General features: G+C 41.5%; 2 protein-coding genes and 2 long non-coding RNA genes across 6 annotated transcripts; 2 read left to right on the top strand and 2 right to left on the bottom strand.

The window, feature by feature from the left end:
• Positions 1-63,518: 63,518 nt before the first annotated feature.
• Positions 63,519-66,669, top strand: tac1 (tachykinin precursor 1). Of its 2 annotated transcripts, none has more exons than XM_079879067.1 (5): positions 63,519-64,089; positions 65,006-65,108; positions 65,251-65,274; positions 65,720-65,776; positions 65,918-66,669. In XM_079879067.1, the coding sequence occupies exons 1-5, from the start codon at positions 63,976-63,978 to the stop codon at positions 65,962-65,964; spliced, it is 345 nt and encodes a 114-aa protein (XP_079735193.1). In that variant the 5' UTR covers positions 63,519-63,975; the 3' UTR covers positions 65,965-66,669. The 2 variants fall into 2 exon arrangements, with proteins under 2 accessions (XP_079735193.1, XP_079735194.1); XM_079879068.1 differs by having other exon boundaries at positions 63,562-64,083.
• Positions 66,670-68,827: 2,158 nt separating this feature from the next.
• On the bottom strand, positions 68,828-77,312 carry LOC307163834. 2 transcript variants are annotated; one of them, XR_013822158.1, is made up of 3 exons: positions 77,235-77,312; positions 68,999-69,099; positions 68,828-68,902 (listed from the first exon to the last, which is right to left on the bottom strand). It is a non-coding gene; the product is annotated as an uncharacterized lncRNA (long non-coding RNA). The 2 variants fall into 2 exon arrangements; XR_013822159.1 differs by having other exon boundaries at positions 68,999-69,083.
• Positions 77,313-109,340: 32,028 nt separating this feature from the next.
• Positions 109,341-110,071, top strand: LOC307163814. Its single transcript, XR_013822155.1, has 3 exons — positions 109,341-109,424; positions 109,494-109,874; positions 110,004-110,071. It is a non-coding gene; the product is annotated as an uncharacterized lncRNA (long non-coding RNA).
• Positions 110,072-111,056: 985 nt separating this feature from the next.
• On the bottom strand, positions 111,057-122,974 carry LOC307163011 (uncharacterized protein; the record flags this gene model as incomplete). The annotated part of the gene is made up of 6 exons (XM_079878802.1): positions 122,881-122,974; positions 122,758-122,807; positions 120,769-122,670; positions 120,180-120,483; positions 118,930-119,077; positions 111,057-111,158 (listed from the first exon to the last, which is right to left on the bottom strand). The coding sequence occupies exons 1-6, from the start codon at positions 122,907-122,909 to the stop codon at positions 111,057-111,059; spliced, it is 2,535 nt and encodes an 844-aa protein (XP_079734928.1). The 5' UTR covers positions 122,910-122,974.
• Positions 122,975-139,146: the final 16,172 nt, after the last annotated feature.

Below are 139,146 nucleotides of genomic sequence, written 5' to 3'. Positions count from 1 at the left end.
CTGCGGTGGGTGCAGTTTCCCTTCATGGTGTTCAGCTGGAGCTGGAGCCTGACCTGGCGCTCCCTTGTGAAGGCCACATGTGCGGGAGGTTAAATAACACACAGTTTAGTGTTGTCAAAAGACCCGGTACATCGGTACCAAGTCGGTACTAAAAAAATGTAAACGTCACGGTACCAAGTTTTCTTAAGTACCGGTGGTACCGAGGACCCGTTCAAACCCGGTTCCTTGATGAGTTAGTAGATTGTGTTCGCTTAATGGTTGGCTGTCTAGGTGGTGTCCGCTTAATAATATAGAATTCATAGACAATTGGAAAAGTTTTTGGGGCAAACCTGACCTGTTGAAAAGAGATGGTATTCATCCCTCCTGGGATGGTGCTGCTCTTCTCTCTAGTAATATGGCTCATAGTCTTAGAGCTCAAACATGACAATCTGGGGCTCAGGTCAGGAAGCAGACAGACTGGCTAAACCGACCGTCTGCTAGCGGCCTCGCGTCACCAAGGTCAGATAAATCCCATCACATAGAGCCTCTTTCACCTAGCTATCATCATATAGAGACTGTGTCTGTTCCCCGAATTTGGAAATCCAAAAAACGTTTAAACCCATCTAAGGTTAAAAATTTAATTGATGTTTAACAAATAAAAAACAACTATATTACAGATGAGCAAATGCTAAAGCTTGGGTTGCTGAATATTCGATCGCTTACTTCTAAAGCACTCGTTGTTAACGATATGATTTCAGATAATAACCTAGATGTGCTGTGTTTGACAGAAACCTGGCTAAAACCAAACGATTACATTACTTTAAATGAATCAACGCCGCAAGATTACTGTTATAAACATGAGCCTCGTCTGAAACGCAAAGGGGGTGGTGTTGCTGTAATTTATAGTAATAGTTTCAAAACCACTAAGAAATCAAGTTTTAAATATAATTATTTTGAAGCATTGGTGCTTAATGTAAAAATATATAGTGTAAACGATAAATCACGTTTGAGATTTATGCTGGCTACTGTATACAGGCCACCAGGGCACCATACAGACTTTATCAAAGAATTTGCGGACTTTCTATCAGAATTAATATTGACTGCAGATAAAGTACTAATTGTTGTTGATTTTAATATACACATCGATAATGAAAAAGATGCATTGGGATTGGCATTTAAAGACATTGTAAATTCAATTGGAGTTAGACAACACGTGTCAGGACCTACTCATCGTCGTAATCATACTCTAGATCTAATATTATCACACGGAATAGATGTTGATGCCGTTGAAATTCTGCAGCAGAGCGATGACATCTCAGATCATTACCTAGTCTCGTGTAATTTGCATTTAGCCAAGGCTGCAAAGCCGACTCCGTGTTTCAAATATGTGAGACCTATCACTTCTGCCACTAAAGATTGCTTTATTAATAATCTTCCTGATCAGTTTCATCATCTCAGCATCCCGGATAGCTTAGAAGAACTTGATATTGCAACAGAAACTTTTAACTCTCTCTTTTCCAGCACTTTAGACACAGTTGCTCCGTTGCACTTAAAGAAGATTAAAGAAAATAGTCCAACGCCGTGGTACAACGAGCACACTCGGGCCCTTAAGAGAGCAGCCAGAAAAATGGAGCGCAACTGGAAGAAAACAAAACTAGAGGTATTTCACATTTCATGGAAGGAGAGCTCAATTACTTACAGAGAGGCTTTAAAAGCTGCTAGATCTGCTTATTTTTCAACCCTATTAGAAGAAAATAAACATAATCCTAGGTATTTATTTGAAACGGTGGCTAAACTAACGAAAAATAAAGCTTCAAGCACCGAAGTTTCCAAGCAACACAGCAGTAATGATTTTATGAATTTCTTCACTTATAAGATTGGGACAAAATTATAACTATGCAACCGTCTACTACAGTATCGCATCAGGCAGTGCATTGTAGTCTCCCTGAGGAAAAATTTGATTCATTCGTTGCTATAGGAGAGGAAGAATTCACTAAACTCGTTAAATCATCTAAATCTACAACATGTATGTTAGACCCTATACCAACTAAGCTACTGAAAGAGATGCTTCCAGAGGTCCTAGATCCTCTTCTTAAAGCTGCATTCCGTAGCTTTTTTTGAGTTAAAAATCAACGAAAATAATTATTTAAAAAAAAACACATTCAGCCAGTGTTCAAAACGATCTACTTGCCTTAGCTCGATTCAAAACGGTTAGCTTGTAATAATGATTTTAATTTCAGTGGTTCGAATCGGTTTTCCCGGGAAATTCGAGCATGGCTTGGCGTCTTTACGTCACATTCGTACATATAAGGATTGAGTCCCGGCTCTTTTGCTAATGCGGGTGGACATGGCTGATCCCGAAAGGTCCAAACGCCAGTCTAGTCACCAGCGACATGCGGAGAACTACCCGTAGTAAAGTCGTACTTCGGAGTGGTTCATGAAAAAAAGAGAAAGCGACCGGGCTCATGCAAAAACCAGAGTTAACATCGGCAGGGCGTTTGAAAGATGGCGTGAACTCCGTGAATTGAAGGGGTTCAAAACAGACGCGGAGACAGCATTTTTTCTTCTGGACGGGTAAGAAATTTGAATAGTTCAATCTTCAATTGTGTAACAGTGTACCACAAATGTTTGTTTAATTCACACAGTTTTTGAGTTTCCTTTGTTGTGCCTTTCTCGTTTTGCTAGTATGGTAAATATGAATTATTTTGTGCTAGATATGAGAGGGAACAGTTCACCTCTACTCCAAGTAAAACAAACCCGCCTTTGGTTTCAAGTATTGAAGCAGACTCAGATCGGTAAAGTAAAGTTTTCCTGTAATATGATATCAGCGGATTAGTTGTATTAACGTGATGTAAAACACGCCATTACAGTGTTTCGGTTCATCGTTTATTTACATTGCTCAAAAAGTTGCCCTGTGTATCATCACCTTTAGACTATGAAAATTGGAAATTATAGGCCTACAGTACAGACAATTAGATATACAGCACAGAAATAGAAAATGAAGTATAGGTAACGTTAGCCAATAAACACATTAAATGTAGTCACGCAATGCTAATGTTGTTAACATTAACAATTTGAGAACAAAGTATAATTTTAACGATAAGCGATCGTTAAATTTAATCAGCACGATTTAAGCCTGCTGCTTAAAAACACATTTTAGATGATCGGAACAAAGATATTACTTACTTGTTCAGATGACATATTCCGTGAAAATCGTTCTGCTTGTCAAACTATCAAAAAGTGTCATCCGTGATTCTGAGTGACAGTAGCCGCACCGACGCTATGATTGACAGCAACACGCTCTCCACAAAACACAGTGTTCATCCGCGCAGGTTTCACGCCGGAGCACAAACCACGTCAATTTGATTATTACGCGAATAACTGCAATTGCATATTTTGAACGGTGATGGCGACAAAGAGGGAAAACCTCCGGACTGCAGCTTTAATATCATTAATTCATCTTTGTCTCTAGGATACGTACCAAAAACCTTTAAGCTGGCTATGATTAAACCGCTTGTTAAAAAAACGCAACTTGATCCTACAGAATTAGTCAATTACAGGCCGATCTCGAATCTACCTTTTCTGTCAAAGATATTAGAAAAGGCAGTATCCTCACAACTGTGTTCCTTTCTTGAAAGAAATGATATCTGCGAGGATTTCCAGTCCGGATTTAGACCGTACCATAGTACTGAGACAGCTCTCGTTAGAGTCACAAATGATTTGCTCTTATCATCCGATCGTGGTTGTGTCTCGCTATTAGTGTTACTCGATCTTAGTGCTGCATTTGACACCATTGACCACAACGTTCTTTTAAATAGATTAGAACATTATGTTGGCATTACGGGAAATGCACTAGCATGGTTTAAATCATACTTATCTGACCGTTATCAGTTTGTAGCAGTAAATGATGAGATGTCTCATCGATCACAAGTTCAGTATGGCGTACCACAAGGCTCAGTACTAGGACCGCTGCTGTTCACTCTGTACATGCTACCATTAGGAGATATCATTAGGAAACATGACATTAGCTTTCACTGTTATGCCGATGATACTCAGCTCTATATTTCTTCAAAACCTAACGAAACTTATCAATTCACAAAATTAACGGAATGCATAGCGGATATAAAAAATTGGATGACTCGTAATTTCCTACTTCTAAATTCTGAAAAAACAGAGTTTCTAATTATTGGACAAAAAACTTCCTCACGTAATAACCTAGAATACTGTCTAACACTTGATGGCTGCTCTGTTAAGTCTTCGTCGTCAGTTAGGAACCTGGGTGTGCTCTTTGATACCAATCTTTCATTTGAAAGTCACGTGTCTAGTATCTGTAAAACTGCATTTTTCCATCTTAAAAATATATCTAAATTACGCCATATGCTCTCATTGACAAATGCGGAACAATTAGTTCATGCGTTCATGACCTCAAGGCTAGATTATTGTAATGCCCTACTGGGTGGTTGCCCTGCACGCTTAATAAACAAACTACAGCTGGTCCAAAACGCAGCAGCTCGAGTTCTTACCAGAACCAGGAAGTATGACCATATTAGCCCAGTTCTGTCAAAACTGCATTGGCTCTCTATTAAACATCGCATAAATTTTAAAATATTGCTGATCACTTACAAAGCACTAAATGGTTTAGCTCCGCAGTACTTGAGCGAGCTCTTAACGCATTATAGTCCGTCACGTCTATTGCGATCTCAAAATTCCGGCCAGTTACTAATACCGAGAATATCAAAATCGACTGCTGGCGGTAGATCCTTTTCCTATTTAGCACCAAAACTCTGGAACAGTCTTCCTACCATTGTCCGGGAAGCAGACACACTCTGTCAGTTCAAAGCCAGATTAAAGACACATCTCTTTGACCTAGCTTTCACATAATACATTATAGACTTCTATAATTTAATGTTAGGCTGCATATATTAGGTCAGCCGGAACCGGGAACACTTCCCAAAAATCCTGATTTACTCGTTACATCATGAGAAGAATGGCATCTACGCTAATTTTAGTGTCTGTGTTTATCCCGAGGTTTTCCTGCAGCCTGCCGGATCCAGGCCGTATCCAGATCTGACGAAGGACCTTCGCCTGGACCGATGACAACGCAGTGCTGAAGTGCCAACTAGTCTCTCCCTATGGAGGATCCCACTACCACTATACAGATAAGGCGTTGTCGGGAAAATTCGTTTCGCGTTCCTACCCCAAAGCAACAAAATAAAATAAAATTCTTTATCAAAATTTATAAGGAAAGACAAGTACTTTGTTTAGGCTTGGCTTGTAGGGAATTCCAAACCTGCGTATATTCAAACGCACATAACTATAGAACCCATTCTAAATGCGCATGTGAACGCCATCAGCGTTTCTCACAGGTTCGCGTTTAAAGTCTGTGTAGAGGGAATGGTGTCGTCTTAGCGGCCCCTAATTTAATAACAAATGATCGTTGCGACGGAAGCAAATCAATCAAAACTAACTTTAGATGGACTTAACTCTGCTATAAAGCCAAAACAATCTCTGTTACCTTAAATTATACGCTTATTTCTGTAAAGCTGCTTTGAAGCAATCTACATTGTTAAAAGCGCTATATAAATGAAGATGACTTGACTTGACTTGACATGCGCATGCATGCAGGCATGCACTGAGCGCGTGCAGTTGCGCGTCCTCTTTATTAAAGCGCTGAGACATGGCGACCGGCGGTGCTGCTTATGTGGTGGCTGTAAATCCACTTGTTGATAAGAAAGGAGGAAAGAGACACACATGGAAATATTTTGGATTAGGCTAATGTCACGTTGCCATAAGTGGCCGTTCACATAGCGCGTTTTTTGCGCGTGCAGATTCGTTATTCCAAATGTAGGCGCGCGGCAAGCACGCTCATAATAGAAGTGACGCGGCGCGCTCGTTTTTCCAGGTACGCCTATGTTCATGGTTGCATAGCAACGACAGACGCCAAGGGTAGAGCAAGCGCTTGTGGAAAGCAGAAACATATCGATCTCCGAATGCAACGTTACATGAGGAGAGTAAAGATGGAAAGCTTTTAAAGATTAGTTCCATATAAATTCACAGATAATTTGTTGTTTTGTCGTTAGTGAAAATCAATATTGACCTTGTATTTGAAAAAGGATCCTCATATAAAAACCTACTCATATAAATAGCCTACTAAAATTCAGAGTAAGTTCATTCGCATTCGGAGATCGACTATTTTTGAAGCGGCGCTCTCCATGATGACGAGGAAGTATCAGCAAAGAATTTATTGATTTCTAGCCCTTTCGTACCGAAATTGGTACCGAGAACCGTGGATTTTCACTGGTATTGGTACCGAATTCTGAAATTTTGGTACCGTGACAACACTAACACAGTTTATGGCTACGATAGACCAACAGCTGTCATATCTCTCTTCCTCTCAGAGACAGGAGGTGGTTGACCTGCTTCACAGTTTCCCTAGCGTGCTGGGGGATGTACCCTCCCGCACTAATATCCTGGAACATGATATTGATGTAGGGGATGCAAAACCCATTAAACAACACGCGTATAGATGTCCGCTAGAGAAAAGAGAACTTATGAAAAAATAAGTAAGTTATTTAGTGGAGCACGGTTTTGCTAGGCCCAGTTACAGTCCTTGGAGTTCACCCTGTCTCCTGGCGTCTAAATCAGACGGGACTCCTAGATTCTGTACGGATTTTCGCAAAGTAAATGCTGTTACAGTAACTGATTATTTTCCCCTGACGCGCATGGATGACCTGGTTGATAAAGTGGGTTCGGCTTTGTGTATCACTAAGCTAGATTTATTAAAGGGGTACTGGCAGGTCCCATTAACTAAACGTGCCTCGGACATTTCAGCTTTCGTCACTCCGGATGCGTTCAAGCAATACACCGTAATGCCGTTTGGTATGAAAAACGCACCTGCCACCTTTCAGCGCCTGATGTGCCATGTTTTAGGCGACTTGCCAAACTGTTGTGTTTATTTAGATGACGTAGTAATCTACGACCATGACTGGGGGAGCCACATGTCTAGGTTGAAAAAGGTTCTCACGCTCCTAGCTGACGCCTCCCTTACGCTTAATCTAGCAAAGTGTGAATTTGGGAAAGCGACCGTCACGTATCTAGGCAAACAGGTTGGTCAGGGACAAGTTCGACCCGTGGACGCTAAGGTCGAGGCCATTTTGTCTTTTCCAACCCCTACTACTAGGCGAGAGCTTAGACGTTTTCTAGACATGGTGGGCTACTATCGTTGTTTCTGCCGAAACTTCTCAGATATAGTTGCTCCCTTGACTAAGTTGTGCAGTCCTGCGGTTCCTTTTGTGTGGACCGAGGAATGTGTGCACTCATTTCAGTCAGCCAAATCCCTCCTTTGCAGTGGCCCTGTGTTAACGGCTCCTGACTTCAATCTGCCTTTTCAGCTAGAGGTAGATGCCAGCGCCATTGGAGCTGGGGCGGTGCTGTTACAGAAAGATGATGGTGGGGTACGTCGGCCTGTTTGCTACTTCTCAGCGAAGTTTAAAAAGCACCAGCTGAACTACTCGAATATTGAGAAGGAGACGTTAGCCCTGCTACTAGCCCTTCAGCATTTTAATGTGTATGTTGTGTCTAGTTTCCAACCGGTAACTGTATACACCGACCATAACCCGCTTGTGTTTTTAAACCAGATGTATAACAGCAACCAGCGCCTGATGCGCTGGGCACTCCTGGCCCAGAACTATAACATTACCATCAAGTACAAGAAGGGAGCTGAAAACATCATGGCAGACGCGTTATCCCGTGGGTGAGACTGTTAAATGCTGTGGTTGATTGTATGTTGCAAACCCAGGTGTTTAGGGGTTTGTTCTTATGGGAGGGGGTGTTACGTCCCGTAAGGTCCTGTATTGGTGGTCATTATTTGTGGTCCCTGTTTTTGTTTCTTTTTTTGTGCTCTCTCTCTCTCTCTCTATCTAGGTATGTGCCGGTGCTGTGAGGTCAATCTCGCAGCTGAGGCTGGTTGCTGCTAATCAGCTGCAGGGATAAAGCCCTCAGGACTGAAGTGAGGGAGAGAAGAGTCTGATCGTGTTGGCGTTGTGTCAGTGTGTGCTGTGCTGTGATCGACTGTCGAATCGTGTTGGCGGCGTGTCACCGCGTGTGCTGTGTTGTGCTGCCGCGATCTACTGTGGAAGCCGCGGGTGTCGGGGAAGGACGGTGCGCCTTAGATAAACGATTATTGCTTGTCCCTGTGAGTGTGTATTAATCTTGTCTCTCTTTGTTATTTCACAGACGACCGTTTTTTTGTTATAATTCTCAGCATCCTCTATTTTTCCTGCAAAGTGTTTTAATTGTCACCTGACGGTCTCCGGTGGAGATCGTTTTTCGTTTGCTGCCTATTTATAATAAATTTCTGTTAAAATTTGAACTCGTGTGTCGCCTGCTTGACTTTCCACCCAGGAAATTAAATTAGTTGTTAGTCCCGGGACATAACACCATAGTATGCAAATCTGAAACATTAATCCAAAAGAGTTTAAAAGGGAGAATGAATACATAGGCCAAACCCCATAAAAGGAAAATCATGAGATGGGAAAATTGGATACATATTTATACATTTCTCAAGTGGTTATATATAGAATATATAGGATTAAAAGGGGTTATTTCTCCTTCACAGCAATAATTAAGTGAGAGTCACAACTCTCTTATCAGTCTTAATGTGTCCTGTAACAGGACACCGGGTTCTGCCAGTGTGTTAGCTTCATTTGGGATGTTAGTTTTGATGTTAGTTAAATTTAATTAATAATTTGTGTGTGTCTGATTGGTCCAGATGCTACAGCAGTGAATGGTCATTTCTGTTTTGTAGTCCATCAAAGTGCATCCGTCCATGATAAAAGTATTCCACACGGCTCTGTGGGGTTATAAAGGCCTTCTGAAGCAATGCGTTTGAGTAAAAATATCCATATTTAAAACTTTATCGACTAAATAAACTTATTTTAGTCTATAAAGTTTTAAATATGGATATTTTTCTTACACAAACTTATTTTTCTTTACTTCAAAAGGCCTTTATTAACCCCCCAGAGCCGTGTGGAGCACTTTTATCATGGATGAATGCACTTTGATGGACTTCAAAACAGAAACTGACATTCACTGCCATTATAAAGCTTGGAAGATCCAGGATATGTTTTAATATAACTCCGATTGTATTCATCTGAAAGAAGAATGTCATATACACCTAGGATGGCTTGAGGGTGAGTAAATCATGGGGTAATTTTAAGCACTCTCATCCTGAGCTGTGCCTGAACAGTTTCACACCAGGACAGGCATTTGTCAGTATGGCAAAGTGGGTATTTCTTTCCCCAAAGTGTCGTCATATGACGCAGCACAAGTTCCCTCGAAAGGGAACGTCTCTGGTTACGACTGTAGCCCTTGTTCCCTGAGAAGGGAACGAGACGCTGCGCCCCTTTGCCATACTTCCTGCATGCCTGGGAGCGGCTTACTTCAGCCTATCAAAGCTGACGTTACTGTGTTGCCGGCTTCTCTTTGTAGCTTCCGCGTTACGCCGTCACATGTCATGAGGTGACGCAGCACGAATCAGGATTGGACTAGTTTGCACGTGCTTCAGATGCTTTTACTCTGAAGGCGTTGCCCAAAATGTCGTCATATGACAGTGTCTCGTTCCCTTCTCAGGGAACAAGGGTTCCAGTCGTACCAGAGATGTTTTCCTGTATTTTTTTGTAAAATCTGGTGGTTTTATTACAGATAATACCATTATGTATAAATACTTTACAATTTAAATAATATATTTGATCAATGTCTCCATTACAATTATGAGTCTTTTAAATATCGATAATGCCATATAATAATTATCATGAAAATAATGTAAAAAAAAGAGAGTCCTAGATAGACTTTTAAATATATATATTTTTATATTAGCTTTTGGAATGGAATGGAATGGAATGTGACCTTGACATGTGTGTGGCCAGGCTTTATGAGATTCACCTATTAATTTCATGGTAAATAAATACTGTATACCTCACAACAAATTGCTTTTTTTTCAACTCAAGTCATTTCAGCAAAGATTTGACATGTAAAGGAAACTCAGCAATTGCTTTACTACTTAAAGTGCTTTTGAGACATATCTTGTTTCTATTGAGAACTTGTGCTTGGCTTGAATCCTCTCACATTTCCAGTGAACAGGGAGAACTGAGATCCGTGACTTTGAAGAGTACATTCAGGAGGTGACTCATCGCCTCATTCAGGGGTGGCTCTTTAAATCTGAAGAGCTTTTTCTAAACTATCTACTTATGTTTCAAATAACTTCTGCAAACCACCTCCTTTTTCAGAGATGTTTATGCAGTGCTACATTGTTACTGAAATAAACCAGACTTTTTGTTTTTTTATTCAAATTATATCTGAAGTATATTTTACAATGTAAATTAAACATTAAAACACTGCGTGGTGAGAAAAGCACTTTTGACAACAGTTTTAATTATGGTTTAAAAGAGCACTCAGCTGATTTCAAGTGTATGTTGTCAAAGATGAAAATTTAACATTTACTCATTCACTACCTTCATCACTGGAACACAAGTGGAGTTTGCCAATATTGTCCAACACTGTTTCAAAGTAGATCCTACACCATTTTTTTCTTCTTTTCTTCAGTTTTCACTCAGAAATTACTAGTAAATTTCACAAATAATTACAAAGTAAAAGCAAGCAACAAATTTAATGAAACATGACATTTTGAAGTGTACTCCAGTATTATGTTTTATTTATATAATCTATACAGTATGACTTGAAATATAGTGCATATGGAGTCTAACTTTTAACTTTTAGGTCATTTTTGGAGCTTGACAACACCTGGTCCCCACCCACTTTGATTGTATGGAAGAGACCAGCACAAACATTCGGCTACATTTCTTCTTTTGTGTTTCACGTATGAAAGGGAGTCATACAGGTGAGTAAATTACCAACATTCATTTTTGAGCAATTTACCGTAGCCTACTACTCATAATCAGCTGTGATTCAATATTCTCAATTTGCTTCACTAATTCTCAGTATGAACATGATACTGTACATGTGTTGACAGTGAAAGGGATCTGAGGTTGTTTGCTACAACAACAGCGCTACGCTGGTGTTGCGTCGCTCATGAGACGTGACAACAATAAAATGTTTGTGTTTTGCCCTTCTAAAGGTCACCCTGGTGAAATTCATTCACTGCCTTTTGTATCATTATGATTCAGCTCTCTGCACTGATTACAGCTTTTACATTTTTGATGCGGCAAATCTTCACAGCTATTTCTATCCTTTCTTTTTATTCTACTCCCAAATCTGCAACATCAGTTCCAAATGGCTGAGCAATGATCATTCATTTCCCCCTCTTCAGATTTGCTCTAGTGAAGGGAATTAATATACTAGGTGGGCAAAACATGAATTATTAAAAGTCAATTATTTAAGAGAGTTTCTGGGGAGCTGCTGTTCAAATGTGACCTCAACTCACAGTACTTCATCTATTATATACAGAATCGTACTTTATAATGATTTCTGGGGATTGTGAACAATATATGTAGAGAAAGTTGATTTTGAATTATGAAATTACTATCTAATTACCTTTTCCTTCAATAATATAGGAATTTAATTTAATAATAAATGTGCATTCCTCTGTTGAGGTTTCAGTCAGACAATTCAAAGGATATTTTTAGAGCCAATAGTCTTTAAACATGATTTTAAACATATCTAAGTTAATTTTGTCAATATTTATGAGTGCCTTCACATATAGATGATCTTGATCTTAAATTGGTGATATGTTTTATATATATATATATATATATATAGCGCGAAAAAGAGAGGGAGAAATTAATATTATGTAAGTCTATACCACAGTATTAATGAATCAAGTCATCCTACACTAATCTGTCCTCCTGAGAATGGAAACCATCCAGTTGTTTGCTTTCATTGAGGGATGATTCTAATCACAGCTGTTTGACAGACAGGCGCTGCTTTCCTCACAGGTCACTGAGGAGGGTGACCACACCGAGAGACACTCACGATCAATCACGGCTCTGCTAATAAGGAGTTTAATGCAAGGAGGCAGTGTGGAGAATAGAGTCACCTACCAGATTGACACGCCGATGAATGGCCGTGACATCCCATCTGCCTGCGTCTGCGCACCCCTACCGCACTGACAGATCAATATATTCCTCATCTGAATCAAGTGCCCTGTGGAGACCACAGGCGTACGGATAAAGCCAGAGGCTACTGTAAAACCGATCGTTGAAGTGAGATATATTCCCTGTGTGAAATGAAACTAACTTTGACCCCTTACAGGTTGACCACTACTTTTGGAAAATGTCTTGCCTTCATGCAAAGTAGTTATATGGGATGACATGGAATATTTTTTGGTAGTTGTCCTGCAGTATGATGTGTTAAACTCTCTAATCCATGCTAAACACATTTTTATAATTCATTTATAATTATTACTATTATTCATGCAGATTGTATGACCTTATATTAATTAAGGAACTATGGGGAATATTTGTTCTTTTTCAAAATTAATTCACCTCACGGCAGGAGTATCTGAGTAAAGTGTAAAGGTGATTAAAGATAATGACTAATAAATGATTATGAATAATGAATAATGTTGATCAGCACCTAAAAATATACTTGAAGCTAGTGAATGAATCTGAAGCTAGTGAAAAATTGGACTTGCAAAACCGTTTATTTGTAATTATGTTTTTTTTTCTTTTTTAATTAGATGACTAAATTGTCCATAAGGGAAATATCTTTGCAACTTCAGTTTTTTACACAGATGTGGGACCAAAACCCACCTGATCCTTCCCTACCTCCACTTTCGGACCCCTTATGGGACTGAGGCAATCTGTGTAAAATGCCTCTCCATTTTAAATGAAATGTTGATAGACCTTTAATGAGAGGCTATTTTAAAGCATGAAAACATTACTCCTGCTTTAATGTATGGAAATGTACACATGATTGATGAATATTCATTAGCATATAATCAATTTGTTATAGACTATGTAAAATATGCCATTTAGCAGCTGTCATCTACACCCCTATGCTTCTTGCAATGAGGTTCTGATTTATAAAATCCCAATACATGCACAATATAACACATTTGCAAGTGCATTTAATAGGCATATTGCAAGTGATTTACTAAGAAAAAGCAAATAGTCACACTTGAAAATATATTGGATATACCGTATACCCATTTATGCATGACTTTTATTAGCTATGCTGCTCGCTTGAATCTTTTTGCATTCAAATTGGTATTCAAATGTGCACACTCACAGATTCCACAGGATTTTGTAGTATTCACATGGACTTCATAAATGGGTGTCAATGGGAGACTTAGCATAGGCTGCTCTAGCATTAGCATTTATTCAATAGCACTGTGCATTGGATTTTTTTTTTCGTAGCCCAGTGACCCTGATTTAATCTGCAACAACAGTGCTGACAGAGCTTAAATTAAGTGTTACTGATACACACCTCGGCAGGAAGTACAAGGTTATCAATCAAAACTTTGTTTTAAAAATCCGTTCTCTGAGTTTCATAAGGACATTCGCACACCCACAATAGCACTGCAACAAGGACACAAAAAGAGAACGAACACAATTAAATAAGACTCGAAAACTGACAAAAGGAACACATCAGAAAAAAAACATCAACTCCATGGTAAGTAGGGGAACTAAGGCCTCTCTCTCTCTCTCAGGCCTATAAATGAACACAGGCTTGATGTATTACATTTTTCTGTGAATAGAATATCGAAGTGGAGATGGTTAAACTGCAAGCTTATCGGTTTTTTTTTTTTCAGAAAGCAAGCTCTTTTTATCCACTGTGAAGAAAGAGCAAGTGCACATGGTTTCCAGGTTGAGAAAATAGGCTAAGTAAAACACTTAGCAGATATTTGCCATATTCCGCCTATGTGAAGCTCTGATTGGGGAATTATGTCTCTTGATATTAGGCATCCCCAGTTATGTTTATCTGCGGGTCAGATTAAACCTAGCCTATACGTTATATTAAATTAATTTCAGCACATTTCCACTCCGTTTTAAATGCTGTTCTTGTATTCAAATTTAAAAGCAGCTGTATCGATACTATAATGTGACGATACATTGTCTTTTCAATGTATCAAACACAGCCCTATATTGCACATCACCTAATTTCTCAAAGAGTCGATATGTTCAAAGATTCAGTCTCTCTAGACCCCTCCTTTCTGCGAGCCTACTCTGCTTGTATTGGTCAGATGGCCCAGTCTTTTGTGATTGGTCTACTGCTTACAGCAGGTGTTGGAAACAACGCCTATTACCATTTCTGAATTTCAGCTCCGGAGGCTTCCTCAGTGCTTGGTACACAGTTTTCCATATCAATTCCAGCGCAAGCTCTCATCCTTTTGAAGTGCATGCAAAGTGGATTCACAGCGCTGAAAACAACGTCTTCGCGACGTGTCAACAACAAGAACCAAACTCTACCAGGACTTCAGCTACAACTACAATGTTAGAGAGCAGGTCAAAGTAGACATTGTTCGCCGACAGCCAATGAAGACCATAGGCTGGCATTATGCAAATGTGTTACATTGTTACTATGTAACAGGGAGTGAGACTGGAATTGCTGATGACTTGTTTCAGCAGTTTAGCATCTATTGTTTCTTTTAAGAGACAATAACTTTAATTGTCATGCACTTTGATCTTTTAAACCTTCCCAAACAGCTATATTACACACTGCATGAAAGGTAATATTCGCAAAAGCATAATAGGGGCACTTAAGTAGCCGTTAAGTTTAGTTCTTAAACTTTTGTCTTTATGTCCAATTTTCAAATACTTATAGCTTCAAATCAAAGTTTGTAATGTTGCCATATCTGGCTGGTTTGCTTCATGGCTTAGAACTCTTTAACAAAGACTTTTAAAAAATCCCTATGGGAAAAATAAGAACCAATCTGCAGTAAAGTCGACAACCACTATTGCACTCTATAGACAGAAATACAGAGATCAAGCAATGGGTACTTGTGTTAAATTATTTATTGGATCACAACAACACATGAAATTGAGCTAGAAATGTTTACTTGCATTTCAGGCCTAGTCCCAAGTTATATACATTAGATCTTTAATGAAGGGTTAAGTGAAGGCTCTCTTAGTGACAGTAACAACCATATACAACTTTCTCTTGCTGCTAAAAATTACCAAGGCATTTAGCCTGTTATTGACACTTGAGCGAACCATAACTCTGCTCCATGGGAGGTCACATTTACAAGTCATCAGAATATTGATCTACTTGTTTGAGACATTATCCCAAAAGAAATCACAAAGCAAACACTATCCTGACACAGGGCAAATAACGACCCTTCCTTTCTCAATTTACAAAATCACAATAGTGCCTCTGTGAATCTGATAGATTTTTGCAAAGGTCAAAATATTAGAAAATCCCTTGTCTTGTCTACCAAACGACACTACTTGACAATGGAGAGAGGCCAAGTGAGCTTGGGACAGACAAAACTGTGAAGCTTGGCTCCCTGGTTAATGTGCAAGCATGCATAATATGATTAAAGATCTGCTGCGAACATTAAGATTACAGGTTCAGCCCCTACAAAGGTTGAGTCCAGCAGTGATGGTTTACTGGATCGATATTACTTGAGAGAAACACCCCAGGTTGCTCTACGGTGACTGAGTCTTCAATTAGTGTTCTACAAGTTGTTTCGGATACGAAGTGCTAGATAAATGGTGAGCATCAGCATTCCACTTCTGTAAGTAGTGTTAACTTAATAATCAATTAGTCTTTACCGTTACTTTACAGTCTAAATAAAGAAAGATATATAACCTCCCCAGGCACCTACTGTAGCAAAAGTTCACATTTTCAGATTAGAGTTTGATAAATGTTGTGACATTTAATGGGCTTTTACAAGCAGCACCTTTGATTCCTATAGATTTTTCCCGCTCTAACAGGTGATTAACCACTGGGGCGAGTTCAGCACTTTACAAACAATTCCTGTAAATAATGCATATATATATATATATATATATATATATATATATATAAATAACAAAGACATTTTTAAAAAGGACTGTTTTTAAGGGAACACTTTTTAAAAACACACCCTTGTGAAATATAAGTACACTAGCATTGTAACGTGTGTTTCACTGTGTTCTGTACCTGTTTTACCTGCCTGAGTTCCCAGTTAGTTTCCTTGATTGTTAAGTAGTTTCCACACACCTTTTTCCATTCTCCCTCCCTTACTGTAACAGTTACATTTGTGTCCTATAGTGTTTGTAAATAAAGTTAAAACAAATTAACTAGATATTCAGGTTGTCCCTTCTTTCTCTGTTTGCTAAATAAATGGCAAACTATTGCATTCTTCCTGTTGTGTTCCATGTATTTTTCATTTTTGGGGTGACCTTGTCATTCTGTGAAAGATTTTATGATATGTCTAATATATTTTCAGAGGGTGTATTAGGGTGAAGTGCCCCTGGTGGGCTGAGACCAGACACATGGTTATTAAAGAACGGCACAGGCAGTGTGAGAGTGGATGGCCTGGGTCACATCACCCATAGTGCTCCACTTCAACAACCTGATTAAAGCAGCATACAGAATTCAAAACAGCATCTCTCCATTGATCCGCTACATGGGGAATTTTCTCCCAGAGCTGTCTAGCAAGAAATAGTGCAACAGGATAACAGCAGATAACGGATTAGATCTCTATCATATACAAAGATATATAGAACAGAGATGGTGTCATCAGATAAATGTAATGTGTACATTCTGTTTTGGTTTGGTTCTGTCCTGCTTCAGTTTCCTCTTGTGTGCCATGCAGTTAATCACTAATTAAGTTCACCTGTTGTTCATTTAGTTCCCTCACTTGCCTCTGTGTATTTATAGCTCTCAGTTTGTTCAGTTCTTTGTCATGTGTTGTTTCACTGCCATGTGTTTCTTCTGTGATCTTATTTGCTGTGAATTTCTTCTTTGTTAATGTTTAATGAAAGTGCTGCAATTAGATCCTTCTCGTCCTTTTGCATGACCACACCTTGACAGAACACAAGACTGACTACTAGATATGAATCTAGTAGCAGGAAAAAGTCCTGAGGACCAGCTAATGTTCCTGTATCAAGGGGGATGTTCGCTGGAGGATTATGTGGATTTGAAGTCTTGCTTTTGGAGTGGACTGTACAAATGCCTCTACCTGATGCCTGTGGGAAATTCCAGCTGCTCCTTTCTTCATTGAATACATTGAATATGCACTTTTTAGAATTTACTTTTTAAGGCTCTGCCTTCCCTCCAGCTCCACCTCGGTCCTCAGTCCCACCAGCTCCTCGGGCACCCTGGCTCAACTGTTTTGGTTTGGTTCTGTTTCTGTTTACCTGTGTTCCTTGTCATTGTAAGTTGACCTAGTTTACTCTTGTGTGCCAGTTAATCACGAAGTTCACCCGTTGTTCATTTAGTTCCCTCGTTTGCATCTGTGTATTTATAGCCCTCAGTTTATCCCTTTATTTGTCTTGTGTTTCACTGACATGTTTCTTCTGTAACTTATTCTTCATTTTGAATAATCATCTTTGTTCTTGTTTAATAAAAGTGCTGCAATTAGATCCTTCTCCTTTTGCTTGACCACACTGACAACACCGTAACTATAGTAATTGACTGAAAAGAATCATACAATTGTAAATTTATAAGGGAAGCAGGTGATTTAATTTTTATATTTGAATTTTCTGGGGTGCGTTCTCCGAAGCTACCTTAACGCTACGTCGTTCTTAAGTTGTACCTTAAGAAGTACCTTATCGTTAATACGTGGTTTCCGAAACCTTCTTAGTTAAGTATACCTTCTGTAAGTCATACGTTCGTAAGGTTGGTCTGGAGCGCTCTTAGCTATACCTTATCGCTGCTGACTGTTCATACCGCTAGTGGCCACCACTACGCAAAAAGCTTTTTTACATCGCAGTTTAATTACACATAGAAAATTTTATATGAACATTTAATATAAAATCTGATTTAGAATTAAAATTACATTTTTACTTTACTTTAAAATTTTACACATAAAATACTTAAGTTGTTATAGCCTACACCCAGTGTATGGAAGTGTTTTCATTAATAAAGTTTCCATTCACTAATGGTTGTTAGCTTTTTTAATTACTATCCTAAGGCACATCAGCTGGCGAACCATTTGACAGAAAAGGCTTAGGAGTCTTTATAAAGAAAGATGAGTTGCACAAACTTTATAGCTATGGCAGCGAGACAGCGAGTACTTGTTTTAAATCAAAGACGGCGCCGTCCGCGGAGCCAGTTAGTGTATGTCAACTACATGCTGGTGGATAATCAGCATACGTTGTGGAGAACATTAACACACTTATGGCCGTGAGGGTTTGGGATTGCACACTTGCTAAATTATAAACACATACTCATATTTATTTCTGCATTTACATATTTCAATGAGCCCCGATAAATGCAGTTTGTACTATTTCTAAAACGCTTCTTTATAAAGAACATTGTTTTCTCAATACTTTACCTATACCGCTGTGAAGGAAAGAGCGCACAATCGATCATCGAGGCATCGATATCAACCTCTTCAGCGCCTCCACCATGGACAGCGCCTGCTAAGGTCGAACTTAAGAAGATTTACCTTAAGCAACATCCTAAGGTATAGTTCGGAGAACACACGTAGGAAAGGTATACCTGTAGTTAAGGTGTACCTTTTGAGTCTTCGTAGCGCGCTAAGAGACAACGTTATCGGAGAACGCACCCCAGATTATTAAAAAAAAAAAAAAAAAAAAACTTTTAAAATTATACACATAGACATACACACAGGTGCAAAACCTATACACAATTTTATATCCTTTTTTTTTCACCAATCATGCTTACATAGTACTTCTATTTTATACCAGGCCATGCTGTTTTGTCAGTGGTTTTTATCTGCCCATCTTTTCTTGATTTCATATCCTGTGACTTATAAATTCAATATGTGTCCATCTCATCTATTGATTTTACTCAGTCTGTTTCCTGTGGTGATATTGGCTTTAACCAATTTTTAAGTGAGGGTTAATGACAGTGGGAATCTATTTCATTTTTATTTCATCTTGCTGTTGTACAAGTTATATATGGTTTATCATCATAGATCAATCTAACCAGGGTTTCTAAGTTATATACACCCATTCTAAGTTATACACCTATAATAACCCAGCCAACATTTTGCATGTGGCACCCATGTGGGTATGAAATGGGCCCTTTATGGTCCTATGCCAATTGCCCACATGGATTACATGCTGGATTGCACGTGCCACTAGGTGGGTCCCAACTGGGGTTCATTCTTTGTACCTCGCTTAATATATCTGAGATTATTTGATAGATGCCAGATCTTCTAATTGAGATAACTGATCTCTGGCTAATTTGGTTCTTCAAATGAATTTGCAGATTTTATTTAGGCTAAATATCTGGATTAATTTGTCTGAGATTACTGCGCGTTCTCGTGTTCATTGGAAAGGGGAGATAAATTGATACTCGAAACCATGATCAACAATTCAGCGATTGGTATGACATCATATTAAAAAAGAACATCACACACCAGAGCTGGACCTTTCTGGACCTTTATAAGGAAACAGCCAAGCGATCAAAATAACATAAAAGTTATAATAGATACATTAAATGTGTACTGTTTGTTACATGATTCCCAAATATTTCACAATTTCTAGTATTTGTACAGACTTAAAATTTTTATTTCAATGTTGTAATGAGCAATTCATTTAATTTTACCTGTGAAGCAGATTTGTTACGTGACAGCATTAATTAAAATTTGACAGCACAGCAGACAGAATGTTTTACTAAGTTATCTCCAGCACTGCATCAAGCCACTCCCATAATAGCTGTCACAATTTAAATGAATGCATGGCTCAAACTAACTGTACATCGTGTGTGTAAAATTACATTATTAATTATTATCTATCACTAATAAATCTCTCAATGAGTAAAACTGGCTGTGTATGTTATGATAGACAACACAACATTATAATATTATATTATTGAAAATTTATTTTTAAATCATTATTACTTTAAACTAGATGTACCGCATCGCGGTACAAAATATGACCGCCGCTCAGGCCTGCACTGGCTTTCCACAAAAATAAATGACGTGGAGTAATTTGGCTGTATTGCGTGTTTATGTATATACCTAAAAAAAAGTAATAGTATGTGCATGTCTGTCTGTGTGTGTGTGTGTGTGTGTGTGTGTGTGTGTGTATGTGTGTGTCTGTGTGTGTGTGTGTGTGTGTGTGTCTGTGCGTGTATGTATGTGTGCGTACATGTGTGCGCGTGTGTGTTTGTGTGTGTGTGTCTGTGCATGTGGATTTGTATGTGTGTGTATGGGTGTGTGTCTGTGCGTGTGGATGTCAGTGTGTGTGCATGCTTGCGTTTGTTTGTATTCCTGCATGTGTGTGTGTGACAGTATCATCCTAAACCAGCAACCCTTCGCTCAACAGCACCATCTACAGGCCGATGAGTGTACAGTCACTAAATGTGCACATAAATGAATTTATTTTATATCCCCCCATGGATGAAATTCTACAAAACTTAGCAGAGGATACCCCCAGAGGATGTCAAGTTAATCATACACATGAAATATGGTGCAGTTCTGAACATCTCCACTGAAGATAGGGGCGATTAAAGCAGAATAATATTGCATTTTCATTTTTTATGGGAGGGGCGCAAATCACAAATGAGTGATTATGGGCTAGGTTGATGTGGGCCCTTAAGAGCAACATACCATAACAATTACAAATGTTTACAATTACAAATTACAAAGCAATAACAAATGCATTTTTTTGGGTTTGGGGGGGCCCAGCGCGGGGGGGGGGGGGGGGGGGGGGGGGTTGAGTGGCCCCCGGGGACCAAACGAAATTTTTCCGTAGAAGTCTAGTGGGGCTACATGCTCACCAAATTTCATGTTCCCCGGTGTTTCGGTGTCCCTGGTATCGTTGACGAAAAATTTACGGGGGCCCCAGCGCGGGGGGGGAAGTGGCCCCCGGGGGACAAAAAAAAATTTTCCGTAAAAGTCTAGTAGACGAACATACCATAAAAATTTCTTCATTCTCGGTGCCACGGTTCAGGTAGTTATTTAGGAAAAACTGCATTTTTTGGGGTTTGGGGGGGCGCGGGGGGGGAGTGGCCCCCGGGGACCAAACGAAATTTTTCCGTAGAAGTGTAGTGGGGCTACATGCCCACCAAATTTCATATTCCCCGGTGCTTCGGTGTCCCTGGTATCGTTGACGAAAAATTTACGGGGGCCCCAGCGCGGGGGGGGGGGAGTGGCCCCCGGGGACCAAACGAAATTTTTCCGTAAAAGTCTAGTAGACAAACATACCATAAAAATTTCTTCATCCTCGGTGCCACGTTTCAGGTAGTTATTTAGGAAAAACTGCATTTTTTTTGGGTTAAGGGGGGCCCAGCGCGGGGGGGGAGTGGCCCCCGGGGACCAAACGAAATTTTTCCGTAAAAGTCTAGTAGACCAACATACCATAAAAATTTCTTCATCCTCGGTGCCACGGTTCAGGTAGTTATTTAGGAAAAACTGCATTTTTTGGGGTTTGGGGGGGCCCAGCGCGGGGGGGGAGTGGCCCCCGGGGACCAAACGAAATTTTTCCTTAGAAGTCTAGTGGGGCTACATGCCCACCAAATTTCATGTTCCCCGGTGTTTCGGTGTCCCTGGTATCGTTGACGAAAAATTTACGGGGGCCCCAGCGCGGGGGGGGAAGTGGCCCCCGGGGACCAAACGAAATTTTTCCGTAAAAGTCTAGTAGACCAACATACCATAAAAATTTCTTCATCCTCGGTGCCACGGTTCAGGTAGTTATTTAGGAAAAACTGCATTTTTTGGGGTTTGGGGGGGCCCAGCGCGGGGGGGGAGTGGCCCCCGGGGACCAAACGAAATTTTTCCTTAGAAGTCTAGTGGGGCTACATGCCCACCAAATTTCATGTTCCCCGGTGCTTCGGTGTCCCTGGTATCGTTGACGAAAAATTTACGGGGGCCCCAGCGCGGGGGGGGAAGTGGCCCCCGGGGACCAAACAAAATTTTTCCGTAAAAGTCTAGTAGACCAACATACCATAAAAATTTCTTCATCCTCGGTGCCACGGTTCAGGTAGTTATTTAGGAAAAACTGCATTTTTTGGGGTTTGGGGGGGCCCAGCGCGGGGGGGGAGTGGCCCCCGGGGACCAAACGAAATTTTTCCTTAGAAGTCTAGTGGGGCTACATGCCCATCAAATTTCATGTTCCCCGGTGTTTCGGTGTCCCTGGTATCGTTGACGAAAAATTTAAGGGGGCCCCAGCGCGGGGGGGGAAGTGGCCCCCGGGGACCAAACGAAATTTTTCCGTAAAAGTCTAGTAGACCAACATACCATAAAAATTTCTTCATCCTCGGTGCCACGGTTCAGGTAGTTATTTAGGAAAAACTGCATTTTTTGGGGTTTGGGGGGGCCCAGCGCGGGGGGGGAGTGGCCCCCGGGGACCAAACGAAATTTTTCCTTAGAAGTCTAGTGGGGCTACATGCCCACCAAATTTCATGTTCCCCGGTGCTTCGGTGTCCCTGGTATCGTTGACGAAAAATTCAGTAAGGTGACGGGAAAAAAAAAAAAAAAAAACTTTGACAATCCCTATATGACCGCTTTCGCTAGCTACGCTAGCGGCGGTCATAATTATTATTGTCCCTGGTTCATTAAGGTACTTTTGTAAGAAAGTAGCAGTGACTGGAACAGACTTTAAGTATCACCTCTGCTTAAAAAAATATGCAATCTAATCCTGCTTACATGAAATAAGCCTGATCCAGAGCAGGTTTGAGCATGACAGAAAATCCGGGACGATCTTCGAAGAACCTAACAATCCTGGATCATGTCAAATCGTCAACAATGAAATCCAGCTAATTGAGTAATCCATGCACGTACGAAGAACGGATCCCTAGGCAACATGCGCAAGACCCAACTCAGTCTCACTTTAAAAATATGTTGGTTATACACTTTATTTTAAGGTGTCATTGTTGCAGTGTAATTATATGTTTAAGTACTGAGTAATATTAAGCAACTACATGTACTTACTATAGGGTTAGGGTAGGATTAGGATTTGGTTGAGGATTAGTTGCATGTATGCATACTTTACTATTATTATTATGGTAAGTACATGTGACATATGTAACAAGGACACTGTAAAATAAAGTGTTACCAATATGTTGAATGAAAGGGTGTCCAAACTCGGCCCTAGAGGACCACTGTCCTGCAGAGTTTTGCACTAACACACCTGCCTGGAAGTTTCTAGTATGCCTAGTAAGACATTGATTAGGTAGTTTGGGTATGTTTAAAGCTAAACTTTGCAGGACACCCCTCGTTTAATGGTATTAATTGCTGTATATATGATGCACAACACAGTGCTCTTTTTCTGTTTTCAATGATTATTTATTCAGAATTTAAAACAAGGGCAATTTTACATTTTAATGTAAAATGCAGCTCAAGCAACACAGGAAACAAAAGAATTTGGGGGAAACGAATGGATGTATAACTTAGAAATCCTCTAGAAAGTCTATAATTGGCCAAACGTTCCTATTATCACAGCTGCAAGAATAGCAGCAACAGACAGGGACAAATCATTCTCAGAGAGGAGCAGCCCATTTCACATTGAATCTTAAAGACATATTCATTCCATCCCACTAATTCTTTTTTGTCTCAGTACTTCAGGAGTTGACAGTGAGCTGAGTCACATGGTCATGAGAATGTCTGTTCAATTGCGTGAGTAATATGTGTAATAGCATGTGTGTGTGTTTGCTCACAGGGAAACCTACTCATTATTGCTCTGAAAAAGCCCTGCTGGATTCAACAGCTCAGACGGAGAACTAGAAGGGGGTAAATTAATATCCTCGTTCCAAAAAAGGCGGCCACTGCAATTTTCCAGTCATGTTTCCAGCTGGCAGTTACGGGACCAATATATGGGATGTTACAGAGAGGCCCCCACAGTAGAATGTGTCAGATACTGTAAGAGGTCACTACACAATGCAATGGAAACATCAACCACATAGGGATTCATAAAAATCTCAATGTTAAAAGTGCCTCCAAAAAAGTACTTGTACATAAAATTCACTAGTTGAAATGAACACTAGTAGCAGTTCACAAACAAATATGATTACAGAGAGAGATAATCGATTAATAAAGACTTTTTGGTTTCACTTTATTTTGATGGTCCCTTAAACACAGTCTGTCGACTATAAGTAACGTTGCACCTACATTGCACCATACTCTCTCTTTAGAGAATTAATAGACTGTCTTCTTAATATCTGCTGCTAACACTTTATTGTGATGCTTCCCCAACAGTTGCTTCTACTAACTAGAAGCAACTTTTTTTTTCTTGATTTTTCTAATGTAAAATGCACTCACTGTAAAGCATAATTATCAGTTGCATTTGCTCACCATACTGTTGTTATTTTTTTGTTATTTTTTAGCAATAACAGAAGGACAAATAGTAAAAACATGACACATATTGTAGATTCAAATATTAGGAATTTATCTCTGCAGAGCAAGTAAAAGCGAAATGGCCCTTTCCCCATGCGTTTCTGCAGGTAATTGTGCTCCTGGAGTCAAAGGGACGGCAGGGTCGGGAACACGTTGGTTTTACTGCAGTACATGGATTGAATAGAAAAAAAAAGAAAAAGAAAAAAAAAAGCTCTTAGAGGAGTTTTTCATTACCAGGAAGTATGGAGCTGTGACATGATGCTTTGATGGTTAAAAAACACTTAATTAGTAGATTTTTTTTGTTTTTTTGTTTGTTTGTTTTTTTGATCATCAGTTGTATGATGGCTTGTCAATCTCATTTAATTCTCTTTATGAGGATGTCTTTTAAATTACATCCTGAAGCACAATTTGAAAATGGAATTGGTATCATTTAGCAGAAAGAAAATCATCTAACTGCTTTAGGTGTAGTTTCATTTTCATGTCATTTTCAGTATGAATTAACAATAATTGATCATAAACAAAACATATAGGGAATTTCCAGAAACATTAGATGACATTAAAAACCAATGTTTGAACGTAATCTGTATTTAAATATTTTATTATATTTAAAATAAAATGTTACTTTATGGACCAATGTGTAAGAACTGTACATTCACTATTGCATGCCAGTAATCATTTATAGACTAATCCTTTTTCAGTGCTATACGTGAATATGTTCATTACAACATCTATAACTACATAAGCATCTTATTTTTATCTATTTATTTTTTATTTATTGAAAGAAAATAAAGGTTTTGGGTTTGAGGGAATACAAAAGCATACAAAAGAGCAAAAGAAATGAATTATGTCACCATTTACTCACCCTCATATCATTCATAAAAAGTTTATTCTAAAATGGATTAGAAGAAATTAGGAAAAAAATGTATATATATATATATATATATATATATATATATATATATATATATATATATACATAAAATGCTCTATTGAAATGAGCAGTACAGTGCTTAGTCAGAGAATGCATAGAATACACTTTGTGACGGTGTATCAGAGCCATAACTCTCCTCTCTGACAATGCATCAAATGTTTGTATGACTCATTTCTCAGCAGGAAAACCAGAATAAACCACTTAATCGCACAGGAAGCATTTTACATTTTGTCATTTTATGCACTGTGCGCATCTGCTGAACAGAATACGTAAATCTCATGTTCTGCTTCCACGCTGAGTAACTCTGTGAGTTTTGGCACTACAGTACATTTTTTAGCCCATATATTGTCTCTAAATGAAGCAATAACCTGCTAATTCTGATGGAGTGGTCGGTGTTTTGGGATATAACTGTCATAGCTGAGAGTTTTCTTGAGGATTATTATTGAGCAACTACAGTACAATTGACTTATGTCTGCCTCCAAAAAGACTATTCTTTCATTCTAGTGTGAAAGACGCTTGCAAAACCTGAACCCTTGAGGAGAGGCATATCAAGGTCATGTCACAACTCGTGGTAGACAAAGGCACAGAGATGATGATGGTTCACAAGGCTTTACTATAAAACTTAGGCAATCCAAACACAAGGATAACATCCACACATGTACTAACGAGACTAGACAAACTGAACTGAAAAAAACTGGGAACATAAATACACAGAGCAAACAAGGTAATTGATGAAGCACACCTGAACAGAATGACACAATCAACTCACTATCAATCAACAAACTAAGTCCATGACAAAAAACAACTGATATTTGTGATGTCAGGGGTCATGGGTATACATTTGGCTTAACTTTAAAGCCATGAAAAACATGACATCCAGATGGATCTGTGAGACAGATTTGGGATCAAAGTAACATCAGTGATGATATAATAGAGCCATATTACATACTTGTAAATACATGCATTCAATCTCCTCCCAGAGTAACATAATTAGTGGATACAAGTGTTTTTGACAAACTTTATGATATATTATAATATGCTAATCCATATATAGCTACATATTTACAATATAGCTGTGATGTTCATATCTGTATAAATGTAACATCTTCCTCTAGGCCTTAAAATACAAGAAGTCTTGTGAAGAATGGGCACAGAGGGCAACCCAGCATTCATTTACCATAACTGTTATAACAAGTACATTTAAAGTATTTCATTGATGTTGTTGTGCATTTAAAAGTATCTCGGATTGAACTGAAAACATTAATTTTTCTAATTAAGAATTATAGGCCTACAACATGTTTAGTGTCAGGGTCCTGTCACTTAGGTTGATCTGGTTCTTAGTTTAGTGACATAATTTAGTCACACTGGATGCGTATACAGAGCGGAAGAAGCACATCCCCATTGCTTTTATACTGGCAGCATTTGTAGCACGCAGCTGAAACAGGGTGTAGCAAGGTTAGATGTTGTGGGAAGAAGGAGGCGGGAACCGATGAACATTTAAAAACTTTAATAAATGTAAAATAAACAAATACAATAAGTACAGAAAGTAAAGACAGCAGTCCCTCACGGACGACTGCTATCACATAATACAAAACACAACATAAATCCAGGCCTGGCCTCTCTCGTCCTTCACCGTCGTCGCTCCTCCTTTTATGCTTCCGCTCCTCCGTGAGAGATACAAGACCGGTGCTCATCAGCAATCACGCCACCGGCCTCGCGCCATTCTCTCAGAACCCTCATATTTAAAATAACAGCCGTGTCTGATAAGTGTTGCAGTTTGAATTTGATTGCACTTAAGTTTAGCACTGTCAAACAGCTAGTTTCGATTTCTCCCATTTATTCCAGCCTTTGCATCTCATTCTACTCTTAGTATCTTGGGCTTGATGAGACCTGGATTCGTCCAGAAGACTCAGCAACCCCTGCTGCTCTCTCTAACAACTTCTCTTTCTCTCACATCCCTCGCCAGTCTGGGAGGGGTGGGGGTATATCATTTCATCATCTCTTCTCATTTCTAACAATTGGAAATACTCAACTCTCTCTTCTCTATGCAATAACAACTCGTTTAAATATCATGCCATTAGACTTACAACTCCCATTAAGATCCATATTGTAGTCATATATCGCTCCCCATGTCAACTGGGAAGCTTTGTAGAGGAGCTGGATGTGCTGCTGTCCTCTTTCCCTGAGGATTGCACCCCACTTGTAGTCTTTGGTGATTTTAACATTCATCTAGAGAAGCCGTATGCAACAGACTTCATCTCTCTCCAAGCCTCATTCGATCTCAAATGGCTCATCACCACAGGTACTCACAAATCAACCACACCCACCCACAGCCAATAACCTTCTCTCCTCCTTCTCTCCACTAACCGAGGAAGAAGTATCTAAACTTCTCATCTCCAGTCATCCTACCACCCGCCCTCTAGACCCCATCCCCTCACACCTTCTACAAGCCATCTCTCAGACTGGCATTTTCCCCACTGCATTCAAGCAGGCTCGGGTAACTCCACTGCTTAAAAAAAAGAACATTAAACAAATCACTTGTAGAGAATTACAGACCTGTCTCTCTCCTACCATTCACTGTGAAAACAATTGAACGAGTTGCTTTCAACCAAGTAACATCCTTCCTGTCTCTGAACAACCAGCTGGATGTCAACCAATCTGGCTTCAAGAAAGGGCATTCAACCGAGATTGCATTGCTGTCGGTCACAGAAGCCCTACGGACTGCAAAAGCTGCTTCCAAATCTTCAGTTCTCATTCTCCTGGATCTGTCTGCTGCCTTCGACACTGTGAATCATCAGATCCTTCTGTTCACCCTCTCATCTCTGGGCATCACAGGTACTCCTCTCCACTGGTTTGAGTCCTATCTCACAGGTAGATCCTTCAAGGTCACATGGAGGGGCAAGGTATCCAAAGCACATCAACTGACCACAGGGGTTCCTCAGGGTTCAGTTCTTGGACCCCTCCTCTTCTCCATTTACACCACATCATTGGGACACATCATACAGGCACATGGTTTCTCTTACCATTGCTATGCTTATGACATACAGCTCTTCCTCTCATTTCAATCAGATGATCCCACAGTAGCTGCACGGATCTCAAGCTGTCTGGCGGACATCTCGACATTGATGAAGGAACATCACCTGCAGCTCAACCTGGCAAAGACTGAGCTTCTCGTCCTCCCTGTCAATCCATCTCTACAACACAACTTCACCATCCAGCTAGATTCATCATCAATCACCCCATCAAGGTCGGTCAGAAATCTTGGAGTAATATTTGATGACCAGCTGACCTTCACAGACCAAATTACAAAGACATGCCGGTTTGCACTGCACAACATCAGGAAGATCAGGCCTTTCCTAACTGAGCATGCAACACAACTTCTTGTCCAGGCCCTGGTCATATCTAGGCTTGACTACTGCAATGCTCTTCTAGCTGGACTTCCATCATATGCAACTAAACCTCTACAAATGATTCAGAATGCTGCAGCTAGTCTCGTCTTCAACGAGCCCAAAATGGCCCACGTCACATCACCCACGACTCTGTTCATCTCTCTGCACTGGCTACCTCTCGCTGCTTGCATCAAGTTCAAGGCATTGACGTTTGCTTACAGATCTATCACAGGCTCAGCTCCCTCCTACTTTCACTCACTCCTACGAGTCTACATCCCTACCAGAAGCCTACGATCAGTCAATGAGCGACGTCTCGTGGTACCATCACAGAGAGCCAGAAAATCACTCTCTAGAACATTCTCATTCACGGTTCCATGCTGGTGGAATGATCTCCCCACCCTCATCCGGAATGCAGAATCCCTGACAACATTCAAAAGACAATTTAAAACTCATCTCTTCCGTGAGCACTTAACCTCTTAATAATAATAATAATAATAATAATAATAACAATTCCTTTCCTTTTCACTTAATCCTCCCTTGTCTGGCTTATGCTACTCTGAGCAATGCCTGCACTTTGTATTTTGAGCACTTCTTGCATTGTTTTTGCCTCTTCACAATGACTTGCTTAATTTAGTCCTAATTTGTAAGTCGCTTTGGATAAAAGACTAAATGTAAATGTAAATGTGGGCTGCATCTGAAATTGCACACTTCCCCACTATAAAAACAGTATGTGAAAAGTGTAGTATGTATGAATTCACAGTACTCATAAAAGAGTGAGCAAAAAGTACCCGAATGACATACTTCTGTTGAGATTTTGAAGAGTGAATATGATGGACACTTTCGTATGCGATTTCTGTCACCCTGCATTTCAATGTCCATACTATCCATCCTAAACTGTATGTGAGATTAAAATAATTGTGTCCCAAAGCATGTTGAAAAGAGTATGCCAGATGGTCTACTATTTCCGGTGGATTTTCGAAAGTGTGGATCCGGGCTCACTATATCAGCTAATATTGCCCACAATATTATAGATATAATATAAAGAGCACTTAAAGAAATACTTCTCTATTCTGTCATGTTGCTCTTTTAGAAATTACTGTTTTTAAAAATGGAAATTCCCTGGAAAATAGGTGCTTTAACCTGAAAGTTGAGTTCTGAGAATTCTGAAGAGGGACTATTATAGTTCATTGAGTTCAGTAATGGATCTGGCTTGCTGCATTAGTCTGTTTTGGAAATGTCTGGAAATGTCTGAGCTGGTGTTCTGAGCTGGTGTTCTCCCTGGGCAAAGAACTTTGCTCAGGGAGAGTGTACAATATGGTGCCAGAGTATTTAGTGGGGAATCAGCGTCAGCCAGACCTGTGTGCTTAAAGGAGGATTTTTCCACCATACCTAACCCACCCAAGGCTTGCACATAATTTTTTTATTCCCACAGATGGTGTGCTCAGACCCAAAGTGCGCACACATAAAGCCAACTCTCAGTTCTAAATTGACCTCATTTCCACCTTTTTTGCATTTATAATGTCAAAATGCCGGTCTTGGCGAATATTCACTTACACACAGTCAGTTATGTTTTAATTAAACGTTATCAGTTGAGAAAGAAAACGCATGTGTAACAGTATAATGGATCAGGTCTTAAAGTGACAGCAGCCTAATATGGCTGCTGCCAAATTATGAGATAATATTAAAAATATCTATGTGGAAGTTTTTCCCCATGGTATTGATGTCAAAATGTGGCTAGTAACTAGCAAAATAGTTCATGTTAAGCCATGGTCCCTATAGTGTTTCACTGTATATATAGCCTTCGTCTTCAGTTGTTCTTATCGTCAAAATTTACTTGGCTGTTCTGTTCACGTTTTGGAAGTTCTGAGAAACCTGAATATTTTTATTATTTTTATTTTGTTGTTAACACTAGAACGGCCATGGCGGTCATTTTGACCGTTTTGAATTTTATATCTGCAATAACTTTGTTGAAAAAATAAATACAATCCTGCTGGTACCTGACTTTTCCTAAAAGTGTCTGTATTTTCATTTAAAATGTTTTTCATATAAATTACACATAAGGCAAAAAAACAAATGAACATATTTACCTATTTCGGCCATAGACGGTCATATTGACCGCACGGAATTTCGCGGTATTATTATAGGCTATACCAATATACACAACAATAAAATGTGGTTAAAAATACACTAAACATATTCAACAACAAATCATTTAAATGTAATGATATTCAGAACAGAACAAGAATGAAAAAATAACTATAAACAAGCCAAAATGAAATGCGTTATAAGCGAAAGTGAAAGTAAGCGGCGTTAGGCTCACGTAACTTTCTAATTAGAATCAAAATGTTTCAACATTTGCGATGTATTTGGATGGTAAACTATTTCTTTATTATAGGCTTTGTACTTCACTCACGTTCCAATATCGACGGAAAAAATCATCCTCTTCACATGCGCAAAATGGTACGAATTGTAGGCTAGCCTACTAGGCTACAAACAGAGCAGTGGAATTTTTATATGTTAGGTTGACTATTTTATTATTATATTTTATTGTGGCTATAATGAACAGGCTGCAATGTCAAGATTGCAATACTGGAATATGGTTGGTGTGTGTGTGTGTGTGTGTGTGTGTGTGTGTGTGTGTGTCGGCGGGCGCGACGCGATCGAACTGTGTAAACAAATATGGGCTACTCCGTCATTTTGTTCAGGACATCTACGGATATTATTTATTTATAAATGTATAATTAAACTTGTTTAAATGTACAGTTTGGTGTTGTTTTGTTTTTTAAAGACATATTAATACAATAAATGCATTAATCTCTCAATTGGGTATTTATCATTAAAGATATAGAGTTTGGAATATAGCGGTCAAAATGACCGCTTGCGGCAGTTCTAGTAGTTATGGAATTCTGGCACTTCTAGTGTTAATAAAGACTGCTGTGCCTAGATCCTGCTTTATTTAATTCTACAACCATGTGGTGACAACATTCAATTCACACTTTAAGTATTAAGTGTGTTATTTATTTCCTTAGTTAAAAACACCTTTTAAAAGTATGTTAAAATCTATTTCTTTTTCACAAGGGCAGCCTTTTAGATAAAGTTTGCCAGACCAAGAAAAAGTTAAATGTTTAAAATGTTGTTTTCTTTATTAAATTAATCTGTTTGGAAACAAGAGAAAAAGCACTCCTCTCAAAATTGTATTTACTCAAAGGCCATTTTCAAAATGCAGTCTGAGTGCTTGTTGTACATATCAGTCAAAACCTTTTTAAACTCGTATAACCATGAATATTCTGTTAAATTCATTAGCTTGATGCAGCAAACCATGTTAAGCAATATGTTATGTGCTTGCATTTAATGCTCAGTGATTTGCCTTCTGAACATGCTCTGCTGAACAGATAAGCTTAAACCAACATTTTCTTACATGCTTCAAAGTTGTGCATTCAAAACAAAAAACAATATGTATATATTTTAAGTGTTTATCAAGGCCTAATAGTTGTAAAGGATGCTGTCAATATTTATGAAAAACCCAACTAGTTAAGTTATTTAATTGTGCTTTAGTGCTTTTTGTGTTTTGCTTGTGTGCTTAGAGACAGGGCAGTACAAAGAAAGTATTATTATCAAGTATTTCTATAAGAAGTGCTTTCATCTGGTGTCTTTGAACAAAGAAAGCAAGCAGCGTCAACTATACAAGTGACATGTTAACAGTTTAAAAGCTTCTTATTTCTTAAAGAGCTGTAAACACTTTGTGTGCAAGCAAAAAGAATGTCTGCAGAGAAAATGAATAACATCATTTAACATAATTATCATACGCTGGAGGGAAACGATATTACACACTAATGGAACCATCAGGTCTACAGGCTTTGAACAAAAAGCATCAGCTCTCTGCATAATCTCTCTAATATCTGCAATCGGATATTGTAAATGCCTGTCTGTTTAGCATGCCCAAATAAATTCATGAGCTTTTTTTTACAAAGATTTGGCCCAAACTATATTACAATTTGCATTCTATTGGGTTTGGAAGCACGGAAATGCGTGTCGCTGCAAACATCTGTTTTCATAAAGTCTGCTGACTTCCTTTGTACAAACATGAAAGCCATACGGCTTCAGTTTCCTATGTGAATAAATGACAAATGTCATGAAGCGGATTTGTGTAACCAGCCCTCAATCAGAGATTTATCATCTGCTGTGTAGTCTGGTACTGAAGAGTTGTAATGAGTCTCTACAGTGAATGCTTTAAGTCATTCTCCAGGTATGTGCACCTTATCCATCTAACCACAGACCGTCATTGTGATTTATGCTGCACAAATCATGGCATTTTGCATGGCTGCACAAGCACTCACCATGTGTTACAGGTTTTCTAAAGTGCATGAGAGAATTAAATTACGCAGAAGCAGCAGTGCTCCATGACTGCACACTGTACGATTTATTACAGTCCATTACGATTGTTACTTGTCAAACTATACGAACATGATCCTCGCTGTAAGCCATGTCACACTGTTGGATCTCAGTTGTCATTAATGTCAGACTGTCCGGCAGTCAAGACGCATTAAAAACGGACGCACACAAAAAGACTCGTCCGGAGTTTTACATCATCAATCTGTGACACGTTCAGTGACTGTGAACTGCAACAAGCAGGTTAGAAATTGTGGCTAGTTAACAAAAACTATCTCTAGCGTTACATTTGTTCATGGCTTCTCTTGAAAAGAAAACTGATAAAAACGAAGACGATGTGTGTTGAGCAACCGGTGGTTTGTTGTTGTCTCACTATTTGTATCATCAAGTTCTGTGCCCCTATTAATTTTTGATTTGACAGTTTTTGTAGCAGAAATTACACTACAGGACTGTGCCTAAAATCTTCTGACACGTCAGAGGTCAAATTTGATCGCAACGGTCATTAATCAGCTGTTGGCGTACTTGTCAAACTAACGATCAGTTACTTCAGATTTTGGTTTAGGATTTGAGGAATCTTTTAAGATTCACAAAATTTGTCTCAGATGACCAAATTGTAGCCAAAATTGTACAGTGTGAACAAGGCTTAAGTCACAGTGCTTAGACTTAATAAATAAGAGTATAACCTCTATGCAAAGAGTATCTGAGGTAAAAGCAATGCATATTCAGTGAATAAAGTGGACTTTTTAAAGCACAAGTCCAATGTTCTTTCTTGTGAGGATTAGATATGTTTGAAAAATAAAAACTATTATCTAACATAAAATTGACCTAGTTTTAAAAATAGCCTGAAAATAGCTTAAAATAGCTTGCTTTAATCACATAAAAATTCTGTATCTTTTCTACCTGAAATTTTTAATTCATACTGTAGTTCATAGTAAAGAACTATTTAATGATAAATACACAGGTCAATCAAAGGAAACTAGACAATATACAGCTGGAACTAATCAGTAATTAAAGGAAGTATGAAGTAATCAGGAACTTCTAGATTACTAATGTAACCCCCGTTCCCTGAAGGAGGGAACAGAGACGTTACATCAGAACAGACTAAGGAATTGGGATCTCGCCTGAGAGCCCAAACACCTTTGAGTGGTAACAAAACAAGCCAATGGACATTGGTGAGTGAGATTTGCAAAACATCTCCATTCCCTTCTTCAGGGAACGGGGGCTACATTAGTAATTTAGACTTTCCCTATCAGTCAGTCACGTTTGACGTTACGTCAGAACAGACTGACGAATTGGGATCCCTAAGAAAAAAGCCACACCTGCACCTTCCCAGCACCCCATGTAAGTCATTTAGTCCTCAGTGCCTGGTGGGGCGGAAAGGACATGACTTTTCATGGAGGATGTTGATCACTGATGTTCCGTTCACCCCAAGAGGGCATGGCTCGCCTAGGAACTGGTATGCCAAGACGATGCCATCCACTATGCAGTGAGCCAACCTCTGTTTTTAGACAGCCTTTCCCTTCTGCTGGCCTCCAAAGCAGACAAAGAGCTGTTCTGAGTTCCTCAAGCTTTGCGTGCGGTCCACGTATATATGCAGGGCGCGAACGGAACACAGCAAGGGCTGGGTCTGCCTCCTCGAGGGGCAGCACTTGCAAGTTCTCCACCTGGTCCCTGAAGGGAGTGGTGGGAACTTTGGGCACATATCCAGCCTAGGGTCTCAGGATTACATGAGAGTCGGGCGGCCCAAATTACATTCATTCCATTGCCTGTATGTCCCTCACCCTCTTGATGGATGTGAGCGCAGTCAGGAGCACTGTCTTAAAAAGGATCTTAATCTCAACTGAATGCAAAGGCTCAAAGGGTGCTCTCTGTAGGGCTGTTAAAGCCACAGAGAGGTCCCAAGGGGAGATGATGCGTGGTCGAGGAGGATTCAACCTCCTCACACCTCTCAGGAAGCTGATGACCAGGTCGTGCTTACCTACGGCCAGTGGCAGTCAACTTAAATCCTCCGTGTTCCATCCAGAGAACACACGTGGAGGTTCCAGAGGTCTGGACGTGGGTGCCATATGTTGCCCCGTCCCTGAGCAAGCATGTCCTTCCTCAAGGGAATCCGCCAGGGAGGGGCTTTTGTGAGGAGCATCAGATCCGAAAACCAGGTCCGGGTAGGCCAGTATGGTGGGATCATCAAGACCTGCTCCTCATCCTCCCTGACCTTGCACAGTGTCTGCGACCAGGCTCATTTGGGGAAACACATACTTACACTTAACAGAAATGTATTGTCATGTCAGATTGCAGAGGCTTAGTTTCATTTTACTACACAGTTATGTTTTCTGGAGGTGTACAGGAATTTTTATTTTCTATGACACTGCAGTGGTTTATTTTTAATTTTATATCAAGTGTAGTTTAATTTTTTGCATCTTGAAATAAATATTTCTATGTTCTGTATCACTCTGTGTTGTGTTTGTTTCCTTTATCTGTTTAGAAGATAACTGAGCCTTTAAATATCCTTTGTAAAAGCATTACGAGGCATAAATAGTCCTCACTTTAGATGAGCTCACAAAAATAGTTAACTGACAACTACTAAATGTTTTAGAACTACCTGAATTAATCATGAATTACAGTTGGAAAATGTGTTAATAAAGCATTTATTAACACACTGAGTAACTATTACTGTCAAAATAATAAGATGTATAAATGTACCTTTAAATAGTTTATTAATCATTTACTTACACTTTCTAAATTATCATATGAACCACTGACAACTCCTAAATAACTGGTTTGTAAATAATATAATACTCAATTTAGAAATGATAAATTGATCCTTAATAAAGTATGAAAATACAATTATTAAACACATTATAGACATGCTTATAAATCAAGAATAAAGCATTTATAGCTGTATTTATAAACGGCTTACTAATATCTATTAATGTAGGGACAATGCTTTATACATGATGAATTAACTATTTACTAATGCTTAACGAATGATTCACAGCATGCAGTTATTATAAAGTGTTACCCATAACTCTTACAGCAACTCTGTTACATTTATTTTACTTTAAAATATATATTTTTTCATTTAATAATTATTGCTAGAAAACAACAAAATCACACAAATCAGGATTTTACACTGTATTTAAACTGTATTATTCAGACCATTTCTACATGCTAATCTCATTTCAATTTCTCATTTTTTACACAAATTGTGGAAATCATTTGAATGAATATTTGTATTAAAACAATTATCAATAACTATACAAGCAAACATTTGGTCAAAAAAACTAACTAGCCTCTGTGACATCTCAATTTCACACTAAATTCGCAACCCCTTGCAACCGTGTTACACAGTTTTTAATTTTTAATTTTTTTATTTTATAGTAAAGTAAAACATTCAATATAAATTAAGTTAAACACATCCTTTACTGACAATGTGAAAAAAAAAAAAAAAAGTTTTTAGGCCTTATTTGTACACTATTAATAGAAAGTGCCTTTAATACCTATGCTCATTAATAGTTCATTTCACCTTGTAACTGAATTGATCTCAAAATTGAATCAAAGTTAAAAATCTCTTGAGAAGGATGCTATTTTAAAGTAGGCCTACATGAAAAGCTTTCCCAGTTCATGTCCAATCTATCACTGTCATACATACTTCTGCATCTCTCTCCTAAAGCATAAGCCAAAGTAAATAGTGATTTACAACCGTGATTCATCGGAGTATCCTCTTTAATTAACAAACAAGGATATGGTCAAGGGCATGATCAACAGCATAATACATCTGGCATTATATTAATACATTGATGATTGATTCTTGCAAGAGTAATGTGACAAAGATTCATCTTATAGCAGTGATTTTAATATCCATAACAAACTAGGAGTCAAAAAGAAGGCTTTTCTGCATCTTTGTAAACATAATATCTTGTACATTTAAAAATATTACTAAAATATTAAATATACAATGGGCATGAAGAAGTATTCTACAGCCACTTAAATGGAGTAGCTTTCCAGATCCCTCAGCTCAATCAGGAACATGTTATTAGATGGTGGCATTGGTCCACTGTTATTTTATTATATTATTAATAGCTGTATGAGTGCGTTGTTTAATGCCGGATTCCTGCAGAGTGTTATGGTGTTGCAGGGAAGAGGAGAGGCAAGGATCTAATAGCTAGCAGTCTTTATTCCACAACCAAACAAACAAAGATTATCCAAACTGAAAGCCAGAAGGAAATAATCCAAACATGAAGATTTAAATCCAAACAGGAAGACAATAAAAATCCAACCGGGGAACAAAATGTAACAGCTTTCCTACGAGAAGTAAAGACAACGACTCACAAACAAAAACTGATACACAAGGGTATATGTACACAGGCAAAGAGGAAAGAGACTAACAAGGAACAAGTGAGACTGATACAGGGTAACTATGGTGAGTAACAAGGTTAACTAAGGAAACTAAGGCAAACCACATGGGAAACACTGGAACAAGGGGAACAGATTGTACAGTTCAAGTCCCTTCCGTTTCCATTGAGAGTATGCTGTGCGTGCCTTGCTGCCGCTTCTCCCTGGAACTTTTGTTTGTTTTTTGTTTGTTTGGTGTCTACAGTGTCATCTCCTTCCCAGCTAAACTGAACGTTTGCTTGTAATTTATTATTGTCATTTCCCTGTGGATTTTACTTTGGATATAACGCGGACACTGACACCTTGCCAACTCATCACTGGCACTCATCCAATTCACACTACTCTGCTGCTGTGTGCTGATCTTGGCCCTACTCCACTGTACCTTCTACGTAGATGGCTGGTGAATGCCTCTTCCCCGCCTCAGGGTGAAATCCACTATACCTCAACCTCAATTCTGTTAATCCTTTACTGTTTTCTGAATCTGTACAAACTCATCTCTCTGATATTACTGAACACACTAGCTCTCTCGATATCCTTACCAAATATAATGCCTGTATTTCCACTGCCCTTGATATACATGCCCCTCTTAAAAGTAAAGTTGTACCTTCTACACACACGTCTCCCTGGTTTACCCCTGCACTTCGCAATCTAAAAACAGCTGGTCGTCGTCTTGAACGCCTTTACAGGAAAACTGGTTTGACTGTACACCTTACTGCTTACACTGACCATATCCAGTTGTACAAATCTGCTATAAACACTGCACACTCTAGTTACTACTCTACTATTATTAATAATGCATCCTCTCGACCTAAAGCACTGTTTTCTGTAGTCAATAAACTCACCAACCCTCCTGCACCTGTCATAAGTAACTCAGCAGACCTCTGTGAGTCATTCCTGCATTTCTTTCAAATTAAAATTGATATCATTCATAATCATTTCCCATCCATGATCTCTCCTGTCTCCACACACGACTTCCCCACTGCTTTTACACCTGGTACTCTCACTGATTTTGCCACCCCAACCCCTGCTTATATCTATGAGCTAATCAACAAAGCAAACGCATCTTCCTGTCATCTTGATCCCGCTCCTACTGCTTTACTTGCTCCTGTTATTTCTCTGCCGATTTCACTTCTCATCTCCCAACTACTAAGTACTGGTGCTGTTCCTCTGATATTAAAAACTGCTGCTGTCTCTCCTGTCATAAAGAAACCTGGCCTCGACCCCTCTGGTATGGCCAACAACAGACCAATCTCAAATCTACCATTTCTTTCAAAATTGCTTGAGAAAGTGGTCACTGCTCAACTTCAAACACATTTGTCATCTAACAACCACTATGAATGTTTCCAATCTGGTTTTCGCACCCTCTACAGCACTGAGACAGCACTTCTTAGGCTTGTCAATGATCTCCTTATGGGCACTGACTCCGGCTCCACCATTATTCTAATTCTTCTAGATTTTTCCTCTGCATTCGATACAATGTCTCACAGTATTCTCATCTCACGCCTCTCTGCTCTTGGTATTTCTGGAACTGCCCTATCCTGATTCACCTCCTACCTGTCTGGTCGCCCGCATTACATCTCTATCCGCCAGGCTAAGTCCATTACTGCCTCTGTCCCACATGGGGTTCCCCAGGGTTCTGTTCTTGGGCCTCTTCTCTTCATCTTCTACATGCTCCCATTAGGTAACATCATCTATCATCATGGCTTTAAATTCCATTGCTAAGCAGATGACACCCAACTATACATCCATTCTCAATGCAATGCTCCTTTCCCCACAAATTCCATATCAGCTTGTATTGATGATATAAATGCTTGGATGACCAGGAATTTTCTCAAACTCAACACTGATAAAACAGATCTACTTCTTATTGGTTCACCTCAAATTACATCCCGTTTCTGTGTTGACAATGTTAATATTGCTGGAGTTTTGGTTCAACCTTCCACCACTGTCAAAAACCTTGGTATAATATTTGATTCCTCTCTTTCCTTCCTTCCACACTTCTCCTCGCTCACTCTGCCTTCTTTCACCTTCGTAATATCGCGTGCTTACGTCCATTTCTGAATATCAACGATGCTGAGACCCTAGTTCATGCTTTCATCACTTCACGGCTTGACTACTGCAATTCTCTTTTCTATGGCTTACCCAATTCTATAAATAAGATCCAGTATATTCAAAACTCCGCAGCTAGGGTCCTTACATACAGAAAGAAATCCTCCCACATTACTCCGATTTTACGCAGACTTCATTGGCTACCCGTACGCTTTCGTATTCAATACAAGATACTCCTTATCACTTTCAAAGCACTCCATGGTCTTGCCCACGTAACCACACAGACAGGAAAAGTTTCAGGGTAAGACTTTGACAATTCATCGGGGTGATCCAACAAAACTGGATTATCAAATACTTCCAACAAAGGCAAAACCTTCCCACCGGCCGAATCATTGCCAAGGAAAAAATCTACCCCATTCACAGGCAAACGCCCACGAACACCTACTTTTACAAATCCTGTACACAATTCTGACTCTAAGTGTATCTGATAACAGAACTTTGACAAGGCCCATCTCTATGCCCTGTACCAACACATTACTGCCACAGAAAGTCTGTTCAGAGAACGGCAGTACCTCTGCAACTATGAAGGATTGCATTGCCCCAGTATCATGGAGCATTTTAACTTTTACCTGTTCCGTAGACTTTCCAGTGACAGAAATTAACCCTTCCATTAGAAAAGGTTAATAACTAGAATCTGGCTTGCCACCACGCTCAACTTTGGCAGCAGAACCCTGCTGTTTTCATTTCAACATGAGACAATCAGCAATTAAATGGCCAGGCTTGTGGCAATAAAAACATTCTCTGTCTTCCTTTGACTTTGAGTTATTTGGTTTCGGTCATGGCGGATTAATCAGGTTCACTGGAACAAACACAGCTTTTTCAGGACGGGCAGTTGTAAATACATTTTTATGTGTCAGTGCAAATTCATCTGCAAAGACAGAAGCTTGAGACAAGGGTGTCAATTTCTACTTGTTTACATAAACGACAACATGCTCGGGTATACAGTTCTTAAATTCTTCCAAAAGAATGAATTCTTGCAGGGTTTTAAAATCGGCTACCTTACTCGACGTGCACCACTTGTCAAATAAAATGCCCTTCTCCCCAGCAAATTCAATGAATGTTTGGCTGGAATTTTGTATAAACCGCTGTCTATAGGCTTCTGGTACCAATTCATACACACGCAAGATTGCAGCTTTCACTACATCATAATTCAAACTATCCTCTAAGGATAAAGTAGCGCAAACATCCTGAGTCTTACCAGTTAATTTGCACTGTAAAAGCAGAGGCCACACTTCTCTAGTCCAATGGAGTGCAGATGCGATATGCTCAAACACACTAAAATATGAATCGACTTCTGCTTCTCGAAACTGCGGCACAAGAGAGATGTGCTTACTCACCTCAAAGGTGATTCCCATCGACCCGGCCCCCATCAGAGCATCAGCGGTCTGCGAGGGTTGTACAACTGGAACAGGTGTACCTTTGGCTGCATTCAACTCAAGTTCACGCAGCTTAATCTGCGTCTCCGACCTCGATTTCTAGTCTGCGGACTTCGAGTCGAAGTTCCATTTCAGCCCGACGGTCTTCTGCCCGTTCGCGCGCCTCCACTTGGACATCACCTACAGACTCCACCGAGTCCGGAGAAAAAGGCTCAAAGGGCGACAGAACGGCCTTGGTTTCAGAATCCTCCACCTCAGCAAGTCCACCCTGCTCCTCCTCACCAAACATAAAAGGCCGACCGTCAGAAACAAAGGAACCTTCCCCGACTACTGCAGGCAGCACCAGAACACCCAATTCCACCAACCTTTGTGATACAGTAAACTTTATCTCCCTTTTAAGGGAATCTGACACAGTTTTAGGTAATAGTACCAAATGTAGGTAATAGTGACACAGTTTTAGGTAATAGTTAGCCGATTAGCCGGACACGTACACAATATGAAACACAAAACTACATATTTTGAACACCTGATGGAAAATATCTACATCAATAATTATTCATACTTGCAGGTTGTGATTCTGAGGCGCAAGTTGGTCCAAATAAACTGGTTACTGACCCTTCTCTCAAAAGCAAGTGTTTTGCGAATCCCGCGTTGAACTCGGGAAATAAGATTTGAGAAGCAGTCGTCAGTAAAATCCCGCAGTGAAGGGCGGATCAAGTTTGTTCACGGGCGGACGTTCGAATTACAGACGACTCATTTCGGTGGTTCAGAGTCGATTCTTCCTTTGTGGAGAAAATAAGTTTCGTGCACCTTTGACTTGACAACTTTGCAGAACGTTTACATTCACAAACATCTATATATCAAACCTATATCGCCCTGCACATAGTATGTCTCCCTATATCTGACACACCCATTTCATGTCTTGCAGTCTCTATAATGAGCTCATGAGTTGAATCAGGTGTGATAGATGAGGGAGACATACAAAATGTGCAGGGCTGGTGGTACTCCAGGACAGGTTTTCCAGGGGGGGAAAAAACTTTTGGAACCTTTATTATTAACCTTTATTATTATGTAGGAATTTTAGGAGTACTAGCATATAAATGGTCTCAAATTTAATAAAAATCAACTCAATTTTATAAGGTTTCTTGGAGGACAGATATGTTTTCAATAATAACCCCTTTTTTGACAACATTATTTTGTTTAAGAGATACATTTATGACTGTTTTGTTATTAACACAGGTTCTGAAAGTGATTTTGAAACATTTGAAGCTTTTATATATGAACTGTTTAAGACATTCAATCAAATTCACATATCATGTGGGTATCATCACTAATGTCAATTTCTTGGACACATATCAATTGTTGATAAACAAATTGTCTTTTCCATGTATAGAAAAGATACAGCAAAGAACAGCCTCCTTCATGCTAAGAGTGCTCATCCAAACCCCTCAAAACGTGGGTTACAATATAGCCATTTTTTAAGACTCCACCGTATCTGTTCTAATAAAGAGGATTTTGAGGCTAAAGCTCAGAACCTGTATACAGATTTCAAATCACGGGGATATTCTAGTAAGTGGCTCGATACTGCACTTGAGAATGTTCGTATTTTACATGCACAGGAGGAAAGCTACTTTATCACAAATAATAGAAAGAAGAGCTTCTCATGTGCTTTCAAATCCACATATAGTCCATTGAATAATGACATTATTATTAAGAGACATTGGCACATTATTCAAAGTAATCCGCAGTTATTGAATATATTCAATGATCAACCACTTTTTGTGTCTTCTAGGAGCTCTAGTCTGAGGGACAAGCTTGTTAATGCGGACACTCACATCTCTTTTCCGTCTACTCTTGTCGATGCCCAAGGTAATTTTACATGCTTTAATTGTACTTCTTGCACCAAATATGTCAAATGTAAATCATTCACACATCCTTCTACACTAAAAAACATACAAGATTAGACAATTGATTACTTGCAAGAGTACATATGTGATCTAAATGATCATCTGCTCGTGTTCACTGTTATATGTAGGCAAAACCACACGTGCATTACGCACAAGAATCATTGAACACACAAGTGTCATTCGAACACAGGATGATACATCCCCTATATATCGCCACTTTAAGTTTGCCAAACATTCTTTGTCTGACATGAAGTTCCTGGGCATAGAGAGGATTTTACTTCATAGAAGAGGCTGAGATAGAGATAAGAAATTGTTGCAAAGGGAGGCCCTCTGGATCTTTGAACTTAACCCTCTACCATATGGCAACATACTCTTTGTGTTCATTTCCTTGCCACTGTCTCTTTAAGAAAACATTCTCGAGTTTTTTGTTGGAATGAGAAGACCTTAGTTTAGCCAATGCTGTGCTTTGGTTAAGTCACATGACATGCAGTTTTTTTCTGTGGCGTGATTTTTGACAGACTGCGGTCTCTTGTCGGAGTAACAACGTCAGTAACAAACAAGGAGTAGCCCATATCACATACACAAAAAAAATCAGAAACATCACCTCAGGTAAGTTATGATGACATATTCACCACTCAAAAAAGTTTTTATGAAATTAGTTTTTGGTAAATCGATCAAATGTCTTTGTTGCCAAGCGGCAACACTGTGCAATAGTGGAATGACATTATTGCAATAGTTTAGCTACACTGAACAAAATTATAAAAGGAACACTTTTGTTTCCCCCGCATTTTTCATGAGCTGAACTCAAAGTTCTAAGACTTTTTCTATGTACACAAAAGGCCTATTTCTCTCAAATATTGTTCACTAAATCTGTGTTAGTGAGCACTTCTCCAGAACTGGGATGTTTTCAGCGTCCAGGAATTGTGTACAGATCCTTGCAACATGGGGCCGTGCATTATCATGCTGCAACATGAGGTGATGGTCATGGATGAATGGCACAACAATGGGCCTCAGGATCTCTAAAATGCACCTATGCTCGTTGTCCATAACATACGCCTACAGTACCTATACCATAACCCTTTTTTTTTTTTTTTTGCTATAATTGAATACCTGCATTATTTTTTTCATGCATGCCAATTATCAGACTCTCCTGGAGCTCCACCTGTGATAGAGTTGTACTTGTGATAATAATTTCAGCTGATTACCCCTAATTGCTTATTTACCAACAAAAGGGTGAATGTTTGCACTGAAGATAGCAATGCGCTGAAACGTTCGCTCCTGTTCATTTGTTTTTAATTCACTTTGCAATTTTTGCACTATGCAACCCAGTAAAAGAACAAAAGAAAAAGTTTTGATAGACTTCTGTAGTCTGTACTGAATTCAGTGTGCGGCCAGCAACCTTGCTCGTTTGTCATAAGGTCTTTGAAATAACAATGCTGAATACCTTATTGGTAGCACTTTAGAATTCTGTTCCGTCATTAATGAATAACTACACAGGAACAAATGAGTAACACAATATTAACATTCTAATAACTACTACAGTATTAAATAACAAGAAACTCTGGTTAATAAATTAGTAAGTAATAGGCTCAGTTGAATGTGGTAGTTCACTATTTGCTGATCAGTAACTACCTCCCGGAAGACTAAGATCTACTATATTGATAGGTTCATAATTAATGTAAATAATAAATAAATGTATAATTAATTTTAAAGTGAAGGTCATGGTAACCCACTAGGTTTTGGATAGTAATTTCTTCTGACAGATTTGGTAACACTTTAATCATTACAAGTTGGTTACCACAATCTCCACTTTCGAATACTGTTCCAAATAATTAGTAATTTCTTTAGAAGTATGTAGTCATTACTATCCAAAACCTTACAAAAAACTCAAAAGCTTACAATGACTTCAATCACTAATAGGGAGTTATCATGCTTTTCACTTTAGAAAACTGTTCCAAATAAGTAGTAATTCCTTCTGAAGGATTTTGTAATACTTGAGTCATTATAGTGGGTTACCATGACCTTCACTTTAGAATTAATTATACATTATGCATTATTTATTTTATTTTATTTAACCTTTATTTAACCAGGTGAGAACATTTTCTCATTTACAATGGCGACCTAGCCAAGATAAAAGCGCCAAGGTACAAAAGAACATAAAGTTACACATGTAATTACAAGACAAAGAAGTACACAATAGCATAGGAATGCAGTATGCAGGTCAGCAGATCAAACATTTACAAATTTATACAATTAGTGCAAAAGGTGTCAATATATGGAGGTAAATGATTGGTAGATAAAGTGGCGTTGCTCTGTGCCATACAGTCAATGGAGGAAGTAAGTGTAGAGGTCTAATAAGGAGGTACTGTTGTCGGGTACAAAGTGGCTATGCTTAGAGCAATATGAAAGGTGGCAAATGGCAAAATAGCAAGTGACCATTGCTGGATGGGGAATATGCAAAAACGTCAAAACAAAACAAAACAAAAACAAAAACAGAGACAGCCATGGTAGATTAGAATTTACAAATAAATCTATTAATTGCAAAAGTGTGAGTCGGGTTAACATGTACAATGGTCAGATAATAGATTCGCTAATAGTAATTTGAAGGTGGGTAACGGGACAATGGATTCAAGCTTCAGAGATTTTTGAAGTGTATTCCAATCATTAGCAGCGGAGAACTGGAAGGAATACATTATTCACATGAATTATGATCCTGTAGTTCTTAGTAGTCCTCTGGGAGGTATGAAAAAATTGTTACTGATTAGCTAATAGTGAACTACTCATTCAACTGAGCACTATTTCTTACTAATTTGTTAATCAGAGTTTCATGTTAGTTAGTTACTAGAATGTTAATGTGTTCCTGTCTAGTTATGTGTAGACGGAACTGTATTCTAAAGTGTTACCCTTATTTTGTATAGCAGAGCTAATAAAATCAGTATGCTTCTCATTGCAGGTAACAATCAATCAATGATGACCAAATTGCCATATTCAGATTAAAACAAGCCTCCAGCAAAAAGGTTCAAATGATCAACATGTGTTCAGACATGCACTGGGCCGTTAGATGCTTGAGAAACAGATTGTGTTGCAGTTCACTCTTCTGCATCTCTAAAACTTAACCACCGCTCCATTTAACGCAAGATTTATATATTTATTACTTTAAACAAGTAATTATCTTCCACGTTTATTGTCTCTGCTTCGTGAACAGGAAATTACACTGAAATTATAGGTTGCATAAGTAGCCCTAGTTGCCTTTTTAACAGAATGTGATTTTGTTGAAGTGAGAGTCACCCACTGTCTCTGATCCATATCTGCCCACGTCCACCTATCCTCTGATATCTGTGCCCAGTGCAGTCATAATGACCATAGTAAAAAAAGTGTGCTTAATTGTATTGAATGTGTATTTCAAATCTAAAAAGTATATTTCTCAAAAGATTTACTTTCAGATAATATAGTATTAATGAAATTAAAGACCACTTAAGTGTACATAGTAAGATAGTAAGTTCAGCTAACTGCATTTAATATAAATGCAAACAATATTACACTGTAAAAATATATATATTTATATAAAAAATCAAGGTTGAAACTCTGAGGGCTGTTATTGTCCATTTCTTAGAACAGGACAGTAATCAGGCACTTGAATGCAAAGAATGAACTGAATTATGAGTTACGGTCCACTGTCAACCTTGTGTGGGAATAGAAAGTGTAAACAATTTCAGTGAATGTTTATTAATATAAGGCCTTGACAGAAGGCTTCAACTCACCAATAATGATTCTGACGAAGTTGTTTAGTGTTTTTCAAATCTCAAGGAGACATTCCCTCAAAACTGAAGACAAAATGCACGTTAACAAGCACAAAATTCATTTCATCCATGGCTATTGTAAGTAATTCATTTGGAACATTTTGTTAAAGTCCCCCTGTAGTCAATAATTGTATCCCTTAAAACTCATCTTTGATCACCAAAATGACATATTAAAAAAAAAATCTTGTGAAATTTTTTTTTCATGACTTAAAATAGCTTGAATGTACTCTACATCCTTGCTTCATTTAGTATACGTGGTCCATGAATATGCTAATTAGCCCTGCCTCCACTCGGCCAACTTACGGAGGTAAACGCTGCACAATGGTGTCGTTCTTAATAACACAGTCTCACCCCAAAACGTCACGTACTGACGGGTCTTGACCATACGGCAACATACGACGAAAAGGGTACCCCTAAAACGTCCATATGTGACGATTCGGGTTATGGGTAGGTTTAGGTATGCGTTAGGGTACCGCTAGGAGGCGCTGCTGGTGCACTTATGTCTTCGTCTCATATGGACGTTTTAGGGGTACCCTTTTCGTCGTATGTTGCCGTATGGTCAAGACCCGTCAGTACATGACGTTTTGGGGTGAGACCGGGCTGTTCTTAACAGAGTCGGACACACAACGGTAATTAATATGCTTAGCCTTTTACTTGACTATGTTAGCAAACAGCTAATAATGTGTTGCTAATGTTACACATATGTTCCCGTTCTGCCTTCTAACAATCATAAGAAAAGCTTTGAACAACTCAGAACATCAGTGGAGAAAGGCATATAGCTCATCATAATATCTTAAAGGGGTGATGAACTGAGAAATCAAAGTTTCCTTGAGCTTTTGACATATAAGAGATCATCATACTATAATAATATCCTGTAAGTTTCAGAACTGAAAACTACCTTGTTAGTCCAATAAAAGCTTTTACAGACATCAGGCTCAGCAAACGACTCGTTTTTCAAAGTGGGGAACTATGACGTCAAAGAGGATAAAACACCGCCTCCACAAAAGAAGATCAACGCCTTCTTCAACACGGCCTGTTTAGCCCCGCCCACCGATTCGCCCAAACATGCTAAATAACATATAGGAGACATGATAATTGCTACCGGATCGAGCTACTTACAAGCAATAAACATGCTGTTGACTAAATATTGTGCAGTGCCTGTTTGTGGAAGAAGACAGTCATAAGCTTCCTTCGGATTCCAGCATGGTTAAACTTTATTAAATCAGTCAATCACAATTTCCCGACACGGATCTGCCAGCAACATGTAAGTAACCATGTGTATTCTAATGCCTGATCTGCGATCAGTGATTTCGGTGTAATTATTCAAGTTCAGATATTTCTCTTAAAATCGTTCAATACTGTTTATGCATCAGTGACTAAACGATCAACTTCACATAATTTCTCGTAGTATTATGAAAATAATCTTCTTTTAAACTGTTATTAAATTATATAGCCTACAGAAAGCGATCAAAGAACGATCCCATTCGCCCAAGCTGTCAATCAAACAGCACAGCGCGAGCCGCGAGAGGTATCTGGACACTTACCAAACTCGTGATGAAATAATGACACTGTTACACTACACAACGAAGCTCTTACTGTGTACTCACATCGTGTTTGCATTGTGATTTGGTGTAAGCATTTGTGAGAGTGCAAAAATTGCGTTGCAATGATAAGATCTTTATTCACGCGATCAACAGACTGTCTGTCATCTGCTCAGTGCTCATCATGCTGCAACCTTTCATGTGATGGAATAGATTTAAATATAATGCTTTAAACGATACTTTTCACGATTTGTTAATCTCGATAGCTGTAATAGTAAAAACGTAGTAAAAGTTTTCGAGAGAGTTCATGTAATACTAGCTATTTCATTGCAAGCATGTCAGCCAATCACAGCAGTGGGCGTTTACACTGCAGTCTCACAGCAGACACGCCCCTTAAAACGGAGCGTTCAAATCTGAGGCAGAAATCAGGCTTGGAAAAATGGCTTTTATTTATAAATTATGACAATTTTTTATGTAAAAATCATACTAACATTATAAGGGCACCCCAGGCAACATTATAAAATAATAAAACAATCCAGTTCATGACCCCTTTAAAGGTGCAAAGAGCAAGTCTCTGAGTTTTTGCAGAACTATGCCCCCCTCTGGCGACAAATGAAACTGCAACACTGCAACTGAACGCGCATGACGTCACGCCCAGTCTCAGATTCGGCCCGAATCCCTCTTATTTATTTTACTGTACAGGATTATAGAGGCAATCGCAGTGATCAGAGAAGGGCTCATTCAGCCCATCAGGCAATTGTTTAAGCATGTATGGGTTAGAAAAACAGGTATTTTTAACATGAAAAGTTGCTTAATGCACCTTTAATATACATCATACACCTGCTATATTGCTAAATCTACACAATTATTCATATCAACAAAAAAATATACCGGGATAACCTGGCATCTCGAGACTCCCCTGCTAGCTTGCTGTTAATTATCCTAAAGCCCGCCAGCACGTTGACATGATTGGTTACAATGTAGTTTTTGACGTCAGAAACACCAGCGATTTTAAACCGTGTTTTTGAGACTGTCTTTGGTTCACTGCAGTTTTAAGGAGAAAATACTCAGCAATGGTGTTGACCTAAAAACACCCCATATAAACAACATTAAAAACTGGATTTTTACCATAGGGTGACTTTAAAACAATTCAGGAAAACAGTAAATGATATCTGAGGGGTCGTTTTTTACTTGCAATGTCTTTGCAAATAATTGTGACTTTCTTTTTTTCTATGGAACATAAAAGGAGAAATGTGTAATACAATGGGCACTTTTGCATTTGGTCGATGCTTTAACCCAAAGTGACTTACATAGCAAATTTCATCAGTTCATTAATTCCATTAAAATCAAACTCATGACCTTGCCATTGCTACCACTTATAGAACGCTCTACTGCTCAAGTGGTCAAGCTACGAAAAGAGCAAAAGATCTATCTATCTATCTATCTATCTATCTATCTATCTATCTATCTATCCATCCATCCATCCATCCATCCATCCATCCATCCATCCATCCATCCATCCATCCATCCATCCATCCATCCATCCATCCATCCATCCATCCATCCATTATTATTATTATTATTTCAATATATAATAAATATTATTTTAAATATTAAATATATTATATTTTTTCATATTTATGTAAACTATTCCTTTAAGAAGAGTTTGGTCACAAAAATGTGGTCCTGCATAAATATACATTTTGCTCTTTCACTGTTCCTCCTTAACCTTTTTACTTATTAATATATTCATTTGAATTTCATGCACATTCCCAAAGGAAGAAAGTTGTTGAATAGATGAAGAAACACCTTGGAGTTTGCTAGTAACTGCAATTCACACCTAATTTGCCCTGACAGGTTTCAGGTTTCATCCCAATTATCACCAAGCATGTCCAGACGTCTTTATATTCAACCCCCCCAAACAATAAAATAAAGCAATGGTTTTCTACACAATAAAACAGAGGTGGTCAGATCTTGACATTCAGACCAATTATTGTGTCATAGTAGCACAAAGAACTCTAAACAAGCTATCGGACATCCTGACCTATTTTCATTTTCTCGTTAACATACCTAGTGACATACTGATATCTATTCAAGCTACTGCGAACATTAGAAGACACTCATTTTCACCTGTAACCACAAGAAAGGTGCCCTGTCGTGACTTCACAGTGGGACAAAAGCACGAGGAGAATGAACATGTCACTGATGGTTTTTCACGGTGAGGATAATTGGGGCTGGTTGACGTCCTCCCTTCACTGATGGCCACCCCCTGGTGACGCAAGTGAAAGGTAAGAACCAGCCCACTGCAGCGAGAACATGTGAGAGAGATACGTAACGTGCCCTCCTACACACCCCCACTGAGTCAACCACACACACTTACATAAAGCTCAGCATGTCTGTGGCTGATTGATGGTGTTCTCGTGTAGGACAGTAGAATAATGTCCCATTGCATTAGTAGAAAGAGATTGCATTTAGTCACACGTCCCTTCAGTCGGGGAAGGGGGACAATGACATCATATCAAATACTCCATGGCGGGCCTAATCAATCACACTTTTCAAATTAAAGATGTCGAATTTAATTTGATTCATGGAAGCAAATAAGATGCACAGCCAGGCAGTGACGGTCTACTTCTGCGAAGGTTACCGCTGAGTCCGATATTACATTAAAGTAACAAAGCTGGGAGCGCTCCAAGAGCTTATGATGAAACATGCCAGAAAAACAAAAACAATCTGAATGTGGGGAAATAGCATTATGTTAATTTTTGACTGGATTTATTCATTTTAAGACATATATAATAGGATGAAGAAGAAACGTGTCCACCAAATCAAAGTCATGCAGTCAAACTTACATTCAGAAAACTGCAGTAAAAAACACGAAGAGGAAATGACATCATAGAGAGGACCACTGCAGACCCTCATGATGGTGTCAATCAGTGTCTTAAATTATCAGATCATTTCTGCTTGTTATGATAAGGCAAGTTACCCTTGTGAAAAAGAAGTGTGCTTAATTGTATTGAATGTGCACTTCAAATCTTAAAAGTACATTTTTACTTGCAGATATTATAAAATGAATGAAAAGGCCACTTAAAAAGTGCACTTTGTGATAATGTAAAATTAAAATTTTAATTCAAAGTACATTTTAAATCATTATGTTTATTAATCTTTTGTTGTGCTTTAAAGTACACTTATTTTGATGCCGCTTAACATACAAAAGCACTTTATTGTAATTATAACTAGTGTTATTCGATATTACATATTACACACACACACACACACACACACACAGTAAGTACATATATATGTATATGTACTTAATTGCAACTTCATCATTACAAATGTGTAATTAAAAATATATTTAAAAACATGACACAAGTTTCAATAGAAATTACATTAAAGTATATTTTAGTTTACTACAAATGATTGTCAGTGCATTCGGCAGTACACTTTAAACATATTACAAAGACAATATAAGTAATTATGACATTTCATGTAAAGACGTATTTAAGTCCTACTTAAGTGGGTCAAGTTCAGATAATTGAAAGTATAATACATTTTAATTTAATTGCAATTAACATGCAAGTAATTGTCTGAAAACATTATTCAGTTCACTTTTAAGTATATTCTTTTAATGTATTTTATTTATTTATTTCATTAATTAATTATTTATTTAATTGTTTCCATAATAATTCCATATTTGCTCTTTTAAAATGTATGCTAAAGTTTATTTCTTTACATAAAGGTTAGTGCAGGCTGTAAAAAAAAATGTATTAATAATAATTTATGATATTTGAACCTCGAAAAATATACTAAAAACCTATTATGTACTTTAATATGTAAATAAGATATGTCCACTCATTTTGTTAGGATTCCATCTCCACCACCACGCTCATCTTCACCTCCGCCCACTCATTCTCTCTCTCCGCCCATTCATCAAGTCACCCGTTCACTCTCCCCTGACTACTGATCACCGTCACCTGTGTCCCATCACCAGCACTCCCCATATAATCCACAGTCACCCTTCACTCAGTGTCTGGTCTCGTCATTACATGACCCACAGACTCCCGAACACTTACCTGGATACCTACCTGCCATTCATCCTCTCCGATCCGTCCTGCCTGCCATCCTGTTCTGCCTTCAGCCCGATATCATCTGCAAAGAGAAAGAAAGAGAAAGACATTACCAACCAGCTAAGCATCCACTGTTATTATGTGTTGCTGTTACTCATCTTCTGTCTGCATCTCCGCACTATCTGCAATAAAAGCATTAAAGGAGAACTCCGGTCAATTTTAACATTGAGCTAATTTTTTTGTACATTTGGAGTGCTGTCAATACAGAGAACAACGACAAAAATCGGTGTTGCCTACACCGAGTTATTCTATTTTAAAAATTTGCACCCTGTTGACTTCAATGGGGCAAGTACTAAACCTGCTTTTAGCCTCTTAACATCCTTGATGTGTCGACTATGCAATCGACTACTTTGGACTTCAACCGAAAAACAGGATGTAAACAAAGGTATTTGCGCTGGCTTAAATAACATCATTTTTATACATTTCTTTCACATCTACTGCAGTCAGACTCACTCGTGTTCACTCAGAAGGAATCACTCACATTTTCTGTGCACTTGTAATGACACATCAAGGATGTTAAGAGGCTAAAAGCAGGTATAGTACTTGCCCCATTGAAGTCAACAGGGTGCAAATTTTAAAAATAGAATAACTCGGTGTAGGGAACACCGATTTTTGTCGTTGTTCTCTGTATTGACAGCACTCCAAATGTACAAAAAAATTAGCTCAATGTTAAAATTGACCGGAGTTCTCCTTTAACCTTACCATCTTGTCTGCATCCTCTGTGATCCCTGACAGAAGACCAGACCTAACATGCAGAAAGCGGAGTCTTCCGAGGACGTATACACGGATTTCCCAGCGGATTCCGTTACTTCCATTCCATCCATGTCAACACGTCCACTTCCGCATTCACCCGCTGCTTCGTTCACTGCCTCAGCGAGTCCCATGGCCCGGCCAGCGACCTACTTTGGTGAGGCGGAGAACTACAGTGGGTTTCTTCTTCAAACATCGCTCTATTACACCATGAACGAACATCTGTTTCGCAACGATGCAGCCCGAGTCGCCTTCATGATTTCTCTCCTCTCAGGTCAAGCACTTCAGTGGGCTCAGTCCTTATGGAACTCTGAATCTACGGTGGTAAAATCCATGGCTGAATTCACGCGGCATTTCAAAGAGGTTTTTGGACAAACTGTTTCTGATCTGTCGGTTCACAATCAATTGTATAATCTTCGTCAAGGAAATTCATCGGTGAGTTAATTTGCCTTACAGTTCAGAACCCTTGCCGCATCCAGCGGTTGGAATGAAACCGCTCTGATCACCGCCTTTCGACATGGCCTGAACCCTAACATCCGCCATCTGCTGGTCGTGTATGAGGACAGCATGGGATTAAAGAATCTAATCCAGAAGTCCATCCGCATCTCTCAACGTCTCTCAGCTTGTGATCAGTCTGCACCCACTGTAAGTTCTCCGCCCACGGACAGTTCCAACCCTCCTCCAGCACCTATTCCCATGGAAGTCGACTCCACGCATCTCTCATCCTCTGAACGCCAGCGCAAAATTCTGCATCACCTCTGTCTTTACTGTGGATCGGATAAACACTTCCTCAGTACCTGTCCCGTTCGTCCACCGCGTCCGGCGGTAAGTTCTATTCAGATAACCCCTACGATTGAATCATTAAACCGTAACAAAGTACATATCCTGACGTCTTCTGTGTGTCTCCCAGCGCAAGCTCTCATCGACTCCGGGTCAGCGGGGAACTTTATTTCCACCCAGTGTCTCGAGAAGCTGAATGTTCGCCGTCGACGCTTTGCCCAAGATCTTCCCATACAAACGATTCAAGGCAAGCCACTGGGACGAGGTCGTGTTCGTCACTTCACTCCCACTTTAATTCTTCGTATCGGCTGTTTGCATTCAGAGGAGATATCATTTATGGTGCTGGAGGAGTCCACCGCGGATATCATCCTGGGACGCCCATGGTTAATACAACATCAGCCAACACTCCACTGGGAATCCGGAGAGGTTCTTCGTTGGGGTGAAGATTGTCACGTATCCTGTCTTAGTTCTATCAAGAAAACTCGACCTTCAGCTCGTTCCAAGTCATCCATGGGTGAGTTCAGTTTCCCTGTCTGTTCTACCTCGGTGGAAAGCCCCGAGCCACAGATTCAAGTCGAGATCCCAGTGGAGTACCGGGCGTTCCAGTATGTTTTCAGTAAGGTCCTGGCAACGAAGTTACCCCCTCACCCGGCCATGGGACTGTGCTATCGACTTGCTACCCGGAGCCATCCTTCCCAAGGGCCGCATTTATCCTCTGTCCATCCCGGAACAGAAGGCCATGGAGGAGTACGTTGAGGAAGCCCTGGAGCAGCAGTTCATTTGACCATCTACCTCCCCTGCCGCTTCGAGTTTCTTCTTCGTGGCCAAGAAGGACGGAGGCTTGCGGCCGTGCATCGATTATCGTCAACTGAACTCCCAAACCATAAAGTTCCGTTATCCCCTTCCTCTGGTCCCAGCTGCCCTGGAACAGCTTCGTGGTGCGAGCATCTTTTCTAAACTGGATCTTCGAAGTGCTTACAACTTGATTCATATTCAACGAGGGGACGAGTGGAAGACCACCTTCGTGACCCCCTCAGGCCACTACGAATACCGGGTTATGCCCTTCGGACTGTCCAACGCTCCTGCAGTATTCCAGGGCTATATGAACGAGGTCCTTCGTGAGTTTCTCAACCGGTTCGTAGTGGTCTACATTGACGACATACTCATCTACTCTTCTTCCATGTCCGAGCACCGTCATCACGTCATTCAAGTTCTGGAGAAACTGAGAGAGCACCGATTATACTTGAAGTTGGAGAAGTGCGAATTCCATATATCTACCGTGCAATTCCTGGGTTACATCATCAATCAACACGGCATCCAAATGGACCAGAGGAAGGTGGAAACCATTCAGAACTGGCCACAACCCTCTACAGTAAAGGATCTCCAAAGATTCCTGGGCTTCGCAAACTTCTATAGACGATTCATCCAAAACTACAGTCAGATCAGTGCTCCTCTCACATCTGCTCTCAAGGGCCGGCCCAAGTCTTTGTCCTTATCCCCCGGTGCTATTCAAGCATTCCAGCATCTGAAGGACGCCTTCACCACAGCTCCTATCCTCGTCCATCCAGATCCTGATTTTCCATTTGTGGTTGAGGTGGACGCCTCTTCCACCGGGGTAGGAGCTGTCCTCTCTCAGCGGCAGGGTGAGTCACGTAAACTCCTTCCATGTGCCTTCTTCTCCAAAAAGCTGTCCCCGGCGGAGCGGAATTATGACATCGGTAACCGGGAACTGCTGGCCATCAAACTGGCCCTGGAGGAGTGGAGACACTGGCTGGAGGGAGCTAACCACCAGTTTGAGGTAATTACGCATCGCAACCTCGAATACCTCAGAAAAGCCAAAAGACTGAACCCTCGTCAGGCCCGCTGGGCTCTCTTCTTTACCCGGTTTGATTTTGTAGTGTCGTACCGACCTGGAAGCAAGAACTGTAAGGCGGACGCACTCTCCCGGCTTCATCACGCATCTCAAGCCAACCCTCATCCTGAGCCCATTCTCCCTCCAGCCATGATCCTCAGTCCCATCCTCTGGGACATCGACCAGCAGATCACCCAGGAGGTAGCACGCCAACCCGCTCCGCCGGGAGGTCCAGAAGGGCGACTCTAAGTACCTCCACATCTTCGGACACCCCTTCGGGACTCAGCTCACACCGTTCCGGGCTCTGGACATCCGGGTAGCAAGCGTACCCTCTCGCTCCTAAGTCAACGGTACTGGTGGCCATCCATCTCCCAGGATGTGTCCAGATTCGTCCGCGGATGCTCAGTCTGTGCCATAACCAACACCCCGAGGAGACTTCCTGAAGGCAAGCTAGTGCCATTACCTCTTCCTCGGCGACCATGGTCCCATTTAAGCATAGACTTCATGACTGATCTACCCAATTCAGAAGGCTTCACCTGCGTATTCGTCATTGTGGACCGGTTCTCCAAGGGGTGTAAACTAATTCCTCTACCTGGTCTTCCCACAGCCTTTGAATCCGCCGAAGCTCTCTTCAACCATGTCTTCAGGAATTTCGGCATCCCTGAGGACATGGTCTCGGACAGGGGACCCCAATTCATCTCCCGGGTATGGCATGCCTTTAAGCTCCTCGGGGTCACTGTCAGCCTCTCTTCTGGTTATCACCCTCAGACTAATGGACAGACTGAGCGGAAGATCCAGGAGATAGGAAGATATCTGCGTTCATACAGCCACCAGTACCAGGACAGCTGGAGCCGCTACCTCCCCTGGGCAGAATACGCTCAGAACTCCCTGCGGCAAAACACCACCAGGCTCACCCCCTTCCAATGTTTCCTCGGATATCAACCTCCACTCTTTCCCTGGTCGGGTGAGCCCTCGGAGGTTCCAGCTGTCGACTTCTGGTTCCATCAGAGCGAGAGGGTATGGGACTCAGCTCACGTGCACCTCCAACAGGCTGTTCGGAGGCACAAAGAACATGCGGACCGTCGTCGTCTTGATGCACCTCAGTATCAACCTGGACAGAAGGTATGGCTATCAACTCGAGACATCCGCCTCCGACTGCCTTGCCGTAAGCTGAGTCCTCGATTAATTGGACCATTCACCATCCAGAGGCAGTTGAATGAAGTCACTTACAGGCTCAACCTTCCTCCCCAGTATCGGATTTCCCCTTCTTTCCATGTCTCTTTGCTCAAACCCTTCACTGACCCTGTCATTCCTGTTCCCTCAGATGGCTCTTCCTTGGACGTACCTCCTCCTCCCGTTCCTGTAGAAGAGGAACGAGTCTACCGTGTCCACACCATCTTGGACTCCAGGCGGCGAGGTCCCCGTCTGGAATACCTGGTGGACTGGGAGGACTACGGGCCAGAGGAACGTTCTTGGGTTCTTCGTGACGACATCCTGGATCCTGCCCTGTTGTCCCAGTTCCACGAAGACCATCCTGACCGTCCAGCACCCAGAGGTCGGGGTCGACCTCGCCGCCGGCAGCGCTCTTCTCAGGCGTCAGGAGCCGCCTCGGGAGGGGGGGGTACTGTCAGGATTCCATCTCCACCACCACGCTCATCTTCACCTCCGCCCACTCATTCTCTCTCTCCGCCCATTCATCAAGTCACCCGTTCACTCTCCCCTGACTACTGATCACCGTCACCTGTGTCCCATCACCAGCATTCCCCATATAACCCACAGTCACCCTTCACTCAGTGTCTGGTCTCGTCATTACATGACCCACAGACTCCCGAACACTTACCTGGATACCTACCTGCCATTCATCCTCTCCGATCCGTCCTGCCTGCCATCCTGTTCTGCCTTCAGCCCGATATCATCTGCAAAGAGAAAGAAAGAGAAAGACATTACCAACCAGCTAAGCATCCACTGTTATTCTGTGTTGCTGTTACTCACCTTCTGTCTGCATCTCCGCACTATCTGCAATAAAAGCATTAACCTTACCATCTTGTCTGCATCCTCTGTGATCCCTGACACATTTGTATTCAATGTTAATGGAAAAATGCCATATTTTACTTGATGGTTACACAACATGGCATTTTTAAATTTATTAAATCAAAACAGTATTCGTTTATTTTTTAAACGGTTGCCTTGTAAACATGCCTTGTTCATCTTTTTATTTTTTTTATTGTGGACACTCATTGACCCATTTAGTGATGAAAACTGCAAAGGCAAATCCTCTACTACAAAAGCACTTCGGAGGCTCCATTAGCACAGCTGCTCCAGTGTTCTCTATATTCATAATCATTGCATTCCAGTCAGGGATAATAAACATGGTTTAGGGTGACTGAAAGCGCTGCCAAGCCCCCTCCCTTTATGCTTGGCAGGGTCAGGCCCATTCAGCACGCATCGGGAGTGCAGCGTAAGTGTACTACCTTAATTAAAGTCTCCCCCTTAATGGGAATGTCTCTTCTACTGAATGGAAATAGGAAATTCAATAGAGCATCTAGAGGACATGAAAAATACAAGGGAAGCTAGTTGTCCATTGACAGGACAGGACTCATCTGTTCCGGTGGGGAGACCGGATGGAGTCACATTTGCCAGATTGCTGTATTTTTAATGAATGCCCAGCATTTGCGATTTTGCTTGAGCGTCTTAAGTGGTCAATAATGCTCAGTTTATGCAGGAAAAACACTTGAATTTCTTGTACTTGCTAATTAACAGGATATATATCTCACAGAGAATATATATTATTTTGAAGGAGGTCAAGATCAACCAAAGGACCCTGTTGAATGAAATTTCGGTGTTGGATTTCTTTTAATCATCTGTCAAATTGTAAATATGATCACTTATAAAGGAACAGCTTTCCTCAACAAACCACATGATTTGAGACAATATTCAATATGGAACACAGGAAGCCCAACTAAGCAGAGCGAGATGGAGCTGAAGGTTATTTTGAGTTTAAAAAAAAAAGGCATTACTTGATAGAGGACAACTGTAATAATAATAAAAAAAAACTACTATGAGTCAAAATAATTAAAATGGACAAGGAAAAATACCGCATGACGGAAAATAATTTTAGCATGCTAGTACCAGTGTCAAAACCAGAATAATCTGGAATTTTTACTGGGTTTGAAAATACCCAGACATGAATTACAAGAGCATATGCATGCCCACTATAACCAAGATAAATTGAAGAAGGAATTTTAAAGAACATACATAAAAATAGCAAGAAATAATTAAAAAATAAATAATAATTGCATGCATGTGGCACTTTAAGTGTCGGACTGTGCTTAGAATATATGGAAAGTGCATATTTACAATATAATTGCTCTACAGCTTGCTAAGGTTTGTTTGCTCACTTCATATGCTGATTTGTATCCACTATAGATACATGGTCATATCTACTGTGGATCTTCTCTAACATTCTGGATATATAAACTAAAGCCTCTTTAGCCTAAAGGACAAGGGCATTTACATTAAGCATAGCTGAAATATCTTTAGACTTCAGTTTACGGTAAATGTTTAGTCATGCTTGGGAGGTCAGGAAGACGTAGCATTATGTCTAAGTAATGTATAAGTTATGATGATGTTTTTTTCTAAATTTACTTTAGCAAAGTCTTATGGGGGGGGGGGGGGGGGAGCATTTTAGCCAAAAGCAAATTCACATTTTGAAGCAATCTCTGAAAGTCTTGACTGCTGACATCAAAAATATTAAATATTGAGAACTCTGAAGTTTGCGCCGAAGAAGCAAAAACAGGGTTAAAGCTTTATAAAATAGGGTTAAAGAGGTTTAAAGCTAAAACTGCACTCCTGCTTCACATCACAAAACTCGGCGGTAAGCCGGTGGTCTAACGTCTTTTTCTTACAAGGTGAAACATTTATTCACCTTCTAGTCAGTGTTTTATTCATGACACGGCGAAACAACAGAACACAAATCTAAGACAGATTACGAGAGCTTCATTCAAACACAAACTGACCTGTCCTCCCACACACTGTGTCTGCACACTATCGCAATAACACTTGTACAAATAGATGCTCCAAAGCAACAGCCTTACTACTGCCATTATGATCACCAATATTTGATAAAGCGCTTATTACATACTAAAATGTTCTGTGTCGAGGTCTGTAAATTTTATAACACGATCTGCTTGTAAAATATAAATGCAATCAATCCAAATGTCAAATTAAATGTTGGACTAATGCTTCTATCTGTCACAGGTATTCAGTGTTTTTATGTTCTGCTGAATTTAGGACTGTTATGTTTAAGTTAGTCATGTACTTTTAGTTTGCATCCTTTCTCTTCCTGTGTTTTCTTCCGGTTAATCTGTTTCCTTGGTTACTCGTGATTTATACCTGTGTATTTCTATCCCTCAGTTCCCGATCATGTTTCTTAGTCCTCCTGTATTACTTTGGTTTTGGTATTTTGGTTTTGTTTAATAAGGTACTATTTGCACTTAACTTAACTCTCCTCCTTTGCCACACCACTAATGATAAAAAAAGGATTATTTGATTATTATGGCTGATGCATAAACCTCATTAAACTTAAAGTCTGCGTGAACCGGAAGTTGCAAACGACTTTTCTCCAGTGTTGTGATGTATTTACCAGTGAAACGGAATATTGAACAGAGGGCAGGGTTTTACTCAAGCGCTCCTCCTCTCCATCTCTCGCTCATAACAGACTAACGGTTTGAGGGGAGTGGTTAAGCGTTTTCAACCCAAGCCGTCAAACCTACATCATCAGAGAAGGAACGCCATTCCAGATCGGAAGTAACTTTTCAGACTTTGATTAAAGATTACGACGGCAAACTATTTGTTTCTGTGTATTAACTTGCACAGATTAATTTTTCACCACAAGACTAGTAATATGCGCTAACAAAGTAAATAGGGTCAATTCTGATTTCAGTTGGACTTTAATAAAACTTCTTGTATATGTTCAAACGTTTGGGGTCAGAAAGTTTTTTTTTTTTTTAAGAAATTAATACTTTTATTCAGCAAGGGCACATTAAATTGATCAAGTGTGAGATTAAATAGATTAATAATGTTACAAAAGACTTATTTAAAATACATGCTGTTCTTTTCTTTTTATTAACTTTCTATCAATCAAAGAATCCTGAAAGAATTTCACAGTTGTCACAAAAATATTTAAGCAGTAATGTATTCAACATTGTTAAGAAGAAATTCTTGAACAGCAAATCAGCATATTAGAATGATATCTGAAGGATCACGTGACACCGAAGACTGGAATGACATTACATTAGTGTTTCTGATCAAAACATTAAAACATCTTACCAACTCCAAAGTTTTGAATCATAAGCTCTGTCCATTGGCTATTGGTTTCGACCTGCAAGACATGACAAACAACATATAAGTAGTAGTAAAATAAACAAACCATTTGATAATGCAATTGCTCTCTGCACGCTTCAGTTTCAATTCATGCTGTCTCACTTATAGTTGATATACAGTTCTAATGAGAACGACAATGTTAAAGATGTGGAAACGCATTGGTTTTTCAGATTCTTCAAAATGAACAAAACATTTTTTATATTAAAACCCAGGAAATGAGTCTCATTACCCATTTTCTACTGGATGATTTCAGCTGACTTTCAAACAAACTGAACTGAACTTGTACATTTTTTGGAGTATTTTTGGAGTAATCCGTTTTGTGCATTGAAATGGGTTGTTTATATGATGGCTGTGCATTGCTAAAACTACATGGGATATATAGATTGTGTTTATAAAAAGAAATAATTGGCGCCTCTTATTTTGCTTTAACAACATAAGCAGAGTAATTCAACCTGCAATCTTCAAACATTTTTGGTAAGTCTACCAGGAGAATAAAAAACACAACCATTGTTGAAAGAAAAATGAGGTCTACTTGTGCTCTTTTAGGGTGAACTGACCATTAGGGCTATTATTTTCTTTCTCTTTCAACGTCTCTAACTTTGCAGTCAGAACTGCAGAGTGGTCTGACTTCTAATGCATGTTGGGGTAAAACTAAGAAGTGTTGTGTTCTTGGAAACAAGAAGATAGCATGTCTGAATAATCAGATGGATTCATACGCAAGCACATGCCATTTCTGACTGTTGGTGTTGAGTTCTATAAAAGAAAAGATAATGAATATATCTTATTTTCTCTCTTCCATTCATTATCTATCTCTTATTCAGACACACTTCTCCTTATACTCTTCTCTTGTACCTTCCATCATCCGTGAGAGTGATTGAGAGTTCATATTTCTGAGTAAACAATTTCAATATAAAATGGTATATGAAGCGAAAGTTCAAGGACCATCAGCCTACTGTACACTAAAAACAGATCTGAAAGAGCTTTTTCTGATTTGACACCAAATTGGTGTAGTAACCTAATGCAATCCAGTTAATTTAGTCATATTACAAATATTTTTGATGAACAAAACCTGCATGACCAAACATTACAGCAAAATGTTCAACCTGGATTCCCAATATTTGCTATCTATAAACAGATAGTGTCAAACATTTGGCTACAAATGATTTCTGAACAGCTGCGGGACAAAATATCAATTACATCTTCTCATCAGCATAAACTAAAATCAAACAGGTTGTGTACAAGCCACTTTAATAAGTAAATGTCCACGACCCTCACGCTGCTGCTGCTGGGGTTGTTTCAGTTGTGTAAGGCATTAGCAAGAAATAACATTTGCATTTGATATTAACACATGATTAAATAAAGAGACATCATTGTCGCTGATAAAGGCACTCGAGGTATGAAGTGCTATTCGGTCTGTAAAGACACTGAGACAAAAGTCCTTTCTCATGGAAATCAGTCATGTCTCCACTTCCTCCGTGGGTCATCCACCTCCGAGTGTCCTCTCCCTGCTTTTCATTAAAAACACGAATTTAACCCTGTGCATCTGACTACACTGCCTCCATTAGAGATGCAATGGTTTAAAAATTGCACGCAAGTTTTGTGGGCTTATTATTACTTTTTATACTGTGGGATTATTATTATTATACTATTATTATATTAAGTGTCTTTAACTACTAACCACTAAGATTTAAATGAATCATTTGATACAATGCACTTCTTCTGTAGCCTACATGTTTTTACATTGTACTTATATTTAAAAAAATACCTGCATGTAATTATAGCATGTGAGTGATTTCTGTAATTACATCTTTAATTACATTGTTTACCCTTTTCTTACACCTTTACCCACCCATAACCCTAATCATACACCAAACCTGTCTAACTTTACTCATATCCCATATTGATAGCAGCAATTAACCTGAAAACAATAAGTAGCCTATTTTTAAAATGTAATTTAAAATGTAACATCCAGAACATTTTAACCTTAAAAGGATAAACTCAAAAGCCATGAACAGACCACAAAAAGTGGTTATTAAAAAGAAAGAGCGAGGATGCTTTTAAAAAAAGAGTTTCATTCTTTTGAAAACAAGAGATGTGTTGAGCTGTTAGTTTCGGAGAGCCCGAAACATAGGCAATCTCTCGTGGCTCTTGCAATTCCTTGAAGAATTCAGTTGTGATTCGCACCCCGAATTCAAAATCTTTTGTTAGTTTATATAACACGGGAGAAAAAACAAAGGTTTCGGCTTCTTCAGTGTTTAATTCCTCTCATATGTGCTTTTTTTTTCTATTTCCAAGACCCTTCTGAAGTTGCTCACCTCCTTTGACGCAAAAGAATCGTGTTAAACGAGCCATCTGCATTCATGTTTGCACAGTTGTAGACGGAACTTCGTAAAATATGCGTCGAATGAGTCAATCATAACGTCACCTGTCTGCAGTCTACATACTGATCAGCACACGTCCATAAAGTCACGGACTGTCCGAACCAGGACTATTTCAACTTTAGATACTTCCTCTAGCAATGTGAGCGAAATATTAAAGAGGAGAGCTCTTCGTCATTGTGCGTTTTAAAGCAATCTGACTAATACATTTATTTGTTTTATCGATTTTAAGCGTCGGAAGGAACCTGTCACCTCCCTGTTGCATTGCTATAAAGCCGAGCGTGCGAGTCAGTACGGTCACGGAGACGCGCATCGGACGCGCGCATTAAAGAACTGTGTTATACGTGGAGAAAACTGTTCACGCACAGCTGAAAGAACACTGAACAACATACACGAACAATACGACTTGAATCGACGTTTACCTTGCGTTTTATACTTTAAAGTGCTTTGGGAAAGGAAAAGGAAAGTTACTGGGTGAAACATGAAATTTCTCTTACCGGCTGTAGTCCTTTTTCTTGTTTTGTGCCAAGTTTTTGGAGAAGAATTGGGTCCAAAAGAAGACCTTGATTATTGGACAGGCAACAATCAGGTACAGGTGAGTTTTTAATGTTTGACTGTTGTCTAAACATGTCTTTTAGACTAAATAAAAGCTACTGTAACTATTTGACACTTTTATGGCTGGTTTTATTAGCCAAAACAACAACAAAAAACATTCTTATCAAGCAGTCTCATCATATTGACTATATTATGTTAGTATATTCTATTGATAACTGTTAAAAAAATCTTATCTGTAAAGGAAATTATATTGAATTATGCTACTTTTTATTATTAAAGCTCAGCTTCATAGAGTGATTATGTGATTATTAACAGAAAATGTCACAATTGACATTCCAGTGAGCAAATTACATTGTAATTACTAATAAAGTTATGTGTAATAATAATGTGCAACATTATGTAAAAACATTTTGTTATAATTTTACATTGTTATTATCGATTCGGTAGGACGTAGCCACATATTCAGGATTGAGGAGGACCAAAAGCAATAATTTATAAATGAACCATTAAATACATAGAACATGGCACATACAATAAAAATTTTATCAGCTGTATTCATTGGATTTCACTGGGTAGTTAGAAAGGATTCAAGTACAATATGCACAGGTCGCTGTCCAGTGCTGAATTACCCAATGCTCATATTGCTTGTTTGAATGGAGCACACGTTTCTCATTTGACATTGCGGGTTGGAAGAGAGCCAAGCACTTATGTCTCTCATGGTTTTTGTGTCTATAAACTGCATCTTTGCAACTGCTGTACCTAGTAAAGTATTTCTGTGCTCAAAAACTGTGGTGAAAAATTATGAAATTTGGTGAATTCTGTATTGGGATGCATTGGTGAGTTATAAAATACTAATTGTATCAACATCTGCAAGGGTTCCAGTGATATTATAATGTGAGGAGTGGCATCTGTATGCTGGTGGTCTAATGTTCCACTAATCAAATCATCTCTTGCAGGATGAGTGGCTTCAGTCGGATCCCTTCAGAGAGATACTAAGACGTATGACGAGGAAACCCCGACCTCATCAGTTCATTGGTCTGATGGGAAAACGGTCCTCTGGTAAGACCACAGTCCTATATCTCATGCATATCATTAAAAAAAAATCAGATGTTGATAATACGTTTTAACTAGAATGCAGCAAATGACAAAAAAATGCTTTTGACCTATAACTGACATCTCTTTCATTCTTCCACCCCCACAGCAAATGCACAGATTACACGAAAAAGTAAGTGATCTCAAAAACACTCCCCCATACAATGCATATATTATTTGATAAATGCTTACATTTGCCTAAAAGCAATGACACTTGAGGAGAGATTTACATATATAATTATCCAACAACATTTTCAGTGTTTTTTTTTTTTTTCTCACATGAAGAAAAAGGTTTTTAGAACTCTAGAAGAGAGAAGAGAAATCTTTACAAATCCTTGAACTTTGCAGGTTTTATAGTCACATTCACAGCTTATTAAATGGAATCTTAAGAATGTTAGCAACACATGCTTCTTTTTAATGGAAGCTCACAACCTCAAGGTCTTTTTCTCAGTAGAATAAAAACAATTTTAACATCCTTCAACCGCACTCTAGGCTTTAACAATATAGCAGAACTGTACATATGTGTGTATGTATGTATGTATACATGTATATATATATAACCCTTAATTGTCTTTCAGGGCATAAAATCAATTCTTTTGTGGGGCTGATGGGTAAAAGAAGCCAAGAGGAGCCAGGTAGGAACGGCAAAACCTCTCAGTTAGTTTTAGGCTAGCTGTATTTTATCAATGATAGAAATAGTTATAACACTAATAAAAACTAGTAGCTTTAAAATTGAGATATGAGTTATGTGTAACCCCAACCTTCTCTTTTCACAGAATCGTATGAATGGGGAACAGTACAAATCTACGACAAAAGACGTTAATGGCTAAAATGGATCATCGTCACATCCGCGTCCTTACGGATCATTTCATTATGTGATACTCATTTTTATTTTTTTTATTCTGGTCAGAAATAAACATTCTTATTTCACATTGTGAAATAAGGCCACACCTGTGCCAGTTTATTTATGTCAGACATTTTAAAATGGTTCAGCTGTGATCAAACGTGTTTGTCACAACATAATTCCCGATGTTGTGGAGCATTAAAGCAAAGCGTTGTCCTTTCTAAGGTACTCAGAGATTTGTGCTGAAAATGTCAATTTTAGTGCCTCATAGTGTTTTCACCATGACTGATGATGTTATAATACAGACAGTCCGGGTGTGATGTCATCCTGCGCATGTCTTGTCACTGCTACGAGCAAAGGTTTTGCTATCTTGATATCTCTGTGTGATTGTAGCTTGATATTAAAAATATTTTCTTTATTGGTGGAACTTTTAATTCCTTGTATTGTTGAATGTGTGGCGTATCACGGTCTAAAGGTGCTTTCACAATGGCACACTCACTCCACCTACAGGCTATTAGATATATTTTAACCATCAAGTATTCTTTTAAACCAGGCTTGTTGAACTGTATTAACATAACACAACTCGACTGGTTTTTTTGAAGAAACCCCTTTTCAGTATCATGACCAGATCTTTTAATGCAATCACTCCAGCATCTGTAGCACATTAAACTTCTTTAATCACTCAATCCGTTTCTTTTCTCTAATTGAAAATCCACTTTCCACTGACACTTTCTTTCAGTAATGGTGCACCAAAGAAAATACAAATACGACATTGAGTTTATAAAAATAATAATAAACATAATTTCTTAACCCTTAATATTAGTTTCACATCTCAATATTAAGCCAGCAGTAAAGGATAAACAGTGAACCCTACTTTAACCAGTGCCATTCATTCATCTCAGAGACTAACAGTCTCAAAATTATTATATATTGTTTTGGAATAAATAACTGCTTAAAAGCAGTTTAACTAGCCAACTAATTATTCATTTCAATTAGCTGACTCTACGCACACAAATACACTCACTAAAGGGACGGACCCACTGAAGGAACCTGGGATAAGTGCATAGCTCAATTGCACAGTGGTAACAGATATTATCCAGCCCAGATATTACAACAACAACAAAACAAAAAAAATAGTAACTTAAACTAATAATTTATTCCTGAACCAAAAAACAAAAACATTACTGTTCAAAAGTTTGTACGATTCTTTTTAATTCAGCTTTGCCATCACATATTAAATTAAAAATACATATATTTAAATAGAAAGTAGTCATTTTAAATTGATGTACATTATAATATTAATATTTTACATTATTACTGTTTTTCCTGTGTCTTTGATCAAATGCATTGCCTTAGTGAGCATAAGAGACTTTTTTCAAAAACATTTTAAACCTAACCGGCCTCAAACTCTTGAACAGTGTTATATCACTATCTATCTATCTATCTATCTATCTATCTATCTATCTATCTATCTATCTATCTATCTATCTATCTATCTATCTATCTATCTATCTATCTATCTATCTATCTATCTTTCTATCTATCTATCTATCTATCTATCTATCTATCTATCTATCTATCTATCTATCCTCCATAAAAAGGTGTGAAAAAACAAACATGAGTCTAATGGAGTATGCAAGAAAGCTTGAAGGCCTGAAAAGTTGACAGGGCCTCCATTTTTATCTTTTGAACTATTGCATGAGCTGAAGAAATCACACTAACCTGTGAAAAACTGACTCTTTAGGAGACTAAACCCAGCCTTACAACAAATTTTAGTAAACTAAACAGAGAAAGTGGAAGCAATAAAATATGGTAATGTTTAAACCAGCTTCATGTGGGAGGCATGCATGCTATAGTGATTGTATTGTTTAGCCAAGGTCTGAAGTCTGATGTGATTACTGGTCTTTATCAGGCTTGTAGATGGACAGGGTTCTGGCCGAGGGGTCTGTGGCCTTGATCCAGCAAGGCATCTAATAATGTGGCGTCCACTCGTAGCAGCCGGGGAAATTTTTCTCAAAGATCATTCACCTGAAAGGGAAAAGATAAATTCAAGAAAGAGAGGAAGAGGAAGAGGCTTTAAAGCGCTGTGCCATGTGCATGTACATGTGCAGTACCTCAGACTATTATGCAGTTATCTATAAAGGCACGTCTCTGCGGAGATGGCTAGGCTCAGAAAGCACTATAGTTTATTAATAAATAATTAAAATGTGTTCTTTTTTCTCCCAACACATCCATAATCATTACTTTTACCAGTGCTTTGCAGCAAGCTTTATGCACGAGCTTGAGCGCAGAATATGCTATATCCCGCCTATAGCTATTTAGGCTATTAAAGTATGGTTTAGTAGGCTATTAATATTAATAAATTTAATAAACGTGCGACTACAAGGGGCACAGCCCTTGGCACAAGGAACCGCTCCACTTTAAAATGCAATGACATTACGAAAAGTGTGGCAGTAGCTGCAAATCACGTCATGCATGCGTAATGAGTCAAATGTTTTTATTTTATTTGTTGCTTTTATCAACTTATTATAAATATAACATACAGCATGTATATAATTGCTTCCAGAAAGAATGTATGGGGGTGCTTTGGTTTTTCTTGGGGGTGCTAATGCAAATGCTAGCCCCTCCCTAGCGCCGCCCTTGTTCCACAGAAAAAGTCATTTTGGTTTATAACAATATGAGGGTGAATAAATGACAATTTTCAGTTTTGTATGGACTCTCTTTAAGGGTTTGGGGTTTGTCAAACTCCAATAATAAACTTTGCATGGAGACAAGTAGCCACAGGAGGGACCGGCATGTGTAAGGATAAATCATTGAATTGGAAGGTGTCAGATAAACCCACACTCTCGTCTCTTCAGGCAGAGAGAGGTAGTATGTGGTGAACCAATGGTCCAGGAAAGGCACTCTTAACTCCAGTCTAATGAAGAAACAAACTGTTTGGAATGACAAATACTATGAAAAATTCCAAGTTGCTATGGGCAGGGAAGAGAAGGGAAAGGACATTTGGTCTTACCCGAATGCAGCTGTGGTTCTGTCCGCTCTCAGAGCATCAAACAGATGAAGCTCTTTCAGCAGACGCACACTGTCCTCTGCAGCAGCTTTAGGTGATGGAGCCTCATACAAAAGAGGTCAAATGTTCACTTGACAGCACAGTCATAAACTACAGCAACACCACATATGACAGTAATGTATTGTATACTGGAATTTATTTGTAATTAAGTCACCACTTGTGAAAAACAAGTGTGCTTAATCGTATTGAATGCGCAATTGTAGTGTACGTAAAATCGTAAAAGTATGTTTGTAACTATACTTGCAGATAATATTAATGAAATAAAAGGACACTAATGTAAGGGTGAGAGAAATTGATTCTCCGATGCATCTTGATTCTCACTTCAAAGATTCTGGATAGACTATTAACATTTAAAAATGATTTTTTCCTTAATTATTATTAATTATTATTACTTAATGTTGAAGTTATTAAACAAATGAATAAAAAAGCAAAAAAGGAGGTTAAGAATTATTTTGGAATCGAACTCCCAGAATCGGACAATAAGGTGCCTAAAGATTCCCACCCCTACTTAAAGGGGTGGTTGATTATAATTTCAATTTTCTAACTTCAGTTAGTGTGTAATGTTGCTGTTTGAGCATAAACAACATCTGCAAAGTTACAACGCTCAAAGTTCAAAGCAAATGGAGATATCTTCTTTTACAGAAATCGCTTTTTAAGGACTACAACAAACGGCTGGTAGGGACTACAATGAGCTTTTTCACTGGTTAGTAACATCACTAACCCTAAAATGTACATAAACCCCGCCCTCAGGAAAGCAATTTAAAGATTATCATGACAGAATATGCTAATCAATGACTAGAAGATAGTTAACTCCACATCAGCTACATAAATTCATCAACCATTCAGAAATGTCCTGTTGTATTCTACATGTTGTTGTAATACCTCTGAAGAAGAAGTACAAAAAGATTAAAGAAGAATAAAGTAAAAGAGAGAGCTGCAGTGATTGCTTCTTTAAAGGGATACTTCACCTCTGGGAAGATGAATGTGTATTTAAAATAGGTAATTTAAGTAGAAGAAATGTGAAGAAATTTTTGAATTTGGAGCTTTCTAGACTGAGAAAAGCCAGAAAATGTATTTTTGGCTTATGTGGATGAAAGACAACAACTCCCAGAATGCACTTGCTTCGCTGCCTTAGGAGGCCACGCCTACCGGTAAGGGGAGCGCAGTTGAAAACAAACAACAAGGCTAGCCTACGTGATGAGTTTGCCAGGGATTTAGAGATCGCCCAAAATGTCCGGGATTCGGCTTTTGCGTTCTACAGTCGCCATTCATTCATTATGTTTACTGTGGCGAGCAGGACGAGGCTGAGGGGCGCGGGAGAACGGCGCGAGGCCGGTGGCGTCATTACTGAGACGCGCCGGGTCTCGCATCTCTCACGGAGGAGCGGGAATTTTATTAGCAATGGTAAAACGCACATCAACCAATCACTTGTTTAGCGTTCATGTAAACACTACATTCAGATTCACCAATCGGAATGAATTCAGTTAGATTGAAACAAAAGGTGTGCATGTAAACAATGAATGGCGACTGCAGAACGCAAAAGCTGAATCCCGTACATTTTGAACGATCTCGCCCGCCGGACAAGTCCGGGAAAAGGAGGATGGTAACCCCTAATTACTCAGCTTTCTCCTACTATTCAGCTTTCTCCACAGCGGATTAATTTCGAACTGTAATCAAACTGACTGGAACTACCTGTGCATTAAACGGTTTTACTGCACACCTTCCAGCCAATCAGAATCGAGTATTTAAACAGCCCATGGTATAAGAGCCTGTTAGCAGAGCCCGTCTACAGAGACCCTGCCCACTCCCTATTAAGCCCTATTGTACCGAATTTTGGTTGTAGTACCACCAGAGTTCCACTGGTGGCGATCGCCATGAGTGCAAAATGAATGGGAGTCAATGGGGCTAGACGGCTAAATTTGTCTCTTTCACCCGATTGCCGTTGAGAAATCTCAGATCTGATTGTAGATTTTGCAAGTTCAACATGGGTTTTAGGTCGAAAGTTGAATGAACGAGTACTTATGTCGTTTTGATTTCTTACAGGTTGAGTTGTTGTTGCCCATAACACGCTAGCGTTCTGCTAATGACATCAGCATTCTGACGTCATTGACATTTTGAAAGACTTTTTAAAGCAAATAAGTGACTCTAAAAAATCTAACACCCAGCAATGTGTAATTTCTTTGCATCTCCTTTCGAATACAACACTCAAATTACTAGACAAAAAATTATATCCTGAGAAAAGTGGATTTTGAGGGGTATACCACCATTGACCAGGCTTAGGGTATATCACCATTCATTCTGCAGTCGTCCTGTGAGCGCCCTCATATGGAATCAGAGTGGAACTGCAACCAGTTCAGAAGCCGGAAGTGTAGTGAGAGTGAAACTTCTCGCCATATTAGACATTCTCTGCTGTTAGCTTAACTTCCAAAGAAAGACGGCTGACACTGTGTACATTCTGTGAGTGAGATCCAACCCTCTATGGGCGGGCTGAAAACATGCGGAACAGCTCCTCCTACTGGCTGTAGTCTTTAGCCTCTGGCCAGAAAATCCTCCGATGACGCAAAATGACGATTTTTGCGTCATCGGAGGATTTTTTCCAGACAAAAAAATACATAAATCTCTTGTCTCAGGGGGATATGAGGGTGGAAAGCATGGTAATTCGAAAATACTACAGGTTTTCTACTAATACAAAGCTTAATGCTAAATCCTGAAGTATCCCTTTAACAGTGTATTGATTCTGAATGGCAAATAATAAAAACATACATGTATAACAGATGCTCAGTACATTACATTATCAGTGCATATAACATTTTCCTTACAAAGTAATGACTAGCTGTAAATATAGGTAAGTTCAAGCATGTCTCATCACACTAGAGACGTGTGGCATTTACAACTGACAGTGACACTTGTTCTTTACAAAGAGAAAACACATTTTCAGACTAAATATTTACCCGAACCCACTAAATGACAGTATGAAATTGATGACAACAATGCAGCTGAGATATCAATTACATGCTCATGTCAAACCAATGTTCACTCCATCGTCCAATGTATTTCCTACAATAAAGTCACTTACAAGATTGATGAAAACTATTGAAATGCATAACTCAATTCACAGACATGAAGGAGTTAATTACACAAATGTGCAAGTTTCAGATAACTCATAAAACTGAAACAACATCATAAACTCTTATACATTCAAACAATGTTGACAAAAATAACTCTCTTGTGTATAACGTTAGCGGGCTAACGCGCTAATCGCGAGGCATCCATGCTAACCATGTGCTCAGAAATGCTAACACATCACACACACACACACTATCACTAAACTAAAAATGAACTACTTTCCATCCGTACAGTACAACTCATCAGTGTTGCATTAAACAATGTTACAACTCAAGACCGAAGTGTTTTAAGTTACCGAAGAAGAAGTACAAAAAGATTAAAGAAGAATAAAATAAAAGAGAGCGCTGCAGTGATTGCTTCTTTAACAGTGTATTGATTCTGAATGGAGCATATCATGGACGCGCACCACATACCGAAGTGTGCGATGACGTCATCACACTGGTATGCCAAATGAAAATAATGAAATGAATTAATGCACATAACGCTCTTACTTATTTCGTTTACCTAAAGCACAAATAAACATTCAAACAATATTAGCAATATCAAGAAAATAACATTGAACAATTCTATAATGCATTTGAAGAAATTAATAAACATAAAAATCAATACATCACATTGTCACTTCTTCTTGAGTCTCGCCATCTTTGTACGACTCCGGTCCGGTTTGAACATAAAAGGCTAAACGTTTTTGAAATTTTCAGTGCATGTCTGTGTGAGGTAAAAGGACACAAGCTCTTGAAGCTCCACCCTTTGTGCTGGGAGCAGCAGCTCATTTGCATTTAAAGTAACACACAAAAATGACGCGTTTTTCCTCACACCCAAAAAGTGACAATTTAAAATATCTATAAAAAATATCTGTGGGGTATTTTGAGCTTAAACTTCATATACACACTCTGGGGACATCAGAGACTTATTTTACATCTTGTGAAACGAGCATTATAGGATCCCTTTAAATGTACTTGGAATACAACCTATGATAAGTTCACTGTAAAAAATAATCCTGTAAAAAAACGGTAAACTACTGGCAGCTGTGGTTGCCAGCATCATACTGTAAAAATACGGTCTGTTACTGTTTTAAATGTTGTAATGCAATATGCTGTTAAATTACAGTTTTATAATGTAGCTGACAAAACGGTATTTAGCTGTTAATTTAAAAAACAGTAACACACCATATTTTTAATGATGACATAAATTTAGGTGAACTATCCCATAAGAGTATACTTTTAAAAAGCACATTGTACTTTAAAGTGTATTTTATCAGGATCACGATCTTACCACGATTTTTTTTGTGTTAATTTTTAGAACTATTTTGTCACCGAGTACTATATTAAGTCACTAAGAAGTATAGCCAAACTAATTTCCTTATTTTAAAAATTAGGGATACAATTAAAAGCGATACAATTTAACAAAATATTTTTAAAAAGTGGCAAGCCGTTTTGGCCAAAGAAGAGGTGGGCCAAAATCTTATTTCCCTTTTTTATTTTTTCATCTTTGTCATAAAAAATAATAACAAAGATGCAAATGACAAATAATAGGACAAATACAACATAAGAAACAAATGATATAAACCAATAAAACTTTTAGTTTATTTTAAACTAAAATAAACTTCAGCTACAGTTGGTGTATTTACGTAACAATAGCATTCAAGTAAGAAACTGAATAAACAGATGTCAAAATAAAACACTACATAAACTTCCCTTTACGAATTTAAATGTGCATTGATTCTTATTAAAGCTACTGAAATTATTCAGTCAAGAGCAGGAATTGATTTTTTCTGTCTTTTAATGGCAATGACAAAAGTGTTAGAAGGTTTATTAGACTGCGGTTACTTTAAGACCTCATGCACAGATAATACACAGACACACATCCGATTCTCTCCGAACTCTTCACGTTCACTAAAGACATAACTGACTTGTGTTTATGTAAACCTTTTAAGTATTTGATGGTTAAAGCGCAATAAGCCGCAACACTTAGTTTAGTTGTCACAAGCTGTTTGACAGGCTTTTATGTGCACTTCAGGTGTAGCCTACGTCCTCAGAAAAGTGCATGTCAGAACAGTGTGTGAAGAAAATGTTTAACTGGCAATGCTTTAAAATTGTGATATCAAACAAGCCTATGCTACTTTTTCACAAGGGAGGGACACTGCGTAATAAAATATCACACTAAATCAAGAGCACAAATGCTGATACACTCTAAAAAGAGATGTGTTAAAAATGACACATGTTGTGTCAGTTTTAACACATGTAGTGAGTGTGCTCAGGGACAACACATGTTGTGTCAAATTTAACACAATAAATGTGTAAGTCATTTTAACACACAAATTGTGTCATTTTAAAAAATAAAGCGAAAGGGCCAGATGCAAAAATATTAACCGTTTAATCAATAGTCGAGTACAGAATGCATGTGCACACAAAGTACAAGACAATGTTTCAAGCTCAATGACTGGACAGACTCACTGTACTGGACATTATTCAGTTATTCACGCTTCAACCCCTAATTGATAATGCTGCTTCTGACAAAAATTCATGAAGAGATAACAGTTAACAGAGTTTGCACTTAATTAGAATTTAATTAAAATGAAGCAACTGACAAAATATTGTATATAAATAACTTGTATTTACACTGGCCTGTTTGTTTGAGAACATAGCAAACACTGCATTCCATTCACAGTGATGGTGAGTGTCAGCGCTCAAAATGATGAGTTGAAGACAACACAACCTGTAAAAAGAGATGTTAAAAATGACACATGTTGTGTAGATTTTAACACATGTAGTGTGTGTGCTCAGGGACAACACATGTTGTGTAGATTTGAACACATGTTGTGTAGATTTTAACACATGTAGTGTGTGTGCTCAGGGACAACACATGTTGTGTAGATTTTAACACATGTAGTGTGTGTGCTCAGGGACAACACATGTTGTGTAGATTTTAACACATGTTGTGTAGATTTTAACACATGTAGTGTGTGTGCTCAGGGACAACACATGTTGTGTAGATTTTAACACATGTAGTGTGTGTGCTCAGGGACAACACATGTTGTGTAGATTTTAACACATGTTGTGTAGATTTTAACACATGTAGTGTGTGTGCTCAGGGACAACACATGTTGTGTAGATTTTAACACATGTAGTGTGTGTGCTCAGGGACAACACATATTGTGTAGATTTTAACACATGTTGTGTAGATTTTAACACATGTAGTGTGTGTGCTAAGGGACAACACATGTTGTGTCAAATTTAACATACAACCTGTGTCGATTCTTAACACATCTCTGTGTTTATAAGGACTACACATTTTGTATTACCTTTAACACAACTAATGTGTTATTCCTCTTACACAGAAGTGTGTTGAAACCTTTTACACACTAATGTGTTATAGTTACACAACTTGTATCAGATATGTGTCACATGTGACTGTAGTCGGTGTGTATTTGCCAGAGTTACTTCCTGTGTTTTTACAACTGAGTGTTTGGACGAACACTGAAACATATTGTTAACTTGTGTTTATGGAGTCCAGTGACGTTTAATAAAGAGTTTGTTTGAACATTTGGATGGTTTAGACATCATGAATCTACATAAAGCTCTTATTGAGAATTAACAGAGGTTTAGATGTTGATGTTTCATTGAATGTGTTCACCAGAATCGTGATTAATGGCTCCTTTATTTGAGCTCTTGACCCTTTACTCTTCTTTTAGCTTTTCTCTGGCTGCTTTAACTGTGTTTTAATAAAATACATTTGTTATGGCGAGAGATAATATGATCAGATGTTTCTTGATGATGTCATAATCAGCAAGAGCTGATCTGATCAAGTTTATGAGTATATGGATGGTGCGCATTTAATTTATTTATGTGCTGTTAGTTATAACAATCTTGTGACACTACATCATCCAATCCAGCAGTGCAGAATAAATCAAATAAATGTTTTCTGAAAATTTTAATCTGCCGCAGAAACTAGTCAAATACAGACATCAAGAATCAGCGTATGAATCTCAACAATGGTGACAAACGAAAAGCTTCATGCCGCAATGCATGCTGGGAGTCATGGATGAGATTTGTACTATGGTGGCACCCAGCATGCATTGCGGCATGAAGCTTTTCGTTTGTCACCATTGTTGAGATTCATGTGCTGATTCTTGATGTCTGTTTGATACCATAGTCTGTAAAATTCTGTACGAACTGTGTATTTAAAAATGAATTTTAAGCTAATTGCAACATGCTAATCTTTTTTAAAAATCATCTTTTATATATTACACTCATCTTTCAAATATTAAACTCTTGCTGATCTAAACAACACTACATGTCCATGATGATAATATTATCATCTGAGCATATTTTTCTCATGATTATTTCTGCTGTTTTAAATGTGTTAAAACAAATACACATTTACAGTAATCAGAGAAAACTAATGTTAAAGAGTCAAGGGTCAAGAGCCCAAATAAAGCTGACACTAATCACGATTCTGGTGACTTTAAATGAAACATTCAATGAATCGTCAACACCAAAACCTGTTAATTCTCAATAAGAGCTTCTGTAGACGTCTGACAGAAATAAAGTTAATCTGGTTATTAATAACAAGTGAAAGCAGCATTTGAAAAAGACATTTAAAAAGAGGCATGATGTGATTGGCTGCAAAAAAACACCTGTTAATCTTTAAGTTTTCATGAATTAAGATTTTATTTATTTATTTGAATGTATTGCTTTATTTATTTTAGAGCATTTTATGGGATACCATATAAAATAGGCCTATACCTATACTTTTTTCATAAACACAAACTCTCCTCCACCCAGTGCTATTCTATCCAGAGTTACATTTTAACACACATTGAGTGTTAAAAATCTTAAGAAGTTAAAAATACCATCAACACATGCTGTGTGTTGTTTTTTAACACATCTCTTTTTAGAGTGTACCAACCAGCAAATAAAGCTGATTCAATGATAGACTAACGAATGGAATAACATTCATACAGTTTTAAATGTGTCCACTTTTAAAAGTATCCAAATACTTTTTAGAGACACTGTAAATACACACAAGTTAATCATACAATAACATGTACCTTAAAGTAGAAGTATCCTTGTGTCAGCTCATCCGAACCTCACCTGAGAAAATCACAACGCTGTCTGTCTTCTCACGGATGTAGGCTACTTTGTACGGAAGCCCTGAACCGCAACGAAAAAAAAAAAAATTCTGTAAAAAAAAAAAAAAAAATCTGAAAAAAAAATGCTATCATTTCGAGATTAAAGTCGAAATGTTTCGATATTAAAGTCGAAATGTTTCGAGATTAAAGTCGAAACGTTTCGCGATTAAGTCGAACCGCAACGTAAAAAAAAAAAAAAATCTGTAAAAAAAAAAAAATCTGAAAAATAAAAAGGCTATCATTTCGAGATTAAAGTCGAAATGTTTCGAGAATAAAGTCGAAATGTTTCGAGATTAAAGTCGAAACATTACGAGAATAAAGTCGTAATATTTTTTTTAGTAAAGACCTGCGCTCGTGAAGTCGAACTGCTTCTGACATGGATCTAAACATAGCTTTTTACTTTTATCTGGGCTTTCAACAAAAGGACATTCTACAGGTGCTAATCTACCAACATGGCATTACCATTTGTCTTAGGACGTTACAAAATATACTGCGCCGGAATAGACTTTACAGGCGAAAACACTTTTCAGACTGGATGGAGGTAGCCAGCTTTATATCTGAGGAAATAACGGGATCCGGCCAAATGATTGGATACAGAATGCACTTAAAATGTATCCAGAACGGTGAAGAGGGAATCAGTGCGGTTACTGTTAAGTGTTCTCGACCCAGATAGTGTTGCCTATTATAGACGAGCACGAAAACACGTCAAAAACACTGCCACATAAAGTTTCGATAAGATTGTGAACCTACTCCGGCGGAGTCTGTGTGCTCGTCTATAGGCAACGCCATGGTAATGCATGTTGGTAGATTGGCACCTCGAATTTTCTTTTTGTTGAAAGCCCAGATAAAAGTAAAAAGCTACTATTTTGTGTAGATCCATGTCCGAGCCAGTTCGACTTCACAAGTGCATTTCTTTACACACACACACACACACACACACACACAGACACACACAAAATTCAGAATTGGAAACACGCCCTATGCACCAGTGGACGCGCGCCGTTATGAATGCACACACGCAACTTTTACAGAAGACTGTATTCTCTAAAAATGTTTCGACTTTATTCTCGAAACATTTCGACTTTAATCTCGAAACGTTTCGACTTTAATCTCGAAATACTAGAGTTTTTTTTTTTTTTTTTTTTTGACGGATTTAAAAAAAAAAAAAAAAAATTAACGTAGGCTACTAGAATTTTTTTTTTTTTTTTTTGACGGATTTTTTTTTTTATTTTTTTTTAACGTTGCGTTTAGGGCTTCCGTAACTTTGATATCAGGTAGGTACATGCCTAAAAAACAGAGATCACTGAATGTTCCTGCTGCCATCTAGTGGCTATGAGCTCAGACTCTATAGTCACACTACCAAGACAAGCATGGCTAACCTACTATTGTTCATACTTTTGATTTGTTCTAACCCCAAGTATTAAGCTTTTGCATGCAAGTCATTCAGTATGGTTTGTGCAACAAATATTGATTGAAATTGATACAAATATAATTGATGCCACAAATCAGGCAGCTTGTTGAACAGGGGTGTGCCATTTATTTCTTGACTAATAAAAAATAATAAACACCTAATAATTCTACAAAAGTTGCTTCAAGACTGTTACAGTTACAGAAGTCTGTATTACACAGATGAAGGAGAAAAGCATCATGAGAAAGAGCAGAAAAAAAAAACAGATGGGAGATCGCTTCGTGCTGAATCTTTTGTCCTGCTAACTTATTTTCTAAGCAGTATAATGCTGACGATGCATTTTTCAAGTTTCAGACCAGCATTATGTCTAATCCAGAGAATTCACGTGGTCACATGGTTGAATGAGTATAGAGCAGAGGAATGGTAGCTAACTAAACCCTCAACCTAACTGGCTGAGGTCTATGGGTTCAATGACAGCAGGCTAGTTTTATCATCAATGCTTTGCAAATGTTAAATATAAATTAAGTTCACTAAAATGTTCACCACAATGTGTTGTGTTAATCTGAATATGTAGATGTGCAAAAGAAAATCAAATTTCACATTCTGTGCTCCACACGAGAAAACGAGTAACTGAAGGAATTGATTGACTTGCTCTTTAAATGCACCCATCAAAAAAATTGTGTCTTATGAATGAGATGAACTCTTGTACTCACCAACAGAGGCATGTAAAGTGAATGATGACTTCCTACAGCACACTGAACCCCTCCTCTGGAGTGAAGCTCACCTCATGATGTTCACTGCCAATCTAGTCTGTCACCTGCCACACAACACCAGGTAAAACTAAAACACTCAAAACCAGACTTGAATTGAGTCTACCTGGAAATACAAAAATCATGTATCTTGCAGTACAGAGTGAATGTAAAAATAATATTAATAATAAAAATGATATATTATCAGTAATTAATGCACTAAATCAAAAACTAAATGAGCATAGGCACCTGAGAGGAGGCAACCGATTCTTCTGTGTGTCATCAAGCGTTTATACCGCATTTTCAAACAGGATCCTAATGTTGCTGTTGACGGTCTCCAATTCAAAGCCTGATGAAAAGTAAGAAATAAAATTTCTTGTTAATTCAGACTCGTGGAAAAGTAAATGGTGGTGTAAAGCAGATGCACACTAAAGGGACTGAGATGTTCCAGAAATATTTTGGCCATTCATCTGGGTAAGATTGCACCAGTAGTTCATAAGCTCTTACTTAAAGCTACAATATGGGATTTTTTTTGCCGCTAGGGGTCGCTTATGGAGGTAGATTTGTGTCTTTATTATTCAATCAAAAAAAAGGTTGCTTCAATCAAAAAATATATTTTCAATCAAAAAAACCCGTTTCAATCAAAGAAAAAAAGTGTTTGAATGCAAAAATATATTTGAGACTCAAAAAAATGCATTTGAACACTATTTTTTTTTGCTTGAAAATGTTTTTTTTGATAGAAGTGAAGGTTTTTTTGTTTGAAGCAACTTTTTTGATTGAAGTATTGTTGTTTTGTGTTTGGGCCATATTATGGGTAGGACATTTGTGTCTTTATAATTCAATCAAAAAAGAAGTTGCTTCAAACAAACAAAACATATTTTCAATAAAAAAATCACTTCAATCAAAAAATAAACCTTTTCAATCATAGAAAAAATGTTTTTGAATGCAAAAAAATATTTGAGATTCAAAAAATTGCACTTGAACACTTTTTTTTTGATTGAAAATGTTTTCTTTGATTGAAGTAATCTTTTTTGTGTTTGGACCATGTTATGGGTAGGACATTTGTGTCTTAATTATTCAATCCCAAAAAAGTTGCTTCAATCAAAAAAAAAACATTTTCAATCAAAAAAAAATAATTTCAATCAAAGAAAAAACTGTTTAAATGCAAAAAAAAAAAAAATCATTTGAAGTGTTTTTTTTTTATTGAACTTTCTTTTTTTTTTGAATGAAGTGAAAAAAGTTTTGAAGTCGTTTTTTTTTTAAATCATTTTGACACAAACGTACCGCAGTGGGGGCGGGTGCTTCCCCATTGGTCAGACATGCTTGAGTGACAAGTGTCTACACCAACGACGTCTTTCTGACAAGCAAGTCATGGTCGCCACTCGCCAGCGAGCCAGGAAGCAGTGGTGGAGTTGTTGGTAAGTAGATAAAACCGTATTAAAATGATTGGTGTCACGTTATTAGCCTACTCTGTTTGATATTTCGATTAAACATACAGCTTGCTAACTTAGCTCACGTTGACTAATTTGTGTGATGGTGTTAGATATCTGACGCCTCATATTGTCAGGCAGGCTAGCAGGGTGCGCTAACGGCTAATTGAATTGTTTATTTCACTTAAGTAACGTTACAGAGGCTTGCTATGTGCTTGTGCTATATTGTGTTATAATACGTAACGTCATTAGTGGTCAAACAACAGTCCACAGGCCAACTGTTGCCCACAGCGCTGCCTGTTTAGCAGCAACAGGTCATGCAGAGCCTGAGTCTATCTTCTCACACAGCCCACAGGATTACAGCTATTTGACCGTCCCGCTCTCTCTCTCGCTCACGGGTAGTGGTCTCCCCACCATCACAGTCAAATGCTCGCAGACACAGAGGCAGATGCTGTTATTTTGAGAGCGGGGCTTACATATGCCGTCCCGTACGGAAAATAATGTTGCATACCACCGGTAACATGAATATATATTCCGTTGCTCGGTGCGCAAACTAGCTGTGTCAGGCATTATTTATAAGTAGCCTAATGTCCTGCACAACTCCACATGGAAAACTGGCAGTTCAATGAAGTGATGCTTATTGTCTGACATAGTGTACAAGTAGTTACTAGCTTAAAGTATTGTGCCAATAATGATCCTTCTGGTAAATTTGGCATTCAGTTGAGACACAAAAGCTCTTAGTTTAATGAAAATCTTTGGAAAAGAAGACAAGATGGTTTGTTTAATTAGTATTCATTTATTTATATTTCTAATATCATATAGTATTGTCCTGTCAACCCATTACAAGTCTTGCCTTATTCAGTGTTGATTTATTGACATGTTTATGTAAGATGTTTTATTAGAAGGTGTGTGAGTGAAAGTTGTCTGAAGTTGTATTTTTCTATTTTATTGCAATGCTGATTGATAATGTAGGACTCTGGTCCTGGCTTGGCCTAAGTTTTGGTGTCTCTAGGTGCTGTGCTCTGTAGGCATGACACATTAATTTCTTTATGTGATACTTTATTTTTTGCATCAAATTATTTGAAGTATTGATAAGCAGTATTGATATCGATACAGGTATTGCTGCACTCTCAATTATAACTGCTCAATAGTGTCGTATGGTTACTTTTATTATACAAGCCATCAATTTTGATGGCTTGTTAGTGTAACCGTTAAGCATAATGGCATTAATGCTATATTTATATATATATATATATAAAAATATATATATTCATGTTACCGGTGGTATGCAACATTATTTTCCGTACGGGACGGCATATGTAAGCCCCGCTCTCAAAATAACAGCATCTGCCTCTGTGTCTGCGAGCATTTGACTGTGATGGTGGGGAGACCACTACCCGTGAGCGAGAGAGAGAGCGGGACGGTCAAATAGCTGTAATCCTGTGGGCTGTGTGAGAAGATAGACTCAGGCTCTGCATGACCTGTTGCTGCTAAACAGGCAGCGCTGTGGGCAACAGTTGGCCTGTGGACTGTTGTTTGACCACTAATGACGTTACGTATTATAACACAATATAGCACAAGCACATAGCAAGCCTCTGTAACGTTACTTAAGTGAAATAAACAATTCAATTAGCCGTTAGCGCACCCTGCTAGCCTGCCTGACAATATGAGGCGTCAGATATCTAACACCATCACACAAATTAGTCAACGTGAGCTAAGTTAGCAAGCTGTATGTTTAATCGAAATATCAAACAGAGTAGGCTAATAACGTGACACCAATCATTTTAATACGGTTTTATCTACTTACCAACAACTCCACCACTGCTTCCTGGCTCGCTGGCGAGTGGCGACCATGACTTGCTTGTCAGAAAGACGTCGTTGGTGTAGACACTTGTCACTCAAGCATGTCTGACCAATGGGGAAGCACCCGCCCCCACTGCGGTACGTTTGTGTCAAAATGATTTAAAAAAAAAACGACTTCAAAACTTTTTTCACTTCATTCAAAAAAAAAGAAAGTTCAATAAAAAAAAAACACTTCAAATGATTTTTTTTTTTTTTGCATTTAAACAGTTTTTTCTTTGATTGAAATTATTTTTTTTTGATTGAAAATGTTTTTTTTTTGATTGAAGCAACTTTTTTGGGATTGAATAATTAAGACACAAATGTCCTACCCATAACATGGTCCAAACACAAAAAAGATTACTTCAATCAAAGAAAACATTTTCAATCAAAAAAAAAGTGTTCAAGTGCAATTTTTTGAATCTCAAATATTTTTTTGCATTCAAAAACATTTTTTCTATGATTGAAAAGGTTTATTTTTTGATTGAAGTGATTTTTTTATTGAAAATATGTTTTGTTTGTTTGAAGCAACTTCTTTTTTGATTGAATTATAAAGACACAAATGTCCTACCCATAATATGGCCCAAACACAAAACAACAATACTTCAATCAAAAAAGTTGCTTCAAACAAAAAAACCTTCACTTCTATCAAAAAAAACATTTTCAAGCAAAAAAAAATAGTGTTCAAATGCATTTTTTTGAGTCTCAAATATATTTTTGCATTCAAACACTTTTTTTCTTTGATTGAAACGGGTTTTTTTGATTGAAAATATATTTTTTGATTGAAGCAACCTTTTTTTTGATTGAATAATAAAGACACAAATCTACCTCCATAGTCGCTAACCTCTTACAATAACAAAGGCGTAGGTGTCACAGTGTCTGGTTTGTGTTCCCCGGGTAAACACTAGAGGTCCTCTTCCTCCACAGTTTCATTCACTCATTTGACTACATTTCCCATCATCCTGTTCTGTCTATTCATTGATCACAGCTGTTTCCCATCACCTTGTTAGTTTCTGTGTATTTATACCCTTGCTGTTTCAGTGTTTGTTATGGAGTCCTTGTTTAATGTCACACCACTTCCTGAGGTCTTCTTGTTTCTTGTTTCTTGTTTCTTGTTTCTTGTTTCTTGTTTCTTGTTTTTGGATTGCCTGTATGGATTTTGACCCTTGCCTGGACTGGATTACGAATACGGATTACCCAATAAAATACTGCAATTGGATCTACCTTTTCCGTGTGTGTATCGTGACAGAAGAACTCCATCATGTCTAGATCCAGCAGTGCGGGTTTCCGTATCCTTCCCCCTACTACTGGGAAGAGGAGAATGCAGCAGAATGGGATTTCTCGATCTGGAGAGTCGGAGCCTCGTATGACGCTATTTGAGTGTTTTGCCTTGTGGGCTCGTAAGACTGAGGAGACCATGGCGGTCAGCTCCCCTGAACCCCCTTCCGTCAGCACAGCAGACGACTGGTCAATTAACATTCCTGTCCATAGACAATTTTTTGAGGGAACCCGTCTGGCCAGGTTTCCTGGGACCCGTGGAGGCCGCAGGGGAGGAGGTGGTAGATATGAACCCCGACACCACTCTCCGCTTCGGCCTCTTTTCAGCCCCGAACCAGAGCTGTCCAGCGGTTCCAAGTCTGAGGCAGGGTTTAACCCGGTAGTCCAGGGGGTCCCGTCCAGCCCAGAGCCTGCACCTCGCCATCATAAACAGAGGAGGAGGAGGAAGAAGCCGTCCACCGTCCCTCAAGACCCGGAGGTCGTCCCGGAGGCCGTCACGGAACAGCCCGCTGTCATCCCGGAGGTACCCAAGCAGCCCGCTGTCGTCCCAGAGGCTGTCCCGGAGCAGCCCGCTGTCGTCCCGGAGGTCGTCCCTGAGTAGCCCACTGTCATCCCGGAGGCCATGCCCGTGCAGCCCGCTGTCGCCCCGGAGCTGCCCACCATCAGTCCTGCCACGGCCAAGAGAGCTGTCTTCCTTTTTTATGCATTGGCGGTTCTGCATGCATGGAGGAAGCACATGAGTTCTGCCGATCCAGAGACTGTTCACGTCACGTCTGCCGATCCAGAGACTGTTCACGTCACGTCTGCCGATCCAAAGACTGTTCACGTCACGTCTGCCGATCCAAAGACTGTTCACGTCACGTCTGCCGATCCAGAGTGTCACAGTGTCTGGTTTGTGTTCCCTGGGTAAACACTAGAGGTCCTCTTCCTCCACGGTGTCATTCACTCATTTTACTACATTTCCCATCATCCTGTTCTGTCTATTCATTGATCATTGCACACAGCTGTTCCCCGTCACCTTGTTAGATTCTGTGTATTTATACCCTTGCTGTTTCAGTGTTTGTTATGGAGTCCTTGTTTAATGTCACACCACTTCCTGAGGTCTGTTCTTGCTTGTTTCTTGTTTCTTTTTTTTTGTTTTGTTCTTGTTTTTGGATTGCCTGTATGGATTTGAACCCTTGCCTGGACTGGATTATGAATACGGATTACCCAATAAAATACTGCAATTGGATCTACCTTTTCAGTGTGTGTATCGTGACAGTAGGTTGATGAAGCATAAGCGGAATTATGGGCCTTGTCATTCTACATTTCATTCTACCGAACTACCCGCAAGTGCTGAATTAATACTCACACAGGTCATTTTATTAGACGAATGAAACTTGTGAGGTAACACAGCGCTGTTTCACTTGGTTTTGAGTGTGTTGAAAGTTATAATGTTAGTCTATGTGTTAGTTTGTCTGTATGTGACTAGCAGTAAGCTAGATCAACATTAGAATAACATACTGATCATATTCTAACATTTCATCATGTTGAGCTATATAAAATTGATTAGTTTTATGTTCATTTGCTCACCTCTACATTTGCGTGTCTCTGTCAAGTCGATGTTTGTCATGGACGTGGAGCTCTCGGCATCTCGAAAACGCCACGCTGATACTGATCCTCGTTTTAGTTCTCCTTTTGTCCCAAAGTCTGCTTGCCATGGTCCATAATGTTTGAACGAAACAACAACAGTGTGAGCGTGCCGAAAGATGTAACGCAGTTGTCCACGTCTGTCGCCATGTACTATGGCAGTACAAGTGGAAACCAGGGATAACATGGATATTGCATCATTTACAGGCGACAAGTGAACAGGGACGAGCGAGCCATTATTTAAAATTGGAATTTCTCTGAAATTAAAAATCTTTGGGGATATTGTAAGTACACAACTGCAGGAAATATATGACACTGTGCAAATGATTTTTGGATATATTATTACAAAATTATTACATATTGTACCTGGAAATCCAGAGTTCTTGCGAGAGCACAAGTTGAATTTGCTCAGCGAGTTTAATCTGGCGTCAAGTAATGATGCTCATTAAATATGCCTGTTCTGCCCCCACTTTGTGTTGCATTAGAGACATCTAGTGGTGTAAAGTTGTATTGCATTTGATTTTTCATATTTTAGTCCCTCCTCTCTTGCCGTTGGTTTCCTGTTTTCTTCTGACTCTGGTCTCAGAGGACATGTAGCAGTTACTCTTTTCTCTTTGCCTTTGGTAGTTTTTGAAGGTCTGTAAGTATTTCTGTAGGAAGTATATCTACTTTGCTATAGCCTTTGTGTATTGTCCGTTTTAGCATAATATGTATGTTGTATTAATAGATGCTAATCGCGATTAGCATTTCTCCATAGACACCCATGTTAAAGTTAGCTTAAATGCTTACTAGTCCTGCAAGTCTCATTATAATGGCTAATTTTTCTTATGGGATAGCTATATATGTTCGACTTGAGTTGCATATTCATGTATGTGTGTATATGGGCAGTTTGTAATGCCATATTATTATGTTTCTACAGTTTTACAAAATTGGAAAGATCCTTACTAAAGGCCTCTCTCTACTCCGGTTTCCTGGGTCTTTATTTCATGGATCTTATGTTAGCCATCTGCTACGCTAACCTGTCAAAGCAAGAGCAGAATAATGCCCTTGTATCCAAGCTGCACCAATCACATCGGGTTATCTGATATAGGCGGGCCAGAGGCGAGCTAAACAGATGACGACAGCGCTGTGACGTCGAAGTCATTAGTAAACATTGCAAGATGGCTATGGATGAACACCAGTTGTTTGAAACGGCTTTGGTCGCTACGATGAACGAGTTAGACTTGGCTTTTTATCTAAAAGAGGAACAGAAGATGGCGCTCGAATCGTTCCTTTGCAAGAAGGGCGTTTTTACTGTTTTGCCGACCGGATACGGCAAGAGTCTAATCTACTAGTTACCTCCCCTGGTAGCTAAGCGAATGGGGCTTGTTGTGATTGGTCATAGTGTTATCCAATTGCGTGCAGTGAGATTTTCAAATGCATGCTTGGTGCCGCCCCTCGAGCTGGCCGATTTTGGATGCCAGACCATTAATCTTTCAGATTTAGGTCTGGATTTCCAGGCTACTTTAAAATAGCACTAAGTCCCTACTAGAGGCTTACTAACTAGGGTAAGTGTACCTATTAAGCCTATGCACCCTTTAAGCCCACTTTCAACTCTGAAGTCAAATTAAAAAAAGAGAAAATAATATTTTATGCTGCTCATTATTTTAACCAATCCAGTGATTTGTTACTTCCTTATTGCATATCAGCTTGACTCCAGCTGACTTAAGGCTCCAGACCACCGGCCACTAACACCTACCCATCCCACCCTGGGGCCGTATTCACAAAGCATTTTATCTTACCACTAGGAGTACTCCTAAATCGCACTAAAAGATTTTAGCTAGGAGTTTTCTCTTAAAAGTTATTCACAACGCCTTTCAGACCTACTCTTAGTAAAGAAAAATGACAACTCCTAAACTAAGAGTGAGTCTTCGTTGCTATGGATGACGTCATTAGTCGTACACGAGCTTGACTGAAGTGACCACCTTGATTGGCTGATGATTGTAACGCGGGAATGATTCCAAACACCTCCCCTACGATGATGAGTGACAGGTGACAGGTCTGAGAATGCGTGCGCTACACAAGTAGTGCGAAGGACGGAAGATGATGAATAACTGAATAAATAGCCAAAATGAATAAAGAGTAAGGCAAAACAAATAGCCTAGTAGCCTAATGAAACATGGATTGATGCAATATCTTTGCAACATTATTGAATTAATCTGTCACTATATGCCTCTGCCTACGTTTGCAAAGAGAAGAACATTTTAATTTGATTCACAATGAAACGTTACAATTAGTTTACATGCAATGTTGTTGTTGGTAGCGTTATTGCATCCTTATGCCTACAATGCAAAATTATTCCCTCGCGATTGCATTTCCCCCGCCGCATACGCATTTCAAAACATCGCAACGTGAAATGCCACAAAAAGCGGTTTGTGAATAGGTCTTAGTGAGTTAGGAGTCCTCTCGACTTCTTTTAAGCTGTCCCAGGCTTAGGTGCTACTTTTAGGGCTAAAATGCTTCGTGAATTACTCTTAGTCAAAAAAATTAGGAGTCCTAAAGTTACGAGTGACACGCCCATTATTTTTAGGAGTTGCTCCTAAATTCGCCAGTTAGGAGCTACTTTTAGCCTTAAAATTCTTTGTGAATACGGCCCCAGGGCTCTAATCAAACATTAGCAAAATATTTTTTTAATACTTCCCTGTCACTGAATAACTATATATTGATGTTTTACTTCTTTAAAATCATTGAATTTTTATATTTTGTGAATCAATGATGATGTGGGCTTATTTGGAACATATGTGGGTACATATACGAGTACTCGAGTACTTGTACATGACAGCGATTATCGATCATGAAAACGATGATCGCCCTGACTTTAAAAAATATATATTTCTCTCTTTTTCTGATTGGTTATTGCAACATTTGGGGCGGTTCCTGAGGTCTGATTTGTTAGCGTTAGACAACATGCCTTCCAAACCGGCAAAATCAAGTGAAACTGGATTTGAAAATGAGCACAGCAGCAGTGATGCCTTGAATCACTTTGATCATGAAATGCAGTTAAGTGCAAGATGTGCAGCGCCAATCTATCATAAACATACACTGTTAGACTTTTCTGTAATTTCTACAGTTATTTACTTTAAATCACCCAGCATTATACTGCTATTTCACTTTACAGTAAATAACTGATTCCCATTGCATCATGGAAATTTTCTGTAACATCAAACACCACACACAGAGACTTACTGTATTTTTTAAATTTGCTGTATAATACTGTATTTGACATAACGTACAGCCTCTCTGGCACCATTCCATCATGCTTTTTTCTTAATTGTTGCCTTACACCACATGTCTACGATGCTATAACAGCTAAAAACTGTCATATTGGACACATTGAAGCGACTGGACCATTAATGCAAAACTGTTTGTCCCTTGTCAGAAATAGCATGACCGCTTTGACTCTGAGTAGCCTACCGTACATAAGAAATATAACAGGGCATCAATATACACTGTCTGGGATTTGTCATGTCATGCTAGAGCATCCAGTGTAATATCACTGGGTTCTGACTGTCTTTTGTTGGATCATGCCATTCGTGTACTCTAGGCATGGAGGGGTCCCAGTGGGCCTCCTATGCCAGGAGTATTGAGCCCTAACTCCACTTTCGTCCTGAGATATGGTCACTTCCTGTGGAACTTTGAGCGGACATAACTCCAGATTCAAGCCGACCTAAGGTTGCATACTCCTGGTCTGGGGGAGCCCACTAGGAGACCCTCCCAAAACCCCAGAGTCTGGAGCCCCAACTCTGCTTCCTTCCCAAGATATACCAGGTTAAACTTCCACCTTTGACCGGGCATAACTCAGGAGCCAAGCCAACTTTGTGTTTTAAATATTGGGATGTTTTGTTGCAATTGCACAAGACAGCTTGTTTTCTTAAACAAAGATGAGGTCATGCTAATGCAGTACAGAAAAAGACTCCCGGTAGACACTTGAGGTCACAGGTTTGTTTATTTTTTTAAAAACAAAGCAAACATTAAGTCAAGACGACAAGGCAAAGTATGCAGCTATGACTTCACCAACCTCAATATACCTGAAGATGAATGCTTAAGAGTAGTCTGAGAGTGCAGAGGTGCTGGATCTTGAAAGCCAGGCTGGACAGACTGCATCAAACTCATAGCTTGAAGTGGTATTTTACTGGGTTGTGCCAAAGGTTTGGAACCAAGACTGGAAAGAGACATGTAACTTGACTGCTCTGGCTTAGGAAAGACCTGAAATCTAGACTGCCGGGACACAGACTGGTAACGGGCTTGTGCTGATGGCAGGCCACTGGGCTGGAACACAGACCGAGAGCTGGTTGGCGCTGACAGCAGGCCACTGGGCTGGTCCACAGACTGGTAGATGGCTTGTGCTGACTGCAGGCCACTGGGCTGGAACAGAGACTGGTAACAGGATTGTGCTGGCAACAGGCCACTGAGCTGGGACACAGGCCGGTAACGGAGTGTGCTGATGGCAGGCCACTGAGCTGGGACACAGACTGGTAACGGGCTTGTGCTGACTGCAGACTGCTAGGCTGGTCCACAGACTGGTAACGGGATTGTGCTGACTGCAGGCCACCGAGCTGGGACACAGACTGAGAGCTGGATTGCACTGACTGCAGGCCACTGGGCTGGTCCACAGACTGGTAACAGGCTTGTGCTGACTGCAGGCCGCTGGGCCGGAACACAGACTGGTAACGGGATAGTTCTGACTGCAGTCCACTGAGCTGGGACACAGACTGGTAAGGGGCTTGGGCTGACTGCAGGCCACTGGGCTGGTCCACAGACTGGTAGCATGCCTGTCCTGGATGTTGGTCACTAGGCCAGACCACAGACTGGTATCTAGCTTGTGCAGGCTACTGGGCCAGTTCACTTATTGGGAGCCAGTTTGTGTAGGTTTTTGGAAACCAAGCTGGGGCACAAACTGGTAGCTGGCTTGTGCTGACGGCAGGCCAGACTGAGAGCTGGCTTGGGCTGGTTGTTGGATGCCAGACTGGTCCACAGACTGTGAGCTGGCTTGTGCTGACAGCAGGCTACCTGACATTTCAACAGATTGTGAGCTGGCTTGGGCTGACAGCAGGCTACTTGACAGTTCAGACGAGACCACTTTGGCAAGTTTACTTGAGTTTATTGAACAATTTATCTTTGGCGGTATGGTTCCTTATGGGGGTTCTTGCTCCATAATTAATGATTCAGTAATGGCACAAGTCCATATCCAAAGCTGGCTTGCCATAACTGATAGTTGGGTTGTGAGGACTCCTTTCTCTGCTGCAAAGGCTTGACCAAAAAGGTAGAACTTGAAATCTGGACTGGCTTGTTACCAGAAAATAACTTAGAAACAACCTGATATCTATTTCTCTGAGGCTTGACAATGGGCTGCACTGCAGACTGGTAGCTGACTTCCACTATTTGGCCACTGGACTGGGAGCTGTTCTGCACTATTTGCTGGCTACTAGACACCACAGACTCATTACTAGACTGTACTACAGTTTCATAGTTGAGCTGTGTTGGCTCAGGTAGAGACTCAATGCGCATATTTGTACCCATTGCAGTGGTCACAGAACCAGAAACAAGACTGCCACTACCAGCTGAAGATATCAGAGATCCTTGAAGTTGACTACTAGCATCAGAGTCAGAACCAGGCTTATATACATTAGTCACTGGTCCAAAACCAGAAGAGCCATTTTGAGGACTATAGCTTATACTGCTATACACACCCTTAACTTGTGCAGCACTGTAAGCGTTACTCTCTGATCTCTGAGGACTGATGGGCATTGATACATCAGCACCATACCAGCTGTAGGAACTTCGTGGCTTCACATCCTGCATGGGGAAACCAGCCTCATTGTATACAGGATAACCACTCCTGACAAAGCCACCAACTAGAAGAAAATAGAAAAGGGAAAAGAAAGAATCAAAGAGACATGCTAGCAAACATGAATTATAGAACTTGCCTGGATAAACCTTACCACTTCCAAAATGGTCACAGGCACAAAGACTGAAAAGTGCCAAAGAAAAACTATAGATGGAAAATACATATATATATATATATATATATATATTAGATGAGTGGCTCTAGTTAACAAATGCCAAATACTACAATTTATCATCATACCTTAAGAGTCAGCTAGTGGTACCCTCCATGGCCAAACAAAAATACAACAACTACCACTTCAACAACACCAGTAAAAATTCACAAAAAAAAAAAAAAAAACATACTTGATCTCCAACACATATTAGTGTTGCCTTAAGGGACTCTTTATAGTGCCAGCAACTGGCATTTACCAATTGTTTCCTGACAATCAGTTGTCATGGGAACATGTAATACTCAATTATTAGGTTCAGGTGTTACAACTCTTATCATGACAGCTGCCATTTCATTAAAGAGAGTTGCTTTTTTATACTATGATTACTGGACAAAAAGACAGCACACAAATTACTTTTTGGGGATTAATTAAAATACTTTATTTTTTATTCAGTGAGAATACATTTAAGCATTTAAGGAAGTAGTAGTATGCTCATTGTTCAAAAGTCGTAGCATTGATTTGGTCAAGTAGCCGCATATATTTTTATATTAAAATCTATTTCATTCAATGATAACAGATGTTATAAATGTTTTTTCTTGCAAATTTGTACTTATGGCATTATGTTGTGTTAACCAGTCAACAGATTTGTTTGAAGTATCTTTAGGAGTTGCTAAACTCATTATTATCTGCACTTCTCAAATGTGAAAATACAAATATTTCTTCGTCTTTATTGAAACTGTTTGAGAACTACAGCACACTGGTAATTTTATTTCAGATTTGTTATGAGTAAATACATGCCAACATAAAAAAAATCTGGCAGGACTATTCCTGTAAGCTTTCTTGTTGTGAAAGCTGTGTTCAGATGAGACCCTCATCAGGTTTTTTTATTTATTTATTATTATTTTTTTTTTTTATTCAGCTGAATGGACATAACTTTATTTTTATAACAAAAAGACCAGGGGTCTCATTTATAAAACTGTGAGTAGGATCCTTACTAAAAGTGTACGTGCGCCCGAAAGCCAAAAATGGTGTACGCCAAAAAATATTCAGACTTTCGTACGCCAGAACCAGCGCAGAATTCACTTTATAAATCGTACTTGGTTACCTAATGTAACCTCGGTTCTCTCTAGAAGAGGGAACGAGTATTGCGTAAGTTGCTTACGCTACGGGAAAGTCTTCTTTCTTCGAGATCTGAAGCCAAAAATTATCCTTAATTTTGTATTCATTGTCAACGCAGTGCGGCAGCCGGCAGACCATGGCAAGCTGTATAAGATTGCTCATTGGCTGCCCGGCGGCAACTGCTTAAGCCTACCAGTGAGCCCTTCGCGCCCTCCACACCCTTCTAACCGTCAAGATGGGTGTGGCCAGTGTGTATATAAGGAGGGCTCGTAGGCTGAAAAATCTGGTTTTCATAGTCTGAACCGCAAAAGCTCGCGGCGCGTCACGGCAGGTTACGCAATACTCGTTCCCTCTTCTAGAGAGAACCGAGGTTACATTAGGTAACCGAGTACGTTCTCTTACGAGAGGTTCTCTCGTATTGTGTAAGTTGCTTACGCTACGGGAACCCCTTGTCAACGCCGTGCGCGCCAAGCATCCAGCACATGAATCCCAGGGAGACCGGGGAAAACATAACGCTGAAAACAGGTGGCCGGTCGGAGAAACGGGCCAACACATGTACAAAGCACTTCACTTCGTAGATAGATAGAGCGGCACAGCCGGTCTATACATATCTGTGTAAACCATGCGGCCGGCAGCTCGGGCCCACACAGTACATAAGCACATATTAGGGAAAGAAATAGAGCGGATTTACTAGTCTATTTGTGGGGAGAATAAACCCCGGCGCGACAGAGTGTAAGACGGATGGCCAGCAGCGCGGGCCAGCACCGGTACACAAGCGCGAAACGGGGAATAAGGAACAGAGCGGCACAGCCGGTCTGAGAGCAAAATACTCCTTCCCTTGGTGCCATACCAGAAATATGACCAGTATATGAACGTAGTCTGCGCATGAGCGATTGGGCAGAGCGTACATGCCACTTATACTGATAACAAATATCGTGAATAGAAATTCCACTGGACCAGGCCCACGAAGAGGCCATGCCTCTAGTGGAGTGGGCTCTGATACCCAAAGAGCACTGCAGGTGTTTGGAGGCGTAAGCTGCTGCAATCGCGTCCACTATCCACCTGGACAGGCTCTGTTTCGAGGCGGCAAGACCTATGGTGCGTCCGCCGAAAGAAACGAAGAGCTGCTCGGAACGCCTGAAAGCGGCGGAGCGCGTGATGTAAACTCTCAGCGCCCTAACAGGGCATAGGAGGTTATCACTGTCCCCATTATCGGATGCTGGCAGAGCCGAAAGGGAGATGATTTGTGCCCTAAAGGGGGTTCCAATCGCTTTGGGGATGTAACCGTGTCTCGGTCTGAGAATGACTTTTGAGTCATTTGGTCCGAACTCAAGACATGCAGTGCTAACAGATAGCGCATGCAGATCCCCCACGCGTTTTACTGAAGACAGAGCTATCAGAAAAACGGTTTTGAGCGAAAGGTATTTTGGATCTACGGATTCAAGCGGTTCAAAGGGAAAAGCCTTCAGGGCCTCCAGGACCAAGGACAGATCCCAAATAGGAACCGAGGGGGGCCGCGGGGGATTCATCCATCTGGCTCCTCTGAGGAAACGGATAATAAGCTCGTTTCTTCCTATTGCTCGGCCGCACGTCGACTCAGCGAACGCTGCAATAGCCGCCACATATACTTTGAGCGTGGAAGGGGACCTTCCCTTATCCAACAGCTCCTGTAGGAAGGAGAGCACTCGCGGAACCCCACATGTACGTGGATCCAGGCTCTTAGTAGCGCACCATTTAGAAAACACAGACCATTTAGACGCATAGAGCGTCTCGTGGAGGGGGCTCTAGACTGCGTGATCGTGTTCACGACCCCTTCTGGCAGGTCAACGGGTATCCGTTGATTACCCAAGCATGCAGAGACCATCGCTCCGGATGGGGATGCCAGATCGATCCACCGGCTTGAGAGAGGAGATCCTTTCTCACCGGGATCGGCCATGGGGGTGAGTGCGACAGCCTCACTAGCTCTGGGTACCATATTTGGTTCTCCCAACGCGGGGCCATAAGAAGCACTGGGTGGTGCGTTTCCCTGATCCTCGTTATGACGTGTGGTAACAGGGAGATCGGAGGGAAAGCGTACAGCGGGAGGCTGGGCCAGGTTTGGGACAGCGCGTCCTCGCTTTTCGAGAAAAATATCGGGCAGTGAGCGTTGTCTTTCGACGCAAAGAGGTCGACCTCCGCTCTGCCGAATAGGGGCCAGAGGAACTGGACTGTCTGAGGGTGCAGGGACCATTCTCCCGGGGGAATGAAGTCTCTGGACAGTCTGTCTGGGCCGACATTCAGGTGGCCCGGCACGTGTGCGGCTCTCAGCGAGCGCAACGAGCGGTGAGCCCACACGAGAAGGCGTTCTGTCAGTTTGCACAGGTTCCTGGACCTGACACCGCCCTGACGGTTCACATAGGACACCACGGACATGTTGTCCGAGCGGACTAGCACATGGTGATCCCGTATGAATGGGAGAAAGCGCTTGAGCGCGTTCTCGACAGCTATCATCTCCAAACAGTTTATGTGGAGGCATTTCTCCTGGTCTGACCACAGGCCAAGACCGGTTTGCCCTCGAAAAGAGCGCCCCAACCTGAGGTGGAAGCGTCTGTCGAGATAACCTTGCGGTGTGAGATGGCTCCCATTGTCACTCCCCGCTGGTACCAGTCGGCCGCTAACCAGGGCTTCAGTGCTGAAACGCAGCTCTGAGTCACTCTGATTCGATTGCCGCCGGAAGCCCAGGCTCTGTGAGGCACTCGGGCGTTCAACCAGCGTTGTAGCGGGCGCATACGCAATAGACCCAGCTGAAGCACTGCTGCAGCTGAAGCCATACAACCCAGCATCCTCTGAAATGTTTTGAGAGGTGCGGTGCTGCCCGGCTGGAAGGATGCGGCCAGGCGTCGAATGCAGCGCGCGCGCCGTGTCAACAGGCGGGCCGTCATTGCCACAGTGTCCAGATCCAAACCCAGAAAAGAGGTTGATTGACTGGGCACTAATGAGCTCTTGGTCCAGTTGACCGTGAGCTCCAGGCTTTCCAGGTGGCTGAGAAGTACTGTTCTGTGGGCGATGAGCTCGGCCTCTGACTGTGCTAGAATCAGCCAATCGTCCAAATAGTTCAAAATTCGCATTCCCCGACCTCTCAGGGGAGCGAGAGCCGTGTCCATGCACTTCGTGAATGTATGGGGTGCTAAAGACAGGCCGAATGGCAGGACGGTGTATTGATATACCTGACCGTCGAAGGCGAATCTCAAGAATGGCCTGTGACGGGGTATTATCTGGATCTGAAAGTATGCGTCTTTTAGATCGAGAGAGATAAACCAGTCCCTTGGGCGAATTTGCGCGAGGATCTGCCTGGTTGTGAGCATTTTTAACGGTCTTCTCATAAGAGCTTTGTTCAAATATCTCAGATCCAAAATTGGTCTGAGAGCTCTGTCCTTCTTGGGAACGAGAAAATAACGGCTGTAAAAGCCCGACTCGCTCATAGAAGGGGGAACCGGTTCTATAGCCCCCTTGCACAGAAGTGTCGCTATTTCTGCTCGAAGTAGATGTGCTACTTCTCCATTCACTCTTGTCTCGGTACGCGCCTGAAAGCGCGGGGGGCGGCGAGCGAACTGCAGAGTATAGCCCTGTTTTACTGTGCTTAGCACCCATTCTGATGCGCCTGGAATAGCTTCCCACGCTTTTGCGTGTGCAGCCAGGGGCAGAGTGGCCTCCGGGCTCTGATCGCCGCGCATCGCGGGCTCGAGAGCTCGAAACGGAGGGGCGGGCACAGCGCGCGCGCTCTTGGTGCTTAGATACGGCGGATCGCACGCAGCGATAGCTGGCCGTTTTACACACAGTGTCCCGGTGGCTTGGACGGGGAACATATAGTGTAAGGCGCGACGCCCGAGGGTGGCGTCGGGGGCGAAATGTTCGTTAGTATGTGTGAGCGCTCGAGGGCGGGCACAGGATTTACATTTAAAGCATGACCGGTCGTGAGAGGCCGTGTGACAGAGCAGGCAGTGAGTAGGTGTGGGCACGGTGAGGTGGACACGTGACCTACTTTTAACACTCGAGCGGCTTCTGCCTGCTTCATGAGAGTGGGCTCTGTGAGAGACACGGGATTTATAGTGCTTGTGTGCAGGGGTGAACACGGAAACGTGGGCACATTCACTGCATTTGAAACACATACGGCGTGAGCCGTGCAACCAGACATTATGCTCATTTTGAGATTTCTCTGGGTCGCCGTGAGAACGGTGGTTGCGCGCAGGCAAGCGGGTAGATATACCGGCTCGTTGGCTGCGAGGTAAACATCTGCAGTAGCCGTGGCAACGGGGACTGACAGAGCGTGAAGCTTTGATGGTGGTCCAGCCGCAGCGGGACTTAACCGTCTTTTCTTCCCTCGTGTATAGACGCTCATAAATAGTCGAGCACCATGAGTAGGAGTGGTGCGAGTGGCGGGTTCGCTTTCTGTATGTAAGAAAAGCTGGCCGCGAGCTCGGAGAAGCAAACAGCATAAATTTTTATCTGCCGCGAGAGCTGGGATCAAACACGGGTCTATGACACGAAAGCCTATGATTCTGCCACTGGACCACAGAGGAGAACACATTACCTTTCGGTTAGCGCGAGCATATAAGAGGACGACCTCATGTTTGTTTGCAGCCGTGCGTGTATTAAAACAGGCTTGTTTACTGCAATAGTAATATTTCCAGCCAACCTGAACTTGAGAGGGGACTGAGAAATGTGTGAGAATTGGCGGTTTGTCCGGCCACAGCGGGACTAAAACACTCTCTCTCCTCTTTTCGCCGGTGAGTGAGGCGCGCGCGCTGAACGTTGCTCGTGACCGTCCGCTTTGTCATCCCTTGTGAATGGCGCAATCTGCGCGGCCCAACAAGGGGGAGAGCGGGTTCGCTTTCTGTAAGTAAGAAAAGCTGGCCGCGAGCTTGGAGAAGCGAACTGCATAAATGTTTATCTGCCGCGAGAGCCGGGATCGAACACGGGTCTCTGGCGCAAAAGCCTAAGATTCCGCCACTGAGCCACAGGGGAGAATACATTAGCTTTTGGTTAGAGCGAGCAAATAAAAGAGCGTCATCATGTCTTGTGACGGCGTTTGCTTGCAGGCGTTCGTGTATTTATAACAGGCTCGTATTCTGCGATATGAACAATTCCAGTCGCCCGAACTTAAGAGGGGACTGAGAAATGGAGGTAGGACCGGCCACGGCGGGACGAAAACACTCTGTTCTCCTTTCGCCGGTGAGAGACGCGCGAGGACGGAGTAGCTTTCTTGTAATGTAAAGAGAGCTCCAAGACCGTCCGCTTCTGCCATCCCTTGTGAGCGGCGCAGTTTGCGCGGCTCGAACAGAGGGAGAGGAAGCTCGCTCCGAGACCGTCCACTTCTGCCATCCCTTGTGAGCGGCGCAGTAGCGCGGCTCGAACAGAGGGAGGGTGTCTATCTCATTCGCCTCATCCCCTGACGCGGTGGCGGCGCGGGCGAGAGCCGGCGGTTGAGCGGCCGGGAGGGGGGGCGGAGAGGTTTTGACAAAAACGCCTCGTGCTCTTTTAGAACAGTGAGAGAAAGTGTGTGTCGCAGGACGAACACACACAGCAGTAATAAAAGGATATGTCGCCGGATAGCGTTGCAGGCATGGACGGCTGAAGGCGGCGAAGGCGGACGGCTTCCTCAGGCGCTGTCCTAGGCTTGCTGGTCGCTGGTTTCAACGCCTCTCAAGATCCAGTGATGCGAAGAGCTTCGCTGAAGACAAGAAAATCAGATTTTTCAGCCTACGAGCTCTCCTTATATACACACTGGCCACACCCATCTTGACGGTTAGAAGGGTGTGGAGGGCGCGAACCTCATTGGGTGTGACGTCACGCAGGGCTCACTGGTAGGCTTAAGCAGTTGCCGCCGGGCAGCCAATGAGCACGCTTATACAGCTTGACATGGTCTGCCGGCTGCCGCACTGCGTTGACAATGAATACAAAATTAAGGATAATTTTTGGCGTCAGATCTCGAAGAAAGAAGACTTTCCCGTAGCGTAAGCAACTTACGCAATACGAGAGAACCTCTCGTAAGAGAACCCAGTCAGCGGAAGATTGTGCGCACATGCGTCTCCACCCTGAAATAACCATATATGGAGCTTACAACGCCTAGTTTTACTATGCAGATCCTCATCTGCATATAATTTGCATATGATTATTCAGCCACGTGATAACGTTTAATGGTACAAGACACATTACATTAATAAAAATCATGTAGTTGCCTATCCTTGCCTTGTTTTTGAATACATAAATCAAATTTTCTCAATCTTTTCCACTGGCCGAATTGTATTTTTAATTGATTTATATTTTCAATGGAAACAGATAGGCCTTGGGCATTATTTGCACGAAACTATTTTCTCAGACAATCTGGTATTATCATGATAAGCAATTATCTCTGTGGTTAAAACATTAAAACACAGCACGCCACAGGAAAAGTGTTAAAAAACATTGCATCCACAACAAATATTTCTATTGATTGAATATAACAAATGTTGTAACTTCTCAGTAATGATTTCATGTTTAAGTGTTTAACTCTATTAATTTGAATGGCATATTTAATCTAAATGTTTATATCAGAAGTAAAACATAGTTTAAATCATTATTTTATTTATTTAAACTTTTATTTGCGTCAGTTTCACTAAATGTCCCAACGCGCTCGCTGGCGCGGACATTTAAGAAGGGATGGATATTTGCTTCAAGTGATAGGCTTGGTGAGTGAAATTATATTTGTATTATCTTTCTGTATGTTTAATTTTCTTTAGATTTTCTGTCTAAAAGTGACCAAAAAGACATTTAACTCCAGCTCACCATTGGTGTCGCCAGACTGCTCCATCTCCAAAAAGTTCGTACGCATGGGTCAGAGTTTGCGTGCAGGTGCGCAAATTTTCCCGTCAAGTTTGTTTTTATAAATCACAACTTATGCGTCGGAAGTGGCGCACGCCTCTTTCAGGGCCTGTTTTGTGCGTACGCAACGGTTAAAAATTAGGCCCCAGTTCTTAAAAGGAAATATGTAAACACACAGGGCTCAACACTAAGGAGTTTATAAATAAATAAATAATATTTGAATAAGTAATGTTAAATGAAGACACTTATGAACATATTACAAGTAATAGCACAATACATTAGAACAAAGATACAAATGAAATAGATTTCAGGTAGGCCTAACAGTATTTAGGTAAAAAATACTATAATGTATAAATTATATACGTATATTAATCTTTACTAAAGCTAAAGGTTATTCCGTCATGAGCAGATTTGAGTAGAGTTTTAGGCTACTTTCACTTTAAGAACAAATGCATGGATCTGATTTTCTCCCAAATGTTTACGTTAAGACTTTTTATTTTAACTCTGGGCTTAGGAGGATACTGCCATTTTGACATAATTTTGAGTGTATTCATCTGTGTAAGCATGACAAGACACAAAAGAGAGCTGAGTTCAATAATGGTGCGCTGATGCACAGAAAACAGCACGTGTGTACAAAATTAAGCTTCTTTCACATCTTCTTGCAGGTGAACGGCTTAAAATCCTTTGAATGTTTATGAAGACCACATTCATGTTCTAATACTGCTTTCTAATTTCTAAATAAGTGGAATTTTGAAACCAACTGGCTGAAAACTATGATCTCCCTCAAAATCTGGAGTTGAATAAAATGCTCCAATTTTGCAATCTGTCATTATTTGGCGTGAGGCCAGGGTGTAACCTCGAGCATCAATTTAAAAAAAAATTACTCCAAGGTCATAAATGTCCCTGTCAAATACTGTCATAATATTGGGCTTTGGAGCAGACTTAAGTTTGGTCTCATTTTAAAGAACCTTGGCCAAAGTAAAAAGCAAAAGTTAAAGGTTTAAGATTATGACTATTATGTATGAACATTTCATATAAAATATTTAATAAAACTGTGGGTAAGTTTCATTTTTTTTTTAAAAAAAGCAACATTTTAAACAAAAAGCTGAGAAAATTACATTTGTCAAAGACTACATCTGGATCAGATTCAAAATGATGATCAAAACAGAGTAGATTGAGTCCAACACCCCCAAAGTCATTAACCCTTCCTGGGCCAACATTTCATCCAACTCATACAGGTTTGGAACAACTTGGGGGTAAGTGATGACATTCATTTCTGGGTGACCTTTACATGCTATAGAGTGATGAAAGCATGAAATATTTTTGTAGACCAAACCCTGGAAATGGGTTTGCATTTTAGCACTTCTGATTCTGGTTCTAAAGACTGAGTTTTTTTTAATGAGTTTTGTTTCAAAGGTGAGGTCATGCTAATGCAGTGCCAACAATAGACTCCCAGTAGACACTTGAGGTAACAGGTTTGTTTATTTTTTCAAAAACAAAGCAAACACTAAATGAAGAAAACAAGGCAAAGTATGCAGCTATGACTTCACTTGATACAACAACCTCAATATGCCTGGAGATGAACGGTTATTTTGAGTAGTCTGAGAGTGCAGAGGTGCTGGATCTTGAAAGCCAGGCTGGACAGACTGCAAACTCATAGCTTGAAGTGGTATTTTACCGGGTTGCGCCAAAGGTTTGGAACCAAGACTGGAAAGAGACATGTAACTTGACTGCTCTGGCTTAGGAAAGACCTGGAATCTAGACTGCCGGGACACAGACTGGTAATGGGATTGTGCTGACTGCAGGCCACTGAGCGGGGACACAGACTGGTATCTGGCTTGTGCTGACTGCAGGCCGCTGGGCTTGGACACAGACTGAGAGCTGGTTTGCGCTGAGAACAGGCCACTAGGCTGGGACACAGACAGGTCGCGGGCTTGTGCTGACTGCAGACTGCTAGGCTGGGACACAGACTGAGAGCTGGATTGCGCTGAGAGCAGGCCACTGGACTGGGACACAGACGGGTAACGGGCTTGTGCTGACTGCAGGCCGCTGGGCTGGGACACAGACTGAGAGCTGGTTTGCGCTGAGAACAGGCCACTAGGCTGGGACACAGACAGGTCGCGGGCTTGTGCTGACTGCAGACTGCTAGGCTGGGACACAGACTGAGAGCTGGATTGCGCTGAGAGCAGGCCACTGGACTGGGACACAGACGGGTAACGGGCTTGTGCTGACTGCAGGCCACTGGGCTGGGACACAGACTGGTAACGGGCTTGTGCTGACTGCAGGCCGCTGGGCTGGGACACAGACTGAGAGCTGGATTGCGCTGACTGCAGGCCACTGGGCTGGGACACAGACGGGTAACGGGATTGTGCTGTCGGTAGGCCACTGAGCTGGGACACAGACTGGTAACGGGATTGTGCTGTCGGTAGGCCACTGAGCTGGGACACAGACGGGTAACGGGCTTGTGCTGACTGCAGGCCGCTGGGCTGGGACACAGACTGAGAGCTGGATTGCGCTGACTGCAGGCCACTGGGCTGGGACACAGACGGGTAACGGGATTGTGCTGTCGGTAGGCCACTGAGCTGGGACACAGACTGGTAACGGGATTGTGCTGACTGCAGACTGCTAGGCTGGGACACAGACTGAGAGCTGGTTTGCGCTGACTGCAGACTGCTGGGCAAGGACAGAGACTGGTATCTGGCTTGTGCTGACTGCAGGCCGCTGGGCTTGGACACAGACTGAGAGCTGGTTTGCGCTGAGAACAGGCCACTAGGCTGGAACACAGACAGGTAGCGGGCTTGTGCTGACTGCAGACTGCTAGGCTGGGACACAGACTGGTAACGGGATTGTGCTGACTGCAGGCCACTGAGCTGGGACAAAGACTGAGAGCTGGTTTGCGCTGAGAACAGGCCACTAGGCTGGGACACAGACGGGTAACGGGATTGTGCTGACGGTAGGCCACTGAGCTGGGACACAGACTGGTAACGGGATTGTGCTGACTGCAGACTGCTAGGCTGGTCCACAGACTGGTAACGGGCTTGTGCTGACTGCAGGCCGCTGGGCTGGGACACAGACTGAGAGCTGGTTTGCGCTGAGAACAGGCCACTGGGCTGGGACACAGACTGAGAGCTGGTTTGCGCTGAGAACAGGCCACTGGGCTGGGACACAGACTGGTAACGGGCTTGTGCTGACTGCAGGCCACTGGGCTGGGACACAGACTGGTAACGGGATTGTGCTGAAGGTAGGCCACTGAGCTGGGACACAGACTGGTAACGGGATTGTGCTGAAGGTAGGCCACTGAGCTGGGACACAGACTGGTAATGGGATTGTGCTGACTGCAGACTGCTAGGCTGGTCCACAGACTGGTAACGGGCTTGTGCTGACTGCAGACTGCTGGGCAAGGACAGAGACTGGTATCTGGCTTGTGCTGACTGCAGGCCGCTGGGCTTGGACACAGACTGAGAGCTGGTTTGCGCTGAGAACAGGCCACTAGGCTGGAACACAGACAGGTAGCGGGCTTGTGCTGACTGCAGACTGCTAGGCTGGTCCACAGACTGGTAACGGGCTTGTGCTGACTGCAGGCCACTGGGCTGGGACACAGACTGAGAGCTGGATTGCGCTGAGAACAGGCCACTGGACTGGGACACAGACGGGTAACGGGCTTGTGCTGACTGCAGGCCACTGGGCTGGGACACAGACTGGTAACGGGCTTGTGCTGACTGCAGGCCGCTGGGCTGGGACACAGACTGAGAGCTGGAGTGCGCTGACTGCAGGCTACTGGGCTGGGACACAGACGGGTAACGGGCTTGTGCTGACTGCAGACCACTGGGCTGGGACACAGACTGGTAACGGGCTTGTACTGATGGTAGGCCACTGAGCTGGGACACAGACTGGTAACGGGATTGTGCTGACGGTAGGCCACTGAGCTGGTACACAGACTGGTAACGGGATTGTGCTGACTGCAGACTGCTAGGCTGGTCCACAGACTGGTAACGGGCTTGTGCTGACTGCAGGCCACTGAGCTGGGACACAGACTGAGAGCTGGTTTGCGCTGACTGCAGACTGCTGGGCAAGGACAGAGACTGGTATCTGGCTTGTGCTGACTGCAGGCCGCTGGGCTTGGACACAGACTGAGAGCTGGTTTGCGCTGAGAACAGGCCACTAGGCTGGAACACAGACAGGTAGCGGGCTTGTGCTGACTGCAGACTGCTAAGCTGGTCCACAGACTGGTAACGGGCTTGTGCTGACTGCAGGCCACTGGGCTGGGACACAGACTGAGAGCTGGATTGCGCTGAGAACAGGCCACTGGACTGGGACACAGACGGGTAACGGGCTTGTGCTGACTGCAGGCCACTGGGCTGGGACACAGACTGGTAACGGGCTTGTGCTGACTGCAGGCTACTGGGCTGGGACACAGACGGGTAACGGGCTTGTGCTGACTGCAGACCACTGGGCTGGGACACAGACTGGTAACGGGCTTGTGCTGACTGCAGGCCACTGGGCTGGTCCACAGACTGGTAACGGGTTTGTGCTGACTGCAGGCCGCTGGGCTGGGACACAGACTGGTAACGGGCTTGTGCTGACTGCAGGCCACTGGGCTGGTCCACAGACTGGTAGCGGGCTTGTGCTGACTGCAGGCCACCGGACTGCACCACAGACTGGTAGTGCACCGGTTCTGGATGTTGGTCACTAGGCCAGACCACAGACTGGTATCTAGCTTGTGCTAACTGCAGACCACTGGGCCAGTTCACTGATTGGGAGCCAGTTTGTGTAGGTTTTTGGAAACCAAGCTGGGGCACAAACTGGTAGCTGGCTTGTGCTGACAGCAGGCCAGACTGAGAGCTGGCTTGGGCTGGTTGTTGGATTCCAGACTGGTCCACAGACTGTGAGCTGGCTTGGGCTGACAGCAGGCTACCTGACAGTTCAACAGATTGTGAGCTGGCTTGGGATGGTTGTTGGATTCCAGACTGGTCCACAGACTGTGAGCTGGCTTGGGCAGGTTGTTGGATGCCAGACTGGTCCACAGATTGTGAACTGGCTTGGGCTGACAGCAGGCTACCTGATGGTTCCACAGACTGAGAGCTAGCTTGGGCTGGTTGTTGGATGCCAGACTGGTCCACAGACTGTGAGCTGGCTTGGGCAGACAGCAGGCTACCTGATGGTTCCACAGACTGTGAGCTGGCTTGGGCAGACAGCAGGCTATCTGATGGTTCAACAGATTGTGAGCTGGCTTGGGCAGGTTGTTGGATGCCAGACTGGTCCACAGACTGTGAGCTGGCTTGGGCAGACAGCAGGCTATCTGACAGTTCAACAGATTGTGAACTGGCTTGGGCTGACAGCAGGCTACCTGCTGGTTCCACAGACTGAGAGGTAGCTTGGGCTGGTTGTTGGATGCCAGATTGGTCCACAGATTGTGAGCTGGCTTGGGCTGATTGCAGGCCACTAGGCTGGGACACAGACTGGTAATGGGCTTGTGCTGACTGCAGACTGCTGGGCTGGGACACAGACTGGTAACGGGCTTGTGCTGACTGCAGACTGCTGGGCTGGGACACAGACTGGTAACGGGCTTGTGCTGACTGCAGACTGCTGGGCTGGGACACAGACTGGTAACCGGCTTGTGCTGATTGCATACTGCTGGGTTGGGACACAGACTGGTAGCGGGTTTGTGCTGACTGCAGGCCACTGGGCTGGTCCACAGACTGTTTAGGGGCTTGGGCTGACTGCAGACTGCTGGGCAAAGACAGAGACTGGTATCTGGCTTGGCCTGACTGCAGACCGCTTAGCTGGCCCACAGACTCATAGCTGGCTTGTGCTACCTGCAGACCGCTGGGCCGGAGCACAGACTGGTAACGGGATTGTGCTGACTGCAGGCCACTGGGCTGTTCTACAGACTGGTAACGGGATTGTGCTGACTGCAGGCCACTGAGCTGGGACACAGACTGAGAGCTGGTTTGCGCTGACTGTAGCCCACTGGGCAGGTAACGGGCTTGTGCTGATTGCAGACCGCTGGGCCAGAACACAGACTGGTAGCGGGCTTGTGCTGACTGCAGGCCAATGGGCCAGTTCACTGATTGAGAGCCAGTTTGTGTAGGTTTTTGAAAACCAAGCTGGGGCACAAACTGGTAGCTGGCTTGTGCTGATGACAGGCCAGACTGAGAGCTGGCTTGGGCTGGTTGTTGGATGCCAGACTGGTCCACAGACTGTGAGCTGGCTTGGGTTGGTTGTTGGATGCCAGACTGGTCCACAGACTGTGAGCTGGCTTGGGCTGACAGCAGGCTACCTGATGGTTCCACAGACTGAGAGGTAGCTTGGGCTGGTTGTTGGATGCCAGACTGGTCCACAGACTGAGAGCTGGCTTGGGCTGATTGCAGGCCACTGGACTGGTCAACAGATTGTGAGACAGCTTGTTCAGAGTTCTGGCTGCTGGCTTGAGATGATTGTTGGAGGCTGGGCCGGGCCACAAGTTGGTATCTTGCCTGTGCTAACTGCACACCACTAGGCTGAATTGTGGAACCATAGTGTGACTGCACTAGTTGCTGGCCACTCAGTAATGGCACAAGTCCATATCCAAAGCTGGCTTGCCATAACTGATAGCTGGGTTGTGAGGACTCATTTCTCTGCTGCAAAGGCTTGACCAAAAAGGTAGAACTTGAAATCTGGACTGGCTTGTTACCAGAAAATAACTTAGAAACAACTTGAAGTCTATTTCTCTGAGGCTTGACAATGGGCTGCACTGCAGACTGGTAGCTGACTTCCACTATTTGGCCACTGGACTGGGAGCTGTTCTGCACTATTTGCTGGCTACTAGACACCACAGACTCATTACTAGACTGTACTACAGTTTCATAGTTGAGCTGTGTTGGCTCAGGTAGAGACTCAATGTGCATATTTGTACCCATTGCAGTGGTCACAGAACCAGAAACAAGACTGCCACTACCAGCTGAAGATATCAGAGATCCTTGAAGTTGACTACTAGCATCAGAGTCAGAACCAGGCTTATATACATTAGTCACTGGTCCAAAACCAGAAGAGCCATTTTGAGGACTATAGCTTATACTGCTATACACACCCTTAACTTGTGCAGAACTGTAAGTGTTACTCCTTGATTTCTGAGGACTGATGGGCATTGATACATCAGCGCCATACCAGCTGTAGGAACTTTGTGGCTTCACATCCTGCATGGGGAAACCAGCCTCATTGTATACAGGATAACCACTCCTGACAAAGCCACCAACTAGAAGAAAATAGAAAAGGGAAAAGAAAGAATCAAACAGACATGCTAGCAAACATGAATTATAGAACTTGCCTGGATAAACCTTACCACTTCCAAAATGGTCACAGACACAAAGACTGAGAAGTGCCAAAGAAAAACTGTAGATGAAAATATATATTAGATGAGTGCCACTAGTTATCAAATGCCAAATACTACAATTTATCATCATACCTTAAGAGTCGGCTAGTGGTACCTTCCATGGCCAAACAAAAATACAACAACTACCACTTCAACAACACCAGTAAAAATTCACAAAAAAACATACTTGACCTCCAACACATATTAGTGTTGCCTGAAGGGACTCTTTATAGTGCCAGCAACAGGCATTTACCAATTGTTTCCTGGCAATCAGTTGTCATGGGAACATGTAATACTCAATTATTAGGTTCAGGTGTTACAACTCTTATCATGACAGCTGCCATTTCATTAAAGATAGTTGCTTTTTTATTCTATGATTACTGGACAGAAAGACAGCACACAAATTACTTTTTAGGGATTAATTAAAATACTTAATTTTTTATTCAGTGAGAATACATTTAAGCATTTAAGGAAGCAGTAGTATGCTCATTCTTCAAAAGTCTTAGCATTGATTTGGTCAAGCAGCCGTATATATTTTTATATTAAAATCTATTTCATTCAATGATAACAGATGTTATAAATGTTTTTTCTTGCAAATTTGTACTTATGGCATTATGTTGTGTTAACCAGTCAACAGATTTGTTTGAAGTATCTTTAGGAGTTGCTAAACTCATTATTATCTGCACTTCTCAAATGTGAAAATACAAATATTTCTTTGTCTTTATTGAAACTGTTTGAAAACTAGAGCACACTGGTAATTTTATTTCAGATTTGTTATGAGTAAATACATCTGGCAGGACTATTCCTGTAAGCTTTTCTGATCTGAAAGCTGTGTTCAGATGAGACCCTCATCAGATTTTTTATTCATTTTATTTTAATTTTGTATTCAGCTGAATTGACATAACTTTATTTTTATAACAAAAAGACCAGGGGCCTCATTTATAAACGTTGCGTATGCACAAAAGAAGGCGTACGCCGCTCTCTACGCAATAATTGGTATTTATAAAAAGCAAACTTGACGGGAAAATGTGCGGTCCTTCACGCAAGCTCTGACCCAGGCGTACGCACAAAAACGGGTAAAATGAGAAATGGCGACACCGTTGGCAGATGGAAGAAACACGTGAAAGTGTGTGAAACTTTAGACCGTTGTGTAAAAGAAATGGCAATACTGCCTCTCATAAATAACATGAAGACTTTACAAAGCAAGTCTTACAATTAACAGCCTACACGAACACCCGTTTGATCGATCTGCAGTGTAAAACAAACAAAATCATACGAAAATTACAACAGAAATGCAAATGAACACATATTTGCAAAAAGAAAAGTGAAATATGTTCTGCAATAATATTGGCATGTTGTGCAATTCATCCTCATAAATAATATAGTTAACAGAACGAAATAATGTACAAAACTGATATTCTCGTCAATGTGTCCGCCTGGCGGAGCAGATGCAATTAGATAGACAGATAGATAGATAGATAGATAGATAGATAGATAGATAGATTAATTGTCCACTGGGGAAAGTTGTTTTCATAGTTAAACATTTCTTCATATGCTACGGAATTATGGTATTCATGCATATGCCTTTAGTTTGTTTTATTTTTGATAAAATAATGTATGACGTATATATCTCAACCATTCAGAAAGCTGCAAGAAATTACATTTGCTCTGAACTATTTCCCATTTTCACGTCGATTATTACCGACATCTGTAGCTTGTCAGATGCAATTAAATGGATGGAAATAAAATGCCCCATCACAATGCATAATGACGCACAATGGCTGATCTGGCGCTCTTAGAAGATGTGGCAAATGGAAGGATTCGGAGTGAACGCATCTTTAGACAGCAAGAAGACTTGCTGGCAAACGAGGACGAGTGGCTTATGAGCCGGTTCCGACTTCCTCGAGCCGTCCTGTTGGGCCTCTGCGGTCTTTTGGGCCCGGCGTTACAGAGGAGCACTCGGAGGAACCACGCCGTGCCAGTCCCACTTCAAGTCCTTACAACATTAGGATTCCTGGCGACTGGCACTTTTCAGAGGGAATTGGCTGACAGGTCAGGTATATCTCAGCCGACCCTTAGCCGGGTAATGCCAGACGTGTTAAAAGGCATAATAGCTATGTCCCATGATTCCATAAAGTTTCCATACACGGCGGGTGAACAGGCAAACAAGAAAGCTCAATTTGCAGCTATGTATGGTTTCCCAAATGTCATCGGTGCTATTGACTGCACTCATGTTGCCATAAGGCAACATTCATTAATAGAAAGCATTTTCATTCAATCAATGTCCAAATTATTTGTGATGCAGACATGTTGCTCACTAATGTAGTAGCTTGGTGGCCTGGGTCAACCCATGACTCATTTATTTTAAGACACAGCAGTGTTGGACGCAGACTCGAGGCTGGTGCTGTGCGTGATGGCTGGCTTCTAGGTACGTTTGATTATAGACATTCACATTTTAATGTACTTCAATGTCTTAACCCTTTCACTATCCTTGCAGGGGACAGTGGATATCCCCTCAAACAGTGGCTGCTTACGCCTTTCCTCAACCCACATAGTGCAGAGGAAAGGCACTACAACATGTGCCACAGCCGAGCTCGCGCTATAGTGGAGCGCACCATCGGCCTGTTTAAGGGAAGATGGCGCTGCCTCGACTGCACTGGAGGGAGGTTATTGTACACGCCTGAAAAGGTGTGCCAAATCGTGCTGGCATGTGCTGTGCTACACAATGTGGCACAGCTTAAAAACGTGCCTCTACCCCCTGGCGCCGATTGCTGTGTTGGTCCCGACCCTGACCCCCATCCCCAGGCATTTGAGCCAAATGCTGCTGCTGTGCGCCAGCGTTTGGAAGTGATGCGTCGCTTGTAAAGAACAACAAAAGGTGTGGAAAATATTATTTATTCAAGAATTCCCTCATTGTGCAGTTTATTTCAGTCAGGACAGTCTTGATTTCGCCCAACTCCTTGGCCACCTCTCTGATTGAACTAATGACTTCCCTCTGCATTTCAAGGACTGCATCGGTGAGGACACGTCCACTGCTGGAGGGTTGAGAGCCGCGTGCCGTGGAGACGCTGGGTCCAGACGGCTGCTCAGCTGCAGCATCGTAACCACTGGCCCCGCTGGAACACCCAGCAACTGAAATAAAATTGTTCTATATTAATAAACTGTAATTGTGTAGCCTGCATACATGTGACTTGACTGCATTCATTTTATTTATTTCTCTTACCTGTGTCACCTGGTGCATCTGGCGCGTCAGTGTCCCCCTCCGCCTCAGTCACCACTCCACTTAATAGGGATTCCCCAATAATTGCGCCAGTCTCTCATCAAGAGGGGTCAGCTCCGGTGTCCCCTTTCCCCCACCCGCGGCAGACACACTCTGGCGATGGAGCGCTAGACGCTTTTTTGAGGCCCCAGGGGCCTCATTTATAAAACTGTGCGTAGGAACCTTACTAAAAGTGTACGTGCGCCCGAAAGCCAAAAATGGCGTACGCAAAAAAAATATTCAGACTTATAAAACCGTGCGTACGCCAGAACCTGCGCAGAATTCACTTTATAAATCCCAGTCAGCGGAAGATTGTGCGTACATGCGTCTCCACCCGAAATAACCATATATGGAGCTTACAACGCCTACACTGTTAGAAATTTCTTGTAATTTTACAGGAAATTCCTGGCTAATAGTTGCCGTAAATTTACTGTAAACAGTATACAGGACTGTTATTGTAAAATAACTACAACAAGGTACTGTACTTTTCCTGTAATTTCACAGGATAGAATACTGTAAATATTACAGCAAAATTTTATATTTACGGCAACTTAGTAGCCAGGAATTTCCTGTAATTTTAGGGATTTCCTGTAATTTCACAGGACAGAATATTGTAAATATTACAATTAAATGTTGTAACTTGGTTAAATGTCCTCTTTCAGACTTCTGCAAAGAAAAACAAAACACTTAGTATTTTTTAATATATATTTTTATTTTCTCTTAAAACTGATCAATCTATTACTGTACCAAACTGGTTGAACATGAGTTCGTCAAACATACTAATGTTCCCTGCCCACCAATTCAAAATCCAGCAGTTTCCTCAAAAGTGTGCAAACTGGTGTGTTCAGCCCTTGTTTTTTCTTTGCCTTGCTGCCCGTCTGAGGATTTATGTCGCAAAAGGCTCTGAAAACAGGGGGAAAAACACACTTATCAGGTAACATTTAAGACTGATATGACATGGTCATAATTAGGTATAAAGGTATATTTGATTCAAATCAACTGAACGCCTGTGACAGTGCGATATGTAGTTGTAGAGAAAAGCCACACGTGTATCAGTAAATTTGAAGTAAAAGAGAGAAATGTTTTAGGAGTTGCAAACTTGTAGACTTTTTTTCTCTCCGTTCCACAAACACAACACAACAGTTACACCTTCTCAAATTCTTAATTGCAGGTTCACAAATCCTATTCTACAAATCACAAATTAAGAAACTTGTATGCTCACATTTTTGATACAATTGCTGCAGTGAATATGGTGCAAAACGCATTTACACAGCCGCATCAAGAAATGTGAAGTCTTGGAGAAATTTTGCACATCCGCAAATCAGTATGTGAATTCATCCAATGAGAGTTGCACACTTCAAGAATATTTCTTGTATATGTCTTGTATATGTTTCTAGCACAAACACAAGTACATACAGCTGCTTGAATCTGCTGCAACGAATCTCAAACACTGTTTTTCACTTTCAAGTGACAAGTTTCGCGCGCTCTCCATTTTGCACCATGATATTTGGTTCAAAAGTGAGTTGTGCATCTGTAGAGGTAGTGGTTGGAGCCTACATTAAAATTCATGAGTTTCCCGAGCATGCGTGTCTAACTGCTCATTTTAGTTCACGCGATCGTTTCTCAGCAGGTTTAATGGATTATTTGAAAAAAGGTAAATAAAGTTTCAGCGCAAACTTAAAATACAATTGTGCATCATTTCATAAAGTTCATATACTTTTATGAAATGAAATGATGCATAATTGTATTGGCTTCCGGCCAAAAGAACAATAACATACAGATTTTAAGTGCAACTTATGCGAGTAATGCAACGTACTGCTGATATTTACACTATGCCATGACGCACTACGCTACTTCTGACGTCACGAGTTGCGCAAGTTGAACTTTGAATGCAAGTAGACTGCGTATGGCAGTTTGGCCGTAAGCTAGAATTTTACTTTTAAAGTGTTAAATATGGATATTTTTCTTACACAAACTCTTCGCTTCAGCAGGCCTATTTTAACCGCTCAGAGCCGCGTGGAGCACTTTTATGATGGATAGATGCACTTTTTTGAGCTTCAAACTTCAACAGTTTTTTTTCTGTATAATTCAGATTGTATTTGTCTGAAAGAATGGCTTGAAGGTAAGTAAATCATGGGGTAATTTTCATTTATAAGTGAACTACCCTTTTAAAAAAATAAGGGAAGAATATACCTTGTACAATTAAGCAAGGTGTGCTGGGTAGGGTCTCTCTCTGGATATCAGCAGCTGTGGCAGAGGGCTAGGGAATAAAAAATGTAAACATTACCAAATGTATTACCAATTACACAACAAATACCAATTACAAATCTATTATTATTTTAATATTCCATACAGTCTGCCAGGCAGCCTCATATAATTTGAGACAAACAAAATGGTTAACTTGATTTTAATACTACTAATAATTTGCTGCCTTCTCTGAAGACAAAGAGAGCAGTGAAAGCCTTTCAACAGAACCCAGGCTCCGGAAAAATATTTAATGACGATGCTGGTTGGTTTAAGTTGTGCACGCGCGGTTTATTTTATATAAAGACAGCTTAACTTTAACTTACGTTACATGACTGCTCTTTCACCCTGGTTGGCCAAGCACAAAGTAAAGTTATAACATCTGAACATACCAGATGCTATATTCAGCTTTTATCACAGTTATAGCTAACTTACAGAATTAGATTAAGATACCTTCATTTAATTCTGTATTCAGTGACCGTAAAATCTACAAGCTACGTTTATGTTAGCTAGTGTGCAAACCACGATTTCAAGACCCCCGATTAAGTTACAAGGCAGCAAAACAGAAGTCATACAACAGCCTGTCCGGTAGCATGTGTAATCAATAATAATAATAATAACCTGAGCTAAGGAAGCTTACCGGGCTAACGTTAATGCTTATTTTTACAGTCTGGGATAACGTTGAGCTATCGTCATTGTGGTGGTTTTTCATTAACGTTATAAGCTCAGCTCGACTCGATTCTACTCACCATGTTTGTTTTTTCCATTGTGAATATCTAGTGTCTTGTACCTGATGTGGTGGTAACTTACCTTTTTCCTTATGGATTGAGTAAGACCACTTCACCGGGGTCAGTTTATGTTGTTTATACCGGGAGTGAGCGAGTCGAGTCGGGGCGAGTTGAGCTAACGTTATAGGGATCTAACATTACTCTAGATAATGTCACTTAAATATACCAAACGAAAAATTGTGAATATATCGTACCTTGCACCTGCATGTCGTTCCTTTTCCGTATGGATTAAGTAATAAGAAGACGCCACTTCACCGCGGTCAGTTCAGGTTGTTTTTAGTCGACTCGGAGCGAACGTCACTGAAGCTAATGTCACTGAAATATACCAAACGAAACAATCAGCAGCACTCACTCATATCAACGGTATAAATATATCCATATACTTATAAAATAGATTTCATGTTAACGTTTCATACCTGAGATGTGTTGTTCTTCCAGAAATATTTGATTCTCTGGTGCCGTTGGCCGCGCGCAATTTCAAAATTCAAACAGCAGCGATCCCACAATGCTATGCGGCGGCTGTAAAATAATGCTTCTACAGTGTAGTTACAATAAAATTACAGGACTGTCCATAAATTTCCCATCATGCATTTGCATTTACAATAAAAACATGAATACAACATGTTGTTGTAAAATTTATTGTAAAAATTACATCAATTGCTAACAGTGTAGTTTTACTATGCAGATCCTCATCTACATATCATTTGCATATGATTATTCATCCACGTGATAACTTAAATGAATAATCATATGCAAATGATATAAACGGTACAAGAAACATTACATTAATACAAATCAAGTAGTTGTCTATCCTTGCCTTGTTTTTGAATAGCCTACATAAATCAAATAGAGTAAAATACATTTCAGAGAAAGTTTTTCTCAATCTTTTCCACTTGGCGAAATGTATTTTTAATTGATTTATATTTTTAATGGAAACAGATAGGCCTTGGGCATTATTTGCACGAAACTATTTTCTCAGACAATCTGGTATTATCATGATAAGCAATTATCTCTGTGGTTAAAACATTAAAGCACGCCACAGGAAAAGTGTTCAAAAACAATCGCATCCACAACAAATATTTCTAATGATTGAATTTAAAAAAAATGTTGTAACTTCAGTAATGATTTCATGTTTAAGTGTTTAACTCCATTAATTTGAATGGCATATATAAATGTTTATATCAGAAGTATTTTATTTATTTAAACTGTTATTTGCGTCAGTTTCACTAAACGGCTCAACACGCTCGCTGCCGCGGACATTTAAGAAGGGATGGATATTTGTTTAAAGTGACAGGCTTGGTGATTGAAATTGTATTTGTATAATCTTTCTGTATATGTTTAATTTTCTTTAGATTTTCTGTATAAAAGTGACCAAAAATACATTTAACTCCAGCTCACCATCGGTGTCGCCAAACTGCTCCATCTCCAAAACGTTCGTACGCATGGGTCAGAGTTTGCGTGCAGGTGCGCAAATTTTCCCGTCAAGTTTTTCTTTATAAATCCCACCTTTTGCGCAGGAACTGGCGTACGCATGTTTTCAGCCCCGTTTTGTGCGTACGCAAGCTTTATAAATGAGGCCCCAGAGGGTTGTTCCATAAAAGACGCTTAGAAAAGCGGGGATTAAACTCCAAAACCGGACTTGAATGAGCCTAACAAATAAGTTGGGGCTAAAGTGGTTCCATAAAAGGTAATTGAAGTTCACGCAATCCCACTAATTTGATCCAGGTTTATCTAGTCTAGATAATTGCGTGTGCACGCGTTTCTGAAGCAGCCCTAAAGGTCGATCGTGGATCAAATCGATCCACCATCAAAACAGCGTATGTTTTGTGCTGTTTTATGCGTTTGTGACATTTTTTTTTTTTCTCAGTGCAAAACTTACAATTTACAGTTATATTCTCTATCTGTAAATGTTAGAAAGTCGTGCAAATGTATCCATTTTACTGCTAATCTTCATATTGAACGAGCGCCGCAGCGCGCATGCGCGCCAAATAGGAGCGCAATAATTCTGACTAAAATATACATTTTGCTTGGAAAATTAATATGCGATATTTTATAACACCAGAAATATCTTCTAATTATAATAATTTATCTTTAGGATGTTGGATAAGTTGCAGTGAACTTCTAGCTCATTACACTCATATATTTTATACTTCTAATAAAAAAAATGAACAGAAGTAGCCTAATTCAGGGAAGATTTTTTTAAGAAACTAAATATATAAAGATACAAAATATAGTTTTGGGTATAGGACCTATGCTACTTAATAAAGATGATGTATACTTATTTAGAATGCTGAGAATTACAGCTTTTAATGCAATACTTTTTTGGAGAAAGCAAGAATCCCCAGTTTTAAATGAGTAGATTTAGTTTCTAAAGTAGGCCTACACTATGGAGAGGATAACATGAAATTAAGAGCAAATGTATACATTTTGAAAAGATATGTGCAACTCTAAAATCAAAGAATATTCCAAATAAAGGAATATATGTTAGCCTACATTAACTACATTTTTATATAACCCTCCCTCCCTTTTATTTCTAGTTATTTGTTATTTTATTTATTTACTTATTTAATATTGAATATTTGATATTTAAATAATATTACTTGAATAACTATTATGAATGTGTGTCATTATAAGAGTTTGATATAAATATGTGAATGTTACATTTTTATTAATATTTATTTATTGTTTTTTGTCTTTTTCCCCTTAAATCATATGTAAAGGTGTCTAACTATGTACTTTTTGGTTATTGTTCTAATTATGTGTTTTTAGGCTATGTGTTGGTGGGTATTATCACAAAAGAAAAAAAGTAGAAGGAAAAATAAGGAATATTTATTGGGGGAAAATATGATGTCTTTAAAGGAACTGTCCATTTGTATAATTGTGTTAAATGTGTTTGAATTGAAAGACATAATAAAGTACATAATATATATATTATAAGTACATATATGTATATGCTAAAATATTTGTTATTTGGACATTAGATGTGCCTTATTTAGAATCTTAAACCTACAAGTGTATTTTTATGATAGCAATAACTTTAAAGTGACTATTGTAATGGTGTAAATCAAATGTAGGCTAATATACTGTCAATTACTAAGCTCAGATTCATCTTACCATTTAAAATTTATACTGTGCTTTTGTAATTAGTTATTTTTAATTTTGTGATTTTAAGCTTTTTTTTAGATTGTGTTCTAATGTTCTTCTAATAATCATAAATATGTACTACAGCTGCCAAACAAAACCAGAGAGAAATGTATTCATAAATCTTTAAAACAATCTAATTAAATCTTGGGCACAAAACATTCAGCCAGTAAAAAAAAGAAAACCTGTAGTATATATATTGTATTTATCTATCTATATATCTATAGATAGATAGATAGATAGATAGATAGATAGATAGAGATATATATAGGTCTATATTTTAAGTCGATTTTCTGTATACTGTGTATTTATTTTTGGACTAATAGTGGTTAATAAAGTCCAATAATGGTATGAGATAGTGTCAGTGGTAATATCATTGTGCTCTTGTCGGTCAATGTTAGAGGATCTGTGTAACAGCTGAGGCTTAGCCTGACAGTTAGCCTGCCCTGGACCAGGCTAGTTTCCCAGCATAAGTTGCCAGGGTAACTGAGTTTGAACTATTTTAAGTTTGCTTTATGAAACAGAATCCACTGACAATAAGTCTGACTAACCAAAATAAGCCTGGCTTGAATTCTAATCTTGTTTTATGGAACAACCCTCAGGTCTTAAAAGGGAATATTTAAACACACAGGGCTCAACACTAAGGAGTTTATAAATAAATAAATAAATAATATTTGAATAAGTAATGTTAAATGAAGACACTTATGAGCATATTACAAGTAATAGCACAATACATTAGAACAAAGATACAAATGAAATAGATTTCAGGTAGGCCTAACAGTATTTAGGTAAAAAATACTATAATGTATAAATTATATATATTACTCTTTACTAAAGCTAAAGGTTATTCAGTCATGAGCAGATTTGAGCAGAGTTTTAGGCTACTTTCACTTTAAGACCAAATGCATGGATCTGATTTTCTCCCAACTGTTTATGTTAAGACTTTTTATTTTAACTCTGGGCTTAGGATACTGCCATTTTGACAATTTCGAGTGTATTCATCCGTGTAAGCATGACAAGACACAAAAGAGAGCTGAGTTCAGTAATGGTGCGCTGAGAAAACAGCACGTGTGTACAAAATTAAGCTTCTTTCGCATCTTCTTGCAAGTGAACGGCTTAAAATCCTTTGAATGTTTATGAAGACCACATTCATGTTCTAATACTGCTTTCTAATTTCTAAAGTGGAATTTTGAAACCAACTGGCTGAAAACTATGATCTCCCTCAAAATCTGGAGTTGAATAAAATGCTCCAATTTTGCAATCTGTCATTATTTGGCGTGAGGCCAGGGTGTTTTGGAGCAGACTTAAGTTTGGTCTCATTTTAAAGAACCTTGGCCAAAGTAAAAAGCAAAAGTTAAAGGTTTAAGATTATGACTATTATGTATGAACATTTCATATAAAATATTTAATAAAACTGTGGGTAAGTTTCATTTAAAAAAGCAACATTTTAAACAAAAAGCTGAGAAAATTACATTTGTCAAAGACTACATCTGGATCAGATTCAAAATGATCAAAACAGAGTAGATTGAGTCCAACACCCCCGAAGTCATTAACCCTTCCTGGGCCAACATTTCATCCAACTCATACAGGTTTGGAACAACTTGGGGGTAAGTGATGACAACATTCATTTCTGGGTGACCTTTACATGCTATAGAGTGATGAAAGAATGAAATATTTTTGCAGACCAAACCCTGGAAATAGGTTTGCATTTTAACACTTCTGATTCTGGTTCTAAAGACTGAGTTTTTTTTAAATGAGTTTTGTTTCAAAGATGAGGTCATGCTAATGCAGTGCAAACAATAGACTCCCAGTAGACACTTGAGGTAACAGGTTTGTTTATTTTTTTTTAAAAAAAGCAAACACTAAATGAAGAAAACAAGGCAAAGTATACAGCTATGACTTCACTTGATACAACAACCTCAATATACTTGGAGATGAACGGTTATTTTGAGTAGTCTGAGAGTGCAGAGGTGCTGGATCTTGAAAGCCAGGCTGGACAGACTGCAAACTCATAGCTTGAAGTGGTATTTTAACGGGTTGCGCCAAAGGTTTGGAACCAAGACTGGAAAGAGACATGTAACTTGACTGCTCTGGCTTAGGAAAGACCTGGAATCTAGACTGCCGGGACACAGACTGGTAATGGGATTGTGCTGACTGCAGGCCGCTGGGCTGGGACACAGACTGAGAGCTGGTTTGCACTGAGAACAGGCCACTGGGCTGGGACACAGACTGGTAACGGGCTTGTGCTGACTGCAGACCGCTGGGCCGGAACACAGACTGGTAACGGGCTTGTGCTGACTGCAGGCCACTGGGCTGGTCCACAGACTGGTAACGGGCTTGTGCTGACTGCAGACTGCTGGGCAAGGACAGAGACTGGTATCTGGCTTGGCCTGATTGCAGACCGTATAGCTGGCCCACAGACTCATAGCTGGCTTGTGCTGACGGCAGGCCACTGGGCTGGGACACAGACTGGTAACGGGCCTGTGCTGACTGCAGGCCACTGGGCTGGGACACAGACTGAGAGCCTGTTTGTGCTGAGAACAGGCCACTGGGCTGGGACACAGACTGAGAGCTGGCTTGGGCTGATTGCAGGCCACTAGGCGGGGACACAGACTGAGAGCTGGTTTGCGCTGAGAACAGGCCACTAGGCTGGGACACAGACGGGTAACGGGCTTGTGCTGACTGCAGGCCACTGGGCTGGGACACAGACTGGTAACGGGCTTGTGCTGACTGCAGGCCACTGAGCTGGGACACAGACTGAGAGCTGGTTTGCGCTGACGGCAGGCCAGACGGAGAGCTGGCTTGGGCTGGTTGTTGGATGCCAGACTGGTCCACAGACTGTGAGCTGGCTTGGGCAGACAGCAGGCTACCTGATGGTTCCACAGACTGTGAGCTGGCTTGGGCTGGTTGTTGGATGCCAGACTGGTCCACAGATTGTGAGCTGGCTTGGGCAGACAGCAGGCTACCTGATGGTTCCACAGACTGAGAGCTGGTTTGCACTGAGAACAGGCCAATAGGCTGGGACACAGACGGGTAACGGGCTTGTGCTGACTGCAGGCCACTGGGCTGGGACACAGACTGGTAACGGGCTTGTGCTGACTGCAGACTGCTGGGCTGGGACACAGACTGGTAACGGGCTTGTGCTGACTGCAGGCCGCTGGGCTGGGACACAGACTGGTAACGGGCTTGTGCTGACTGCAGACTGCTGGGCTGGGACACAGACTGAGAGCTTGTTTGCGCTGAGAACAGGCCACTGGGCTGGGACACAGATGGGTAACGGGCTTGTGCTGACTGCAGGCCGCTGGGCTGGGACACAGACTGGTAACGGGCTTGTGCTGACTGCAGACTGCTGGGCTGGGACACAGACTGGTAGCGGGTTTGTGCTGACTGCAGACCACTGGGCTGGTCCACAGACTGGTAACGGGCTTGTGCTGACTGCAGATCGCTGGGCTGGTCCACAGACTGGTAACGGGCTTGTGCTGATTGCAGGCCGCTGGGCTGGGACACAGGCTGGTAAAGGGCTTGTGCTGACTGCAGGCCACTAGGCTGGGACACAGACGGGTAACGGGCTTGTGCTAACTGCAGACTGCTGGGCCAGAACACAGACTGGTAAAGGGCTTGTGCTGACTGCAGACCGCTGGGCTGGTCCACAGACTGGTAACGGGATTGTGCTGACTGCAGGCCACTGAGCTGGGACACAGACTGGTAACGGGCTTGTGCTGACTGCAGGCCGCTGGGCTGGTCCACAGACTGGTAGCGGGCTTGTGCTGACGGCAGGCCAGACTGAGAGCTGGCTTGGGCTGGTTGTTGGATGCCAGACTGGTCCACAGACTGTGAGCTGGCTTGGGCAGACAGCAGGCTACCTGACGGTTCAACAGACTGTGAGCTGGCTTGGGCTGGTTGTTGGATGCCAGACTGGTCCACAGACTGTGAGCTGGCTTGGGCAGACAGCAGGCTACCTGATGGTTCCACAGACTGTGAGATGGCTTGGGCAGACAGCAGGCTAACTGATGGTTCCACAGACTGTGAGCTGGCTTGGGCAGACAGCAGGCTACCTGATGGTTCCACAGACTGAGAGCTGGTTTGCGCTGAGAACAGGCCACTAGGCTGGGACACAGACGGGTAACGGGCTTGTGCTGACTGCAGACAGCTAGGCTGGGCCACAGACTGGTAACGGGCTTGTGCTGACTGCAGGCCACTGAGCTGGGACACAGACTGAGAGCTGGTTTGCGCTGACGGCAGGCCACTGGGCTGGGACACAGACGGGTAACGAGCTTGTGCTGACTGCAGGCCACTGGGCTGGGACACAGACTGGTAACGGGCTTGTGCTCACTGCAGACTGCTGGGCTGGGACACAGACTGAGAGCTTGTTTGCGCTGAGAACAGGCCACTGGGCTGGGACACAGATGGGTAACGGGCTTGTGCTGACTGCAGGCCGCTGGGCTGGGACACAGACTGGTAGCGGGTTTGTGCTGACTGCAGACCACTGGGCTGGTCCACAGACTGGTAACGGGCTTGTGCTGACTGCAGACTGCTGGGCTGGGACACAGACTGGTAGCGGGTTTGTGCTGACTGCAGACCACTGGGCTGGTCCACAGACTGGTAACGGGCTTGTGCTGACTGCAGGCCACTGGGCTGGGACACAGACTGGTAACGGGCTTGTGCTGACTGCAGACTGCTGGGCTGGGACACAGACTGGTAGCGGGTTTGTGCTGACTGCAGACCACTGGGCTGGTCCACAGACTGGTAACGGGCTTGTGCTGACTGCAGGCCACTGGGCTGGGACACAGACTGAGAGCTTGTTTGCGCTGAGAACAGGCCACTGAGCTGGTCCACAGACTGGTAGCGGGCTTGTGCTGACTGCAGGCCACCGGACTGCACCACAGACTGGTAGCGTGCCGGTCCTGGATGTTGGTCACTAGGCCAGACCACAGACTGGTATCTAGCTTGTGCTAACTGCAGGCCACTGGGCCAGTTCACTGATTGGGAGCCAGATTGTGTAGGTTTTTGGAAACCAAGCTGGGGCACAAACTGGTAGCTGGCTTGTGCTGACGGCAGGCCAGACTGAGAGCTGGTTTGGGCTGGTTGTTGGATGCCAGACTGGTCCACAGACTGTGAGCTGGCTTGGGCTGGTTGTTGGATGCCAGACTGGTCCACAGACTGTGAGCTAGCTTGGGCTGATTGCATGCTACCTGATGGTTCCACAGACTGAGAGCTAGCTTGGGCAGGTTGTTGGATGCCAGACTGGTCCACAGACTGTGAGCTAGCTTGGGCTGACAGCAGGCTACCTGACAGTTCAACAGATTGTGAGCTGGCTTGGGCTGGCTGTTGGATTCCAGGCTGGTCCACAGACTGAGAGCTGGCTTGGGCTGATTGCAGGCCACTGGAATGGTCAACAGATTGTGAGACAGCTTGTTCAGAGTTCTGGCTGCTGGCTTGAGATGATTGTTGGAGGCTGGGCCAGGCCACAAGTTGGTATCTTGCCTGTGCTAACTGCACACCACTAGGCTGAACTGTGGAACCATAGTGTGACTGCACTAGTTGCTGGCCACTCAGTAATGGCACAAGTCCATATCCAAAGCTGGCTTGCCCTAACTGATAGCTGGGTTGTGAGGACTCATTTCTCTGCTGCGAAGGCTTGACCAAAAAGGTAGAACTTGAAATCTGGACTGGCTTGTTACCGGAAAATAACTTGGAAACAACTTGATGTCTATTTCTCTGAGGCTTGACAATGGGCTGCACTGCAGACTGGTAGCTGACTTCCACTATTTGGCCACTGGACTGGGAGCTGTTCTGCACTATTTGCTGGCTACTAGACACCACAGACTCATTACTAGACTGTACTACAGTTTCATAGTTGAGCTGTGTTGGCTCAGGTAGAGACTCAATGTGCATATTTGTACCCATTGCAGTGGTCACAGAACCAGAAACAAGACTGCCACTACCAGCTGAAGATATCAGAGATCCTTGAAGTTGACTACTAGCATCAGAGTCAGAACCAGGCTTATATACATTAGTCACTGGTCCAAAACCAGAAGAGCCATTTTGAGGACTATAGCTTATACTGCTATACACACCCTTAACTTGTGCAGCACTATAAGTGTTACTCCTTGATCTCTGAGGACTGATGGGCATTGATACATCAGCGCCATACCAGCTGTAGGAACTTCGTGGCTTCACATCCTGCATGGGGAAACCAACCTCATTGTATACAGGATAACCACTCCTGACAAAGCCACCAACTAGAAGAAAATAGAAAAGGGAAAAGAAAGAATCAAACAGACATGCTAGCAAACATGAATTATAGGACTTGCCTGGATAAACCTTACCACTTCCAAAATGGTCACAGACACAAAGACTGAGAAGTGCCAAAGAAAAACTGTAGATGAAAATATATATTAGATGAGTGGCTCTAGTTAACAAATGCCAAATACTACAATTTATCATCATACCTTAAGAGTCGGCTAGTGGTACCCTCCATGGCCAAACAAAAATACAACAACTACCACTTCAACAACACCAATAAAAATTCATAAAAAAAACATACTTGACCTCCAACACATATTAGTGTTGCCTGAAGGGACTCTTTATAGTGCCAGCAACTGGCATTTACCAATTGTTTCCTGACAATCAGTTGTCATGGGAACATGTAATACTCAATTATTAGGTTCAGGTGTTACAACTCTTATCATGACAGCTGCCATTTCATTAAAGATAGTTGCTTTTTTATACTTTGATTACTTTTTGGGGATTAATCAAACTACTTTATTTTTTATTCAGTGAGAATATATTTGATCATTTAAGGAAGCAGTAGTATGCTCACTGTTCAAAAGTCTTAGCATTGATTTGGTCAAGCAGCTGTATATATTTTTATATTAAACTCAATTTTGTTCAATGATAACATATGTTATAAATGCTTTTTCTTGCAAATGTGTACTTATGGCTTTATGTTGTGTTAACCAATCAACAGATTTGTTTGGAGTATCTTTAGGAGTTGCTAAACTCATTATTATCTGCACTTCTCAAATGCGAAAATACAAATATTTTTTCGTCTCTATTGAAACTGTTTGAAAACTAGAGCACACTGGTAATTTTATTTCATATTTGTTATGAGTAAATACATGCCAACATAAAAATATGGGGCCCGTTCTTCGTACGTCGCTAACTCAGTTAGCTGGATGTGATTGTTGGCGATTTGGCATGATCTTGGATTGTTTGGTTCTTCGACGCTCATCCTGGACTTGCTGTCATAGCAACAGGTGCGCAAGCTTAAACCTGCTCGGGAGCAGGCTTATTTCATGTTAACAGGATTAGATCCCGGCTTTATAAGCGGAGCTGATACGGGCAGTCCAGCGCAGCGCGATAGTGCACTTTCTGAGATATATATTTTTTCTCGTGACTCTTGAGATTGTCGTTTACATTATTAATTTGTTGGAAACGCACAATTATTTTCGACTTGTCGGAGTCGGGCTTTAACTACAGCACAAACTGTTTGCATTGCCCTAAGATTATTTGCGAGGCTCTTTCCTTTACACTATTGGAGATGCGGAGAACTTGATGGAAAGTGCTGTCTGTCGTGTCATTCAGAGTTTACCTGGCGCTTTTAGGTTTAAAAAACAGTTTTAGGTTTTTTTGTGGCATTTCCGACCCAATGTTGTAAAGCAGTTTTTTTTAAAGCAGGTTTTTTTTTTTTTAGGCTATCATAATTTTTTTATGAAGATCGTGCAGCCTAATCATGACCTTGCCGATTACAGTATATGTCACTCAGGCTTCACTAACATGATTGGTACCATAGACTAGGCTAGACCATAGACTGCCATCAATGCCTCAATGAAGGGGATTATGTGAACAGAAAGCAGCCCAGTTACTATTGTGATTCTTAATATTCCAGATTAGTAATATTATATCAAATTAAAAAAAGGCAGTTGACTAAAATCTTCCATATCACAAATGTGAAAGCAAAATGGCCAGCATGACTTAAGCATTTTCAGAGATTCACATTTATGCACATTATTTGAAAGTGGTAAGGAAAGTTCCACAATTAAATATCAAGCTCACTGTATTACACGTATGCTGATCCTAACAGAACTGCATTTTTTCATAGGTGATTATGACATGTTCCTGCCTGCAGACAGGTGTTTTATGACCCCATTCCCTGACCCAAACCAGTTACAATGCAGCTCTAGCCAGGACAAGGGCACACAATGAAATTAACTTTGGCTAACTAAAGGGAAGATTTCAGCGTCTGAAAAGTCTGAGGGTTGCACACCTGACAGGGCCTGTGACATTGTTGCATGTGCCATATTACACAACATTGCCAAAAAAAAAAAAAAAAAACACTTTTCATTAAATGTTTAATAAAAGATAAATATGTTTAGTTCCTTGAGTTTTATTTCAATTGTTCTTTGTAAAGAAAAGCCAGTGGTCAAGTGCCTGCAAAAAGAGATATTAGACACATGCCTCATGCAACAAATAAAAAGGAAAAGTTGGCTATACACTGCCCACCTGTAGGCCTATGTCTCCTCTGTCTGTGCAGACTCTTCTGTAGGCCTTCCTGTAGATGTGGAATCCTGCAACTTATATTGCAGCCATAAAACATACAAGTATAAATTAAGTAAAGTTATTTATGCACTTGCAGGTAGGCTAGTTCCTCCATATGACAGTTATCTGAGAGGGTTTATTCACTGTCCAGTGCAATGGAAACAAATGGACATTACAAAGTCTTATACTTTCTTTTATATTGTTTTACAGTGTAGGCTACTAAGATCTTTCCTCTTTTTTTTTCTCAGCCTTTTTCTTGGTTGCTTTTATAAACAGACAACCATTTATTTAACAGTGCCTTTTATAAAAGAGACTATAATATAACAAAAAATTACCATTATGTAGAATATTTTTGTACTTCACTTTTATTTGTTCCCATGTTCTAGTGTGGTGACTCTGACATTACAATGAACAAAGTAATTATGCAATTATTAAAATACAAAAATATAGGCTATTAAGTGATAAAAACATCTAACATGGCCACTTCTAATGGATTTAAATTGTCTTCTACTTTTTGCCAGCTTCTCTCTCCTGGCTTTTGCAGACTTTGAGGTGTTCCCTGGCATTTTGATTAAACATTAAAATTCAGAATAAACTTCGACTATCAGTTCTTGCTCTGCTGAGGAGAAAAACTGAGCCTGCTCTTTGGCCACGCTGAACAGCCAATAGCAGCGTTGCTGATCAATGTTTCTACTATCGATACATATCCCCTTTTAAACCAGCGCATGAACGCGCAATTATCTCAGATAACTCAATCCAGCTATACTAATCATATCCGGCAGGTGTGTTCGAATAGCCTAATTAGCCAGATCATGATTAGCACGATGATATCATCTTGGATGTGTAATTTGATCTCGGATGTTTTAAGCAACGTACGAAGAACGGGCCCCTGATCGGAAGAACGTCGGAGCCGCCCCGATCGCGAATCGTAAATATTCAACATGTTTAATATTTACGATCAGAAATAATCTTGGGGCTCGTTCTTCGTACGTTGCTTAAAAACATCCGACATCAAATTACACATCCAAGATGATATCATCGTGCTAATCATGATCTGGCTAATTAGGTTCTTCGAACACACCTGCCGCTTCAATGTATATGTAATGAATGATTATCATCAAGGTATTAATCAATATTTTTCCTTCGAAATATCAAATGAATTGAATAACTTCTTGTCACGGTTTATGAATGCATTGTTTCCTGCTTGTCTCGTGTTTATGTTGTTACATGTGTGTGGGTGTGTGAGTGGGCGTGACCGGCAATCACCATCTATCAGAGCACAGCTTATCTCACTCACAGCGCCAGCTGCAGTTAATCCTCTCATCTTTAAATACTCACCCAATTCTCATCTCCTTTGTCAGATCGTTGTATGAGGTCCTCGTGCTGCATGTCTGTTTCCGTTCCTGTTTGGCGTTCTCCAGTCTCGTGATTCATTGTTCCTGTTCAGTGTTTCCCTGTGGATTACTTCACCGTGTGGATTTCTCTCCGTCACTCACCAGCGCACTCAACTCACTGTCTCTTCTGTCCTGTACTGACCATCGAAGTCCCTGCGCCACCTGCCATCAGCCGAAGCTTCATATTCACTGTTTACAATCTCAATAAAGAGTTTTACTTGCATTTGCTTCCTCTCTTTCATCATGACAGAACGATCTGACCCGTCGATGGAAGCAGTGAGTAACCCATCTTCATCACTGGAGGAATTCCTCAACAGCAGCGTCTGTCGTATGGATTCTCAGGAGAAGAAACTCAATGACACGGGTTGCGCTGTACAGCCTTTGGTGGCGCAGGTGTCCGAGCTCACCCAGAAATTCCAACTCCTGCGAGCTCCCACTGCGCCGCCCACACCGGCCGTTCCCCCCACACCACCAGAGAGCCCCTCCCAGTCGGAGCCCAGCCTACCAGTTCCAGAGCCATATTCCGGTGAACCCAGTCATTGCAGAGCTTTTCTAACACGATGCTCTATGCATTTTTTTCTCCAACCTAGGACCTTCAACAGCGAACGAGCCAAGGTCGCGTTCGTCTTGACGCTGCTGACTGGGAAGGTGGCACTCTGGGGGACGGCGGTGTGGGAGAACCAAGATCTGTGCTGCGCCTCGTTCCAGACACTCGCCGCTGAGATGAAGCGGGTATTTGATCGGGCCGTCGCCGGGAGAGAGGCGGCCAGAATACTTGTGGATCTGAGACAAGGAGAGAGATCGGTTTCTGACTTTTCTATCGAATTCAGAACTTTAGCGGCTGAGTGTCAATGGAACGAGGAGGCGCAGTGGGACATGTTCCTGCATGGGTTGGCTGACCGCATCCAGCGAGAGATCTACGCCCTGGATCTTCCGACGTCCCTTAACGGACTGATCGAGTTGGCGCTGAGAGTAGATGCACGACTGTCCCGAGTTGAGCGACGGGTCCTGCCCAGTCGTAATCATGGAGGAGCGGAGGGTCCACGAGCCAGCGGCGGGGACGCGGTCAGCCCCGTCTACGATCACGAGCCCATGCAGGTAGGGCGAGCTCGGCTTTCCCGGGAGGAGAAGGAAAGGCGGAGATTCCAGGGCCTTTGCCTCTACTGCAGTGGAGCAGGCCACTACGCTTACAACTGTCCGGTAAAAGGCCAAGCCCGATAGTAAGTATGAGGCTACTATCGGGTGGGATCTCCGCCGAGAAGACCTCATCCACATCTACTCTCCTTCCGGTAAGACTGAGATGGTCAGTACACACCCACGACTGTCAGGCACTTCTGGACTCCGGGGCTTAAGGTAATTTCATGGACCACTCACTAGCGCACAAACTTCAGATTCCCCTCAAACCACTCACACACAAGATTGCAGTACACGCCCTCAACGGTCAAGAGCTTCCTACCATTTCGTTCACCACTGAAGATATCACCCTCATCACGTCAGGCAACCACTCCGAGATCATCTCCTTTTATATACTGAACTCTCCTCTTGCACCCATAGTTCTTGGACACCCCTGGCTCATCCGTCACAATCCGAAAGTGGACTGGCAACTGAGATCTGTTTTGGCCTGGAGTAATAAATGTCATGAGTCTTGTCTTGTGTCTGCCTGTCCATCTGTTTCTGTGTCTGTGTTTCAGGAGGAAGCAGTGGATTTGTCTAACGTGCCCGCAGAGTACCTCGATCTGAAGGAAGTGTTCAGTAAGTCTCGTGCTGCTTCTCTTCCTCCGCATCCTCCCTATGACTGTGCCATAGATTTACTGCCAGGTAAGTCTCCACCTAAGGTCTGTCATGATGAAAGAGAGGAAGCAAATGCAAGAAACTCTTTATTGAGATTGTAAACCGTGAAAATGAAGCTCTGGCTGATGGCAGGTGGCGCAGGGACTTCGATGGTCAGTACAGGACAGAAGAGACGGTGAGTTGAGTGCGCTGGTGAGTGACAGCGAGAAATCCACACGAAGTAATCCACAGGGAAACACTGAACAGGAACAATGAATCACGAGACTGGAGAACGCCGAACAGGAACGGAAACAGACATGCAGCACGGAGGACCTCATACAACGATCTGACAAAGGAGATGAGAATTGGGTGAGTATTTAAAGATGAGAGGATTAACTGCAGCTGGCGCTGTGAGTGAGATCAGCTGTGCTCTGATCATAGACTGTAAAAAAAGATGGACGACGCCCCTTCGCTCTTCCATTGATGAGAACTGAAGCCGCCAGTGTCCCGATATGGCGCTGACATATTGGAACTTGAGTCTGCGCAGTAGCGATCTCGGGACCAGACCTGCGCAGTAGTGAGCAGGAAGTAAAGCCGCGAAATCAATGCTCCGCCCTCACTCTCGCCGAATGCACTCAGGGAGAGTGGATTCTGCACACTTTTTTAAAAATTGATTGCAGTACGACAAGAGGCTTGTTAAAATAAAGTAAATACAATCTCCTCAGTCCTCCGAAGATCCCGAAAAAAATGTCCGTTGGTGCTTCAGTGACTACTTCGCTCTGAGAACCTGTCAATCACAGCTGTCCATCATGACGTTACACCACCGCATCACGTAACTAACTAAAAACCAACTTATTTTTGAAACAGACACTTGAACTTACATCAGCGTGATAAAAACGACAGCAAATGAAAGAAACCACCTTTGGAAAAAAGGTATTTGAAGTGTAATTTAATTGTTTAGTTGGTCTCACGTCCCGTTGAATAACACGGGGAGGCGGGGCTTATGACCTATACTAGGACCAGTCACCGGGGGGCGATCGAGACGTTTTGGCTTCACTTTTCAGGGCTTGTGCGGCACGCTTGGCTCTGATAGATGGTGATTGCTGGTCACGCCCACTCACACACACCCACACACATGTAACAACATAAACACAAGACAAGCAGGAAACAATGCATTCATAAACTGTGACACTTCTCTGTAGATTTTACTTTGTTATAGAAGTTACCAGTGTGATTACTGAAATGTTCTTTTCATGTATTCTTTAATGTCAGTATTTGATATCTGAATGCAGCTTGCTTATTTAGCCCGGCTTCCAGAAATGAAATGGGGACATGTTTTGTGTTTGAGAAAGGTCTTCAACATGTTAAAACATATAGGGGTCATTGAAGTCTATAGTTTAAGGGACCATTTCTCAGTTAAAGCCTATGTTTTCCATTACGACTAAAGTGTCCTACCCTGAGAGAAAGAACTTGTTATCTTGATGTTTTGAGACGAGACTCCTGTTTATAGTTAAAGCCTGGCCAAATCCAACCTTGGAAAAGATGTGTGTCGGGTGTGTGTGTGTTAGTCTTCTTGCTTACAGGTTAAGGAACCACTGGCATTGTTGGAGATTGACTGAGTTGTTGTTCGGGACATACTGGCACCCAGCAACCCAAATCTGCGACCTGGAAGGTCACGACGTGCCTAACTTCAGGGTCCGAGTGTCAGCGGCATAATCTATGGAGATATGCTTCTGTCTATCTGTATGTGTGGAAAATTACTATGTTTATCAATTTCTTAGCCAATCAGAATCATTCAACCTGTAAGCAATGACGTAGCTTAGACCTTGGTGCAGGGTATAACTGCTGTGATCTTTGTAACTGTAAGCGGGGAGGCCTACAAACTCCTGTGTGAGTCTTGAAGCTGACTTCTGCTGATGAAACTGCAAACTATCTTCAGTAAAACTTTTCTTCAATTTTTTATAATTCTGACTCCGGGTCATCTTTCAAACATCTGGTCCTTGGGTCCTAAACTGTTAACCCCAAACAATATATTTGTATTTTAATAATTGCATAATTACTTTGTTCATTGTAATGTCAGAGTCACCACACTAGAACATGGGAACAAATACAAGTGAAGTACAAAAATATTCTACATAATGGTAATTTTTAGTTATATTTTAGTCTCTTTTATAAAAGGCACTGTTAAATAAATGGTTGTCGTTTATAAAAGCAACCAAGAAAAAGGCTGAGAAAAAAAAGATCTTAGTAGCCTACACTGTAAAATAATTTTTGCTGCATTAAATTAAGGCTGTATAGTCATTTCAACTGTTAAATCTTGAGTAATGATGAATTGCTTTGACTTGTGAAAGTGAAAACTGATAAACTTTTGTTAATGTAAAAATATTTTGCCATGAGTTATTGATCACATTTTTTCCCGAGTGTAGTTCATTGTAATAACATTGTGTTTTCCTCTTTTGTGCACTTTTACATAATACACCAACACTTGTATCTGTTCCAAAGAAAGTGGTGGCTGAAATATGTGCAGTAAGTGGACATTTTCTAACTTTCCAAAGGAAAGAAAGTATAAGACTTTGTAATGTCCATTTGTTTCCATTGCACTGGACAGTGAATAAACCCTCTCAGATAACTGTCATATGGAGGACTAGCCTACCTACAAGTGCATAAATAACTTTACTTAATTTATACTTATATGCTTTATGGCTGCAATATAAGTTGCAGGATTCTACATCTACAGAAAGGCCTACAGAAGAGTCTGCACAGACAGAGGAGACATAGGCCTACAGGTGGGCAGTGTATAGCCAACTTTTCCTTTTTATTTGTTGCATGAGGCATGTGTCTAATATCTCTTGTTGCAGGGACTTGACCACTGGCTTTTCTTTACAAAGAACAATTGAAATAAAACTCAAGGAACTAAGCATACTTGTCTTTTATTAAACATTTAATGAAAAGTGTTTTTTTTTTTTGGCAATGTTGTGTAATATGGCACATGCAACAATGTCACAGGCCCTGTCAGGTGTGCAACCCTCAGACTTTTCAGACACTGAAATCTTCCCTTTAGTTAGCCAAAGTTAATTTCATTGTGTGCCCTTGTCCTGGCTAGAGCTGCATTGTAACTGGTTTGGGTCAGGGAATGGAGTCATAAAACACCTGTCTGCAGGCAGGAACATGTCATAATCACCTATGAAAAAATGCAGTTCTGTTAGGATCAGCATAAGTGTATGTAAGACAGTGAGCTTGATATTTCATTGTGGAACTTTCCTTACCACTTTCAAATAATGTGCATAAATGTGAATCTCTGAAAATTCTTAAGTCATGCACAGATCCTGGCCATTTTGCTTTCACATTAGTGATATGGAAGATTTTAGTCAACTGCCTTTTTTTACATTTGATATAATATTACTAATCTGGAATATTAAGAATCACAATAGTAACTGGGCTGCACATTTACATTGTGAACCCCTTTCTGTTCACATAATCCCCTTCATTGAGGCCTTGATGGCAGTCTATGGTCTAGCCTAGTCTATGGTACCAATCATGTTAGTGAAGCCTGAGTGACATATACTGTAATCGGCAAGGTCATGATTAGGCTACACGATCTTCATAAAAAAATTATGATAGCCTAAAAAAAAAAAAACTGCTTTAAAAAAACTGCTTTACAACATTGGGTCGGAAATGCCACAAAAAAACCTAAAACTGTTTTTTAAACCTAAAAGCGCCAGGTAAACTCTGAATGACACGACAGACAGCACTTTCCATCAAGTTCTCCGCATCTCCAATAGTGTAAAGGAAAGAGCCACTCGCAAATAATCTTAGGGCAATGCAAACATTTTGTGCTGTAGTTAAAGCCAGACTCCGACAAGTCGAAAATAAATGTGCGTTTCCAACAAATTAATCCGCAGTCTAATCCTGTTAACATGAAATAAACCTGCTCCCGAGCAGGTTTAAGATTGCGCACCTGTTGCTATGACAGCAAGTCCAGGATGAGCGTCGAAGAACCAAACAATCCAAGATCATGCCAAATCATCAACAATCAAATCCAGCTAACTGAGTTAGCGACGTACGAAGAACGGGCCCCAGGTTCGGACACTCTTAACACACCTCACACCAAGGGAAAATCTGATAAAATAATCTGTAGAACCATCAAGATAATTGGGACATAGCTAGGATTGTCGGAAGGGGGGAAATCGGCCCAAAATCAGCCCGATTATCTTTTGGTGTGTACCCAGCATTACAAGTAATGGCACAAATAAATAAATTAGAACAAAGATACAAATGAAATAGATTTCAGGTAGGCCTAACAGTATTTAGGTAAAAAATAATATAATGTATAAATTATATATATATATTAATCTTTAATTAAGCTAAAGGTTATTCAGTCATGAGCAGATTTGAGCAGAGTTTTAGGCTACTTTCACTTTAAGACCAAATGCATGGATCTGATTTTCTCCCAACTGTTTACTTTAAGAATTTTTATTTTAACTCTGGGCTTAGGAGGATACTGCCATTTTGACATATTTTCGAGTGTATTCATCCATGTAAGCATGACAAGCATGAGAGCTCACTTCAGTAATGGTGCGTGCGCTGATGCACAGAAAACAGCACGTGTGTACAAAATTGAGCTTCTTTCGCATCTTCTTGCAGGTGAACGGTTTAAAATCCTTTGGATGTTTATGAAGACCACATTCATGTTCTAATACTGCTTTCTAGTTTCTAAATAACAAGTGGAATTTTGAAACCAACTGGTTACCTAATGTAACCTCGGTTCTCTCTAGAAGAGGGAACGAGTATTGCGCAAGTTGCTTACGCTACGGAAAGTCTTCTTTCTTCGAGATCTGAAGCCAAAAAATTATCCTTAATTTTGTATTCATTGTCAACGCAGTGCGGCAGCCGGCAGACCAAGGCAGGCTGTATAAGCGTGCTCATTGGCTGCTCGGCGGCAACTGCTTAAGCCTATCAGTGAGCCTCGTGAAACGTGACCTCCAATGAGGGCGCTTTGCGCCCTCCACACCCTTCTAACCGTCAAGATGGGTGTGGCCAGTGTGTATATAACGAGGGCTCACAGGCTGAATATCTGGTTTTCGTAGTCTGAAGCGCAAAAGCTCGTGGTGCGACACGGCAGGTTACGCAATACTCGTTCCCTCTTCTAGAGAGAACCGAGGTTACATTAGGTAACCGAGTACGTTCTCTTACGAGAGGTTCTCTCGTATTGCGTAAGTTGCTTACGCTACGGGAACCCCTTGTCAACGCCGTGCGCACCGAGCATCCAGCACATGAATCCCAGGGAGACCGGGGAAAAACATTCTGCTGGAACAGGTGGCCGGTCGGAGAGACGGGCCAACACAGTACAAAGCACTTCACTCAGTATATAAAATAGAGCGGCGCGGTCGGTCTATAAGTATATATCAGTGCAAAACAGTGGGGCCGGCAGCGCGAGCCCACACAGTACATAAGCACTCATTAGGGTAAGAAAAGAACGACATCATCGGTCTTTTACGAAGAGAATAATCCCCCGCGCAACAGAGTGGAAGACGGGCGGCCAGCAGCGCGGGCCAGCACCGGTAAACAGCGCGTAACGGGGAATGAAAAACAGAGCGGCCCAGCCGGTCTGAGTATAAAACACTTCACCCTAAGTACCATACCAGAAATATCGCCAGCATGTGAACGTAGTCTGCACATAAGCGACTGGGCAGAGCATACATGTCACTTATACTGACAGCAATTTAGCCTGTAAGGCGGGAACTTCCAGGTTATAAAACCTCACGAATGTCGATGGGGAGGCCCAGCCCGCCGCCATACAAATATTGTGGATAGAAATTCCACTGGACCAGGCCCACGAAGAGGCCATGTCTCTAGTAGAGTGGGCTCTGATACCCAGAGGGCACTGCAGGTGTTTGGAGGCATAAGCTGCTGCAATCGCGTCCACTATCCACCTGGACAGGCTCTGTTTCGAGGCGGCGAGACCCTTGGTGCGTCCGCCGAAGGAAACAAAGAGCTGCTCGGAATGCCTGAAAGTGGCGGAGCGCGTGATGTAAACTCTCAGCGCCCTGACAGGGCATAGGAGGTTATCACTGTCCCCATTATCGGATGCTGGCAGAGCCGAAAGGGGAATGATTTGTGCCCTAAAAGGGGTTCCAATCGCTTTGGGGATGTAACCGTGTCTCGGTCTGAGAATGACTTTCGAGTCGTTCGGTCCGAACTCAAGACATGCAGGGCTAACAGATAGCGCGTGCAAATCCCCCACGCATTTACTGAAGACAGAGCTATCAGAAAAACGGTTTTGAGCGACAGGTACTTTAAATCCACGGATTCAAGCGGTTCAAAGGGAAAAGCCTTCAGGGCCTCCAGGACCAAGGACAGATCCCAAATAGGAACCGAGGGGGGCCGCGGGGGATTCATCCGTCTAGCTCCTCTGAGGAAGCGGATAATGAGCTCGTTCCTTCCTATTGCCTGGCCGCGCGTTGTCTCAGCGAACGCTGCGATAGCCGGCACATACACTTTGAGCGTGGAAGGGGACCTGCCCTTGTCCAACAGCTCTTGTAGGAAGGAGAGCACCCGTGGGACCCCACATGCACGTGGATCCAAGCTCTTAGTAGCGCACCATTTAGAAAACACCGACCATTTAGACGCGTAGAGCCGTCTCGTGGAGGGGGCTCTAGACTGCGTGATCGTGTTCACGACCCCTTCTGGCAGGTCAACGGGTATCCGTTGATTACCCATGCATGCAGAGACCATCGTTCTGGATGGGGATGCCAGATCGATCCACCGGCTTGAGAGAGGAGATCCTTTCTCACCGGGATCGGCCATGGGGATGAGTGCGACAGCCTCACTAGCTCTGGGTACCAGGTTTGGTTCTCCCAACGCGGGGCTATAAGAAGCACTGGGTGGTGCGTTTCCCTGATCCTCGAAATGACCTGTGGTAACAGGGAGATCGGGGGAAAAGCGTACAGCGGGAGGCTGGGCCATGTCTGGGACAGCGCGTCCTCGCTTTTCGAGAAAAATTTTGGGCAGTGAGCGTTTTCTCTCGACGCAAAGAGGTCGACCTCCGCTCTGCCGAATAGGCGCCAGAGAAACTGGACTGTCTGGGGGTGCAGGGACCATTCTCCCGGGGGAATGTTGTCTCTGGACAGTCTGTCTGGACCGACATTCAGATGGCCCGGCACGTGCGCGGCTCTCAGCGAGCGCAACGAGCGGTGAGCCCACATGAGAAGGCGTTCTGTCAGCTTGCACAGGTTCCTGGATCTGACACCGCCCTGTCGGTTCACATAGGATACCACGGACATGTTGTCCGAGCGGACTAGCACATGGTGATCCTGTATGAATGGGAGGAAGCGCTTGAGCGCGTTCTCGACCGCTATCATCTCCAAACAGTTTATGTGGAGGCATTTCTCCTGGTCTGACCACAGGCCAAAAACCGGTTTGCCCTCGAAAAGAGCGCCCCAACCTGAGGTGGAAGCGTCCGTCGAGATAACTTTGCGGTGTGAGATGGCTCCCATTGTCACTCCCCGCTGGTACCCGTCGGCCGCTAACCTTTGCACAGAAGTGTGGCTATTTCTGCTTGAAGTAGATGTGCTACTTCCCCATTCACTCTGGTCTCGATACGCGCTTGAAAGCGCGGAGGGCGGCGAGCGAACTGCAGAGTATAGCCCTGTTTTACTGTGCTTAGCACCCATTCTGACGCGCCAGGAATAGCTTCCCACGCTTTCGCGTGTGCAGCCAGGGGCAGAATGGCCTCCGGGCTCTGATCGCAGCGCATCGCGGGCTCGAGAGCTCGAAACGGAGGGGCGGGCGCGGCGCGCGCGCTCTCGGTGCTTAGATACGGCGGGTCGCACGCAGCGATAACTGGCCGATTCACACACAGCGTCCCGGTGGCTTTGGACGGGGAACATACAGTGTGAGGCACGACGCGTGACAGAGCGGGCAGTGAGTAGGTGTGGGCACAGCGGGGTGGACACGTGACCTACTTTTAACACTCGAGCGGCTTCTGCCTGCTTTATGAGAGTGGGCTCTGTGAGAGACACAGGGTTTATAGTGCTTGTGTGCAGAGGTGAACACAGAGAAGTGGGCACGTTTACTGCATTTGAAACACATACGGCGCGAGCCGTGCAACCAGACATCATGCTCTTTTCGAGATTTCTCTGAGTCGCCGTGAAAACGGCGGTTGTGTGCAGGCGAGAGGGTGGATTCACCGGCTCGTTGGCTGTGATATGAGTGTCTGCAGTAACCGTGGCAACGGGGACTGACAGGGCATGAAGCTTTGACGATGGTCCGGCCGCGGCGGGACACAATCGTCGCTTCTTTCCTCGGGCTAGGAGGTTTTTGCAGGCTCAGGTTTTACCGCAATCCTCTGCCGGGGTGCCCGGGGAGGAGGCGGCCTGTTTCGGCTGGTCGAGCGAGATCGAGGGCGGCAGCCCTGACGTCGCTGCGAGGACGGAGGTCGAGCTGGGCGCTGGGTAGAGCTTTGCGCAGGCTGGTCACGAGGACGGCGTGCGGCAGATCTAGAGCGCCGAGGCAGAAAGAGATTCATCGCCTGTGTAGTCTTCTGAACCTCCGAGAAGCGGTCCACGATCCCGTTTACCGCTGGGCCAAACAGGCCGGTGGGGGAGAGGGGGGCGTTAAGGAACACCGCGCGCTCAGACTCCCTCATGTCAGCGAGCGTGAGCCAGAGATGCCTCTCTGAAACAGTCAGAGAGGCCATGCACCGTCCAATGGCCTGGGCAGCGGATTTCGTGGCGCGAAGGGAGAGGTCCGTCACGCTCCTTAAATCTGTGATGGAAGCAGACTCCGAACCTTTCTCGTCCAAATCACGGAGGAGGTTAGCTTGGAGAATCTGCAGTACGGCCATAGAGTGGAGTGCAGATGCAGCCTGTCCGGCGGCGGTGAAAGCGTGGCCGACGAGGGCTGATGTGGTCCTGCAAGCCTTGGACGGGAGGGCAGCCTTTGAGCGCCAGCCAGAGGGCGGGCAAAGGTGTGCTGCGACCGCCTCTTCCACAGGGGGAATGGCATTGTACCCCTTCTCAGCGGCGCCGTCAACCTGTGAGAGCGTCGATGAGGCGTGTGAAGAAACTCTCGCGGAGAATGGGGCATTCCACGATTTAGAGAGCTTGCTGTGAAGCTCAGGCAGGAAGGGTGCGGTTCTGGACGCTGGCTGTCGGCGGTGGTGATGAAGGAAGCAGCCGTCGAGTCTGTTCGGTGCTGGCTCCTCAGGAGGAGACCAATCAAGGCCCAGCTGTTCAACAGCCCGCGTGAGGAGGCGTAAAAGTTCTGCGTCCTCGCCCGCTCGAGTACGGCCCGAATCCTGGACTGAAGAGTAGACCAGTAAGAATGTAGAATGTAGGCAGTAGACCATTCCTCGCTGTCAGAGGCCAGGATGGAACAGCTGTCAGCGGCCCGTTCATCAAACTCATCCGCATCATCCCCTGAAGCGGCGGCGGCGCGGGCGGGAGCCGGCGGCTGCGCGGCCGGGAGGGGGGGCGGGAAAGGCGAGAGAGAAGCTCGAGGGAGAGGTTCCGGCGAGCTTCTAAGCGCCTCGTCGGTCTCCGGTGGTCGCTGTGAGCGGCGCTTCTTCTTGCGCGGCCCAGCAGGGACAGGCGGAGCGACATCTTGGTTGAAAACTTCAAGTCGAGCCCACAGGGTCGACATTGAAAGTTCCTCGCACTCAGGGCAGCCGCCCGTAGAGAGTGCGGTGGCGGCGTGCTCGCGGCCCAGGCAGAGAGCGCAGATGAGGTGGCGGTCTCCGTTGCTGAGCGGGGCGCGGGATACGTCGCCGGATAGCGTAGCAGGCACGGAAGGCTGAAGGCGGCGAAGGCGGCCGGCTTCTTCAGGCGCTGTCCTAAGCTTGCTTGGTCGCTGGTTTCAACGGCGGAGGCTCTCAAGATCCAGCGATGCGAAGAGCTTTGCTGAAGACAAGAAAATCAGATATTCAGCCTGTGAGCCCTCGTTATATACACACTGGCCACACCCATCTTGACGGTTAGAAGGGTGTGGAGGTCACGTTTCACGAGGCTCACTGATAGGCTTAAGCAGTTGCCGCCGAGCAGCCAATGAGCACGCTTATACAGCCTGCCTTGGTCTGCCGGCTGCCGCACTGCGTTGACAATGAATACAAAATTAAGGATAATTTTTTGGCTTCAGATCTCGAAGAAAGAAGACTTTCGGTAGCGTAAGCAACTTACGCAATACGAGAGAACCTCTCGTAAGAGAACTATGATCTCCCTCAAAATCTGGAGTTGAATAAAACGCTCCAATTTTGCAATCTCTCATTATTTGGTGTGAGGCCAGGGTGTAAAATAAAATAAAAAATTACTCTGAGGTCCTTAGAGGACAAAAATGTCCCTGTCAAATACTGTCATAATGTTAAGCTTAGGAGCCCAGACTTAAATTTGGTCTCATTTTAAAGAAGAACCTTGGCCGATTTTTGTTGAAGTAAAAAGCAAAAGTTAAAGGTTTAAGTTTATGAAAATTATTTATGAACATTATTTTATATAAAATATATATTTAATAAAACTGTGGGTAAGTTTCATTTAAAAAAGCAACATTTTAAACATAAAGCTGAGAATTACATTTTTGTCAAAGACTACATCCGGATCAGATTCAGAATGATGATCAAAACAGATCGAGTCCATCAACACGCCCCAAAGCTTCAGAGTCATTAACCCTTCCTGGGCCAACATTTCAATCTGTAACGTTAGGCAGTTTTGAACATATGTATGCTGTTAGATGTTTGATGATCGTATTATTTTACATTTGCCCTAGCAATCTTCTATCACTTGTTACTGCGGCTTCTTTACCCCGTTTTCATCAGGAGATTCTGTACTCTTTCCAAGATGTGTTATAGCGCCCCTACTGTGAAAACAGTGAACACATGGCTGGCTGGAAAATTCAGTCAATGGAGGGGAAAGAGTGAAGATTTGAAGTAAATTCCTATGCATACTAGCATTGTACTACTATCCTAAAAAAGAAAAAATCAGATACTCAGAATTAGGAACATACATTTTCCCTAAAAATCAATCA

This window comes from Squalius cephalus (genome assembly GCF_949319135.1).
Source record: "Squalius cephalus genome assembly, chromosome: 8".
In the NCBI taxonomy this organism is placed as follows: Eukaryota; Metazoa; Chordata; class Actinopteri; order Cypriniformes; family Leuciscidae; genus Squalius; species Squalius cephalus.
The sequence above is the reverse complement of the archived record's forward strand: the minus strand, read 5'-3'. Positions and strand labels throughout refer to the sequence as shown.

Coding starts and splice junctions, on each gene's coding strand:
- tac1 (XM_079879067.1), top strand. CDS start 63,976: ATGAAATTTCTCTTACCGGCTGTAGTCCTTTTTCTTGTTTTGTGCCAA. Junction 64,090..65,005: donor CAGGCAACAATCAGGTACAG/GTGAGTTTTTAA, acceptor CATCTCTTGCAG/GATGAGTGGCTTCAGTCGGA. Junction 65,275..65,719: donor TGCACAGATTACACGAAAAA/GTAAGTGATCTC, acceptor ATTGTCTTTCAG/GGCATAAAATCAATTCTTTT.